Below are 144,179 nucleotides of genomic sequence, written 5' to 3'. Positions count from 1 at the left end.
ATAGGTCATTGTCATGAGACGTCATTGTAACATTTTCAAGGTCATCAAGTCTTCATGACGTCATCCAGGCGCCATTTTGTGTTTTACTTGGTACTTTTTACTCATGATCATATCTTCATAACGGAAAGGCATTTCTCTTTCATATTTATCATGATTAAGGTCAATATCCGTCCAATCAATTTCAAGTCAGAAAACGCGCGCGCATGCGTACGTCCGCGCTTCAGCGCGCGCGCAAAAAATAAAAATGCTCAAAATCGTCCCAAATTCATTTTGCATACGTTTCAGGCCATTTTAAGCATTTTGCAATAAAATGCGCGCACGCAAATGCGCGCGCGTTTTCGCGCGTACTGGTATTTTTCAACATAGAATCGCCAAATTTTCTCTGTCATCATATTTGGCACATTTTCCCAAGCATTTTGATACCTTGTTCACTTTTTTCTGCCCATTAATAACGGAATGAGCGTCCGTTTAAGATAATTTCCGTGCGTGCGAGCTCTTGTAATACATAGCATACATGGGCAAAAACATGCCTATACAAAATCCATTGTAGCGCTTAAGGATGCAAAGTGATCCCAATTTTGTTTTCATATTTTGATAGAGTATGAATTGGAGATATGATTTCATGTCTCATTTGACCCTCAATTAACTCATGACGTCATCACAATGGCCTCCGAACTCAAAATTTCAATTTGCATATTATGACGTCAGCATATTTCTGGAAAATTGACTGTATCTCTGTAAATATTGATCGATTTTCTTCCAAATTTTGATATGATCTACCTGAGACAATTTTCTACAAAGGCAGTCACCACAATATTTTATTTTGACAAAGGTATCATGGCGTATTTTTGCGATTAAAGGTGGCATGTCAATTTTTCACATTCTGCGTGTATTCTCTATGGGACATGACTTTTTCTCAAAACTGGATTCTACATCCTGTCTTTTGCGAGCAATATCTCCGTCGTTTTAGCTGTGTTTTCGCTGAGCTTTGAGTATGATGTAGCTGAGAGAATAAGCTATCACAAGTGTGCCCTTTATTTTTCGATCAGATGCCGGGATCATGCTCATATTTCACTTACAAAGTGGGATTTGTGAATTCTATTTTCCGTTTACGTGTAATCTCTATGGGAAATGTTTTGGCATATCGGTAACGCGCTTTACTTCCGACCTCGAGGTCCCTGGTTCGAGTCCGGGAGTTTCCAACAATTTTTTTTCTTCACTTTTTTTTTTTTTTTTGACTTTTCAATGATCATAAAATTGAAAACAGACCACCTAATTCGTCCCCATGACGAATTAAATTTCTAGTATTTTAATTGAATTTGTACAAAAACACAATTCAATTAAAATAAATTTGTGACCACTCTTTTGTGTGCACGATTACTCAAAATTGAACCGTTCAATTTCTTTCAAATTTAACACAGTCATAGGTCATCATCTTAAGACGTGACAGGAACATTTTCAAGTTCATCAACATATCGTGACGTCATCCAGGCGCCATTTTGTGAAGTGCTCTGAGAATCAACTCATGATCATATCTTCATAACCGTAAATCATTTCTCATTCATATTTATAACGATTATGGTCAATATCCGTCCGGTCAACTTAAGGTCAATAAACGAGCGCGTACGCGTCCGTCCGCGCGTCGGTGCGCGCAAAAATAAAAAATGGTCATAATCACTTTTTGATCAAATTAGAGTACGTTTTAGGCCATTTCAAGCATTTCGAAAATTTCGAAAATTTTCGCAAGCATAAATTTGCGCGCATGTTTGTGTTCGTAATGGTCGTACGCAACCGAGAATCGCCTTTTTTTGTCTATCATAGTATTGCCCAATTTATTCCAAACGATTTGATACCATGTTTATCTCTTTATGACCATTAATAACGAAATGAGCGTCCGTTCAAGGTAAAGTCCGTTCGAACCCTCAATTAACTTATGACGTCATCATGATTGCCTCCGTTCAAGGTAAATGTCCGTGCGTGCGAGCTCTTGTAATACATAGCATATATGGGCAAAAACATGCCTATACAAAATCCATTGTAGCTCTTCAGAATGGATAGATACTCCCAGTTCTTTTTCATATTTGGATAGATTATGAGTCGGAGATATGATTTCATGTCTCATTTGACACTCAATCAACTCATGACGTCATCATAATGGCCTCCGAACTCAAAATTTCAATTTGCATATTATGACGTCAGCATATTTTTGGAAAATTGATTGTATCTCTGTAAATATTGATCAATTTTCATCCAAATTTTGATATGTTCTAGCTGAGACAAATCTCTACAAATAAAGTCTCGACGTATTTTTCATTTTGACAATGGCATCATGGCGTATTTTTGTGATTAAAGGAGGCATGTCAATTTTCACATTTTGCGTGTATTCTCTACGGGACATGACTTTTTCTCAAAACTGGATTCTACATTGTTGTCTTTCTCGAGCAACATCTCCGTCGTTTTATCTTTGTTTACGCTTAGCTTTGAGTATGTTGTAGCAGAGACAATGAGCTATAATAAGTGTGGCATTTATTTTTCGATCAGATGCCGGTATCATGCTCATATTTCACTTACAAAGTGGGATTTTAGAATTGTATTTTCCGTTTCCGTGTAATCTCTATGGGAAATATTTTGGTATATCGGTAACGCACTTGACTTCCGACCTCGAGGTCCCTGGATCGAGTCTGGGCGTCTCCAACAATTTTTTTTCATCAATTTTTTTACTTTTTTACGTGTCAATGATCATGAAAATTGAAGACAGACCACCTAATTCGTCCCCATGACGAATTAAATTTCTAGTTATTTTACAGGATCACTGTGTCGAAAATGAAACTGGAGCAACCAGAGAAGCCGTATATAGACCTGGTGCCCACTGGCACGACACCAACATATGAAACCATGGCAACTGATCCTTTGTCAAAGGTCGGGGATAGTTCGTATGAGAACCAATCAGTATTGACGCAACACCAACATATCAATCAAATAACGGTGGGAGATGAATATGAGTATGCGCTTTCCAATTAGAGTAATATCTAACGAACATTTAACTGTAGGGTCTATAGTATATTATGATATGTTATTATGTACATACTTATGGGGTTGAATAGCTTTATACTCATTCTGGAAAGAAAAAGATGCAGCAATGTCCTAAAAACTGAGGTTGATTGATATGAGCACGCACTCTCTGTCTAAATTACTTTAAACAAAATTGTACATAAAATTTTGTTTAAATTATCAATTTACTAAATATTGATTTATTTGACTGGTATTATGTAAGTATTACTAGGGTCTATTCACTTTCTACTAGTGTTAAATTTAGTGACGCAGCATGAAGTTCTCTATCTTCAAATATCAATAGGGGCTGAATATGAATATCAACTCTCTGTCTAAATTACTTTAAAACATAATTTGTGCATACGATTAACATTTTTTTTTTACTGTGTATTGAATTAACTGGGGTTTTTCATGCGTATTACGTCGTATGGTCGAATCGCTCTATACTACAATTCACACTTTGAACTTTGAACTCCATCTAGTGAGCGATGAATATGAATACGAAATCTCTATAAAGTACTTAAAATAAACTTAAAATAATAGTGCATATTGATTACAAAAATGTGCAGCTAACACAAGCAATCTGGTTTTTGTAACATGACAAATTGTAATGTACTAATCATTTTCTTCCTTCTCTCTCTCTCTCTCTATCTCTCTCTCTTATTTTGATTACATTGATATTAGTATTTTATGTAGATAATAATCATTATGTAAGTATTTGTTTTATATGTACAACTGTTTTGTAATGGCTACGCCAGAGCAAAGCCTTTTCTTAAATATGTATTTAATGATATTATGCTCATTTTTAATTTTAAATAACAGGAAGGAAATAAATGTTTACGAAATTGGAATTAGAAACTAATTTATTAAAGTGGCATCAACCCCAAATTTCTGAGGACGATGGGAATAAACTTGCGTCCTATAACATTTTGAACTGTGTTATGAAATATTTTCGAAAATGTCTTTGCATATTGCTTTATTGAAAATAAGATCTATCAGGTTGGGAGTGCGTTATGAACGTGGTGATTGATCAGACCATAAACTCAAGGTTACTTCGTATATTATTATTCTTTCCCGTTCAGTTGCTTTGATAATATGTTCGTTGGAGCTACAAATAACAGTTAGTCGAAGTTGTGGGGGGGGGGGGGGGGGGGGGAGGTTGTAGGACCGAAAACTGATGTTTGTCGCTTATCCTTGTACTCACGTCCGTCATCCCTGGCTAAACGAAAGAAGAATGGAACCAGATGCAGATAATAAAGAAGAAGCCAAGAAGAATGGTCTGGAACTATTAGATCTGACGTATCTATAAGCAAGACAAGAACAAATGACAATGAGCCTAATATAGTAAAGAGCTGACCAGACCGTCAACAATTTTAGTCATATAAGCTCCGCTCCTTGCGATCAACTGCGTGATAGCAGCAATCCACTAAGTGGTATTTAAACATCTTCTGCCTTTATTTTATTTGATTATTTTATCCCTCAAAATTTGATATCACGAATATGAGTGTAAATCAGTTCAAATAAATTGGTAGTGTCCGTGGCTATTTCTCTGTCCACGTTGATTATTGATGTTATTCATACAGTTAACATACTACTTTTTTTCTTTGTTCGTAATTCTATTGATTAAATCATGTTAACAGTACTTCAATTATTACCTTTTGAACATAATGTTTATGGACGACTCTACCAAAATTAAATCTGTTTCTTTAATTAATTGATTTATCTACGTTTTCTGTAATTGTTGAAATCAGCCGATTGACCCTTTTAAACGTAATAACGTTTGGACCATGTTTTTTTTTCACTGTTGTTTTTTTCTCACCCCTTCATATTTTGCTATTTCAAATTCAAAACTAGCTGTAGAAAATAATAACATTAATTTTATTTCTCACATGCAAGTACATGGAGTATCGATGTGGACAATACTCTGATAAAACTGTCAAAACCCATTTATGTTCCAAACCTTCGTGTTAATCTTAAAGCTGCCAAAACCGTATTAACTCACAAAATTCGCACTAGTAGTACATCTGTGGATTCACTAATTGGTTTGAATGTCATTCATTTCAGTGTTTAGTGCAAAAACAAATTATACAATTCCTCACTTTCTGTATGTGTCTGACTTTGCCATTAACTGAGCTCATACAGATTTGCAAATGCTCAAACGCGGCCAAAGACGAAATCGCTCGTGCCTATCTCGTAGACTGAAACAAATATTATCCCTTCCTAAGTGAAGACAAGCAAACTTCTGCCTGGAGGCAAAATCCAAAAGCCTTCGGCAATCATTTGCTTTTTTTTTGTTGTTGAACATTTACAAAGGACAGTTAAACGATTGTAGATTAATCTATTTTTCATTAATATCATACCCCCCCCCCGCCTCACTAGTATGCATATCGACTGGAGAAATTACGAGTGAGCTCAATATATCATATTTAAACAGAGCCAGGTTTTGAGCTTGTCAAGCAATTAAGCAGTAGTCGTCAAATATTGTAACCAACTCGAACTGGGTCGGCCATACCAAGGAACTTAGATATACACCAAACTCTCCTAATACATTTCGCTGTATTTAAAGGTAGTAGAGCGCCACCTGCATGAAAAGTAACCTTTAAAAAGTGTTTCATATAAATGGCACTCTGCAATATTTTAAATCAGTAATATTCAACTGTTTCATGGGTTTCTGCTGAAATAGCGCGGGTATATGTTTGTGTGTAAGCATCCAGAAACTGACGGCTTTTAAAGTCCTCTCCAAAGGTCTTGGCAAAATAATGAGGATGAGTTCCTAAACAAAGGGGACTTGTGTATCGACTTAACTTGGGGTTCGTATTTGCTCTCATGTACATGTATCTTTCAATTTTTTTTGTTCGCGAGAAAGTTCTCATAGATAATTTGTGGGCTTTATTCTTTAACTTATCACGTTGACCTATCGGGGAAGTTAAATAAAGTTAAATCCATGGTGAACATTTGTTCATTACAATTTTCTGTCTAATGGGCATATGTTTATTTATTACTTCGACTAACAAATTTTTGCTGACTACGTCGGCTTAGTCAATATTCAAAGCAGCTTCAACCAGGTGCAAATTCAGATTTCTCAAGTCACATAGATAAGACTCAATATCAACATTCGTCATTTTACGGTATTACGAACATTATCGGCTTAGCCTTCAATACGAAGAAACTTAAAGAATTGTCACTTAATCCTGTGTGTATTACTTTCTCTACAGAGTTGATTAACATATGATCAATTAGACTCATTGAATCCTGTGTTATACGGGTATACTTATTCACCTTAAAGTGACTCGGTCTCATTGCCCCAGATTCTGAAACAAAATCCTGGATTTACCTCATACTGCAATCATAATTATAGACCTTTAGGTCAGTCAGGAATCCCATGACTTTTACAAGCCGAGCGCCTGTCTGATTATCGAGATATTTATGATTGGAAATCAAAATTTCATTTTCGTTTTCCTCACGGTTCTTATAACACTACAGTCTAGTGTGGGAAGTGAGAATGGTAAAACCGGTCACTCAAAGATTTTTACTTTTTCGAGGCACTTCATGATCATTTTGAAGCACATTTTGTAATGCTTACACCATATCACAGACACTGATAACACGTAGAGCCATGCATCTCAGATTTAACATTGTTAAACGATGCCTTTAATTTGATGTAAACAATATACACTATGGATCTGATTCAACTTTCTAGCTTGACTAGTTACAGTTTTTTTCTAATATCACAAGTCAAGTCTCTCATAATAATCATATCATAATTAAAAACATCAATGCAAGAAAGAAATTTTTCGTAGTAATCGAATAAAATCTTATCACTACCTGGTGGTCTATACAAAGAAACAGACATAAACGGTTTCATATCTAACCTAGGTCTAACCAGGATGCATACAATTTATAAAGTGTCAAAAGAGGAATTACTCAATATTTCAAAGGTTAATGAGTTAGAAAATAAAGACTGCTACTCCGCCTCCCCTTCTATTTCTGTCCTTACGAATTTAATAATATACCCTTCGCACATTCCCAATTCAAAAAAATGAACACGAGGTTTACTATATTGGTTATTACTGATACCCACACACTTTTAATGAACCCAATTACTACAGGTTGTACATTGTATTCCCTTTTGATTATTCCTTAACTGCTTACAACATCTAACTAGGGTATTGCTTTACCATATTTCCTTAAGATATCAACATACAATTAACCTAAGAAATTATAATGAAAACTAATAAAAGAACAAAACCAAAACCAAAACACGTAATCTGTAATTAACAATGCTAAAGGAATATAATGCATCGAATATGTTTGAACATTTGAATCAGTCGTTTTTTATTACTATGATTCAGGATTGGATTATTGCCCCCCAAAAATGTTAAGTTTTGTAAAATGTTATACGCTTCGACATGTTTTGCAAGGAATATGAAAAAAAGCAAACAATCGACCAATCAACAAAAAATGAAAAAGGAGAAAACGTTACCTGCAACCCTGAAAAACTGACAATTTTACCTACAACTCTGAAAACCTAAAAAATGTACCTACAACTCTGAAAACCTGAAAAATTTACATACAACCCTGAAAACCTAAAACTTCACCTACAACCCTTAAAACCATGAAAACTTTACCTACAACCCTTAAACCTGAAAACTTTACCTACAACCCTAAAAACCTTGAAATCGTTACCTCCAAACTGAAAACCACGAACACTAAATACCTACATTACATTTTACGTACCAGGAAATGTATTGCTGATACACAATTTACACAATTTTAATGCTATTTTTATCATTATTACTGGTATTGTATGGGATAGCAATTAACGTTATACCGTGGATTTTTCCATTCACGTCCACTCAAGAAGTTTCCTCACATTTCATGACCATAATAAACTTGTCAGTTTGTTTCAGTTTCAGTTTAAAAAACGTTGGCATAAAGCCTCAGTAAAGAGTCTGCTTTTTTCTAAGCCACTAAAATACATTTTGTACCACCACGCAAAGGCACTGCCCAGGATAAGTACATAATCAACAAAAAGCTAAGATGTGACGATATGAGAGTTTCGCAATAATGCTTACAACACTTTAGTCTCTCTTTCCCTACGAACTAAAGGTGTTGAGAGAGAGAGAGAGAGAGAGAGAGAGATGATCGGGGAGTTTCGGACATCAAAGTAGTAAAAATAATGCTAGAGCCATTAGTTTGTACTACCAGTACTTTTTTCATTAATATTCTGAAAATAAATTAAAACAAATTGGTTTGGTGCATTACTCTGGTCTCTGGGCACTGAAAACAACTGTTAGTTATACTTACTTATTTTTTTAACTATTGAGATCAACCAATTCATTGATTAGAATTCGAGTAGATCGAAATGCATTCTCAGTGATTACTGTATTTTCATATTGAATGCGACCTAGTTGAAAGAAATAATAAAATAGTTGTTAGATGTTATAACCTGTACACAAACTCGTTGACTCATTTTACTTCTTTATTACTATTGATGGGTAAACCATTTCGCCGTAAAATATGTTCATTTAATGTTTCATCATTATCTCGGATTGGAACTGATATAGAATATCATAATAAGAAAAAAAACGAGTCCCCAGTCGCTGCCCTCGGCTTCATTATAGAAAATCCTCTTTTGTTGATTTCTTTTTTTCATGGAATGTTCTCATGATCTTATCTTGTACTAATTAGTACGATACGAAAAGTTTCAATCCACATCGATAATGCAAAGTATGATTATTTTATATTTTGTATTTCTTCTCAGAGCGTAGTTTGTTATTGATGTCACGTGTTTTGTACAATAAAGACAACCCATGACATGATAATCACAGTGCCTTTAAATGAAGTGGCCAAACAACACTGTAATTATTTAAGTTTCACTTTATTCAACCAACGGAAATCGCTTAGAATGTTTTGTCACGCAATCGCTGAATAAGGCATAAACACTGAAGATTGAAGAGGTTTGTTCGGGGCAGATAATAAAAGATAGTTTGGTGTGATCTTTTTTGTATGGCTTCAATTTTGAAGTAAGATGAGAGGCAAATTTACATCACTATAAAGTCATGAAGGAGGGGTGATTTTCTAGCAGACACAATGCGTATATTAATTAATTTATTAACATTTTTGACAACTTGCATTCTAAATAAGCATGAATAGGTGGCTCTGGGAAGGTTCCTGAGTGCAAGGCAAACCCTTCACGTTCGTAGTGATCTTTTGGATTGCAAGATTTATCGTTCATTGTACACATCATCTATAAAAACAAACAAACACAAAACAACAAATAAACTGCAAGTGTATAGAGTACACTTCACCGAAAGTTTTCATAAGAAATTATTGTCTCATGTCAGTGTATTAGAAAAGGACTGCAGCTTTTCTTTTTGCAAGTTCTATAGGCATGATAAATCTGCTAAATACGTCCGTCTTTCAAACCTGCTGTTTTGAGCCATTTTGGAAAAGTTATGAGAAGGCAAACGGTGACGTCCACCTCCCCCTCCCCCCAATTTGATGTAATTGGTTTGGCTTTTGAAGCCATGCACAACATCTCTGTTGCATTATAGAACAGGACGCCAAATTATAACAGTTAACATGCTTATGTGAAGGAGTCCCTGTCTCCAAATTTCCTTTTTAAAGAAGATGAACCAGAAACTTTCGCAATTGCAGATTAAGATAATTGCAAGCTTTATAGCCACAAAGAGTATCATTATGCAATATCTTCAAGTACTTATGAATGTCCTTTAAAATTGATTAATTATACTATGTTAATCGCCTTGCTATCATCTGTCATGAAAGTTAAGATTTAAACATGAAATATATTTCTACTTCAGCATGATTATAGATTTTTCTTCCCGAAAAGATTTTTTTCGAACCAGGAAAAGCAAAGTCAATCAAAAATAGCCTATATCCTTATTAAAATATCATCGAATTCATAGAGCCTGTTTAAAGAATTTACAGCTTTAACTTTTACTGGAAGTACACGGTTACACACAGGGGCGTACGCAGGGGGGGGGGTGTTTTGGGGGTTCAAACCCCCCCCCTTTGGTATTTTAATGTATGTAAACCCCCCTAAAAAAACCTAAAAACCCCCCCCCCTTTGGCTTTTTTTTTTTTTTTTTTTTTATTAAAAAAAAAAAAAAAAAAAAAAAAAAAAAAAAAATTATACCCACGGCTAACCTAAATAAGGTGACCTTACCCCCCCCCATACGTAAACAATGTCAAATTTTGAAATTTTGAGACAAAAAAAAAAAAAAAGTGTCCGCTTAAAAACTGCTTAAAATTGCTCATTTAATTATGTATCTATACGTTTAATAACTGAGTATTCTGTTGATATGAACAAAAATATTACTTTTAAATGAACTGAAAAGATTTGGGAATCCCCTCCGCCAGCATAATAATAATAATAATAATAATAATAATAATAATAATAATAATAATAATAATAATAATAAAACGGTGCTTATAAAGCGCTTTCCATAAACTAACAAAATACAATGACAAACAATTACATATTAACTACAAAATTACAATATGCATGACATATACATCGTCAACAGAGTAAGATAATCATCAAAAGCAATTTTAAATAAATGTGTTTTAAGACAAGTTTTGAATTGGTTGACAGTCTGAATAACATTTTCAGATGATTTTGATGTTATCATGCTATCTGTTATATTACTTGTAATCTTTAGGAGTTATAGTGTAATAATGTGTCGTTGAGGTTAACTCTAAATAATCAAACTTGGCGAAACATAATATTTTGAGAGTTAAAAGTTTGCGGTTATAGTCATTGAATCGTCTCCAGTTATGTGTTTTAGAGTAAAATTCACAATGATTTGTACTAATTATTACTCCTTTAGGTGTTGACAAACAACATGTTAAACGTGGGTACCATCAGAGGAAACGGCGCCCTCTAGGCCAGATTGCTAGGGTGAGTGGTAATCACATAAACGACTAATTCAATGAAGTTTTGATTCCGAAATTATGTTTGATTGCTTAATAAAATTCATTGAATGTTAGTATTCATTTATTTGTTGGGAGAGTTACCATAACGATGGATGAACTTTGTTTATTTATTCAGGTTCATTTTGGCATGTTACTTGCATATGAAATAAAACGAGCCACAACACAAATAATGGTGTGGCGTGTCATCGGTACCAGTTACCGAGTAGCATGCTATTAATATCTCAATTCAATCAACAGTGTACATATTCCCATGGTTTTATAGTAACAAGAACATCTCCCAGAATACAAACGTTGTAAAAAAATGAATTCAATTGGGTATCATGGGATGCAATCAAGTGTGGCATGCTATAGTTCATATCAATTTGCATAACAAATGTTTATTTTGTTAATGTCACGCTCAAATAAAACTTGAATACACCCTTTCACGGTTAAGGCCGCCATTTTAATTTGCGAGTAAACATTGCATTATCAATGTTTTCAGATGCGCATGTATTGTTGCGTCACTGCCTGCGCTGTGCGTTCACATCACATCATGGCATGGGCGCCATTGTAAATTACGAGTAAACAATGAAATGGCGCCAATGTCAGGCGCACGCGAACTCTTGTTGCTACCAATTGTCGTCATGGGAGGTATAACATACAAACCTGTGTGAGCATCCAAATGTGTATGTGCGGTGAAGTTCGTTAGGCATACATGTCCTATTTGCTCGCCGAAACAAATGGATAATGCCCGGTAAGTATGAAAATTAGACAATATTCATGAATACATATTATGTTATGCAGGGCCCGCTGGAAGAGCAGTTTCATAACTGAAGTGGCTACCCTGGGTAAATGAAACGTTATTATTATATTATTATTCTATTAAACGCTAATTAAAGGCGGTATTTAATCACTGCCTTAGAATAAAATGAGGTATGCTGTATGCATACAATATGATGATAATGGTCGTGGTGGTTATGTTGATAATGATGATAATGATGATGATGGTAATGATGATGATGGTACTAATATTCTGGACCTCTAGGGAGAACAGATCTAATAAAGGTTTTACGCTCAATTTTGCGATTTGGTCATTCAATTTAAAGTTAAGAGCATGCAAATTCACGATAGTTGTGATCGTCACGGCAAAATGTCATTCAAATTCATTTTCGTTCGTTCAAATTCGGTGTTTATGCAATACGCTCTTCAAATTAGTCATGTTTATTTAAAGATAAACTTGACATAAACTGTACAAAAATAAAATAAATTCTAACAGAATCAAACGAAACTTACACTGAATGTTCAAGATTACAAATAAATGTAATTTGCCAAACAAGTTTGGTAGAAAATGTAAACTGGCTGAGTAATGAGCATAGAAAGATGACGAAATCAAGGTAAGTAGGTTTTCCGACGGTGTTGCCGCCAACATCCAGCTCAAGTTGCTACCACCGTATGAGGAGGCACGGTAGCTCAGTCGGTAGAGCAGTGGTCTCGTAATCCGGTGACCGGTTCGAAACCAAGTCGATGCGCTAGTACCCTTTGGTGAGGCATTAATCCTCATTACCAGGTCTCTGGGGAAGGACCTAAAGCCGTCGGCCGTCTGGTTGCTTACTTACAAGCATTTATGCTTTCTTAGCAGTCAGGTAAAATAACCACCACCAATCCCCATTTCCTGATTTTTTTTTGGAGTCCCCCAAAAAATCGCAACGACTCAGCCACCCAAAAAGTCGCTCAGTGGGGGGGGGGGGGGGGGGGGGGGGGGGGGGGGGGGGGGGGGGGGGGGGGGGGGGGTAGTGAGCACAATTTTTTTTTTTGGTCCTCGAAAATTTTAAAATTTGCACCCCCCCCCCTTGAGCGCCAGGGGGGGGGGGGGGGCCCAACCCCCTAAAAAGGTAAAAATCGCGTGATTTCGCATGATTTTTTTCTCAAGGGGGGGGGGGGGGCGGGGGTCTGGCCCCCCCCCCCCCCTGGATCCGCCACTGGTAAACGCAAACGGACAAAATATCCTTTTCTAAGCTGCCTTAAAAAGCATTTGACAAGTCCCGATGGCAGAGGAGAGTTCTGGAACAAAAGGTAGCGCAAGAGGCGTGGGTTAAAAACTAAGAAATGTACAATCATAAAACAGTAACATCATACATTTTGTTTAAAGTTTTAAAATATGATGACTTTGTCTTTGAGACAACCAAATATGATTTACAATTATAGGATATTTGGCACATCAGGCCTATGCAAGTATGTTTCTGACAATACATACATACATACACACAGGCGCGTACGCAGGATTTTTTCGAAGGCGGGGGGGGGGGGGGGGGGGGTTACAATGTCTAAATCACGCCGAAAATTTCGCAACGACTCAGCCAGCCGATGAATAAGCGGGGGGGGGGGGGGGCAGAGGGGTAAGGTCAGCTTTTTGGGGTCACCCATTACCGCAATTGCTTTTTTTATTTATTATTAATATTTGTTTTAATCAAAGGGGGGGGGGGGTTCCTCCAAAACACACACATAAAAACAGTTAAGGGGGGGGGGAGGGTTTTAACCCCCAAAACCCCCCCACCCTGCGTACGCGCCTGCATACACATATATAAATAAGGAGAGAGAGAGAGAGAGAGAGAGAGAGAAGAAAGAGAAACACGAATAAAACACGCACGAAAGAAAAAAAACATTAAAAAAAAACGGAATTAATGAACGAATAAAAAGGGTTCTCCAAAATGAATTTGATTGCCCAAAGAGGCTCCTCGGGCCTATTTTGTTAATTTGAATGCACAAACATCAAATTTGAGTGCACAACATTTGAAATTGCACTTAAAATTCACGAATTCGTATTCACCATAATTAACAAAGTGTTTAGACCTGAAATAAAACTGAATGGGGGTAACACAAATTGGAATGCCCTTAACTGAAATAATTTGTTTTTGCTAAAGGGGGGGGGGGGGGAGGGGGTTGTTGAGCCACGTGAAGAAAAACAAAACAAATAGTAATAATGAGACTTGGACCCCTTTTACAGTATGAAAAGGGCCAGGGCCGGGCCGGGCCACGGTCGGGCCACGGCCGAGCCAGGCCTACTCGGCCCCGCATTTTGTGTGCGTTTACAGTGACAGGATCGGCCGCGGCCTAAATTGTAGCCTTTCAATATTTTGTCGTAGTGGCGCTCTGCATGTTAACAAACGATTTTTTGGTGGGCGCGCCGGGGGGCGTTATTTTTTTATGCGGCACAGATTGGGGCTTTTTTTTAAAAGGGGTCTTGATTTACAGACTAATAGTGGTCGTGTGCGTACTAGTTGTAGAGGTCTGTTTTTAATAGTGTTATATGTAATCCACTACCGTATGGAAAATCATTACATCAACAATTAAAATGCAATTGAAAATCTGAAGAGGAGGCATCATGTCAACAAGGAGAACATCACAATAATTAGTCAATAAAACTTAATTAACTTAAACGAAGAGGAATGTTATCTAAAAAACACATAGTTCAAACTTCTTCGCAGCGCTAATGCGCTATAGCGAACATGCCTAGTCTCACGTACGTGCAGACATTATTCAGAAGGGAAAGAACGTACTTCCCATAGGCTCAACACGTACCATGCCCCAATCTGTGCCGCAAAAAAAAATAACGCCGCCGGGGGTCACAGTGCAGATCCGGTCGCGCGCATATTTGCAGTGAATCTTTTCCCCAATTTCCTATACACGGCGAACTTTCACTTCCGGGGTAACAGTTGGCCGCGCATTTGGCCCTGCGTGCGTTTACAGTGAGAAAAGCCCGGGCCAAGCCGCGGCCGAGACTACCTCCAGAGCAGGGCCAAATGCGCGGCCAGTTTGGCCTCGCATTTGGTCTTTTGCGCGTTTACAGTGCTAGGCCGGCCGCGGCTCGACCCGGCCCGGCCCGGCCTTTTTGCTCACTGTAAAAGGGGTCTACCTGGCTAAGCCTCAGCCGCCTAAGAACTGGCTACGGATGATGCAGAGTCCTAATGCAGAGGTGGGGTTTAGGAAACGAACAAAAAGCATGTGAATGCGGCCAGGAACAGACAATGGAACACCTGCTAGTCTGCCCACTCCTGCCAGAGCCATGCACCCAGGCAGACCTGGAAGCCGTGAATTGCCGTGCCATAGCCTATGTGGACCACTGGACCGGACTTGTGTAGTGACTCGATAAGAAGAAGACTACCCCCCCCCCCGCTAATTCGGCCGGCTGGCCCGCTGAGTAGCCGCTAAATATTTACTCACGAAAAAAAATAGTGCTCACTGATCTTTTTTTATAATATTGGTTGGCTCTTTTGTTGAAAACTAGAAATATATGCCCAAATGTTTAATGTTGAAGTGCATTCGCAATATCTATCCAGGCCGGATCGATATGACAATTTACCAAATAAATCATTTAGTAGGCGGTTTCCAGGCAAAATTTGTATCATCACGTATTAGTCAAAACATAGTCTTTCACATGAATGGCAATGAGAGCTTTCATTTCATTTTTTGAAAGGGGGACGTTTCCAAAAACTGGTCTATACCTTTAACCTCAAACGCGCAATTCAATATCTGGTTTTTATGAAGAAAACAAATGAGTCAATGCAGAACTTGCGATTCCCCTCCTCCAGCATGCAAGTAATCTTCAATTTTATCTCGTCAAGCAACTGTATTTCATGATCTTCCCATAGCCATGATTGATGTACAGCTTGTATAGAAACATAAACATCATTCGTAATATACATGCGTTGAGAGAATAATCTCAATGTAGTATCGTGGGAAACGTACAAGTGTGCCAGACCGTAGTTCATATAAATTTACATAACAACTGATGTTTCACGCTCTAATAAATATTGAATTGTTACATGCTGACGTCATAGAAGATGTATGAACAAAGCCGGTTGCCGTATGGCATGCACAAAATCAAATCCCTGAACTTGACATTTGGTTTCGATTTATAAGATTATATCATCATTAAATTTATAATAAAAATAAAACAGAAATCATACAATTTATGGTTGTAGTAATAATAAAAATTTGAATAATTCCAGCTAAAACCCAAAGTTGAATAAAATAGTCAGTTACCAATTAAACGTTATTGTTGAAACAGTCAATTTGGCGCAAAATACAATTTTTACAAGCACACATTAGGCATACACGTCCAACCTACTCGCCGAAACGACCGGATGCTGCCCGGTATGTATGCGAATTAGACTGTGTTCTTGATTATTCATCTGCATATTATCGGAAAGTTACAGGCCTTAGTCACTGCCGTAGAAATGAGGTTTGCCGTCTACATTCAATATAAATCAATTCAATTCATCTTTATTCAACGATATAAAAGAAAATAGTACAATGCAATAAAACATATTGACATAATCATATACATGTATAAAATTAACATATCGTTAGGGGCAACCAAAAAAGATCAAGATCTTGTGGACTGGTGCCCCTTTGACAAAATTAATAATTAATTTGACAAATTATAAGTTAAACATTAATAGTAATCACAAGCGAACACATCCAACACACACACGCTCACCCAATAGAAGGGAAGGAGAAAGAGAGATTACATGTACAGTGTACATATATGAGGTAAACTTATGAAAAAGATATATGGAAATCAAGAAGTATTATAAATAAAGTGAATTTTAAGTAAGATTTTGAAGCAGGAGGCTGTTGAACATGGACGAATGATTGTATTAAAATTACTAAATTATTAAATTATTAAATTATTAAATGATAATGGTGGTGGTGGCAATGATGTTGATGATGATAATATTCTGTAAATTGTAACAGCTAATTTTATGTTGCCCATCTGCCCCCCAGGTCGAAATTCCAGTTGATACCAGTTGAAACCAGTAAGGATTATTTCCAACTGGTATCTACTGCTTTAAACTGGTCTCAACTGGTTTCAACTGGTACCAGGTGATACAATTTGGAAACCAGTATAAATACCAGTTGACATCTGAGACCAGTTGATATTAACAGAATACCAGTTGCTTTACCAGTTGAAAACCAGTACATGACTACCAGTTTATTTACCAGTTGAAAACCAGTAAATGATTACCAGTTGATTTACCGGTTAAAAACCAGTAGATGATTACCAGTTGATTTACCAGTTAAAAACTAGTACGATAACCAGTTGATTTACTAGTTGAAAACCAGTACATTACTAGTTGATTTACTAGTTGAAAACCAGCATATGATTACCAGTTGATTTACCAGTTGATTAATTTGCCTGTTTTCACAGAAAATATAATTATCATGATCTGTCAAGCAAATGTGACAATGCACCTAAATGTTGTGAACTGTATTTTCACAGTTAATTATTGACAAATATATTACACATGTCTGATCATGTTTTTCATCTAATTTAAGACGTAAAATTAGATATATTGATTACTAACCAGGAAATAAAGTGTATAAATTTGTATATATGTATGCACGAACTTTAAATGCCAACTCACACAATACACATCTGTAATCTACTTCAAATGATCATTGTGGCGGAGTAATTGCAAGAGTTAGTATATGTGGTCAAATTGGTGACCAGATGCTAATAATGATTATTGATTATCAGCTGATTGATTACTGGAGAATCAACTGGTAAATCAACTGGAAATTCAACTGGAAATTCAACTGGTACTCAACTTGTAATTCAACTGGTAAAACAACTGGTAAATCAACTGGTCCCAGTTAGCGTTGTTTCAATTTCCATATTAAAAACCAGTTGAACCTACTGGTTTCACCTGGTACCAGTTGACTACTGGTTTTAACTGGTACCAGTTGCCTACTGGTTTCAACCGGAATTCCGACTGTAAATACCCTGTTCTAAAAACATATCTCGTTGTTAGATTTCTGAGTCATGCTTCCCTCATTAAAATGTTCTCTTTTCGTTTTAGATAGACTCCCGCACATATATTAGCATCCGACTATTCCACTTTAATTTGATACTTAAGTATACCTACTCAAACCGCTATTGATATGAGCAAAACAAATTTAGTTTTGCTTTCGGTAAATATATATTTATGATTTACAGTAAGCGAGCAAACAAGGCAATTCATATCAGATCTAGACATTGTACACTCGCACATCGATCTTTTCCTTGATCAAGGTAATAAACGTATGATAGTCCATCGCCATATGCCATTCATAGCGGTGAGTTACTGTTTTTTATTTTTTATTGTAATGTGTTCCGTCCGAAAAATTATCTTCATCTTTTAATAAAAAACACAAATCTTTTAATAAAAAAAAAAAAAATAACCGGGCAGGACCATAAAGAACATTTTTTATACATGTTATTATTTCCACCTTTTGTTGGTTTGTTGTTGCTGCTGCTGTCGATCATTTTATCACATTTGGTTGGCTAGTTATACGGTAAAGAAAAAATGCCCCCTTTTGCTTTGTTGTATGTCGTCGTTTTAGTCTATTTTTATGAATGAATTTGGAATAAACACCATGATTAATGCGCTAATTGATAACAATAATACTCAGTTTTTATATAGCGCAGATAACAATGAAGTCTCCAAACTTGAAGATTATTACCCGGGCTTTAGCTGCGCCGCCACTACGGCGCTCTAGCATTTCAAGGAATTAATTCTACCAGGTACCCTTTAATACATCACCTGGGTGGCAAATAAAGATCAATGTCTTGCCAAAGAACATTAGTGCCGCGGCGGGACTCGAACCGCAGACCTTGTGATCAACACTACGGCGACGTAACCACCTGACCACCTCTACATCAATAAATAAATGAATTAGTGCTTTGTGACTTTCGCATATAAACTGTGATTCATATACAAGTGGTTGAATTTATTTCACCTGAGAGCCCCTATGTTTGGTTAGATGTAGGGGGAAATATTTCGATGTGTGTGTATTATTATTTATGACTTATTCATGTTTGTTACCTGAAAGATTACCCCCAAAAGACCATTCTTTGTGAATTGCGTTTGTTGTCATTCGTATGCACCCCTATGATATACTATTCTAATCATATATCTTCCGGAACTTTAAATTTAGATGATAAAGTTGATGGCGATGATAATGATTCTGATGCCGTCTTCTATAGTGCCGGTATCTGCCACTGCTAGGCGCTCGTGGCGCTTGTCTTGACATAGAGCCAGCGCTTTTGATATATTTCGGAAGGCTAATTCCATCGGGTAGGTCCAGAGAAGTAGAATACCGCTGTTCCATCAGGCAAAGCTATGGTCACAACCCCAACAAGTAGACTACTTGGTGGCCGCGCGGGGAGTTTTTAGCCAATTTCTCTTTGGCACCAAGCGGCGGCCGCACGGGAACCGGGAACCGTGCAATCGCCGCTGAAATGTTAGCGCGGAGTTAAAATGCGGGCGGCACCTGCTCACTCTTTTCACTCTCCGCCCAATATACGCTCGACCGTATCGAGCGTTCGCCGTCGAGCGATTTAGGTCGAAAATCGGAGCGCTACCTTTGAAGGCTGCCGAGTGGTCCACGCTTGTTCACTGCTGGGAGATCAGTCGGTCACTGGGCGGCGAGTTCAAAGTCGGTCGGCGTCCGGGCAGCGCGAGCTCGGCAGCCTTTGACCTAGCGGCTTCGATTTTTGACCTAAATCGCTCAATGGCGAACGCTCGATTAGGTCGATGCCCGGGAGGCAACCGCCCGGGCACCCAGTGTATTTTGGTCTCCGGGATGCCCCCGGCAATTTCTTTAAAATCAGCCGGTGGCCGGTAGGGGACCAACCGGGAATCAGTGGGTGATCGGTCGGTCACTGGAGGGACGCCAAGCGGAGAAGCTCCCCGATTTCGCCCAGTTTGACCTGAAATCGACCGGCGACCGACAGGAAAGCGACAAGGCACCGACTTCTCCCCCCCCCCGCTCTGAGTTGTGACCATAGTTTCAGTAGGTAGAGCTTGTTCGGCTTATACTTTTACGCTAATTTACTGTCAAATTTCGCAAACATACATTATTACTTTATTTCTTCCCTCATTATAAATGCAAGGGTGTTGGGCTACCTTCAAAACTAACTATTGATGTTATCTTTAATGTAGCCCCTTTTTCAGCCTAGAAAGACCGACATTCCTATCCTTTTAGATTTAGTTAGCATCTCTTTTTTTACCATGCCACTGGTGTTTATAGGCATTTTTAGGAAACATTGGACTTTGGAAAATCTCAGAATGCACAAAATAGTTTTAAACGGTGCGTATCAAATATTTGCGTGGTTTTGTGATTCACGGTTCAACATAATAGGCATCTCCATCGCTCTTAGTGGGAAATTAATGTCAATAAGAAGGAAATGTCATTGTTTTTTTTAAATGCTTATTTGCGTCATTTAATTGTATCACCGACTCACTGAGCATGAGATATGTTAATTATTTCCTTGTCGGTTGAAAAAAAATAAGCCAGATAAACAAGCACCTCAACTGTGAATTGAAGTAAACTCACGCACTGTTCGATGTCGTTATTCCTATCTCCAACATGGGACTCTTTAACAGCTGAACAAGGGAGGAACATATTGCAGCAAAAGAAATTCGTATTAAGACTAATTTGGAGTCTACTTATTGGATTCAGAAAACGTATAACAGCTTCCTCTTATTGCGCAATAGACATTGGAATGTAAGTTCGTTTCTTTAATCAATTTTCAGTCACTTGTTGCCAATGTGATGGCATTCACAAGTACAAGATACATACAAATTATTCTTGGCTGTGTTTTAGTTTTTAGTGTTTGAATGCGGCAGAGAACGGTTGTTCATACTACGAGAAAATTAAGATTAAGTATGACATTGTTTCAAGTGGCGTATGTAGGGATTAGTATAATGACATGATAACCCCCGCCCCTGCCAGGCGCGGATGCAGGATTTCTTAGGGGAGGGGGCCCAACTTTTTTTTTTTTGCTCCCGAAAATTTGAAAATCGCGACGGCCGAAAAGTCGCTCAGTCGGGGGGGGGGGGGGGGGTGGGGGTAGTGAGCACATTTTTTTTTTTTTGATCCTCAATTTTTTTTAAATTTGCACCCCCCCCCAAAAAAAAGGTAAAAATCACGTGATTTTACATGATTTTTTTCTCAAGGGGGGGGGGGGGGCCCGGGCATCCCGGCCCCCCCTCCCCCCCCTGGATCCGCCACTGGCCCGTGCTCCAGCTAACGTTCGTCACTGTAAAAGTGAGATAAGCAAAGCGACCGAGCCGAAGATTTTTGCTTTTCATTTTCGCCTTCAAAATTGCAACTTGTTAGTCGTGTTGCGAAAGTTTACTACGAGCACCGTTCTGCATCAAAACTGCAGCCCCGAAGCCTTTCATAAGCTAATTGGATTACCACTTTGGAAAATGCGGTTATAGAGATTGTGATTAAGATTTGACAGAGATTTTTTACTTCCTTATGTGATTTATGTGAACGATAAATTTTGTTAGCTTTTCATTCTTTTCTGTTTTTACTGTGTAGAAGATTATTAACATTGGCATTACAATGAATGCTCTTGGAAATGCTCTAATTGATATAAACAGTAAAAATTTAAAATTATTCAAACCCTTACCAGCTTTTGTAATTTGTTTAAGTATGTGAACAAATGGTTTATCTCAATTAGTTTTTCCTTGAGAATGTCGCATATTAAAGTATCAAGTATCAGGTACCAGACAATTGGTATTTCCTTGTTTAAGTAACTTGAGCATGCATACAAACAATTTTAATAATAAATAGAAATTGTTTACTTTTCATTCCTAAGAAAAATACAAAGAATTCAACTAAGTATTAATTGTGTTGTTAAGGGTTTCAAATTAAACATACACAAACACACACGCACACCCCCACACACATATGCATTTTTTAAAATAGTTTTTTAAATTTATTTCAAACAATACAAATCAATCTTAGAAATAGAATACAGTTGTTTTTCCTTGACATGAATTCAAAGCATTTTAATTAGTAATTAAAATGCTTTGAATTCATGTCAAGGAAAAACAACTTTACATAGATTGTACGATTGATGAAAACAAAAAAGAAATCAGTCGTAACATAAAATAAATAACCCCGTTCAACCAAAACACACTACAACCCCCTCCCCACCATGCGACACACACACCACCCGACCACACTTCCACATATATACCACACACTGTTCCTAGCCTCCTTAGAATACCCCATCTGTGTTGGTCATAATGATTGAATAATGATATATTCCTAATAGATCTAGATAATAATATACATTCTCAGATCATATTGCATAATAATTTGCGAGTGTTTGTTTTCCGTGACTGCTAAAGCATGTGTGTGCTACTATGCTAATCACTAATATAGCACATCGACACGGTTTTTATCCTGGGGGCTCACAGTAACGAAACCATTGCTTAGCCATTGAATCATGACTGTACGCAGCGTGGGAGCAGTGGGGGCTAGGGTACGTCGCCGCCCTCACAAATACAAAAAACAAAGAAAATGCAATAAATTATAAACAACTCATTGCATTTTGCCCCGACTCCCAACATAAAAAAAAATCTTCTGTGTGGGCATGCCTTGAAGCATAATGCATGCCCCTACAGGGGATTTTTTCCTGTTGGGGACCGGAGGAAATGCAATGAATTATTGATAATGTATTGCATTTTTGTTTGTATTGGTGGGGGCGGCGACGTATCCTAGCCCCCGCTGCGTACAAACATGTAAACATAGATAATCAGTAAAATACATATATATTTCTTTTGAATGCATTTTTAACACAATACTTATTTTCTTCTTCACTCCTCCTTGATATATTGAATAAATATGGATCTTTTTTTTTTCGTCAACTATATCTAGGCCGAGTTTTCAACAGAACTATGAAATCCATCTTTAACAAAAATGAACTGTACATTTCGACATCCCTGTCTTGGGAGCTTGATATAAGCTAATAAATATTGCCTCCTCTTCAAGACTAGCATACATTAAAAGGTTTGATCTGACTTACACCGTGGACATACTACGCTTATATACTGTTCGCTGCTTTACTAGAGGTATAGACTTATATTTATAGATAAATGCCATTAAGAAACTTAAGAAAGACGGGCAGTAAAATAGATATATATTTCTCTTGATTGCATTTTTAACACAATACATCTTCTCTTCTTCACTCCTCTTTGATACATTAAATAAATATGGAATTTGTTTTTCGTCAACTATATCTAGGCCGAGTTTTCAACAGAAATATGAAATCCATCGTTAATAAAAATGAACTGTACATTTCGACATCCCTGTCTTGGGAGCTTGAAATAAGCTAATAAATATTGTAGTTGATGAAAAAAATGTGTAATTTTTGTATGAAATGCTACTTATAATATTCCTTCTACCGTACTTACCCTCTAACAGGCAACAAATCCTAAGAAAATCCTCAAACCACAAATATATTTATGGTTTTCTTTGAAGGCCCCACTGTGCAACACCCTAAACAGTGATTAACAATAAATTATCCCAACCGTTTTTTCCTTGACGGATAATAACACATAAGAGAGTCTTTTAAAAATCTGTCAACACTTAAATGCCTGGAATGGTATTGGAGTTTTTCAAACCGTTTTTCTTTCAAAATAACACATAAGACAGGCTTTTAAAAATCTGTCAACACTTAAATGTCTGGAATGGTATAAAAAGCCAATTCATTACTTTTTGACGATTAACATTCACCTACAATTCAATTAAAAAGAGGACTTGTCTAAAAAAAAAAAAAAAAAAACTCAAGTGCAGTTTCTTGTTGCGACAGTTTGAATGATGTGATGTATCGGTGATTGTACTTTTTGTTTCTATGGTGTCAAGCTATCACTCCCAGTTACTAATAGCGATATGGATTGAGCTTCATTTTGTCTCACTTTGTGCGGAGAAATATAAGGAATGTTAACGTTAACGTTCTTGGGGGGACAGAGCTTTCTAATTATTTTGACCTTAGCTCTGGAATAGCCTTCCGCAATCTATCAGGAGCGCTGGGTCTTTGTCAACGTTCTTGTATAACGCCTCAATACTTTCCTGTTCCTAGGTACGACATCAGCTCAAGAATAATAATACCTAAACAAACTAATGGAAGATAATTTGAAACACTGATCACGAATATTGAGTTTGTGTGACATCGTAGAGCAAGCGCTGCGAGTGCTTATAAAGCCGGACACCAGCGCTAATGACGAATCCATCATCGTCATCATTAAATCAAATCTTGAGATTGGTACGAGAATCGTGTTGAGAGAGAAAATTGCTATGTTTTTTTCTGAATTGTTTTTCCTGCAGTAGATTGGTCTTTTGAATCAGTGAAATAAAAATAAACGCACAAAAACTTACTGGGCATCATGTTCGATAAAACCACAGCTCCTATTTGCACATAGTGACCTATGTTAACCACATAATATCGGGCCTATCATCAAGGATTTCCTTATCTTTTTATGCTCATTACTCAGCCCCCATACATTTTCTACCACAATTGTTTATAATTCTTAACGTTCAATATAATTTATGTTGCAATATATGCGATACATGTTTTATATATATTTACCAGAACTCATGTATATTTCTAAATAGGCCAATCAAATTGTGTCACATTATCTGGACTTTCCAACACTCAATGGGACATAATCGATGATTCATGACGGTAAGTAAAAATTTGTATTTTTTGTATTTGGCTTGTTTTGTTTAACATTTGTTTTTGCATAAGTTGTCCCTGCGTTAGGATTGTTATGAATAATTCATGTGCTTCAATATATTTCCCGATGCAGAATATATACTGAATGGTGCCCTTCCCTTAGACATTAAGGATATATAGAGCCAGTGGCGAACGCAGGATTTTTTGAAGGGGGGGGGGGTTTTAAAATCGGGTCCAAAATTTCGCAATGACTCAGGACAGGAAAATTTGAAAATCGCGCCGGCCAAAAAGTCGCTCAGTGGGGGGGTAAGCGGACAATTTTTTTTTTTAGGAAGTCCAAAAAAAATCGCTACGACTCAGCCAGCCGAAAAGTCGCTCAGTGGGGGGGGGGGGGGGGGGGGGGGTAAGCGGACACTTTTTTTTTTTTTTTTTAGGGAGTCCAAAAAAAAATCGCAACGACTAAGCCAGTCAAAAAGTCGCTCAGTGGGGGGGGGGGGGGGGGGGGGGGGGGGGGGGGGGGGGGGGGGGGGGGGGGGGGGGGGGGTAAGAGGACACTTTTTTTTTTTTTTTGGTCTCGAAATTTGAAAATTTGACTTTTTGCTCCGTTGGGGGGGGGGTAAGGTCACCTTTCTTAGGTCAGCCATGGGGGTACAATTTTTTTTTTTTTTTTTTTTTTTTTTTTTTTAATAATTAAAAAAAAAAAAAAAAAAAAAAATCCAAAGGGGGGGGGGGGGGGGGGGGGGGGTTTAGGTTTTTTTAGGGGGGTTTACACACATAAAAATACCAAAGGGGGGGGGGTTTAACCCCCCAAACACCCCCCCTGCGTACGCGCCTGTATAGAGCTCAATAAATTGCAGTACATATTGATTCAGCATCTTTCATACGCTGTGAGAATTTTTTTTATACTCGGTGTCTGTGATTTTACCCTTCAAACGTGTGATACTAACTCAATACTGTACGCGTTTTTTGCAACTATATTACCTATAATGTCTGTAGGCAAACCAAAAATGCAATATTGTCAGAACTGCTTGCTTAATAACCGACATACTAGGCCTTTAGTATTTGCAAGCCCAAAACTTGACTATCAAATTTATTTAATATTAGCAAGAGACACTATTTTATGGCTGTCACTTAATGAATCCTGAAACTATTATTACCATTAATGTTATCATAATTTTCATCATCATCATCACTATTATTAAAGCTTTAACTATACCTCTTTTTTGAAAGGGTGTTAGCAAAGAGCCTGAAACTACCATAATTTAATTGTTTGCAGAAAAAAAAGAGAGAATATAAGTCACTTAAAGGGAACCAAAACCTTCATACTAAGTTACTTTTATTGTAAAGTTTAAGATATTTGAAAAATATCAGTGAAAATTTGAACAAAATCGGGCAAGGAATAAGGAAGTTAGAGCTTTTTGAAATGACTAGTCGCTAGAGGGCGGTATTCAATTTGATGACATCATCTGTGGACAACTCTCCATGCCTTTTGTACATTAAATTTCATGTTTTTCCTTCTTTCTTGTGATTGAGATAATATACTCCCCTGAAAGTAAGATATAGAATGCAAAATGATATTCTACTTCACATTTTATGAAGTCGGATCAAGAACACAAATAAATACGAAGAAAACGAAAAAAATTGTGAAATTTTATGTACAAAAGGCATGAAGAGTTGTCCACAGATGATGTCATCAAATTGAATACCGCCCTCAAGTGACTAGTCATTTCAAAAAGCTCTAACTTCCTTATTCCTTGCCCGATTTTGTTCAAATTTTCTCTCTCTCTCTCTGTCTTGTGCGTCAGCAACACACGGCACTGAAATTACCCGCATCAAATGCAAACCGGATCTATTTTATGCTAAGTACCCTTACATTTCCATCCATGCTTAGATCCTGAGACTAAATTGACAGAAAAGACACATTATCTGGATTTTCCAACACTCAATTGGACCATGGACCTACTAGTCCCTACTAGTCGATGATTCATGACGGTAAGTAAATATTTGTATTTTTTGTTTTGTATTTGTCTTGTTTTGTTTAACATTTGTTTTTGCATAAGTTGTCCCTGCGTTAGGATTGTTATGAATAATTCATTTGCTTCAATATATTTCCCGATGCAGAATATATACTGAATGGTGCCCTTCCCTTAGACCTTAAGGATATATAGAGCTCAATACATTTTTAGTACATATTGATTTAGCATCTTTCATACGCTGTGAGAAAAAAATTATATACTCGGTGTCTGCGATTTCATCCTTCAAACGTGTGATACTAACTCAATACTGTACGCGTTTTTTGCAACTATATTACCTATAATGTCTTTAGGCAAAGCAAAAATGCAATATTTCTAGAACTGCTTGCTTAATAACCGACATACTAGGCCTTTAGTATTTGCAAGCCCAAAACTTGATTTATTTGATATTAGCAAGAGACACTATTTTATGGCTGTCACTTAATCAATCCTGAAATTATTATTACCATTAATGTTATCATAATTGTCATCATCATCATCATCACTATTATTAAAGCTTTAACTATACCTCTTTTTTGAACGGGTGTTAGCAAAGAGCCTGAAACTATCATAATTTCTCAAACTATTGTTTGTTTGAAGAAAAAAAAGAGATAGTATAATTCACTTAACCAAGGACCCCAAATCTGTCACGGAGTGGTCATTTTTACGACTTAAAGGCATCGTTTAACAATGTTAAATCTAAGATGCACGGCCCTACGTCATGTACGTGTAATGAAAAAGAAACGGACTAGCATGCTTCCAAGATCGTGGGGCATATATAATTCCTTGTTACCACTAGTATGTTTCCTTATGAAAAATGTTAGGCCTACCAAGATTGACAAATTCGTCGAGTTTTTTTTACGGAGTATTTTGTGAGGCAAAGGAAGGAGTTCAAATGTGTCAAGTATCAATAAAATTGGGTTATAAACAATAATTATATTTTCATGCGAGAGTTTAACAAGTCATACAAAACGCCTGAAAAATGAATGTAAAACGATGATGTTTGAGTTCAATCTGACGTTAATTGCAGCTTGCCCAAAGCTTAGGCTTTACCTGAAACTGAAACTTTACAATGATGCGTTATTTTTCGCAAGAAATACTGCCATTGGACGACTTCAACATTTTAAGTATTTACTTATTTTTATTTGTGTATTTATTCATTTAAATCGGTTTGTTGATAAGAAACCATTGGCGGCCAGAGGGCCAAATTGCATAATATTTTACAATCATAAATGACAGATATAATGTAAACAGATTCATCAGATAATAAATTATCAAAGTCACAATAGCAGAATCAACATATTAAGAAAGAATTGTAGCAAATACGAGCTTTGCTAATACGATAAGAAAATCATTCCAAAATACAGTAAATTAAATTCAACCCACAGAGGTAGAGAAAAAATGAGAAGGGGAAAGACTAGAGTGAGCGACAAAAAGAGAGACGGAAAAGATAAATGTAGGTATAAACAGAGAGATACAAAGCAGAGAAATTAGGACAGTGGCAAGAGAGAGTTAAAGAGAAAAAAAATGAAAGAAAGAAAAAAATCGAGTAATAAGAGAGGCATTTAGGGAAATAGAAGCACCAGGAATCTTTATCGTGATAAGCTTTTATTGACGCTCTGGATTATTTAGATATCATGCATCTATAATGCGTTTGCTTACTCTCACGTGTATACCCGAAATATTGCATTTTCATTATGTACATTGACCTGACAATCATCGCGTTCGGTGCTGAATTCCTTCTCTCTCTCTCTTTCTCTCTCTCTCTCTCTCTCTCTTTCTCTCTCTCTCTATATATATCCATAGACGTATTACGTCTATGATATATCTCTCTCTTTCTTGTGCGTTAGCATACACACGACACTGAAATTACCCGCATCAAATGCAAACCGGATCTATTTCAATCATGTTAAGTTCCCTTACATTTCCATCCATGCTTAGATCCTGAGACTAAATTGACAGAAAAGACAATTTTATATAAACTAATGAATATAACATTATAAAAAGACGGATCAGAGCGGAGGTACTACTAGTATTGTAACTTCTATAAGATTAAGGGGAATCCCCGCCATGGTCTATTTATATGCATGACGGATGAAAGGCAGTCAGTACATTCACGGACAGATGGCGAATGTGGCACGCACAGCTCCCTTTGTATGACTCATCACACTGAGCCTTGCTCTAATATAAAATATTTCCTAATTTCCCGGTAAAGAGTCATCTAAAACACAAGATATTATCGTAGCTTTTCTACTCGGAGTAGATTATTGATTCATGTATTCTTTATGAGAGAACATAGGCCTATACCTGAAAGCCCTGGACACCAACTCCTTTCCAGAAGCTACATGTTTACCACATCGCAACACGGAACAGAAAAATACGTATTTTTCAGTTCTGTGCATCACACACATTGGTGATGCGTCGTGAAAGAATCCTCCGCTTTGTTGTCGTTATAGGATATACGTAGTCTACATAACGTAACCTTAGAGCGACATTATAAATTTGATTTGTATAATCATTGGTCCCTTATAAAGAGAACGTTGAAGATACATTATCAGGTTTCATATATGTGTGTATAGATACGAGTAACACATGGATAGATGTCGTTGGATCTGTGTATTATATGAGTAAACGTCCTCCTGTGTCCAAAAAGACGTATGATTAAATCTAGTTTGGAATATACAAAGATACACGTTACAAAGCTCATGTTCACTCCCAATGCATACACAGATTGTATGAGTACAAAGATCAAGACTAGCATACATTAAAGTTTGATCTGGCTTACACCATGGACATACTACGCGTCGGTACACTTTTCGTTGCTTTAATAGAGGTATAGACTGAATTGCACGTGATTAATCTGATTTAAAGTGTTAATCTACATGCCCATGTTTGAGTTTGAGTTTGAGTTTATTGGTTTCACATTTCACATATATTTCAAAAATATAATACAGATAACAAAATATACATAAAAGACATATTGTTTCATAATAGTTCGTTTTTATTTCATTAATAAACGGTACTAGAATGGCGAATTCAAGCCAATTGTGTGCCCGCCAAAGAGAGAACAAAGCGAGCTGGAATAATTCATTTGTCAACAATTGACAACAGTCGCGGAGGAGGGAGGGGAAAAATCGCCCATCATTGCACCCCCTCCCCGCATTACGTCACTGCTGGTCACCATTAAATACCAATATTTGGCTCGCATAATTTCAAATTTTGCCCCCCCCCCCCTAAGAAATCCTGGATCCGCGCCTGGTAATGGCCGCTATTCATGAAGATCGCTATTCATTTTGTCCCGCGTTATGGATAGCGGTCTTTATGAATAATGGTCCTTATGAATAGCGGTCCTTAGGGATAGCGAGCTTGACTCGAATATTAATTTGTGAAAGGTTATTAAAAAAATCTAGAAAGCCTCGCTTGCTGTGGTAGTAGGTCTACCTTTTTTCTTAAAAGAATTGTAATAGGGCGTTCACCAGCTTTACCCTATGAGTCGATCGTGCATTTTTATGAATAAAATGCGGTAATGAAACATTCATATTTGATGACATTTCAGTTTTTTGTATTTTCTTTTTTGTAATTGATACCAGCCTACTTCCAGGAGGATAACATAATGTATTAATTGTACTTCTTTGATTTTAAATGATATATATAAAGAAATTGATATGAACTAGCTCGCCGTTTTGACTTTAAAAACATGGTCTTGCACGTTATGTCCGAGCAAGAAATCATTTGCCTATCTTGTTTTATTTTGTCTTGTTCCTCTTGTGTTATTTGAAACAGTAATTTTTAAGGTGCTCCATTAACTTTGACACCTTTACTTGAATAACAATATCCATAGTGTTTGATGAATAATTTATTTAATAAGTTTTATTTCAGTATAGGGTGGTTCCATTCAAGCCAAAAAAATAATTTGAATGGCCTGTTTTCCAAGGAAGCCTTGCATTATACAGGCACATAAAATAACATCACATTTATTATAAAACAGCACAAATTAACACAAAAGTATGATAATAAAAAAAAAAAAAAATGATTTTCTAAAAAAATACATTACATAATCATGTGAAATAACGACAATAACCAAGGCCTACAGCCCGTTTATTCATTATCTGGAAGAAAACAAAATCTAGCACAACATCAATTGAATACTAGATTTGGGGGAGAAAAAACACCAACTAAATATTAAGAAAGAAAAAACTTATGTGAGATTTAACGAGCCACCCCCCTCCCCCCTCCTAATGAACGGAAACAATGAAGGCAGCTACAATTTAACATGTTTTGTTTTCAATATGATTCAGTCTCGTTCTAAATTGTCTTGTTCTGCATTTAATTATCGATTAGATAATCATGGTCGATGGGCGAATAAAGCTAATTCTACAGAAATTCCCATATAATCTACATGTAGCCCCTGATAATAACGGTCGTATGAGACAAGTAAGGGTTAAAATAAAATGGGCAAGGATTAGAATATTTATACTACTTCATTTTTAGTACCCCCGAAAGTCGCAGAATTGTATAAATTATTGATGTCATTCTTTTGTTTACAAAAATGGAAGTTACTATAACAGAACATCACCGAACCATCTCTCATCTTTGCCCAAACATAACCTTTTGTTTGTTTAATATATCAAGATAATTTTTTTGAGCGATTAAATTGTAAACAACATAATGGAAAATGAATTGAAACTCCTATCTACTTTTGATCTAACTACAATGATGATATTTATTTATTTTTCTAAATTTGTATCTTTTATTTTTAGCTGGGTTGCCTTATCGGTTAAGAAACTGCCATCCGAGCAATACATGAGGGTCCTGCAAATTAAAGAAAAACAAAGCATACACCTTTTTAACAGATTAGAGTAGTAGATATTGCACCCAATATTAATATAAATAATTGTAACACACTCCCTCCCCCACTCTATAATATTTAGGCCTCATAACGACACTGCGCTTAGGTAGCAAAGTCCATGATTTATGGTTCGGTGGTTGTCAAAAGCTACATACTAAGTTGTATACTTAATACATGTACAACAATAGAAAGTCGGGCATATTGATACTCAAGACGAAAGAGAGATGGACTTTGACCATGACGCGGCGCGGCGGTAACCAACCCGGGGTTGAACGGGCCGTAGTTGGGTCATTCTGAGGTCAAATCCGCTCGAATTAGATGATATGCGAAACTAGAGCTAGTGTAATGGACTGAAAAGTTGGCCTATATGTTGTGTGTTTGTTTTAAATATTTAGTCTATCTTTACACAATAATGTTTTTTTAGATTGGAAATTGTGGTCTACATGCAAGTCTCTCCGATTGTGACCTATCATGCGTGCTCTGCATATTCACTCGCAAACATGAATCATTTTCATATCTATCCGAAGAAGGATGTCAGAGGTAAAAATGTGCAACAAAATGTCGGGGTTCAATGCCGTCATAATATCTCAGCACTTTACAGGCGCGGATCCAGGATATCTTAGAGGGGGGGCAATTTTTTTTTTTTGCTCCCGCAAATTTGGAAAAAACCGTTGAAAATTTTTGATATTTTGAATTCGTTGATATTTTAATGTTTATTTGGTTTTGAGGAAGTGAGTAGGCCTACATAGAATATTTAACAAATTGAATGAGATAAAACAGCAAATCAGTTATAAAGATCGCACACACATTCCACACATTTATCGGATCCATCTACATGTTCATTCTAGAGACTGTTACCAAAAAAAGAGAACACAATTAAGAAAAAGACGCGGATGGCTATAATACAAGGTGAATAACGTAACATATTTTTCAGTCGGAATTTTTTTTCAGGGGGAAGTGTTTCAAGTTAAGATATTTGTGTTGATTTTGTACAACAGAACTCATACAGAGGATTTTAGATTGCACGATATAGGCCTACCTGTATTCAGCGTACAATTCAAAAGAGGTAATTCTCTAGGTAATGAACTCATAGCAGGAAGATAAATGTTAACATTTGACTTAAAAGGCGGTGTCACACCGAAAAATCCCTTAAAAAATCCCTTGAAAAATCCTTTCAAGGGAAATTTTCTTACTTTGTTATAGGATTTTTAATGGGATAATTCATGACAGACAGCAATTAAGAGGATAACTAAAATTCGGATAACTAAAATCCGGATTTTTGGCCTTTGTGTGACACCGCCTTAAGATTTGTTTACAAACCGTAAACAAAGCTTAATTCACCTAGAAATGTAAGTTTCCCATTGAAGCAATGTTATTGTTTTGTCTATATCATGGCATAGCCATGACAGAAATTTTTGGAGTGAAAAGTCAGAGTCCACTCAGATCTATATATCTAAACACAAAACAAAACATAAAAACAAATCTCTAAAGTACATAGATTTACAACTATTTGGCCTAAGTCATTCCACGTCTACTCATTCAATGTGTTAAACCATATTCCCCCTTCAAGCCTAGCCTACTTTGAAGTATGGGTTAGGTAAAATTCACTTTAAGAGCTAAAATTCAGAATCACAGTGTTTATATAGGCATCGGGCTTCGATATGTTCGATACTACATGTAATGTACCTTTAAATATATTAATGTAAAAGGTTCCGGTAATGTATCCACGCCATAGAGATATATACTTAATAAGGCTAGAGTGCGGACTCGTCATACGCGCCCGTTCAAAGCTCTGTGCGCGCATGGAGCGCGGTCCGCCATTACTAAGGAGGGCACAACTTCGAGAAATACCCGGATGTTCCCTTCGAAACTGTGCTACTGATAAGCAATGTGAAGCTTCATTTTTCGAGCTGATTTATCGGTTTTCGAGTATGAAACGTTATAATTGTGGTATTTTGCATAATGCATGAACCCTACTCATGCCTCAGTCATGGTATCTGGTGTAGGTCAAGATTAATTACGGGTGTTATGGTGAGGTAAAAGGGACACAAAAAGCTATTTATATTTCAGTATATCTTCAATTTTTCTTCCTCTTTGTCAATATAAAACTGCGATATTATGACATCAAATATTACTTGGCTTTCAACCAATCAGAATCAAGCATTTGGGACTTGTATTTGATATTTATGTCATGATATTAACCAAAGTTTTATGCTACAGGGCCAATGCCGGGGGTCAATGTCTTTCTAATTCAGTTATTATGAGAGCCAGGGTTTATTGATTTAAAACGCTTTAAAGGTTATATATTCATTTTATGTTTATGGCTATTATAAACAGATTGATACTTATAGATTTGGGATAGAGATGGGTATAGCTAGACACATAAATAGATGGATAGATAGATATAACATAGAAGGATAGGTAGATAATGGAAATGCAGATATAGGACGATACTGAAGATAGGAAGAGGGGAAAGGAAAGAATTATACACATTTATTTAAAAAAAATTATGTTATTTACTCATCCAATCATTCATCCATCCATCCAAACATTCTTTTTCTTCTTCTCTCACTCATTTTATATCAAATTCACACCTTATGTCTTTCACCTAATCTCTATAAAATTTCTATATGTCTGAAAGAATAATTCAATTTTTTACAGTTCACTATAAATATATATGAATATTCTTTAAAAACAGCTGATCATTGATGTAATAATTATTTATTCACATCACCTTTTTTCTCCATAAATAATATTCTCCTTGATACAGTGTATTTCTTATTTTCTTCATCAACCAGTTTTAGAGAATAAACTTATAATTCAATTTGAAGGAAAAAAATGAATAAATGAACCTTTTATTACCACACGGCACACGTGTGTTGATATTCTACAGCATAGGCATTTAAGTTTTGACATTTTATTATACTGCAATAATACAACACAATTGAAAGGACAGACATTGCAAAAACAACACCTCAGATTTTAGCCCCAAATTTACTGTCACGGATCATAGGCAACACAACCACGACAAATTGATTCGCCACCAAAGACAAGCATTACACATCCCAAAACCGCCACAATAACTCCCAAAACATAAATGTCAGGAGGCCAATGTCTATGTGTCAAGATGTCAGCGATAACGAACACTTTATTAACTAGTCTTGGCTCCAAGCGCACGCAGGCGCGTTACATTTACTAATAATACAAAGACATTTCATCGAGTAATAAATGCAAACCAGAAAAAGTAATTGAGCATATATATTCCAAGTCACCTGTATTGCTATGAAGAACTATAATTGAAGAGACTTACATCTCAGGATACTGCACTACACTATTCAGTGAAACCTCATAGTAACATGGTCTTTTGACATCATTATTCATCAGGTATAATAATAAATTTGAAACTGATTACCCTCAAATGTACACAGTAGATACAACAAGCCAAAGAGTGCACAATCTTATGGGTTTACATCTAGTGACATTATTCCATATAATTGTTCTGTTATCAAATCTCTTCAAAAGCAGTTTTCCATTTTGGAACAAAATTCAAACCTATGTACAAAACGATCTATGGGTGTGGATATGGTGTGCAACTGTGCATTACACAAGCTATTCAATTGCAACACATCTGTGAATTCTTCTCGCTTATTGAAAATGGGCTCACTTGATGTGAATTTCTTGCTTTTCATCTTTAATGATGTAAATCACTTGGTTGAGAGCAATCCAGACAATGTTATAAAAAAAGGTCTACATGTTTATCTCAGGTTATCCATACTGTACCTGCAGAATCAAAGCACATGTAGAGTGCAAATAATTTGCAAAAATTATAGCAACTGAATCAGATACAGCAGGTACAATTATGAAGCTTATAGAGTAAATATTCAAATACAGTGTACCTCACAACAACTCAAAATTCAAGTACATTTTGTTTAACCCCTAATTTAATCAATTCTTCTAAGTTCCACTTTAGTTTGCCTTCGTGTAAAGTTAACAAACAGAACATTATGGTTAGGTTGTGCAACTGTCACAATGTGTCCCCAAAATTTTATTTCATTACACAGAACAAAAGTCTCAGATTGTTCTGTTTTTTTAAAAGATTATTGAAAGCTCTCTCCAGTTTTAAACGGCTTCACAGTCAATCATCCAGTGGATAAGCTATGCAGACAAGAGGCAAAATATAAAAGACCGATCTGTCTTTGTAGTTTGTACGAATGAAGTTCTATGTTTTGTTTTGTTTTTCCTGAAAATGCGTTCTCTCCAAAGTTGTGTTGAAGTAGGTCAAGCTGATCCTGGCTAATGAGCCTGCTTTCGTGGACTTCCTGCAAGAGAGTCCTGGTTTTTCCATCTCTCCTGTTTACCTTGTTTCACCACTTTAAGCTGGTTCTTGGCATCTTGCACTTGCTGTCTGGTTATATTCAGTTTCTAATCAACTCAGACAGAAAAAGAATAGTCATGTTCTTTTGTAATGTCATAGGGTTTCTTTGGAGGCACGGGAACACTTTTGGATGTTGTACATGGTTTTGCTGGGAGTCTTGAGCCATGGGTCTGTTTATAGGGAGGATGTCCAGGAAAGACAGTAGGCACAGCTCTAAGAATGAGATGTAGTGTGACATCCTTTCCTCTCTTGGGTGTATTCCTGCATTACAATAAAAGCAAATGGAAACAATAATGAGTTTTTTCTCATAACATGACAATTGTTCTACTATTCATGCTATTTCATGTGATTTTTAAGACTGAAACTGAAAGCAGCTTCCAGCCAAATAAATAAAATAATAATGATGTCAGCAAGTCATAAGCAAATTTGATAGAAATAGTGTAGTGTGCGGTGGGATTTTTAGGCTAGCCTAGCCTAGTTGGATAACTCCTGTGATGTGAAATTTGGCAGGCTAGCCTGGCTTAGACCAAAAGCTTCAGTCTCTCTATATCGTCGGTTGTTCTACTGAGACTGCGTCTGGCTCCACTAGACCTCTGATTATATTATGGGGAATGTCAACAAATGTCAGTTTTATTAAAGAAATGACCCATATCAGATGGTTATATCTGTCTAACCTGGCTTTGCGTTTCGAGCTTTAGAAATTAGAGAGTAGAGTTTAGATCTAGAGTCTAGTCTATAGTTAAAATATAGATCTAAAGAAGTTGACATTTGATTTTTATCTTGAAATTAGATAAGATAAAATTAATTGTATCGTTTTATTCTAGACTTTTCTTTAATAGAATCAAGCTCATGGAGTTATATTTCCGAGTTGGACTCTTTGGCTCTTGGAGTTGCGAGCGACTCCAGCGCAGCAGAATTTTCCCATCACCATCCCCAGAACCTTAACCCATGCCTGCCCCAGCCCGGCGGGCGTGGACTGGCGCGCTCCGCTGCTGCAGGAGCTGCGGTTGCTTGTCATGAGACAACCCGGGTACAGACTACATTCACTGCATAAACTACATTTTTAGCTCTAAAATATCCTTATTAATCAACATAACATTAAGAAGAACTTACTTGTGAAATATTATGCAGTTCCCTTTCTTTCTTCGGTTCGAACATCCAAATGCAACGCACGAACCTGGCTTCTCCAATTTTTTCCACGTATGTTGTGCACAGTATCTTGTTGGGTCGTTCGTTTTTCTGCCCTCCTTAGTAATGGCGGCCAGCGCTCCAGGTCCACACAGCAATTTGAGCGAGTACGCCCTCTAGTGTTAGTAGTATATATCTCTATGGACCACGTAGAAAAAAATTGGACACGTCACGCATTCAAATTTACTGCATTACTATGGCAGGCTAAACGTGTCATAAACATGACAACTATCCCCATTTCCACACGTCCCCGTTCGCTTCCTTTTCGGGGGCCGCCTTCCATTTTGTATTTATTTTTATTTTTCTATTTTGTAATATTTTTTTTTTCTTCAATGAACTTAAACATGAAAAACATTCTGCTAAAATGATCTTTTTCTGATTAAAAAGAAATAGGAAATAAAAAATACCGGCGGCCATCTTGGAAAATAGCCCAACTGTCGGGAAAATGTACCCAGCGGCCATTTTAAGCGACTATTTTGAAGAAGAAAAAAAAAGGGCCTCCTCCTTTCTGTTTTTCAAAAAGGCAGTATGTTAAACATGTTGTTTTTTGTGTGTTTTTTTGGCCTTACCGCTGCGAAATTAATCGCTGGCGAGCGGCTTTGTCTGAAAGTTTACTCTGAATGATCTTCACTACTACACAAAGGAAGACACGTGTGCGTGCAAACATGTGCTAGCTTATTCTAGGCAAGGCCGCCGCTGGCGCTCATCTCGCAGCGGTAACCCCTAATGCATTTGGTTAAACTGTACTATTGATGGCAGCTGTATTGTGTATAGTTGTACAGAATTGTGGGACTTCAGGCCGCATGCTGGAAACTATATACATGCGTTCACGAATAGGCCTACTTCGATGAATGCATGGCCGGGCGTATAGTCGCATATTGTATAGCCGTATAGCCATTCGATGGATGTATAGTTGTCATGTTTATGGCACGTTCCGCCCATTATATATTTATCAGCATAACTGCTGGTATGAGTTCCACTGTTTACATTTAGACTTGTAGGAGTGGATATTGCTTTTGTTAAAAGATATTTTCCTGCAAAAGGTTCCGCTAAGCTATATCTTCGTGTACGGTGGACGCCAGTTTTGAATGATTTGATATTTTCATCACTTTAAGGTAAGCGATCGATATGACTAACTCATATGATTTCCAATATTTGAATCAATTAACTCGTATCATTTGAGCCGTAAATGTGATTTGACTAACACAGGCAATACACAAGTATACCCAAATATTAGGGGTGCTTTTGAATGTGTACAGATTGAGTCTCGTGTTATATGTAAATTAGGAACTATACGGGAAAAAACATTGTTGATCGCCTGCCTACGCACAGCGCAAACTGTCATCATTAAAATAGCAGTGCATATTGCAATTGTAGCAGATCGACATTGGCTACAGTCTTTGTATGAAAGCTGACCACTCAATGTTTTCAAGCGGCTTCAAAGACTGGAAAAAAAATTGACCTAGTAGCTGACCCGTTGTGTTCCACCGCCAGGTTTATAGTACGTTGTGAGTTACAATTGCAACTCACTTTTATAAAGGACAACCCTAGTAAAAAATAAATAGGAAAAAAATAGAAAAAAAATAGGGAAAAAATAAATGCAAAAATATATTTTTTTCCTATTTTTCTCATCCCCAAAAAAGCTATTTAATTGCTATAGTTTTGGAACAAAAAATAGGAAAAAATAAAGCCACAAATAGTTTTGAAATATATTTTTTCCCTATTTTTCTCGTCCCCTAAAAATAGGAAAAAAATAAAGCCACAAATAGTTTTGAAATATATTTTTTTCCTATTTTTCTCATCCCCCAAAAAAGCTATTTAATTGCTATAGTTTTGGAACAAAAAATAGGAAAAAAATAAAGCCACAAATAGTTTTGAAATATATTTTTTTCCTATTTTTTTCGTCCCCTAAAAATACCCCAAAAAGCTATTTCGAATAGCATAGTTTTGGAACAAAAATAGGAAAAAATAGGAGACTTAAATAGCGTTGAAATAAAAATAGTTTATAAATATATTTCAGACATATTTTTTTCTGAAATATATTTCTAACATATTTTTTTACAAACCAAATATATTTAAAATCTATTTAAAAAAAAATGGAATATTAATTGAATGATTGGTGTACTGTATAATTGTTTGGTAGCAATTAAATCTCTGTCAAGCTCTACTTTGTAGCACCTTGTTGTACAATATATGCATGTAGGTGCATGTCATGCGCACATGTACAAAATAATTGGATTAGTCGAATCCCCGTCCACATATTACCCGAGTAAAAACTAAAATAGGAATAAAATAGGGGGGAAATAAATACACTAAAATATTTCTATCCTATTTTTCTGCTGCCAGATGTACAAGATAAATAAAATGCAAACACATTTTTATTTCAGTTTGAAACGTTAGAACACTTTATTACATAAAATATCACATGCAATGTACACCCATATGGTGAATGAGAATACTAAACAAACAGTCCACAAACTATTAAAACATATCTACAAAAGTCACACTTACAAAACTTGAGCAGCATTTCATATAGAAAATTTTGGATTTAGAGGTAAGAACGGCCGGTAAATATTATGTATCTTTGGCAAACCGATTGGCATATACCCGTCTTATAAATGATACAAATATTACGCAAAGGTAGTACTAGGTCTTTGTAAACATAAACGCAAGAAAGAAAAAAAATATATCTTTTTCTTCTTCATTAAATTGTTCCCTATATAATCACTGGTAAAAATTGCGGATATTGGGTTCACATATATATATGTATTAGTTGTGTAAACGAAACTATTATAATGTAAATCTAATCTGAATGTAAGATATTAGAATTTAAAAAAAAAAATGAATTTTCACATTTTTGGCTAATAAAATACTAGCATATATACAGGATGTGAACCAGTATTGAACAGCTTATACATGACTATAAAGTGTTACATGATACCAGTAGCAAGGCTATCTGGCAAGTTTCAACAGTCTAAACAAAATCTTTAAAAATGTCTATAAATGAAAACATGTGAAGACAAAGGTATAGTTCACATCTATAACAATGTAAAAAGTGTTAATAGCACTGGCAACTTGGTCTATCTGTCAAGTGTCATAAGGATGTCAAACATGAATAGTCTTCAGATGTCTTTAAAACTTTAAATGAATACTAAGACAAAGCTTTATTACTGTTACATGAATACACATCTATAAAGTGTTACATAATACTGGCATCAACTACATAGTACACGTGAGCTGACATGGCAAAGAGTATAGTGAAACAAAGTTATACAAAAATATTCATACGCAGATATAGAATATATATATATATATATATATATATACATCAATACATGTATATATTTAATTACGCCGTGAGGTAATTCAATTTGTGTTTGTTAAGATTGCCTTGGTTAAAATTAAGCTGTGTATTGAAGATTTATGTCTCAGATTCATTCCGACCGCGAACACATGTTTGATTGTGGCAGGGCGAGGCAACCTGGAAGTACTTGCTGAATATTTGTTGGACGGCATTATTGGCATCATTTTGAAATGCTTTCCATTAATTACGGATGAACAATAAGTCATTAACCATGTATGATTCTAATACTTTCACCCATGTCTTGCATTTCCTTGATGTGTGTTGGACAGTTCAGTCTAACAAATTAAGACGTATGTCTGTATGTACATGTACTCTAGAAGACAAGGGTGCCAGTGCCACACAGTCCAAGTTGATGACTTTCCAGCAGCCGAAGCTAAGATACCCTGAAGAAGAAAAAATAATAAGTAAAAAAAAAATAAGCAGGTTGTAGTATTCTATTATGCTTTCAAATCAAATCTAGGAAAATTTAAGAGTTGAACGTGGAATGTACACTGTACAAATGAAATTCATGTAAGAACTACAGTTACTTGCATCCTTCACAAATTCATGACATGATAGATGCTTGACTACTTACATGTATGAATTATGATGATTGAATGATGAGCTATACTTTGCAACTATATGGTCATGCATGATGCAATACACCTATATGTGCATGCAGGATCTGCACAGCCAATTGAATGCGGGATTGTGATGGAAAAAAAAATCATAACACACATAATATATACAGTGTATGTGACATACAAATGTACGGCTTCTAAGAATCAACTTTGCCATTCAATTTCTGTTAAAAATATGAAAGAAAATCTTGCACGTATGATTTAGGATGATTTATTGGCTTATGAAATTTCTACCTGGCTGTAAAAAGTGTAAAGAATTGCAATTCATTCAAAACGAGTGCAGATCCTGTGCCATGTGTTCAATGGAGATGCTATATATCCACATGCGTTCACATGTCTTACCAACTACCATGCAGCCAGCACGCGCATGTGGCGGAATCTAGCCTACACTGCACTGCGTTAATTTGCTCAAATATATTTGTGAATGAGTAGACCTACTATAATACGCTAATTCCATTCTTTAATGAGATTCGTCATGTTTGATTGTTCACTTCCAATGAAAAGCCTTACGTAAACACAGATATATAGGTGACTATGTAAATTATGTAGACATACTACTAGGGAATATAATCTACGATCTTCGTCAACTGTGATCAGTTTGATGATGGTTTGGATTTTTTCATGAACCAAATAAATTTACAAAATCAAGATTTACTTAACCAATTTCCTAATTTAATTGTACAGAAAGCAAACTCAATTTCGTATTGAATTGTGTGTAATTTTATTACTCACCTTCAAAATGAAGATCTTTAAAGTAGCTCCAGCAGCTAGCAGTAGCAGTCCAGTGCATGTAGTGCAAAGCAAGTTGATCGTATTTCTCCAACACAAGAGTGCTAGTGTTGGAACTGTAGGCCTAATCTTGGTAATAAATTCGATCCTTTCATTTTGTTCTTTCAATTCTTGCCCTGGAATTACTCTTGAAATTGTCCTTTCCTGGTGTAAATCTACCCCTTATTACCCATACTGTGGGTTTTACAGGAAGACAAGTCTGGCGAAATGGCAAAGTAATGATTGAAATATGCGCCGTTGAGCTGATCATCACAGAGTCTGAGTGAAGATTTGAATTTGAAAATAAACTACCGGTTGGCCTATTCGCTTTCTACCACTAGATGGCAGCACACATTTAGTTGTGTTTCATCATGATTCAACATTTTTGAAGAGTACCCCTTCACCTTTGTATTTATTATGGGGAAAATTGTTACAATTACATCCAATTGGATAAGTTCTAGTCACTATAACACTATAGTAGTAAGCTAATTCTTTTGCTAATTACATACTTTTTTACTTGAAATATTCAAAATCGATAGTCATTTCATTTAAAGATAAAATTAAAACATTCTTAATTCTTGATTAAATGTTCACAGGCCTATACGATATATTTATGCTCCCTTAAAATGTTCACAGGCCTACGAAATAATTATGCTCCCTTAAAGGAAGAGTTGAGTTCTAAGGAGGGCCAGTAATTTGTCCAAATCTTCTTTGATTTTTTTTTTCATTTCATTTTAAAAGACGAAATATCGCAATTTTTGTTAACATTATAGTTATATTGTGAAATATGTTTTGAATTGTGCAAATATATATTTATAAAGTGTAAAAAAGTTTCAACAACCTTAAAAATCAAATATCGGCCTATATTAAAAGCAAAAAGGTGACAAAATCCATTAGGTCTGTGAACATAGTAAACAAAATATAGGGAAAAAATGGTGATAAAAAAATTAAGTCCCTAACCCTAAAAAAATAGGAAGAAAATGGGTGAGAAAATTGAAGTCCAAAAACATAGTAAAAAAATAGGAAGAAAATGGCAGAGAAAAATCTAAGTCCAAAAACATAGTAAAAAAATAGGAAGAAAATGGCAGAGAAAAATATAAGTCCAAAAACATAGTAAAAAAATAAGAAGAAAATGAGTAAGAAAATCTAAGTCCAGAAACATAGTAAAAAAATAGGAAGAAAATGAGTAAGAAAATCAAAGTCCAGAAACATAGTAAAAAAATAGGAAGAAAATGGCAGAGAAAAATTTAAGTCCAAAAACATAGTAAAAAAATAGGAAGAAAATGGCAGAGAAAAATCCAAGTCCAAAAACATAGTAAAAAAATAGGAAGAAAATGGCAGAGAAAATATAAGTCCAAAAACATAGTAAAAAAATAGGAAGAAAATGGCAGAGAAAAATCTAAGTACAAAAACAGAGTAAAAAAATAGAAAGAAAATGAGTAAGAAAAATCAAAGTCCAGAAACATAGTAAAAAAATAGGAAGAAAATGGCAGAGAAAAATTTAAGTCCAAAAACATAGTAAAAAAATAGAAAGAAAATGGCAGAGAAAAATCCAAGTCCAAAAACATAGTAAAAAAATAGGAAGAAAACGGCAGAGAAAATATAAGTACAAAACATAGCCAAATAGGAAGAAAATGGGTGAAAAAGGGCAAAGTCCAGAAACAAAGTGAAAATATAGGACGAAATCTGGTGACAAAAAATCTAAGTCGAAAAGAATAGGGAAAAAATAGTAAGAAATAGGTTAAAAATAGGAAGAAAATGGCAGAAAAAATCTACGTCCCAAAACATAGTAAAAAAATAGGAAGAAAATGGGTGAAAAAATCAAAGTCCAGAAACATAGTGAAAAAATAGGACAAAATCTGGTGACAAAAAAACTAAGTCGAAAAGAATAGGGGAAAAATAGTAAGAAATAGGTAAAAAATAGGAAGAAAATGGCAGAAAAAAATTCAAGTCCAAAAACATAGTAAAAAAATAGGAAGAAATAGGTAAAAAATAGTTATCAAACCACCAATTCCTAGAAATAGAAAAAAAATAGGCTGTCATATGCTATTTTTAATCTATTTTTAATAAAAAATAGTGTTTAAATAGGGTACATTCACATAAAAATAGGAAATAAATAGTGAAAAATAGGAAAAAAAAATATTTTTCCAGAGCCCATTTTGACTAGGGAAACATGGGTAATATGGTATTAAAAAGAAGGTTCATTGATTTTAAAATTGACTGAATTTGGTATCATGATTGCAATCGAAGAGTTGCACTGAGTGAAATTATTGGCGCTAGTTCAGAATCATGTCCAGACTTTGACCTGTATCTCCGGCGTGGAGATACCCAAAATACCATTGATCGACCAAATCTTCATCAATTATTATTGTTCAAATAATGGTCATGATTTAAAAGTCGTTATGTTTCTTACCTGTTTCGTGTTAATTTAAAACAACCTTCTTTTTTGAGTATTTTTCTTGAAAACGAAGACTTATAATACACTTTCTTACTGGATTCACGGCAAACTGCTGCGCAATTCACTTGCATACCTTACCGACGGTGGGGGTGCGGGCGCGTGTGTGTGTTAGCGACCGTAAACTAAGATTACAGTCACTAACTTAACACGCACGCGCGCGCGCCCGCACCACACCGTCGCACAGTGGGCCAGGGAGGAACCAAAGTGCGCCAAAACTCATGTTTGGGGATTTATTTTTTTATATATTTTTTTTATTTTGTTGGGGGGGGGGGGGGTCCTCAATTTCTTTTAAAATTTGCCCCACCCCCCCCCCCCTTTTGAGCGCCAGGGGGGGGGGGGGGCGCCCAACCCCCAACCCCCATAAAAAAAAGGTAAAAATCTCGTGTTTTTACATGTTTTTTTCTCCCCCCCTGGATCCGCCACTGTCTGGACAATTTAATGTAGATTTGTGTCCTATTTTGATCCAGAAGAGTCGTTAGGTCAGCATGAAAAATGTCCTCTGCACTTCCAGATCAGACACGTGCACGCTGTTCTGCTCTCAGAACATGTGATTTTTTTTCTCCAAATTTGTATGCTGAATTGTGATGAAAAATAACATAAAAATCAAACAAACATTTGCAGAAAGTATTATTTATTCAGTGTATCTCATTAAAAATGCCACAAATGAAGGAAATATCACCATGCACTGGCGGTAAAATATAAAAACAACGTTAACCCATAAAAAATGCAATGGGTATCCAACATTGTCTTGTACGATGTACATATTGTGACGTCACCTTATCGCATGTAAATAACGCCGTCATTTCACTTTGAGGGTGAGTTCTGGAAAGGGTATCAAAATTGTACTGTAGAGGTATAATTTGCATATTTTCCACATTTCAATCAACCTTCTCTTTAAAGTCGCTCCTTTTCAGTTATAGACCACAGTACCGGATATATTCATTTTAAACCGTAGGACAGTAGTTGCTTTAACACTGGCAGAACAACAAATTAGCTCAGAATAGATTTCTTTTTTCAAGTGTTCAAATGCTACATTTTATTTTTCAATATATAAACAATAACGATAGGTCTGAAGATGAAATACGATCCGGATTATCACATTCACTAGATCTAATTTATGTGTGTCAGTGTCAGTGAGATTGCCGACATGATCACTAACTCCAATTGTAACTTCCTGTTTATATATTCTTTTTTTTCTTCTTTTTTTTGATGTGTGTGGAGAGGGGGGGGGGGTCAAAACCTTATTATGATTTTATATTTATGCCTACAAATATTTGCTGGAAGCAGCAAAAACCGACGTGTTACAACTAAGTGCAAATGACATCCCAATGATTCTGGTAATCCTATATACTTTCATTACTATTAATTATATCAAACATTTGCAAATTATCATGGCAAGAACAACGCCACATTATTGGTGGTAATTTTTGTTTTCATCATCAGGATTATAATCAGGCTGAAAGTATTTGCCTTGCATGCAGGGTTTGCAATGAAGAGACAAATAGAAGACTTGCGTTGTAAGCATCTTACGTCAGTAACAGCTTGTAATATGCAAAAAAATGACAAAATGATTACCAGAAAATAGGCAGTCACTAAATGGTGTTGACGGTACAGCTCAAAATGGCATCCTACATTGTACCTGAACGGCATTGTACATTCTCAACAGCATTCGAATTGTGCTATGTACGAGTAGTGGGCAATACACGATTGCGTGCAAGCGTGATCTCCCTGTCTATGACACTGTATGTGACCTTTGTTCACCGAACGCCATTACCAGAAGGGGCATGAATCGTGGACCTATATCAGGGTGGAGAGGGTATGGGAGTACTCAATACGATGAAGGTCCCCCTGTAAATTGTCAGAGGTACATGTATGTAGTTGGCCCCTCATTTGTATCAAACATAAATGCGATATTTTTTTAATGTTCATGGTTTTGTGCGTGATAGGATGGCATAGGGGAGGCTCATTGTGTTTTGGTTATTCTATATTAAGCGATCCACGAAATGTTTTTAGAAAAGTGTTTTCATGCAGCTTAATGAACTAAACAAGGCATTATTCTGAAATCATGATTTTTTTTTTAAAATCGAGCCCTCACAAAGAGACTCATATTTTTTCCTTAAGGATGACTTATATATATTACATTGTAAAATACACAAACAATTTACACAAAGCCTGGGGGTATATTGGCGGGGGGGGGGGGGGGCAATGCACGCGCCATTTCCAAATTATTGGATCTTAACATAGTGGGAGCAAACATTTTCCAATATCGTGGGGAATGTCAACGTTTAAAATGCCAGACGGAAAAATGCTAAGATAAAAATGTCAGAAGCAAACATGTCAGAGATAACATTTCAGTGGTAGGAACACAATTTTTTTTTTTAAATCAGCACCCCCAGCCCCTGAAGCAAATCAAAAATATAAGGGGGGGGGGGGGAGGTTAACCCCCAAAACACACACCCCTCCTTTGTACGCACCTGATCGTGTGTACAGTCTCTTTCAATACCTCTGTCACTAATAGTTGGAATGGGGGTCTTCAAACTCTCGGTACAAGAGGTTGGCATATTCTACATAATTCGACCACTCCCTTAACCAGCCACGTGCAATGATACATCCGCCTCAGGTTTCTGAATTGGCTTATACTTGGTTCTGTACAAGTCCCTAAGTCCCTAACTTCCTTCAGAACAGGGTCATTCTCTTCAGACTTGGCCGAGTCTTCGTAGGTATATTATGCATGGTATATCAGTTGGAACAGCAAACATGACAAATTTTAGATAATAATAAATAAACACACGTTTAAAAACTACGATAAAACGAATCTCGAATGTGAAAAAACAAAGAAAAACATAATCAAATAGTGACTGGGTAACCAAAGCCTCGCATACCCTTAACCCCCCACCCCCCACCAAATAAAATATTTATATTTGCAGCAGAAGATTTTGTCTACATTCGCTAGTGTAGTATATAGATTTAAATGATTGAGTTGTGGGAAAAGTACACAGTTGCAACGACAACTGTTATAAATTGAAGTATCCTCTCCTTTTTTTGGGGGGGGGGGTCTTTCTATAATTTTATTTTTTCCCATGATTTGTTTTTTGGATGTTATTTTTTCATAAAAAAATATTTAAAAAATATTTATTTCAATATTAATGATGGTGTTGGGAAATAAGTTTTTGTAAAATATTTTCTCATTTCTACTTTTTTCATTAAGTCATTTTAGTTTCAGTAGTCTAATCGGGTGCGAAGTCTATACAATGAACATTGTGTAAGACAGAATTGCGTACTGGAAAGACCAAATTGGCAACGGGACGCATTTTGATCCCTGCAAAATGCATAAAATTTTATGTTTGGCGTTTAAAATTGCTCCCCACCCCCAATTTAAAAAAAAATAAAAACAAAACAACAACAAGAAAATCAAACAACAACCCCCCCCCCCCCCCAAAAAAAAAAAAAAAAAAAAAAAAAAAAAATATATATATATATATATATATATAAAGTATCATTAAAATTAAAAAAAATACGAGCGGCCCGAAAATGAGGAGCGGGCAATCGAGTACAACCAAATGATTTTTTTTATCGTTATTTATATTTCTTTCTGTCTGGGAAAAGACTAAGGTTTCCACTTCGTGAGCGAATTCGCCACTTTGTCACATAATATTAGTGTTTTTATCACAATGCCCATTATGACCGGTTCACTGAACGAGAGATATGTATTATTTTGTTTGGTTGGTTAGCTCTAGTTTTATGTACTTTCCTCTGGTTTTGTTATTGGACCACATGATCCAACTGCCTTGCATCAGTTTCCTGCTCAATTTCACGTTACCAGACGGTGGAATACATATTCATGCAGCATATGTCCTCCATTTCATATACTGGTTATTTGTTCCGATGGAACGAAGCCCATTTATGCGAAGGGAATCTGCATTATATTGATATGTAGATCATTTTATTCGACACACTGCATGTTTTGGCATCTGTTAAACCGGATTCATTTTGCGAAAGAGACATTGTAAACGCCTTTATAACACGTTGTAGAGGAGATCTCTCATGTCACTTGTTGCAGTTTACTTTTAATTGACTGTGTAAGATAATGTGTGAATCTTTTTAGCTCCACTATAATTGGATAATATTTCTGAGGAAATATATTCGACGCCTGAGGAAATATATTCGACGCCTCATTCCACGATTCATTTCACATTTAGCAGAATCTAGGCAAACAGTGAGTATAAAATATATCATGTTTGAGTCGTCAACTCTAAATTGTGTTGATCCAAGTAATTGCCACTATTAATATAAGGTTATCGGAATGAGTTACATACAATCGCAGAAACCCTACTTCTTAGTAAATAGATTAAACAATTTGACAAATGTTATTAGTATTGTGAAAATGATGAGAAGTTGGACTACACCCACATTAGCATGTCTTAATTTTCTGAAGTCTATACCTTGGCAAAGATAAGGCATTTTGGCGCTGGTAACATATGGAACATCAGTTGTTCAAGGTGGTTCCCCCAAAATAAACGGTAGGATAGTGGACTTTGTAATTCATGAGCCTACACAAGGTATTTTCGTTGAAGATGTGTTTGTTGTTGTTGTTGTTGTAGTTGATGATCATGGTGGTGATTCGTGATCTCATGTTGTTAGAGAACAATTTCAACATGCGGGCAATGTTGGGCAGTTTGCATAATTTGCATAAACGTTTTAGCCCAATGTTTCATGATGATGCACGATAAGCGTATTCCCAGCTTCTGAAGGGAGTATGATTCACTTCTGATGTTTATTTTGTAATCTAATTTCCAGTTAGAATATTTATCTTGGAATATTGACAGTGGATACCGTTACACATCTAGAAATATATATTTATTCGTACATGTATTTATGTTTTATGTGTTCCATATACAGGTTGGTCTCTTCAGTACGTAAAAACGGCTTTGCAAGAGAGCCCTGTATTACATGAAACAATCACAATACAATGTAAAACAAGATACAACTCCAACAAAAACTAAATTTTAAAATACGTAACAAAACAAAACACGAACGAAATATAGACTAAAATTAGAAACTATTAAAAGAATTTTGATCACGTCTAAAATATACAAATCTGTTAGGAATGTACATTTATTGAAGGCCATAAACACCAAAGAGAGCTGAAGTGAAAGACAAGACTCTTGGATTGTTCCCCAAAAACTCAAATGATACACATGTTTAGAGATGATAGACAGCTTGATAAAGATCATTGACTTGATACGCTAATCCCTTATGTATCGGAACATAAAGAGGGCTCAATCTATATCGTTCTATGTTAACAGGCCCCGCGGAACGTTTTTGAAATTGGGGGTGGGGGGGGGGGGGCTAAAGTATTTACGATCAGGTAGACCATAGCGAGCGAAGTGTGAATTGGCGGAGTTGATAGGAATAGAGGAGACTTACCTGCCATTAAAAGATGAATTCAATATTTTTCAGAAACTTCATAGGCGTAATCTCCGGCATCTAATTAAGGTCACCTGACCCTTTGTTTCCTAAATCACTGATGCGCAACCATCCAGGCGCCATTTTGTCCTTTTCTGGTCCGTTTTAAGGCCTTTCTTTCTTCGTTTCTCCACTATCCTAGATCATACTGACTTCTAACAAATTCCTCTAAATAGTTCCAGAGATGTTCTTTCATCTCATGTGCGGCTTAAAACCTGACCTACAATTCTTTAAAAAATTACACCTAACACCTTAAATTGCCATTACTTACGTATACCAGTTACATTTCGTCTCAAATTTGATAATATCTAGATACTAGCATTGTTCTCATCCAAGTTGAATTTCACGCTCTAATTGTCACGTATGACCTAAATAGCGCCCTCTAAATATCTACAAATGTTTTTCTGTCTGTGGCCGTGGCTCCATTGTGTCTGGAAAAAATAACATGCGTAAGGCATGTACTTGACGGTCATGAACGTCACCAGGGCGACCAGGCCGTACATGTATATGACCTGAATGACAGAATGGACACATGAACCAAGGGGGAGAGGGTGTGGCGTATGGTGACAACTCCCATGTAGTTTATTAGAGCTCAGTATAATAATCGGCCCCTCATTCTTTAGATATAAAGTCCAACATTCTGAATAATAAAAGTGTGACTATTTTCAGTATCAAACATAAATGTGATTTTCAGTGAAATGGTAATACCTCTTTCGAATCGAATATCGCATACACGCAATGAAACACCAATGACAATGAAATTGGTCAGGATGTTGAGACAAGGGAACATATAATTATGGCTTGGATTGACATCTTTATTTATATGTTTACACTTACGCAATTCCATGTATCATTCAACCCATCATTTTGTGTTTCACTGTTATCATGAAATAGATCGAAAGTTCGACGAATAAAGAGAGAAACCAAAAGATATTTACTCTGTCACAATCTTTTTATTTCTTGCATTGTCATTGATATTTTATTAGGTAAACACAACAAATGGCTGAAAGCTTCAAAGTTTGTTGTTACATAGTTTAGTGAAGCAATCATATAGTTGACGTCCCTTGACATTTCAGGCACAACATATTCATTTTGTAAATAGAAAACAGTTAACTCAGTTTCAGTACAAGAGGTGCAAAGTACAACAAGATAAACAAATAAAATACATAAAACAGAAAAAGACGTTGTCTTAAAAGGGGAAGGTCCACTGGACCAATATATTATCTAGGTTTGGTTTTTCAAACCCTGAATTCGTCCGGAGATGACAATACGAAGCAACAAGAAATTCCATAAACAACAAGAGGATTGACATGATATACCTCACATCAAGCATATGCAAATATGTCTCTTTATACACACACAAAAACACATATACATATAAATACATACACAGATATAGAGATGTATAGAAAAAAATACATTCACTCACACATAACACACACAAATATATGGAATCCATGAAACTAAATGAACGAATAATTGAATAGAATTCCCCCAAATAAAATTGATTGCCAAACAGGCTCCTATGATACCAGACATGCTTAATACAATATTGTCATGCATTATTGAATTTGAAAGGTTTTATGTAGGTGGTGTGAACAAAAATTTGCGCACAGCAGTGATGTATGATGTATTTCCGTTTAAGTACAAGGCAAATAAACAAAACATGAGATAAAGACACTTATTTCATCATCTTTATTCTTCTTTCCACATTAAATGTATGATATGAGTCCATATATAGCCCGAAATGGACAGGACATTTGGATTTAATCACCAAAAGAAAATGAAAGCAGAGTGAGATCCAATGAATGGCCATTTATTGTGTGGATGCATTTACAAAGACACATAGTAGTCTGTGACCCTGCAGTATCACATCATATTTCGCTGACCAGAATACGAAGAAACAATTCATTTGTCTGTGTGTGCTAAGGTATCTGAAGTAGCGATTCCGTGGTCCCACCAAGAAAACCTCTAACTTGCCTTCATGTTAAAATTGCCATTTACTTGTTAAAATATTTAATACTCATGTTGTATTATTTCGTTCCTAGCAGGGCCCCCTTGCGAAGCAGGCCATCTTTGGTACTGAATGGGAATACCCTGTTTTTCCAAAGAAAACATAATGTATAAATAAATAAATTGATATGTTTTATAGACGAGGCTGAGGGAGATTTTATATCATGATTAAAATTTCCTTGTAGAGGTAGGCCACTATGCATTATACAAGACCTGTTGGTCGTAAAAGTGAAGTCCACTCTTGGTGATTGAAAACACTTGTTAATGGGAAATAAACACCTTGATGATGTCAACGACAGCAATAACTAATAACGAATATAGTATCATATGAAAGGAAAACAATATCCTTCGTTATGATGTATTTCAAATGTAATTATGTTCATTTACCGAAATGCTGCTGGGATTTTATTTTTTTGGCAGTACATTGTCTATAAAATTTCGCAACCTTTGCTATTATTGCCCAAAAATGAAAACGGTTAAGGAGGATCATGAATTTAAGGCTATAAACATTATTCCCCTCCATTGATACGTATAAATACAATAGTCTACTTTACCATACCGTGTCTCTGGAAATTGTCCAGCCGGGATGAATGATGGCGAAAGATGAAGAAATGTAGCTTTATTAACTTCAACCCTTTCATTGAACAAGCGCTCGAATTTTAACAGTTTTCTTCATTTAGATCTAGATGTTTCGGTGGGGGTTGGATGTATGTACAAACATCAGCTCCCTTCCCCCACCACACACAAAAAAACCCACCCCAAAACACATAAAACCGATGTGTAAAGAAAGCTGTGTTTGTACTTGAAATATCTTTTAAACACATCAGTACCATATTACGCATAGATGGTTTCAAATCGAACTACCATTTTTAGGGTACCTCGTGTCCCTTTTTGATCAATATTTTACTTAAAACTATTGTTTCTTTCATTTTATATACCAGATTAGAGCATGTTGGAAACAATGGACCTCCAACCTACATAACTGAGGACATTAATACAATATGTACAAAAGGCTGCTGTCAACATCATGATGAGCCACTCCCGCATTCCCGCAATTCTACAAACGAAGGTAAAGTCAAATATACATTATACACACTCTACCTACGTACATAATATGAAGAGCTTAATTCCAAAAGAAGCTAAATCCACTTTTGATGAAAATTGCGTTATTGGTATCAGATGATTATTTACTTTATAAGTACCCGTCTTTCAAAAAAATTATTTACCTAAATTTTGGGAGCAATTATGATAGAATACACCTTTTCATGTCAAGTTTCCATAGACACCTGTACAAAATCTAGTAAACAATTTCTTTTTTCTCCGAAGTTACAAAAATGGGTTTAGCTCCTTTTGGAATTAACCTCTTCATATAATCATGTTAACCATTTGAATTTCATAATCAGAGCTACTTGCCGCAGTGTCATTGATACCCTGTTATTTGTTCATGGAAAGGTCTCCTATTAATATTTCTCATGGTGGCGACGTCAGTAGTAATACTGCTCTTCATATTGGCCCTGCAACTCTTCCTGCGGGCCCTGCAATTCTTATCACCCCTACATTTTGCAAGGTACCCATTTACAGGTGTGTGGAGAGCGGCAAATGACGTTTGTGACGGGCTAGGATTCGAATCTTCAACCCTTTGATCGAAAGTCATGTAGATGAACAGATATATTTTACGAAACCTCCACAGGTTAACATTTTCACCAGACTTTTGCCAGTATAATTTATTATGATCTTATTGGTAAATGTCGTTGTGTCTCTGACCCCGTTTTCCCAGCTATTTTATCATAAATTTCGTCAACACCACCTTTATCAGAATACCTGTGTTATACAATGTCGGCGAATGATCATTATTTGTATAGAAGAATTAATCAATTTGTTCCTCTTTTTATGCAGAGTACGATCAATCGGAGGATCGAAAGAGTTCGATGAATTCCAACTCTCGGAATTGGCGGCCTGAGTTGTGTCATATTGTGTCAGAGGTACAACTTGTAATAAGCATTACATTGGAGATGATACAGAATATAACTATTCTGAGAACCAACCTCGGGCGTTCCAAAGTAGCAGCACCTTTGATATCTACATCTTCACGACTAGACGAACTGTTCTTTTTGGTGATTGACAATTCTGCTGATCAAAAAGTACGAAAATCCATGAATTTTCTATCCCTAGGTATGAAAGGGTACACAAATATACGCTGTAAGGGTCTTCAGGGATCAAAGAGATTACACTCAACAGGTCTGCTGAGATCAAAGGTCCTTAACTCTGTGGGTCTCCGACAGTTGTCTAGGGAATCCCACATCGAAGGTCTGCAGACATCAAGGACTTTACACTCTGTGGGTCCACGTAAATCTGACGGTTCACACTCCTACCGGTCCGAATCACAGCCCAGACCAAACACCTTCAACTCTGCGGGTCAGCCTACACCTGACAATTCCTACTCCTACAGGACCAAAAGTCTGCACAGATCAAAGACTGTACAAGACAAGATTCTGCAGACATCAGAGGAGCTATACTGTCACAGTTTCAATGACTCGCCCCATCCCCCCTTTGAGGGCACACAAGGGAGCACTTCTGTCCTTCAGACTGCTATCCAGGCACTCATTTTGCAAACTTCGATGGTACTGAAAATCGCTCGACAATACTGTCATGTTGTCATTCTCATGGTTATCCTTACCCAGGCCGCCTGTACAGGTAATTATAAAAAATGTAATTCATAAACGGCTTCATTAAAGTAAGTTTGAATTAAAGCAGTGCCTTATCGATAATGTAAAATAACAAAAAATATAAATGGACAGCGAACTCTTGAATATTCATTTATATGAATATCGATGGAATAATCTTTGCTAGCCTTTTATCTCACGTCTTGTTTTTTACGGAACTAAAATGAAATAAATAATAAAACTCGAAAACGTCGATGTAATTTTTATCATGAGATGTAGGGCCGCAGTCTTTTTGGATCACATTTGGTGACAGGAGGTTAAACGATTAGAGCACAAGAAATTTTCTTACCACCATATGGTGAAAGATAACATGCTTTCGACTACGAATACAGAAATACCGTAATGAATTGTTTAGACCATGTGGAGGTTAAGTGCTATCCATTAACATTGAAAACCACCATCATTGACACAAGGTGATAAGTCGTTTTAAGAACAATACGAACACAATCAATTACCCTATGACCCATGATGGCATACAGCGATAAGTACATGTACTGTATGAATATTTTTTTTTTATCAATAATATTTTTTCCAAATTCAGCTAAAGTAATTTGTGTTATCTTTCTTCCTAGTTCAAGTACCTATCAATTGCATGAATGCATTCGTGATCACATCTCGAAATTACCCATCTACATACCCGCAATTTGAGAACGTAGAATGGTCTGTCACTGCACCGGAAGGGAGAATGATCCTTCTGACCTTCAATAACTTCAGTCTAGGGCCTTTGGGTGACATCACGGTTATAGACACCGTTGACGATGGAGAAAGGCAGCGCTATAGTGGAGAGGAAAATACTATTTCTCCATTTTTGTCCAGAAGAAACACCTTGCTTCTGAGATTTAGATCAGATGGAACTCCCACAGGGAATGGATTCAACATTTCCGCCTCATGCTACGACTTGTCAGGTATGGATTTTCGAACATTGCTTATCAATTAACTATACTTATCCAGTTGATCGACATCTTTTAGACATCTTAGAAGACGAGCAATACACTATCACGAATGTTCGGAGGAAGGTGTGTTTGGAGATAATTGGTAAATTTACAAAAACACTGAATAAAACAGCAAATGAGAGGAATTTAATCGACACATTTAGAATACATTTGATTTCAACGAAAATTGAATTCAAATATTCATCTTTATCTGTTCTTTTTTTGTTTGATATTCAAAATGAAATTATGCAGCATGATGCTTTAAAAAAAAAAAAAATTACTCTCTTTTTGTATAACCATCTTGAAATGACTCTACCAGGCAAAATACTTTACATTTGCCAGTTATATATTTTAAATCATTCTAAGGAATACGAGTCGGGCGTCTCACGGGTGGCCATACACGAGCAGAGGGTTTCCTTGAACTACAAGCTGAGTCAGGAGGTGAATGGACGAGAGTGTGTGAAGAACACTCGGCTGATCGGGTGGCGGAGGTTGTCTGCGGGGAACTTGGTTTCCCTGGCGCCAAAGAAGTGTCCTATGAGCAAGGATGGTGTTCCTCTGAAAGAACTGGCCCGGTTTGTATTCGGGCCCATAGCTGTGAGAATAGTAAGGAGCTAGGCTTGGAAATTGTATTTTTTTTACACGGTTGTTTTGGTTTTTGTCTTCTTATGTGTGTGTCTACTTCATTATGCTTCTGTTTAGTATTTATTTATTTATTTATTCCGTTTTATACCTATAATAGTGCGTTCGTTCAATGTGTAAGTCCTTTGAATTACAGTGTTTGTGCTCACTATTTTTATTCATTACAATTTACAACAGTAAGACTCAATATTGTTGTACTGCGCGTTATAACCTCATTCCACATTACTAAATGAAGATTCACTGTCCATAATGTGAACGAAATTGTCCATTTTGTTAACAGAATATAATACAGCATCAACTTTAGATTCAATTACCAAAATATGTACTTTTCTCGTACCATGAAATGAACAAGTACCGTCAGGCGCGTACGCAGGATTTTTTCAAGGGGGGGGGGGGGGGGGGGGTTAACATTTATAAATCGGGCCGAACATTTCGCAACGACTCAGCCAGCCGCTGAATAAGCGGGGGGTTGGGGGGGGGGGAGGAGGTAAGAGGTCACTTTTTTTTGGGGGGGGGGGTCCCAAAAAAAATCGCAGCGACTCAGCAGACCGTTGAATAAGTGGGGGTAGGGGGGGGGGGCGGAGGGGGGTAAGAGACACTTTTTTTTGGGGGGGGTCTGGAAATTTGAAAATTTGACATTTTGCTCCCTTGAGGGGGGGGGGGGGTAAGGTCACCTTTTTTAGGTCAGCCATGGGAATAATTTTTTTTCTTCTTTTTATAAAAAAAGAAAAAAAAAGAAAAAAAAAATCCAAAGGGGGGGGGGGGGGGGGGGTTTAGGGGGGTTATGGGGGGGGGGGGGGGTTACACACTGAAAATTACCAAAGGGGGAGTTTAACCCCCCAACCCCCCCCCCCCCACCCTGTGTACGCGCCTGAGTACAGTATGTTAGGCAATTCATTCTCTTTTACGATGTATCTTGACAGACGCATACCGTTCTCATGATTGCTCTGCATCATCGAACGAGTGCATTTCGTCGAAGGCGGTCAAAGTCAAGTGCTTTGGTGAGTCTTGAGCTTTAAGAGCACGTACGTGGGACTTTCTGTAAGGGGTGGGACTGCTTACATGGTCATATGTGGTGGGCCAAGAGATGAGTGGATGAATGATTTAAACATATTCAATGTGTCCGAAACATCAAGTCAAAAACTAAAGGAAAAACATGGTTTCTTTTTGCTAAAATACAATTTTTTGTTTAAACCTGTCTTGGGTATGTTTTTTTTAAAGATGGACTGAATGTCAGAATTTCATATATTATATGATTGTTTTTCAATAGAGATGAATCAGTCATGAACCATGTTGAGACGGGGTTTGCCTGTCTGTGAAGTTAATCCCCGCAGTAGTAGACACCTCATGGAAGATTCTGGTCCCCATGGAAGACCAGCGGTATCATAATGATACCGCTGAATATGGGCTATCCAGCCGTTTATTTTATCTTGTTATTCATTATTCTATTTGTTATTATATTACTGAATGCATGATGTCTTTTATACGGAAATAAAACAAACAAACAAACAAATGTATATTTCACTTAGTCTATCAGTTGTCCACACGCTCTTAGACCAACTTGCCACGATTGAGTTAGCACGACCTTCCACCGACCAACGTAACCTACGGAAGTGGTGACGCCCGCACTAGTCAACCTCAACCCGCTTTGCGGATCTAAACCGTGCAAATTCTTATTTTCATTTTTGATTGTAACAAACAACCCTCGTGAAAAGTCAAAGATACTCCCGGGTGTCAGTGAGAGCATCCACGTGTTCAACTTTAATACGCTACCCTCTAGTCGTGTAAGCGAGTTACTCCTGGATAAATCCAGGAGTAAATAGGTCTGGGTAAATGTATGCGTAGCTAACACCGTCGTTCAGACCGTCACTACTTCGACCTTTACACCTACCTCACCATATTTACCCCGACTAGCTTTTAACACGACCTTTACCCGGGGTAAATTGTCTCCGTCTGAACAAGACTATAGACGGATGAAAAGTAATACGTCCTATGAATTTATTTAACCATTTTGATATTCTTGAGCAAAGCAAAGCCAACAAATGAAAGAAAACTTTATATGCAAATGACAGGATAATAATTAGATATACACATTAATGTCTTTCAATTCGAAATAATTACCAGAAAAAGAATCTGACAAAACTCATCAGTGGGATATGCAATGGTTACTTATGCTACGGTCACAAAGGTTCGTACGAACGATAATTTCGTACGAATCTCCCTGTTTTTCTATTGTCTTCCCAAATTTCCATTGTCTGAAAATCGTTCGTACGGCGTTCGTAGCAGTTCGTTATGGCATTTGTGACCGAGGCTTTTACAACATCTCTCCTAGCAATACATTCAACTATTAACTGAAAACATCCGTAGAATGGGCAAATCAGCAAATGTGTTTGTATAATTTTGTGTTGTCGATTACTTTTTTTTTGTTGAGTAACTATTTTTCTATAAATCCATATTCATCGACAGAGCCTGGATTCAAAGGATGTTATGACTTGGATAACATTCAACCCCAGGACGGATCCTCATACGATTCAATCTCCAAGTGTATCACATCATGCAGAGCTGACACATACCATGCTATAGCCATTATCAATGGCAATAAATGCCTTTGCTCCACATCCGATGACATTGGACTATCCTCCTTCAGCAAGATAGAAGCCCGGTCATGTGGTCCACATCAGTTAGTTTATAATGGTAAACCGAGAGAGCTACATGTAGATCATACATTGGTTTAGTTTTACAATCCACCTGTAAATTCTGAGGTTGCTGGTATCAGCTTTCAATAAATTTTGAATCGATTGCTTTCCCTTCTATATGTTTAATATCCCTTGTGTATCCCTCTTGTTACGATCCCACTCTGAACCTAACATACTGTATCCCAAAGCTTGACATTTCGAACGACGGGGACTAAATCGTTAGCCCTAAAGAACCAGGCTATAGTCCTCGGAATTGGAGGAATGGATGGGACTCATTATTGTATAAGAAAAAATTAGATTAAACAAATTATATCATTTTTAAAGTAATCTTCATTTCGATATGTCTACATACAGTTGTAAGGTTCCAGATGTAATACTTTTTTTTTATTTTCTTCTTCTTCTTCTTCTTTTCTTCTTCTTCGTTGTCGTATTTTTCTCGTTAGCTTCTGTCGGATTCTGCGTTGAGCTGGATGACGTCTTTCACGGATCATGGGATTCTAACATCACATGGTTTGGTTCCATTGTTCATCTAATTTGTGATGATGGATACAGGCTGAATGGAAGTGGAACACTGCAGTGCGTAAGAGAGGTATCGTCATACCTTCCTGTCTGGAACGGGTCTACTCCAACATGCGAAATGATTACAAGTAAGTAACTCAAACCTTTATCTACAGGTCAAAACAGATGAATTAAAGGGGGGGGGGGGGGAATGCACATTTCGAGCGAGGGTATCTGTCATCCGAAAATGCTCATAGAAGTATATGATCAAACTTGTGTAAAAAGTTGTAAAAAGTTGAAAAAGTACGATCGGGTCTACAGATATCAAATTATAAAAGTAGACAGACAGTTATGCATTTGTTTTGTTTGTACTTGATCACTGCAAAATGGCATCTCTGCGATTGAAATTGCGCGCTAGACTCTCATTTGTTCAATTATTGAAATTCCATATTTGTCCAATTATCCTGTTTTTTGATGAAGTAGTAGATCTATTTCTTATAAAAATTCTGTAAAAATATAATTATGTAAAAGAATTTTTCGAGAGTACATATATAAATGAGCGCTTTCGTCTGAGAAAAGGTATATTAGTGACGTTTTAATACACAGCATATGTGCGAAGTGCTTTAAATCCCAGATTTGCCATTTTGTCATATCCAAGCGTAAAATCATGCAAAATTCCAAAATTGTCGGCATTCTTCACATGATTTTCCTAAATGTTGAAAAGGTTTAAAATCCAAGGTTTCATTTACATGTTCTTTTTAGGCCAACCTATGTTACTTTGAGCTTCCCCTCTAAACATTATCATTAACGTTAAATGAAATAATGTGGAAAACTGTATGATATTGAGGGCCCATCGGAAATCTGCTCTGTTCTTCTTCTTCTTGATTTGATTTTGTTTGGCAATCAGTCACAGTTGACTATTTTTGCCACACACTATTTTATGAATTATCTATATATATACATATATGTACAATTTCATGTCATAAATGACTTTTTTAGGATTTTTTCTCTTTCCATCCGCTTTCCTTCTGCTTACAAACGTGTTACAAACGTGTCACCTAGTTTAGTTACAAGTCGTAAATATATTGAAGGTTTTTAATTATTTATAGATTAATTACGTAGCCTTTATAAGCCTTTCAAACGTTTTTGCTCCATAGATTAATATTTTCTGCACACCAACCATGCTCGATAAGTTTTAAATGAATATATTTCTATCATGAAATGGATTTTTTTTAAATTCCCGACTGTTGTGATCATCAATACGCTGATTAAAACGAACTTCAAATGTCTTGTTAATTGTATATGATTATCGTAAAATAAAAAAAACTTTGCAGTAACCGCAGGACCAACATCCACGCAAGGTACGTATGACAACATGAATGGAATTCATGAGACCTTGCAATATATACATACGCATCACATTGTTATATTGCCGCACTATATGCAGCCAAGTTGGTATTTTGTCATGACTTATAAATATGATACGACCGAGTTTAATAGTATCGTGTAAATTGCTCTAGGAATTTATTTAAAGTAATATATTTATAAATCTATATGTAAAACAAATTAAATGATGATCAGGTAAATCAAGATTGAACTTTAAAAGAAATACTGCAGAAGAAACATATATCCGTATTTTACTACATCCCTTTAACTCGACCAGAAGTCTAAGAGTATGTTTAACAAAGAAAAAGTTAGAATCCAAACTAACTTCCCTCGTTAAACACGATGTCGAATCAAAGCCTACGTCCAGAACTGGGTGTATATAACGTCTATCCAGCTGTCGCGAAATTGAATGACAACTTCGCGTCACTAAATAATTGAATGGATTTCTCTCTAAATTGAATGACATGAACATTTCAAAGGGATGATATAAAACGAATTGAATGACCAAAGAATGAAAATGAACCATGAGAGCAGAGAGTTGACGAAAATCGTTCGAACTTGAACGTCTATTAATGAATTCGAATGCAACTCTGATGAAATTGGGCAGGAAAACCTATATTATATAGCCCAGTCTGTTGAAATATGACTTTAAAATACATTTGAAAGACAAGAAAGTGTAGTTCAAATGAAAATGAAAGGCGGAAAATGACTTCCTTACAATATTAACTGTCTAGGCATCCCATCAAAGAAAACGTCATAACAAATATAATCCTTTGAAAGTTCAGTTTAGAAACGGCATATTATAAAAAATTCCCATGATTTTAATATAGGCTTTACATGTAACAGAGTACCAACCTCAAAAACGAACAATGGCCTGAGGGGGCAATTGAAGCTATAGATATAAGTGAATTTATATTACCTTTCATATTCCAGGGCACATAGAAATTCAAAACATGGAGCATGTTAAGTTTCAAAAAAAGGAAATAACGATTGCTACCTCCATCGTTCTTTTCATAATGGGAAAATCGATACTAAGACTAAGAAGCCATGTCTAACATCACATTTGAATTACACTACTTTTGCAGCGTACAACTCTTACATATTACTATAATAAGTTTGTTTCTTTTTTCATTTCTGTTCATTTTGAACTAAGTAACACAAATTAAACCGGGACATTTTTATCAACGTTACAAACTAAATTGACAAAAGACTTAAATCCATTTCGTTGACGATCAGCCATAGACGAAAGAATTCATGCATGCCTGATTTTAGAACGAAACGGAGTTAAGTTGTCAAATCTGCTTGTTGCTACGGCAGGCGGGCGGCCAGTGAAAACGAACTTTTAAAATCGAATTATGGAAATGCAAGCATCACTTTAAACAAACAGAACTTTGTTATTCCTTGCTCTTTTTTCCTGATTGAAGTGTCGTATGAAAGGGCAAAAACTGATTTGTCTAGAAATGTGATTTTTCTCTTTAAAATTCAGATACCGTCCGCCAAATGGCTTTATGGTTTCCTCTCTTCAAATTGATTTTAATCACTCATGCGTGAAAAATGCATTATATGTGTTGCATCAAATGATAGAAAAGGATCTAAGTTTTACAAACATGTGGCATTTAATAATTATAATTGTCATTAAGTTATGATAAGACATCGCTAATTCTCGGTTCCGTTTTTTTCCGAGACGCACTGCACATTCTAAACTGAAGGCAGGTACTGCCATGCCTGATCTGTCGCTAATTACAAATCAGTGTGTAGAGGCGAATAATCTTAATATGCCCTATATAATAGTAATGTAAACGCGAATAATTTACATTATTATTTCTACTAGCAACCTGATTTCTTTAGCAGACTTTTGAAAAATGATTCTGAGTGATGGACGACACTATTATACTATATATCACACAAGTACAGCACCTAGAAATTATGGCTCCCAGCACGACACTTCCTCATTCAATTTACATCTGATGCTGTACTTGTGTAAATCAAGTTATGAAATTTATGAACAGGCCTTATCATTTAAATGAAGAAATTATGTGTTGGATTGGACGAAATGAGGGTAAATTTCTATCCAAACAACTTTCGGGCAAAATATTTTTGAAAACCAAACGTCGACAAGGCTTTGCATACCACGATCAAATACTACACATCCAATAATAATTACCAGAAATTAGCATTTACAAATGCACAAGCCCCAACGTTGGTCAGACACACTTACCAAGCTAACATCTTGCAATGTCCTTATGTGTTTACAATAACATTTTACATTGCACATTTTATTTCTTGCACGCTCGGATGCCGTACATTAAATCTTGTGGAAGCAAAACCTGAAAAAAGAAGAGTTACAGTACGTTGGCGGGGGAAATCATTTATTTATTTGATAAAAGCCGTTTTTTCTGCAGTGTTATCAGAATGTCAGAATTATGACACCATAATAGCACATATTCAATACAAACAAGCTCATTGCATTTAACCGTTGATATGAAGATCTTGATATTTAAAACGTAGAGAGATTATTTGCATGCTGTTTGCAGAACAACATTTCTTTTGGTTCAAAGTATTTTTTATATATTTTCTTTATTTCAGATGTTTATCAATCTGTTGGGATATAAGGCTGACGCCTTATAACTCATTTGGTCTTTTCATTAGGGGATTGGGTAACTTTGTCTCAGATTCTAAAACAAAATCCTGGATTTAGCTCATGCTGCAATGATAATTATAAACCGTTAGGTCAGTCAGGAACCCACTGACTAGTATAAGCCGATCGCCTGTCTGATTATCAAGATATTTATGATCGGAAATCGTAATTTAAAACTTCGTTTTCCTGACGGTTATTATAACACCACAGTCTATTAAGGAAAACGAGTATGGTGTAACCGGTCACTCAAAGATTTTTAATTTTTTGAGGCAGTTCATGATCATTTTGAATTGTTGTAGGGCTTCAATATTACACCATATCACAGACACTGATAGCACGTAGGGCCCTGCATCTCAGATTTAACATTGTTAAAAATTGCCTTTAAAACAAAACTCAAACATGTACGCCACTGACGAATATGGGATTGAACTTGTATACTTATGTTCATGATTCATAGATAGTACATCAGGTACCTTCGCTGAAACAACACAAGGTAAGATATATACACATTCTGAGCCGTTTTCGCAGGATAGGACACCACCAGAGATGGGTTACAAGAATTATTTTGCATACTTACCACTTCCATGCTATTTTATGCAGTTTTTCTGATCGTATTATTTTCTTATATTTTAGAAGTAACAAACCATAATCATATAACATGCATGTGACATCACGCACCATACGTTATCTTCTGGAGTGGCATACCTGTCAGATGCCATTTTTCGTTTATTTTCACCTCCAATTCCTTATACCGAATATCTTACATTTGTTCAGGTTGTTTTGGGTTTTCGGAAGGAGATGATCTACATCATGATGACCCCCCATCAATGAAGGGGAATTATTTAACCACAGAATCTAAATTCGCCTTTTTTTTTTTCTTCCCCTAAGATTTTATGAATTCCTATTCCTCGCTCAAAATACTCAAACATAAAATATAATTACATTACACAACATGTTAACTAGTCATCAGACAACATGTTTCCAGTGGCTAAGCATTGCCATCAGATGAAGAAAATTGTTATCATTTGCTAACAAAATAGATGCAAATATAGATAAATTTCATCGCAATTAAAATGTTGTAGTTGTTAAAAAAAGTACAGATTGCAAATTTATGAAAAGTATGTTATATTTAATAAACATAGGAAAACCTTCAAACATGTCCCATACGAAAATATATACATTAAATAATGGTTACTTTAGTTATGGGACACATGGGAGGTTTTCCTATGGTTAGTGGTGATTCATGACTCGTATCTTAGATTATGGACCTTGGAGAGAATGGTAACCGCAAGCACTGCTAAAAAGACCTTGTTGACAGGGGAAAAACACGATAAAACGACACTCTCAGACGTTAGTGAACAAACCTAATAGACAAAAACCGAAACAAATTAACCATGATTATACCCTAAACGTCACTCATAGGGCAATTCAACACTTATAATAATTAATAACTTCGTTGGTATAGAAGCAGAAAAATAGGACAAAAATATGACGAAATCAGGCCAAAAAGAGAGTTCTGAATGTTTGAAATATAAGATAACTCTATCTATACTAATTTGAAATTAGCCAGTAGATTTTGACGTAGTCATGCGAAAACTCTCCCGTTTGTCAAATACAGAATTATCAAATTTGTTTAAAACACTTTATCAGAAGAAAAAAAATGCCACGTCAAACTCATATGTAAAGAAATTTGCACCCACACTTTAAGAAAAAAGGGTGCAAAATAAGATTTTGCACCCTTTACATATAAGCGAACCCTACTGAAGGAAAAGGGGTTAACAAAAGGGTGCAATATATTAGATTGTGAACCCTTCCCACAAAAACGATCCCTATCGACCAAAAAAGGATGCGAAATAAAAGTTTGCATATTGCATGCATATTCATGATTACTTTACACGTGTTCACATACAAATACATTTATCATGATTTTTTAAAGCAAATTATGACAATGCACATCAATTTTGTGATTTGTATTTTCCTTCGGCAATCATTAACCAATAGAATAATTTGTCTGATCATGGTACAATTACATTCACGTTTTAGCAATAGATATATTGATTATATAATTACTCACCAAGAGACAACATGCATGTTTAATATGTTTTTGTGTACGAGCAAATTTCATGATTATTCCTCGATTATGGGTGCAGGATTGCACCTTTTAAATGGTGCAGGATTAAACCCCTAAAGGTGCTGTTATTGCATCGGTTTGCACCCCTAATGTTGCAGGATTGAACCCATAATGGTGTTGCTAGTGATGCATCGGTTTCCACCCCTAAAGGTGCAGGATTGAACCATAAAGGGTACTAACAGGTCCCCTAAAAGGTTCAATCTGGCACCCTTTTAAAGGGTACACGATTGCACCTTTAAAAGGGTGCAAGATCTAACCCCTAAAGGTGCTGCCAGTGTTACATCGGTTTGCACCATTTTTTCTTAGAGTGCCCACTAAACCACCAATATTTAGGATCTGGATATTGTAACATTTACATTTTAAAGGGTATTATATATATGAGTACTTTTAATAAGCTAACTAGAACCAGAACACCATTTTTTGTCTCAGTGATTTGTTTTTTCTTTTCACCGGAAAGTCAGTTGATTATAAACCGCTTTTGCTCGCCAATCCTGGAAAATAACTGAGGGATCAAGATTAACTTATATCTTTATATATAAATATAAATATTATAAATAATTTGATTTGGAAAATCTTCCGTGACGGTTGTAAAAAGAGTTAATACAAAGATTTTTCCACTATATTATACATTTACAGTATATGTATTACTCTATATAAATGTCTATGAAATTTCCATTCTGCTGCGAGACCCAAATTTGATTTATAATCTACGACTTCTCACAATATAAATCTCACAGTGAAGAGAGTTCAGGAGTCAGTAAAAGTATTTATTGTGATAGTTTACACCTTTTACATTAGCATGACTGACTGCCAACTGATTATCGATGTTTTCACTTCGTGTCTTGTTCTTATAAAACATAAAAAACAACATGTAGATCCTTCTTACCCAATGACTAGTGGACAGGGTAATACTGCTATAGCCATTTCACCACCCATGACCCCTCTTCTCACCGCCTTCCTCACCGCTCTCCTAATTTGCATCATATGTGCTGCTGTCTGGTACGTTGTTCCTTACTTTTTAATTCCATAATCAGTTTCTGCAAAGTATTACTATATTTAATATGCAATAATTTACAATTGACGATTTGGCGCGATTAACTAAAATAAGCCTCTTCCTTTTCAAAAGTTTGTCCACGTACGCCATACGGTATTCGCTTTATTCCCTTAAAGGTAATACAAGGTTTTGGTACGGGGTCATGAATTTGGTTAAAATTTGGTTAACATATTAGAAGCATATGCGACCCTACAATATTCAGTGCTCGTTCTCGCGGTTGAAATCGAGTCTAAAGTTATGAAATTGTAAATAATAAACTCTGTTGTATAGCTCCCTCTTAAGGTCAAGATATTAATTAAGCTATAAAACAATGTTTCTTGACTAAAATCGACTGATAAGCTATTTAGTAGGAGACCAGCCTGTAGGTCCCTTGACCAATCTCTGGGAACAAAAGTTTCAAAGTGTTTTTTTTTGTCTTGGGCTGCCCCATTGAAAATCCCAGGCATTTTCGTGAGGGGTCAACAAAGGTCAAACAGTGGTAGAAATTCAAATATATTCTAATCGTGTCGATATGCATATCAAATTACTTGTCTGGTCACGAGGATTCCAGGAATGTATAGTTTGCTATACCTCCGACCTTAAATGAGGGCGCTATGGTCAAAAACGTTGAAAGGTCAATGTTTATATTCAATTTTTCTCGAAAGCAGGAGTGTTTTAGGGGCTAATTTTTTTAGTGATGAAAAAAAAATCCACAGGGGCATCCAAATATATTAAAATTTTAAAGAATCACTATCACTATCGGTCCTGAAAAGCGCTATATAAAAACTAGCTATTATTATTATTATTATCCAGCCAATTTTCAAAATTTCCCAAAACTTTGTATGACCTTTAAACAACGAGGATATGTCGTAGAAGAATGGGAGCACCGCGTTAGAGTGATTGGAGACTGAATAAGGAATAACGTTGACAAAATCACATTGAAATACACAGGCATATCGAGAACAGTCGAAATATAACTTGAGGTATAATTTTGATGAGTGTTTTGCGTTTCATTTCAGTAAAATTGTTAGATGAATTTGGTTGAAATAAAAAAAAACTTCATAATTACCATACATAGACTTTCAGTGACCACATATTGACTGGAATGGAATGATACCTGAAGGTAAGATTTGTAACTTTTTGCCCTTTGTGAATGTGTTTGTAAAATCTAAGCGGCATGGCTATCTGCAATCTATTCCAAACTCAATTGCATGCATTTATAATCATTCGGCATTATTTTATAGAAGTGGCATAACCACAAAATACAAAGAACCGATATTCTTCATTCTGAGATGAAAACACCAAAGTGCTGCACTTATGTAACCATAATTCTATACATAAATATAGAAATATCTTAGTCATCCTACCCCCGAGGACTTTGGTAGACATATTTCAAGATGTTGATGTAAGCTTGGAAAAATATCACTACGTTGCAAATACTTTATGAACAGTTTTGTAGTTGGGCTCTAGTATATTAATAACTCAGCCCTGACACCTAAATCCTACTCGCAAAATTACAAGTAGTGGGGTGGATATGAACACAGAGCGAATAGATACGAAAGTTAACGTGATTTTGTTTCCAGTGACAAGTCAGAGAACTTTCATTCTCTGAAGTTTTTGACCAAATCGTACGGAGAGTGCCCTCATGACGAGTATTTGAAAGATGGCTGCCATTGCCCTATCATGGCTAAAGAGCGGTTCATGAGATGCCTTGTTATTTATCCAAATCTGCTCCTTAAGCAAAAACAATCATTTGACACGATAACATTTTTTATTGTAATTGATCGGCTTTGCCGCTCCACTTCTCCTACAAAAAAAAATTGTGATTGTCAATCATATTCCAATAAATTTTATGTTAGTATGTTACACTGAGGAAATTGAGGATGAGTGCTAAATACCATCGGGCTGTAGGCCTAACTATACCGTGTATAGAAACCAGTAAAAGCTAGCAATATATTTTTCTTACTTTTTGGTTCCACCTTAGCAAATTAAACGTAGAACGGGATGTAAGTAAAGAATTATCAAGAAGAAGCTTTCTAATTAAAGCATGTGGGTTGGTAGATGAAACTTAACACATGTTTAGGGTTAGACACTCCGACTTTAACTAAAGATGCCAGGCGGGAATTAACGAAGAACGTTTATACACCGAGGTATTGAGTATATAATATGAAAGAAATAACTTTCAACATGTAAAAGTTGCAGAGTGAGTTTGATCTCCTGATGTATTTTGTGGCTAAAACCGATACATTGCTGAAAAATCACGTTCATGATTCTCTAATTTAAGAGGAATATCAGCTTTTTAGAAGCTTCAAAAAGAAATAACGACTGATAAAAATCTAAACCAGTAAAATCTCTATTTACCTAGAGAATATCTTGGAAAAAATACGAGAAATCACTTGATGATTAGTCAAACTTCTTTCTTTCCGAATGAGCATATCATACTGATCCAACAAACCATTGTGTAAGAGGCCTACAAGAAAGGATCCTTTTGAAAAAGTAGTAAAACATCTGAGTAGAATTGCAAGCTGTTGCATGTATGTGGAAGTAATTTATAACAAGAAAAAAAGTTCTTCCTAGAAATTACAAGTGCTTGATTTGAATATATGAAGATGAAAATTAAGAGCAAAAAAAAAAAGCAAATAAAAAGCAATGCTGGGCTATTGGCTGTCGGTCTCTCGAGCTTTCGATCTAGTCCCACGTTTCATCGTTATTCTATACAAGCAATATGAACATGGGACAAGTAGCTACATGCAACTTCATTAAGCATACATTTTCTTTAGATTCATCCTCATTATTCATGTCATAGTTAACATTCTATTTATGTTTTGCTTTTGTGTGTAATATATCAATGTTCTTTGTAGCTCCCCCCCCCCCTGTTATAAGCACGTTGTTCTTCAAATTAATGTTTCATAATGCTAAACCCAAAGCTAAGTTATGTGTTACTGTCTTGGTGCGTATGAATACAATAGATGTGAGCATGTTGGTGTGGCTTGTGTGTTTGCGTGTGAATGCGCTTGCGATGGTGTGTGATTTCTGACATGCTAAGAGGCTCGTTGGGAAGACAATTATGCCGCGGTAATCAACGTCTATCTTGTCCCTGGTGTGGTGAAGAAATGCATGACTGTTGCCCTTTCAATGTTGAATTCAGGGTAGATTTTTGTAACAGGGTCGGATATAATAATAATAATGAACGTTATTTGTATAGTGCACTAACACAAGGTAAGTTCATTTGCGCTTAGAAAGTAGAAAATAGAGATAGGGCAGAATAGAAACGAACATTTATGCCTGATACATGAAAATAATGAATTACAGACAACAAAACGATTGGGGAGGGGGTGATGGGGGTGGAGGGATGGTACAATGGTAAAAATGGACAATGGTATAGCCCAAGATAATAAGCAAAGCTTAAGACTAACGCAAGTTAGAAGGTAACCATAATTATTAGTTTTTAAAAATTTCATATATGCAAATAGGTTCTATGCATGAGCTAATTTCCGAAATCAATACTTAGTGTAATCAGATTTAATTTGCTTGCCAAATTAAAAAAAAGACTAATGAACAGGAAAGGTCGGGGAGGTGTTTTGTTTAATTTTGTATCGTTGTAAGAAATTTCGAAAGGCAATAGGGCTGAGATCGTCACGGTTGAGATATTTGGACAAGACAAATCCATAATGTAGCGATGGATATTCTGGAATCAGGTGCATGATGGACATTTAAACGTGCATGGTAGACCAAGAAAATTTAAGTAGATTGAAGAAGATAAAATCATACTCTTAATTCTTAAACCAGACTTTCGATCGAATTCACAATACAGGTGTCTAATGGCGGGAGTTAAGGTAAATGCATGTTCATCAGCATCTTTTGATCATTGGGCATCATGCATGTCATAATCAGCATTGGATTCATCACGCAGGCGGGATTATTAGCATTTTGTTTGTCATGCTCGAGCATCAACTTCTTTATCATTATAATGCGCATCTTAAGTTTCCTTTTATCATGGTTCAACAATCGACTTCACATAGTGTCTGTTGATTTTCTTTGAAAGAATTAATCTAGATTTATTTTGTAGGCGTCTTGAGAATCTGTAGACATTGGTGTAAGGGCGCTTTGTGTAATTTGTATCATTGCTATCATTAGTATTATTATCATGAATGTTGTTGTCGTAATTATTGTTTTGAGGTTATATTATCATCGTTATTAACATTAGCCTCATTACTTGTATTATATCTATCATCATTTTAAGAATTATCATTTGTAGTAGTATAAGAGTGTTTTTTTTTTGGTGGTACTATTACTTATACTACAACAACTATTTGTGTTGTCATCATCATAAATAAAAATATGCATAGCAATTAGTCCTTAAACTATTCAAGTAAAAACAGCGAGATTCATTAAGATGAACACACATCATGTTAGCCTGCCTACATAATTGTTTATCAGAAGGGGACCTTAATTTCAATTAACTTACTTGATTTACATTTTTTACAGGAAATGCAGGAAGAGAAAAATCCATAAGCAACGTGCGGCAACCAGGGAATCCGACCTGACCAACAGTACCAGAGCTCTTCCACAACCTCCCATTGAAGAATCCCTACCAACCATATTACTTAACAGATCCCAACATGTTACCCGAACGCCTCTGATCCTTAACAACTCCCCCACATTACATCCCTCACTTGAATTAACTGCTTTACAGCACGGGAACAATAATTACGCATCGGGTAATCCGTATCACTACGCAATTAGTATGACTAATTCACCCCAAGCAACACTAAACATGGGTACTGATGTGAATGCTTACGAACCTGAAGACATGACAGATCAAAACACAATCAATGCCGGGCACAGGACGGAGATGATGCCCATGCTCAATCGCCCATTACCACATAGGCCGATATCGGTTGGTGTTCGCGAAGGCCCATCCCTCCCTCCTCGAGAAAGACGTGGAATTCACTCTTCTACTCTCTCTCCAAACCTGACACAAAATACACGTTCAGACAATACATATTACTCTGCAGATGACTTTAAACACGATGACGTGCATAACGGTAGCAATTTTCCACTTTCACCATTACCTTTTAAATTAAACCCTTTTTACCACTGTCTAGAGGATGACGATCAACAAATGTGTAGCAAAGATTGTGATACAGATGTTTTGATTTATAATGAAAGCAACGCTCACGATGACAACCTAGCTGAAGTGATGGTTGATAATGTGCTTTACAACCCAATGGAATTCTAATTTGTTCCTATTTCACGACATGACCGGGATGATTGCCTATTAAAGAGAGAACAATTATTTCAGGAACTAATCCCAAGTGACGAGCTCGACCTACGAGCACATGGAGTATAATTTGTATATGGGAAAGTTTGTTCATGCTATTATAGCACGCGGATATTGTGAAATGCTCGATATTATTCGTTTTAATTACTGCATATGTACGTACCTTTTTCAATGTAATTTTGTTTTCCTTATCCTACCTGGACTTTTCAATTTATGACAAACCATGTGTTAATGTTCTTGCAAATTTACATTTATAATTGTATATGTTATAAGTTTGATATAACAGAGTTCAAATATTTGATGTGTAGTTTTTGATATTTACAACAACTCTATTTCGAATAAGTAGGTTTTTAACCATCATGTTTTATTTTTTGTCTTCAATGTTATTGATTCTGTTATAAAATGTATATAAACAAAACTTACTTTGTAAATAATGGTTAAAATCTCGTACAGTGATGTACTCAGCCTGAGCTGTTGGTTACTCTTCATATACCCGACAAGAAACATGAATAAATATATTTAATATCTATTTATTCCGAATATAGAGGTCAAGATGTTGCTGAATAAACGTTATTTAAGACAACGTGACTCTAATAATCTGCAGAAAATATCAATAATCCAGTCAAAGATTATTGAAATTTGAATTCATTATTCTTGCATGTACATTGTATTAAACACGAGGAATATCCAAGAAGATAGACCAACAGTTAAGGATTGGGAGCCTGTACAACAGTGGTAGTATTGTGAAATAATCAACATTTACATTACCACTTGCGTGTATTAAGACGTCATGACATATGAAATAAGTTATTTATGCAGGACAACTGAAAGTTATTAATGTTAAAATATATATTGTAAGCGTTTTGAATTGTAGACAGGTGACATTTTTCAGAAAAATTATTCTACATACATGTAGTTCTAAGGGATTGAACTTAATATTAGTTCCTATAAAAGCCATGTACAGTGTTAGGTGGTTAATCAGCGATATTCCGAATATAACATCAGTGGCATATGCAGCATGTGATGGGGAATGTGTAGCCCCTTTCCAATATAGTTCCTAACCCCTTTCGAAGTCACCGCTCCCCCCCCAAAAAAAAAAAAAAATACACACAGCCCCTCCCCCCCCCCCCAAAAAAAAAGAAGAAAAAAAAGAAGGAAAGTAATATATAAATATATTATCAATACATCTTGCAATGTTTATAATGCACGCGGTATTGCATTTCCGACCTTGGTCCAGGTCCATGTAATATCTTATTCCCATCACTAAATCTGGATATGCCACTGGTTCTGTTCCTACGATGTAAGGTTCTGTAAAATGGCTGATACTCTTATAAATGTGTTTGCTGAGCCTGGAATCTGTAGCAGTTTGCCAAGATATATATGAAATGTGGATTTTGTAAATTTAATTTAGTTTATCGTGTTCACTTCATATCAATATGTATGTTTGTAGTAACGAGAAATCGTGTATTCGTTTGTATCACCCTTCTGTCCCGCTAACTGCATTATGGTGCATGTTCTTCAGTAATCCCAGCCAAACATCTGCATGTGAATTTTAGTTTTCCATTATTTATTTTAAGGAATATTTTGCGGATAGCAAAAACACAAGGTTCCATACAATGCCAATGTTAAGGCTCTCAAATTGTGGATTATTTTTGGAGGTGTCTATGAGCATTTGCTGAGAGTTTGCTGAAAATAGATATCATGCCATTTCCAACATTCTAAATCATGGAATGTGCCAGTAATCTCTAGTTCAACATCCCTTTCTTTATTTACAGACAAAAGTTAATAGCTTTTTACACGACGAGTTGTCTCGTGATTTTTTTAAGAGGCACTTGAATATGCAGTCGTCGTTTATGTTGAAACTTCAAATTCAAGCTGTCACCATCATGCTCCTATTTTATTGTATGTCTGGTCACGCATCCATCTGGGCCCTTAAATCATACTTCTTAATAGCCGATCCGTTCTCCTCATTAACGTGATAAAGAATGTCGTTGTCCCGCTTCTCTTTGTTGTTTATCTCATAGCCTGCCATGAGGCTGCATGCACGCTATCGTTACAGTGCTTTGTACATGCGAGCAAACCATTGCTATGGTGCCATGTGCGTGCGTGCACACTTTCGTAGTAGCGGTTATTGTCCATGTTCATTGTAGTGTGCTGTGTATTTTGCACGCGCTATTCATAAAACCATCGCGTTAATCAGATTATCTCAATATAAACTTGGCACTCCGTGATTTGGGGCTTGGCACAATGGGGATTAGCCCTGTGGCATGATAAGAGTTATTAAATAGACACTGTAAGCTGTTTCAATATTTTCATGTTTGTGTTTATGTTTTCAACGCTATTCTGTATGATGCATTATGTATGAGCTGTATTTGGTCGTGAGGCAGTCGCTTGCCTTTTGGTGGATGGATTTTTCTTGTCTACTAACTTGAATTATATTAAACAACAATTCGTTGGTACATTTTTGTTTTCAGTTGTACACACACTTTGAAATTGTGTATATGTTTTCATCTACTAACAATAATCATTCGTTATTATTGGTGTATTTGTGAAATGAATAGCAAGAGTTTAGAAACTCGAAAAAAAGCACTTGTTATTCTAGTTGATTTTGCACGAAACAAAATCACCTTTATATGTTCAGCCTCCCTGTGTCTACATGTATATATTCACACGCACTAGCATTTGCTAAGATATCACATTCGCACAACTATATAATGGTCACTAATGAAACGTATAATGGAATAGAGTCGAGATGGTGAAAGTATGATATAGAGTCGAGATGGTGAAAGTATGATAAAGAGTCGAGATGGTGAAAGTATGATATAGAGTCGAGATGGTGAACGTATGATATAGAGTCGAGATGGAGAAAGTATGAAATAGAGTCGAGATGGTGAAAGTATGATAAAGAGTCGAGATGGTGAAAGTATGATATAGAGTCGAGATGGTGAAATTATGAAATAGAGTCGAGATGGTGAAAGTATGAAAAAGAGTTACGTAGTTGATACTAGAGTGTTAGACCTCAAAAAGAGAGTGGGTGCTCTAGAAAAGTTGGTGATAAAACCCCGGGGGGGGGGGGGTACTCACGTATATTGGGTATACGGGGATGTGCCGCTCTGAAGGGTGACTTTTTCAGGAAAGATCCTTAGACATGGGTCCCCTTTTCATTAAAAAAATCCTTAGACATGGGTCCCTTTTTTCATTTATTCCTTTCCCCTCTTTTCTCCCTCATTTTCTCCGGGATTTTGGGATTTTCTCCTACATTGCAAATGCCTAAATCTCTCCCATCTCTAAATAAAATAATGAATCCTTCGGTTGATTGCATTTCCAGTGTACGAGGTGTACGCACTGCCCTCTAAGTCAGTAGCTCGTAAACTCAACTAGATCCCGGGGTACCACATATATCACGACCCCATGGGCTCTATACCGGGTACTCATATGGCATAATGCGCGCTAGGTATGGTATCCGCCCGTAAAGGGGTCGTACCCCCGGAAAATTGTAGCGCTTTGCACGCTGAAAATGATATGATCATCAGCTATTCCCTGCGTACCCTCTGTTCAGCAGCCGGGCAGCAGCGGGGCTCAAGCAGGGAGCTATATAGCCAATGCTTGAGAGCTCGTGTACGGGTACGTTAATTAAAACAGGAAAAGTCCTTCAATTAGAACAGATGCTAGAGGTGCTAGCACAGTATAATTATGTTGCATGGTGTTTTCATCTTTATGTGTGTAAACTACTTGTAAACTACATGTTGTATGGTACAGTTTACTAATAAAGAATTTTATCGAGAAACTGCAAAATTTTTGGCCATTGTATTAATACACACATAGGTGCATTACTATCCTGGCTGTGTATTAAAAGCTGTGCTATTGATTCTCAACATTTCAAACACCACTGTATAAAACTCAACCAATTTCACTAAAAATCTATACTTTAGTGACAATCGATTTTTTCAACTTTCCGATGTTAGAAAGAATAATTTAAAAAATCAAATTGTGAGTCCACTGTCGAACTTGCCGATCAGCCGCATCGGCATGATTGTGTGCATTACTGTGTTATGAGTGTATTGACTATTCATGTATTTAAATGCTGCCTATTAACGCGTAGTGCAGTGCTAAAGGTCAATATGCATTAGCGTTGACTCTCCATATGCTTTGCTAGAGTGTATTATTACAGCTTAAAAAATGTAATATTTGACGTTTGAAATCCTTAGACATGGGTACCTATTTCAGCAAAAGGACCCTTGGATGTGGGTATGGGTTCGGAGGTCTCAGCCGCACACCCCCGTCCGACTATAATCTGAGTACCCCCCCCCCCCCGGGGATAAAGCATAGAGATGAATGATCCGTCAAATGCGGCGTTACGGCATGTTACGGCGCTAAACTACGGATTTATGGTGTTTATGTTTACTGTACAATTATGTTAACTTTTTTTTAATTAAAAAAAAACATATTTACGATGAAATAATACAATAATGTGAATTGGGTTTTATTTCTCTAGTTAAAAATGCTTTGTATATTTTATCTCTGTTCACTAGTTACATGACTAAATTACAATTCTTATCTTTGTATTCAAATCTTGTTTGATGATGTTTTGAGAGAGTCGAAACATAGCCCTGAATTATATATCAAAGGGTTGTGTGAAAGTCCAAAGAACTCGGCGGTATGAACAGGTCGGAGTAAAACAAGCTACATTTGTCGAAAGGCTGTTGAGAGGTTCATAAACTCAATACACGATCAATAAGAAACAACGGTTCTATTGCTGAAAAGAGGTAATTCAAATACAAAAGAAACTAGACCTATACAAAATCAATACCCTTTTATACACATAGACTGCAATACGCTTCCCCGTGTTGCCATGCGAGGATCACATACACGTTCCTTTATTTAGTTGATCGAACAATAGATATGGATCCAACCTACAACGGCGTTGTAAACGTTCCTTAGAAAGTCAAACACAAAGTATACCGGTAGAAAGAAAGTCAAAAAGTCCAAATTCCATAGACACTCCTGTTAAAAGTCAGTTCCACAAATAAAATACCTATCCACTATTCAAAACGTCAATAATTCCTAAAGATCTTTTAGTAAAATTCAAAATGTCAAAATTCACATGGAAACACGTGTTGTAATTAACTTTTTGCTTGAAAAAAATCCAAGTCCAACAGAGAAAATCACTAAGTAAAATGCATAAAGTCACAATCACATTCACAAGTCCAAAATGACAAATCCCTAATTAAATTCAAAAAGTCAAGACCTCGTCAAAACCCCATAGACACACGTGTTATAAGTCCGTTTTTTCTCGAAAATAGACTGTCAAAGTTAATGTACACGAGTCAATTAGAAATAGTATAAGTACGAAAGAAATCGTGTACAAAACCTATGGCCGTCCCGGAACTCACTGCTACAACTACTAAGGTCTATGCAAAATGGTTGATATTCTTATAAATGTGTTTGATGAGCCTGGGATCTGCAGAAGTTTGTCAAACGGTAAAATAATATTTGGATTTGGATTTAATTTAGTTTATCATGTTTATTTTATATTAATATATATAGTTGTAGTAGCAAGAAAACGTGCATTCGTTTGTATTATCCTACTCTTCCGCTAACTGCTTTAGTAGTGGATATTTTCAGTAGTCCCAGCCAAGCATCTCGATGTGACTTTTACTTTTCCATCATTCATTGAATGAATATTGTGCGGATAGCAAAAACACATGATACAATGCGAGTGGTGGATCATTTTAATGTTGTCTATGTGGAGTATGAGCATGTGCTGGTTGAATACTATCAATTGAGTTTGCTGGTATCATTATGCCATTTCTAACATTCTAAATCATGGAATGTGCCATGCAGTAATCTCCAGGGGGGGGGGGGGGTACATAGCCTTTTTCCAATGGCAAATGACAAAAAGCATTGACAAATATGCTGATAACCAATCAGAAGCAAGGATTTCAGTAGCTCATAACAAAATCTGTCGTTTGTCACTGATGAAGAAAACAAATTGTGAAACGCCGCCCCCCCCCCCGAGTTTATGGCTTTGTAAATGACGAGTTGACTCATGATTTTCAAAAGAGGCGCTTGAATATACAGTCATTTTTTATGTTTTAACTCCCACTCTCAACTTTCACCATCATGCTTCCTTTTGTTATCATATGACAGGTAACGCATCCTTCTAAACCCTTAAGTTCACATATGCTTCTGAATTGACGTGTCTTTCTCCACACTTACGTGCCTAAAGAATGTGATTGTCCCATATGTCTTTGTTGTTTGTTACATATAACTTGTTGGCTCTTTCAATATTATTATTCTTTTGGAAGTTAAATTCCCGCATTATTTTTTGCTTCGATGAATCAACGCTTTTCTGTATTTAGTATATGTATGAATTGAATTTGGTCGTGAGGTATTCGCTTATCTTTTGGGGAAGGTTTTTTCTTGTATGCTGACTTGAATTATATTAGCCAACAAATTATGAGAACACTTTCAAATTATTTATTTTTGTCCCCGTGATTGATGATTTTTCAAAAGGGGCTAAATATGTAAAATTTACTGTTATACAGTTAAACAGTTCTAAGTTAAAATGATTACTAAGATACTTCCATGAAACAAATTCGAAGTGGAAATGGATGTTTGATTATTGGTTTGATAAACTGGGTGGTAATTTGGTTACACAAAACTGTAAATGTGAAGTATTATAATAACTATTTCACCCTGAAAAAAGCTAGACAAATGGAAGGATGGTGCTATTTATAAATTGTCTACGATGAATGTGTGACGGTGTGAAAGTGCAAGGATATAATGGTGTAAAAAAAAAAGATTTAAATCTGTTATAACATTTGAGGAAATAGTACTGACTAGTTGTATAATAGGTGTGGGTTGTAAGAGTGTGGAGGTGTAAAGATGTGAAGGTGTGACGGTGTGAAAGTGCAAGGATATAATGGTGTAAAGGTGTGAGGTGTCAGGGTGTAAATGTGTTAGATGTGAGCATGGTAGGGCGCTGTAGTTTTGCTAGCGTTTGAAGAGGTATGATAATGTGGCGTGCATAGATTGGAGAAAGGGATAAAGATTTGGGGGTGTGAAGATGCGAGGAGGTGAAGATGTGAGGTGTGGTGTGTAAGGGTAAGAAGGTGCGAGGATGTGTGGTTTAAATGTGTAAGATGTGGTCGTGTAAGGATTCTGTGTTTTTGCAACGGTTTGAAGTGGTGTGAATATGTGGCTTGCATAGATTGGAGAAAGAGAGAGAAACGTTTTTGTTTAAAGCTCGAACAAATATGAAGATACCATTTTAATACGAAAGGGCAAAATATCGACCTTGATAACGAAAAAGGAAAGGGGGTAACAACGGTTGAAGAGTAATTTTAGCTTTCATATACCGTATTCTGTAACGAATGCATGAACGTTTAAAAAAAAAATCAGATATTTGAATATTTTTGAAAGGGAATATTACTAACGGAATACTAAGGTAAATGTTATTGGCAATAAAACGTTATTTACATGTCGGGGCATGTAAACATATCGATTGACCAACATTTCCGATAGGCGAAACATTCTGAAACCTATCATTATAGACTTACATGTATATGTATACATACACATATATGCCTATAGAAAAGCCCCGTATTATAAATTAGTATTAATGACCCCATTTTTCAAAAAAAATTAACTTCCATATTACTTTTCCGATTTTGTTCATTTTCTCAACCAGATTTCTAATACGATCTGAATCCTATGAAGGGTAAATTTCTTTTGATTCTTTGTTCTAATGGGACTGAGATTCAAATACTGTCGCCTACGTGTTGCAACATGAATGGATCTTGGTATGATTGTACAAAACTGTAAAGCGCATAGAGAAATTCACAATTTATTATGCGCTATATAAATATACTATATTATTATTATTATTATTCTGACATCACATGGTTTGGTTCCATTGTTCATCTCACGTGTGATGATGGATACAGGTTGAATGGAAGTGGGACACTGCAGTGTGTTCCAGGAGTCAGACTATCGCCAGAATTGCCCATATGGAATGCATCAGCCCCGACGTGTGATCGGAATACAGGTAAAATAAAATTGGTAATTTACTAAGGAATTACCACGAAATAAATATCGGGCGCGCATCGACATGGAGCGGGTGCATGTAGGAGGTTAATGAGCTAGCGGCGACCCTGGATGGGGGCAAAATAACGCAATGGAAAAGGGCGCAAAAAAATATACAAACGTAAGAGAAATGAGAATGGGGAGAAAAGCAGAATGCATCCCCTGCATATGAAGGGAAAATCATACTTCTTCGGAATAATTTTTTTATTGGGAATATTCATTGCGTCCCATCTATAGAAATAGAAAACTGTTTATCGAGGGTTCAAAATTAAAATCAATGCCCCCGGGATCCATAATATATAAATACGCCATTGGTAAATGGATATTTAATGGGTTAAATCACATAGGACTACGTTAGTTTTAAAGAAAGCAGAACGATCTAAAGTAAGCGCTTACCCAGGGCTGTTCGATATTTTGTGTTGGGGGGAGGAAATGGGATGGGGGGGGGGGGGGAGGGAGCTGACGAGCATGGGGTTTCGGAATTTATTTTCTACATGTGCCTCACAAAAAAATAAAATTAGGAGGGGTACCTGGAGAAATACGAGAGAAGCTTGAGTCATTTTATCCTCACTTAAACCGCTATTGCATGCGCTAACATTCTGTACAGTTAAAAAGAACAAAACAATTTTACTCGATATATTGGCCTGGAGTTCTGATATTTTTTTCTCTCTGTGCCTCGTCATTTGTCTTTCATTTTGTTTTGTCTTGATACATGATACTTGATAAATGTAGTATTTTATTAACTTTTTGGTATATCCTTCTTAACCGTCTATTCCTAATGTTTTGTCCGATATTGCTTACATCTTCCTCAGGAAATTTATGTAAGATACATGTACTTCTGAGAGCATTCACAAAATTGAGCTAAAGCGCTTAGAAACATTTGTGTGAAAGCGCTTTTAAAATACAATTTATTATTATTGTCATTAATAGTGTTGTTATTATCATAATCATAATTGTACTTTATTTCAATAATTTGATATGAAGATTTTGTTTTTGTGCAAAAAGGTGAGTCTGTTTTTAAACCAGTGACAACACAAGGCCTACATACAACGGCACTATCAGGTAAAATTATGTTTTATTTTGTTCACACCTTTGCATTGTAATATCATGGGTACCCAACATGCAATGTTTTAAAAAGGGGTTCGACCATGATTGAGTGGAATTCAATTTGCGAAAGAATGTCCTCCCATCCATTGTAATTAATACCCCCCCCCCTAAAAAAGGTATGTATATATTAATATATTTAATAAAAAAATCATATATAAATAAATAAATGAATAATTATGAGAAATAATTAAGAGAGTAAACAAAAAGAAGATATATACAAATACTCACCAAATTTCTTAAGTCCTGAAGCACGTTTATTCAAACAAGATATACTGTAGAGACAGTAAAAGTGAAAGAGTTTGGCCATTGGTGTCACTCAGTCACTTTCAAAGCTCATCAATCAAACTTTGCTTTCCAATGATAGTGGAAGTTTCGCTTATGTACGATGGTTTTGCCTCTTATAAATTGCACTTAAGCAATTTAAATACTTTGTCTATCTTTTCAAGGGCCTTTTAACACTCGATAATGAAACTTCGAATCTAAATTAGTTCTTTTCTATCCGTTAATTTTTAAAGTGACCTTGATCAATTGACCAAGGACGCGAAATGTACCATTTCCCACGCTTCTCTTAATTAAATAATTCCTATACTTTTGATACTATACATCATATATTTACGTGTACTGTTACATCTACATCATTATATCAAATGCTTTTGAATAAAATACATAGTAAATTTTACTGGATGTTCTATAAACTGCACAGTAATGCACATGCCATGCATTCTTAAAACTTGTTTATTATGCATACCGTCTTCAATAATAATGACAAAATGGTTTGAACTCTGCAACCGTTCCTTCTTATTATAAATTCATCAAGTTTGTAGAAAAGTGTATCTTCTATTTAGGACACATGAATTGTTAATTGCGATAACACTCTTGATAGCTCTCCCGAACTGAATTGAAGTTTAATATGACACTGAAACTTAATATTTCTCTTTAAGATAATATTGGAAATGTACAATTGGTGTTCAAATTCAAACTGTATAAACGTGTAGTTTTATTCCTTTAAATACTATTTATAGACATTACTTTCATCTATAATGAAGACGATACATCAACGGATGAAGGTTAGTGCAATTTATCTCTTGACATCATCATCTGAAACTATGAAACCTGAGATCTCATTGGAAAACAACTTTCTTTTTCTCTCTCAATAAGACTCATTTGAAGTAGTGGACGTTTGACAAAACTTCGATATTAATTTTCTTTAATAATAATAATAATAATAATATAAATTTATAACGCGCACGTATCCGGAACTTCCGATCAAGGCGCGACAGACAAAAATGAAACACTTTTTGTCAAATCGACAAAAGACTTTCGTTTTAACATCTCTATTCAATCTAAACAAATATGAATAATCGTTAGCAAGATAACTTAGATAAGGGACAATACATTTAAACGTGTGTTGATAATGCAGCGCACTGAATAATGATATATATATTTTGATTAATATTGATCAATAATCCAGTCATTCGTCACCTTAAAAGTCCAGTCATACGGACATGTCAGAAATTAGACTGATAACAATCCGAATAAACATACATTGCACCGCATGACAAAGAATATGTCGGCTTAGAATTGGTTTCGAGGTGTGAATGAAGGATAAATGTTCTTTTTAGAATAAGTACTTTTTTATTAAAATGAAGATTTGAAAATGGATCAATATAGGCCTACATTTAACTTGTTTTTCTTCTAATCATGTAGATTGTCAATTCACCGTGAAATCTACCATCTTGAAGCACGTGCTCATGGGATCTACGTATGGCCTGGCAGCTATCATTGTCATCATAGTGATATACTGCATCACAACTCAAGTCAGACAGCATCTCTCTTTAGAGAGACAAGACCCTGCCTCACAGGTAATACCACCCCCCCCCCCTCCAAAAAAAAGACAACACTTTTTATCGCCCTTATCAATACGGTTGCTTTCTTCGCCTTTCTACATGATCTCTCGTTTGCTACACGTTCAGTTTTGCACAAAACAATAAAGCACCAACTGAAATGAGGATTATTTTGTGTTACATAATGGCAATTTTCGATCTTCATTAAGTCCAAAACAGCTAGACCGTTTAACACCGGTATAGATTAATCATCCACTGGGAACAGTTAATCATCTTCAAGCCTTTGGTATATCTTTCCAATGATACATACACAATGGAGCGAGAGAGCTTATTTAGGTGGCATATAAAGAGTTAGACAAACATGAAAAACCGTCTGAAAATGAATAAATGAGATCACGAAATATGGGTAAACACTGGGCCAATCAGGGGCCAAACTGTAGATCAGAGAAAAAGAAAATTAAAATGACATTTTTAATACATGTGATGTAAGCAATACATGGTAAATATGTGAGATTTAAACATTTCCCGAACTGGAATATTTTCTTTAATAAGTTTTCTTTGAAATTCTTTGACATGTGTATTTATCTATTTCATAATACTTTAAAAGCTGATGTTTAGATAAAGTTAATTCATTTCGTTATTTAGCCTACAACAGTTTTAGTCTTACAACCATCCGAATATAATTCAGTACATGATCCCAACAATTTTGTTTTTTGTTTTGGTTTGTTGATATCATCCTTACTCCTGTGAAATAACAAGTGTTCAAATTTAGAACATATATTTCCTTTACGTTGATTCTCGAATCAACGTTTTAAAGCTATTTATGGTGGCATAATAAAGACAAAGTGTTTTGCTCCGGGGTTTTGCTCTACTAGTACATGGTATGAGGTAAAACCAACGTATTAATTCAGAATGGGTTTATGGCACATGTTCCATTATGAAATGTTTTTGAAATGTGGTATGAAAAATAATTGAAATTGAATAATGTCCGTAACTGAATTATTTGTATTATATACAATGGAGGGATATATATTGTATAATGATGCACCCGGGCATTTTTCACATCTTAATTTCCATTTTTTTTCTTCCACATCGCCAATAGATTTCTCACACTACTTTGGATATAACGCTGCCCATCCAGCAAGGAAACGCTGACGTTGGTCGGGTGACGATCAGAACGGATTCTGTGTTATACGAGACCATCTCTGACGAAACACTCGGGGCGCAATCTAGAAGGACAGAGGGGGAGCAGGATACAGGGGAAGATCCATTTGGATACATCATTCATGATCCACAACCGAATTGGAATACAAAGGCCACAGCTGATGGCGCGTGGGATCCTCGAAGATATCCACGAGCACAAGTTCAAAGGCAACATGAATTACATGCAGGTGGATACCTTGTGCCAAACGTGTTGCAACGAAATTAACCTCTCTCCTCGCGGCAATAGTGAATGCAAGAAAGTCGTACATGCTTTAAATGCTCGTTATGTGATTGTGACAAATGCCACGTTCCCCAGACATTTGTTTCGCAAAACGTAGAAGGAAGACAGCGAAACGATGGCACAGTCACAACAATTTAGACAGGTTGCTAGTAGATTCAACTTTATTGGTTAAATTCTCACCCAAGTTGGTCAACACTGCATATCAGCAGAGCGTCAGAGGAGAATAGGAGAAACAGCTTGAACTATAAATGAGGACTTTTCCAAATTACCAGCAGAGTCTGAACAGCCCCATAGCAGCACGAATCCATCCATAGGAGTTTCCTGCAGTATAATTCATTATGACTACCTAGCTACCATTGACGATCTATGTGAAAACAGCAAAAGCCATAAACACATGCCCCGACACATCGTTTGTAACTCACAGATTACCAGAACAGTGGTGGGGTGACCGACAATGATACTCAGTTAGTTGGTATCAGAAAAGCCCTCCTAGTTCAAAAGCACTTACAGCATCTGTCATATCTAAAAGTCACTCGCGCACCCATCCAGTATTGGTCTTGTTGAAAGAGGTGTACAGACAGTGAAGTTCGGGATGAAGAAAACAAAACATGTGGGCACGGCTTTGAATCTTAGTGTGACCAGCTGTCAAGAATTATCTGTCACACCAGCAGTTTCTGTAAAAGAAAAAGAGTCAAAAATAGGCCGGTCGATTTGCTTCTTTGCTGCTCAGATGATGCTTTGTATCACTAATCTACTAAAAAGAACTAAAGTAAATAAAATCTGTAAGTATTAAACATAACAGATTTGTGGAACACACGAGGTAATAGTTTGGAAGCAACTAGATATAAAGACAAGTCTGACCCGTATATATAGTGATTAAAACAGTTGGAATGTTCTATTTATTTATTAAGATCGAATTACTTAATTTGAAACAGGTAATATCGCATTGAAATTTACAATGATCTTTATTCCAACTGTTTAATTACTATTTCTAAAACCGTGACGGAGTAATGTTCTAATTGAATTTGTTGTTATATATGATAAACATATGTATAGGCCTATATATATATATATATATATATATATATATATATATACACACACACACACACACACACACACACACATACACACTCTCTTATATATACATAAAAGACTGTCATTCCCAAAAGGACTAAATCCGATTTTATTTTTTTATTTTTTTATTTTTTATATTTTTTATCATGTACTTAGAATTGTTAACTGTTACTTAAAAAAAAAAAACGCTTTAGATGCTTCCTTCCAGAAAGAATTAAATACGGAAACGTTCTTTAAATTTCATTGACAAATTTCACTGATCATCAAATATGGTATGGCTTAGTCACCATATCTACAATAACCAGAATTTAGCTTAAAGATACTGTGTCCCTTTTGCAGCCAACCTCAAATTCTGTAGAACTTTGCAGGAATTATAAATATGTAATTTTTGTCCTATCTGTGAAAAAACGTTAGCAGTGTCCTAATATTCAAATTATGCAAGGAAAGCTGTCAGACACTATTGTCAGTATTGGGTGACTGACTGGCTTTTTTTCTTCTGTGGTAATAACATACATAAAATTAGCTGTAAAGGATTTGTCTACATCAATAACCCACTTCTTGTAATGGCCAAAATTAAACTGATTGATCTTTGCGCAGCATAAAACGTACGACCATGCGGTACAATGGTCTGAAAATCAAGACTATTATTTATTGGCTCTACAGCTCCTTAGTCGATTTGACAACTAATAGTCATTATTTTTCCACTTAAAGAAATTTTCAAGCCCCCCTTTTTTAAGGAGAGTTCTAAATTAGTATTATCTTTCAAATTCCATTGGAATTTAACGTTTTCGTTTTTTTGGCCTGCAAATGGGACATAGTACCTTTAAGGACATGTGGTTTAAATGAACAAATTCGTAACCACCGTACGGGATTTAGTCCGTTTCGGAATGAAGCGATTTTGAGTGTAATCCACTGTCGAAATCATTCTTCAAATTCAATATATCATGCAGGGATTCCAATGTGTCAGATCCACATATTCATCTTAAATCTGTTTGGTCAAAAGTAGATTAACCGCCATTTTAAATTAAGCTCTTCGTATATTTCAAATCAAAATAAATTGATGCAATTAAAGCCGATTAATAATAAAGAGGCAAGCCAATAACGTTAATGCACCGCTAGGAGATATGTAAGCATAAATAGTTGGGTCCACCCTTATAGACCTTTACATTAGTTGATATAAAACTTGAATTGGGACTGCGTTTACCGTATTTTAATCATCTTAATTTATTTTTTTTCTTTATGTATCATCCTCATCTTGTCATTCTGCTTCTGTTTCTGATTTGTTTTTTGTCTCGTTAATTGTTTGTTTTCATCGTCTTTCATGTTTTTTTGATTCCGTAATTTTTTTCAAGATCAAGTTATAAATGTATAAAGTTTAATTATTATTGTGCAAACCTACACCTTACTTTCTCAGCATTGCTTTTAAGTGGGTTCGTTTTTTTTTCTTCTTCATTTTCTGTAACCAAATAAATTTGCATTACAAAGATATTTCAATGCTTATTTCTGTTATATACGTTTATTATTGTCTGTCATTGTTTATATTATATGAAAATAAATGAAAAATAAATAATAATAAATAAATAAATAAATAATGATTACTACTACTACTACTACCATTATCAAGACCACATTCTTCAAGAATGACAATCAGAGGCGTCGATAAAAAGAGGGTGTGGGGAAGCAGCACCCCCCCCCCCTCCATCAGAATTGTGTCGGTAAATTTGCACTGCCGTCGGGAAAATGAGAAACAGGGGAGGGGGAAATGAGAGGGAAAGAAAAAGAAAAGAAAAGAAAAAAAGGAAAGGAAAAGAACAAAAAGAAAGGAAAGAGAAGAGAAGAAAGAAAGAGAAGAAAAAAAAGAAAAAGAGAAAGGAGAGGGAAAAAAGAAAAAGAATAGAAAGGAAAAAAAAAGGGAAAAAAAAAGGAGGAAAGGAAAATAAAAAGAGAAAATGAAACAAAGAAACGGGGAGATGAAAGAGAGGAGAGAGAGGGGTATTGATCATGATAGAGGAGAGAGTCGGAGTTAGAGAGAGAGAGGGGGTTGTTGGCTGGAGTCGTCTCGTCGAGGGAGCAAGAAAGATACGCATAGATAATGTTGCTTTGTCGGGTCAGCTGTCTAGGTATTCTCGCTCGATCCTCGTGTACTATATCAATGCAGAAGTTTGAATTACTCGGTGAGATGTATAATATCTGTAGACGATTGATTTAAATATGCCTCCTCTATCTACAACATTTTTAACTGATTTGACAGTATTTAAAAAAATTAAATTAACTGAAAATAAATTATGTCATGTTGGGAGTGTCTCTAGAGAAGGTTGTACTAATGCAGTAGTGTACCTAAAGGTGATGTATTATTTCCCACCTAATTAATTCGATGTTATCTTATTTTAACGAAATCCTTTATGCAATTGTAAATTGAAGTTGCTTCAATTTACAGTTAGTTATTTTTAAATTACCAAAGAAGGGATCCCTAAAAACTGCAATAACTGGCTTGGCATCACACTATTGTCAATATCAAGCAAAATATTGGCAAAGATAATTATTACACGTATCACAGATGCCGTTGACCAAAGTCTCAGAAGGGAACAGGCAGGTTTTCGGAAGGGAAAAGGGTGCACTGACCAAATATTTTAACTACGTAATATCATAGAGCAATGCACAGAATGACAGATGAAACTTTATATTTATGTTGTTGACTTTGAAAAAGCATTCGATAGCATACACCGAGAGAGCCTTTGGAGAATACTACGCAAATATGGGATACCAGAGCAGCTAGTTCATTGGAACTGTCAGGCACGATGGAGGCGCAGGCAAAGACATTAAGAACCGTCCTAACAAAGCCAGAATTGCATTCAGAATGCTCAATAATATAGAACACAACAGTACAGCACTAAGACCAAGCTAAAATTGTACCAGAGCTGTGTCCGTTCCACTTTTATTTACTGCTCTGAATGTTGGAGAATGACGAAAAACGACCTCAATATGTCGCATTTTCAGGCCAAACACCATTTCAAATGAAGCACTGTAATATGCCTAATGCCATCAAGACAGCATGGAGAACTTTATCACGAGAAGAAGATGGAGATGGATCGGACATGTAATGAGAAAGAACATAGATGATATCACACGAACAGCCCTCCATTGGACACCACACGGCAAAGGAAATAGGGGACGTCCTAAAAAACACTTGGCGAAGAACATTTACTGTGGAAGAGGAGATTAAAGACCTAAACCACACATGGGGAACCATCCAAAGACTAGCCCAAGATCGGAAGGAGTGGAAGACTTTTGTTGCTGCCCTGTGTGCCAGCTAGAGGCATAATGGGCAGTAAGTATAGTAAGCAAGTAAATTGAAGTTGCGGGGATGGGTGGAGACTTGTTTTATCTCTTACCCTTATTAACGAGGGGGGGGGGGGTGAATCCAGAGAGGAAAAAAGTGGGAATTTAGTTGGTCAGGAGCATCCTCTGGAACTAATATATCTGTGGTGTCTTCAGGAAAGACGAGATAAATTGTCAATGAGTCTTGGTAACGGCCTAAAAAGACCGTTATCAAATTTTAGTCACTGGCTCCCTCTTTTGTGATTAACTCTAAGCAAGCAATCACTGTATGATATCCAAACATCTCCTGCAATCTTTTGAAAGATTAAGATAGAGGGAGAGAGGGAAGAAAAGAAAAGGAGAAAGAGAGAGAGAGAGAGAGAGAGAGAGAGAAGGAAGGGGATAGGAAGGAAGTCAGGGAAATATCAATACCAACTGTTGACTCGGTAAAAAACAGCCCAAGTATCCAAACATTGATTATAGACATTGTAATTAATCTGAAATACATGAAACATACAATAAAGAAATTCCCAAGAGAGCATAGAGAAATAAAAGAGTAAGATAGAGGGAGAGAGGGAAGAAAAGAAAAGGAGAATGAGAGAAAGAGAGAGAGAGAAGGAAGGGGATAGGAAGAAAGTTAGGTAAATATCAATACCAACTGTACACTCTGTAAAAACAGCCCAAGTATCCAAACATTATTACACATCATTGCAATTTACCCGAAATACATTAAACATACAATAAAGAAATTCCCAAGAGAGCATAGAGAAAGAAAAGAGTTAGAGGGAGAGAGGGAAGGAAAGAAAAGGTGAAAGGGAGAGAGAGAGAGAAGGAAGGGAATATTACCCGAAATACATTAAACATACAATAAAGAAATTCCCAAGAGAGCATAGAGAAAGAAAAGAGTTAGAGGGAGAGAGGGAAGGAAAGAAAAGGTGAAAGGGAGAGAGAGAGAGAAGGAAGGGAATAGGAAGGAAGTTAGGGGAATATCAATACCAACTGTAGACTCGGTAAAAACAGCCCAGGTATCCAAACATTATTGACATCATTGCAATTAACCCTTTAACACTTTAATATGAAAAATATGAGTGTTAAAAATAATTGCTATTTTCGTGACTAATCCTCTTTCCTCATTGATTATTAATGTGATTCATATAATAAACATACTTGTAAGTTTCTTTGGTCTTAATGTTTTGTTTTATCAAGTTAACAATACTTACCACCTTTGCAACGTTATGTTTATGGACGACTTTAACCAAATATAATGATTTCACGATGTTATGTGTATTTGTTAAAATCAGCCGATTGACCCTTTTCAACGTAATATCGTTCGGATCATGTTTTTTGTTAGTGTTGATGTTGTTTTTGTTGTTTGTTTGGTTGTTTGTTTGGTTCTCACCTCTTTTGTTAATTGTTGCTTTTTTAAATTCAAAGTTAACTGTTGAAAATAACTCCTGGTGAATATAAATCTCTTTATATCTGCATCAAATACAACTTTCATCAACTACTCCGATCCAAACATTCATCTTCCATACTAATTTGTCTTAGTTCCAAATAAACTCCAATAATCTCCTAGTCTAAACCCAAACACTGCTCTTACTCCTATTATTCCATATCAATTTAACATGTAATAATATTCTTGTATAGCAATCTGTAAAATAAGAAGTAAGGTTTACAATAATAGAGGGCGCTAAAAACCCTCTAATGCAGGAGGTTCAACTCCGCTTCTGCATCCGTCTAGCCATGGGGAGATTTTGGATGGTCAAAAAGTGTACGCTGCTTCCACTTATAATGTATTAGCCTATAAAAGACGGCAATTTTTTAGTGCACCAGCGAAATGGGGGCTTTGGAATGCGCGCAGAAACTTCACTGTCACCTGGATGGAAAGTATATACACAAATTTCAGTTCAGTTAGGCTAAAATAATGAACCCATCTCGCTGTGAACCTCCTATGCCTGAATCTATTTTGGACGTCTTGCTTTTCGTGTTTTAATTTTTAAATTTATTTACGTATTTTTAAAATCAAAGATTATCAATCAAATTATTCAGATTATTGTGCCCAAATAAGTAATCATTCTCACCTTGTCTTCAATGTTTCATGTTGTACCCTGCATGGCCCTCCTAATGGAATTTCAAATTTTCTTTGTTCTTCTATTCCCCCCCCCCCGCCCCGGACAGTGACATTTATAATCCAGGACAACCTTCCAATACTGAAATTTTCATAGGCCCTATTACCCTCCCTCCTCCCCCTCCCCACCATTAAACCACCATGATTACCCATGCTGTCATTTTGGCACTGATTTGTTAATTGTTTAACTCCCCCCTCCATTATACACCATTTATTATACTGTATCTATAATCTTTTATAGCCTTGCCCACTCTCTCATTTGAAGAAAAAAAATTACTAAATCTTTCTCGCTGATGCCAGATCTATAAAAAATCACTAGGTTGAACGCCAATTACTCAATTCTACACAAGACTGCATCAGCCCCATCACACCTCATCTATACATCATCATCATTACAGAGTGCATACATCATCATAATCACCACCATCATCACATATCTTTCACAAAATAAGAAAATATGAAGAAAAAAGAGAATTAAGCAGTATTAAGTAATTTTATTAATATTCATGAACTCATCTAAAAATTTGTTCTATAATAATCTTTTTAAATGCAACATCGGACATAACATTATATCAACAGCAGAAAAGAAAGCTAACAAATTAATGGGAGGGGGTGGGTTGTTGTCTCTTGAAAACAAATATTTCTGATTAAAGTCCAACTTTTTGTTACATTTATTTAGCATAAATATATCATAAAGTTACTATAACAAAAGAAACGTAACACATAAACAGGGGGGGGGGGGCTGCTGTCTCTTGAATTCAATTGTCTCGGTTGTACAATTTCACTATAAATTTTGAACATTATATATTTTGAAATAATGTACATGCTTTTAAAAGAACAAATAAATACTTATATGATCCTCGATATATCTTCTCTTCTTCTTCTTCTTCTTCTTCTTCTTCTTCTGGTATTCTTCAAAGGGCTATGTAGCCTATCATGAAGATGAACTTCATTGCAGTACTAAGCTAACAAGTGGTGTGAGGAAGACAGATGATTTTTTTTTTTTTTAGTGGGATAAGGGCATTAGATGCCTTAGGTCTAGGAGTAGTCTCTAGCAGTTCTCTGGACTGTCAGCATGCACTATTTGCTAGACGTCAGTTCCATTAACTTTGGGGCAGAGTGTTGGGCAGATACAAACTTGTCTATGTCGCTTCTGGCTTGGTGCAACTCGAGGGTCATGCATATGGTTCTTTCGTGTTTGTGATTTGTTGAAGAAAAATAGAGCTTTCAAGGGAAAGGCAGAGAGACCATTGACTACCTTGTGCACCATTCCCAGTCTACCTGCAAAGTGCCTTGTAGATAAGGTATGCCACTAAAATGTGCTGATCATCTCCGTCACACTGCTGGTTCTCTTGTAGTCCCCATTGTGATGTAGCGTTTCAAGATCCTGGATATCTGAGATTTTGTAGAGATCCCAGACACTGGAATAGCTCTCAAGATGAGGGTGGAAAGAAAGAAGCCTGTGTATCAAACCTTCTGCATGGGACAACATGCACAATAAAAACAAAAAGAGAGAAGCAAATAAGATTAAAAACAAGCTGCAGTACATTATATTTTTTTGAAATAGTACCTCCCCACTTTTAGGTCATACATTTTAGTTTTATTACAAATTGATAGACTAATGTCTATCTGATAGGGCCTTTTTTGAAGAGTAGAGTAAAGGTTTAAATATATTTCCAATATTTGTACAAGAAACTTTAAAATTGTTTTTCTTATATTATTACTATTTGTTAAACATTTGCTACATACAAGAACAGGCAGTACATGTGAGGTAGAAGTCTATTGAATAATTTTAAGTTGTTTATAAACATAGGAGTATCTACTATTCAGTTGCTAGACTTTGTGAGAAAAATGTTGATAGATATGTAATTGAAGAAAAAAATCCCTTAGAGTACGTATTGTAATATCATGCTGAGGAATAAACTGATTTGTATATTTAGCAACACCGTAGTTTGTCACCTAAATAAAGCTAGATAATAAATGAGAATTACAAGATATAATGCAACATTATAATTAAGATGGTAATTGGTAATTAATCCAAGATGAGTGCGATGTTGGCATGGGCTTAGCCTTAGATTATACAGCCTAAATATTTTTGAACTTTATACAAACATACCTTGCCAGAGTTCAACTTAGGTGTCCTGTTCCAGAGATCTACACCATAACATACGATGATCAGGTACTGGTAGTCGCTGTTGCACCACTGTAGTCATTATCTGCTTCTTGGTTCCATATATCTACAATTAAAAGAAAACAGACACTTAGTAAGGTTCGTGCAAGTAAATAGTATCAAATGCTTGCATTAGTTATCAGTTTATAACTTGGTTCATGTCATTTGGACTAGAGCTAGAAATACCCATGCCATACCAAATAAAAAGGGGGTAGCATAGTCCTGAAACTTTACTGTAAACAAGGTAAATATTCGGACATTAGTAATACGCATATAATATCAACCTATTTTCCTCTAAATATTTCAAACAAAGCACAGTGCCATAACTTAGAAGTTAGAGCACAATCAAAAGAAAAGAGGGGTGGGGTGAGGGAGGGGGGGGGGGTAAGATTAGGAAGCTAGGAAGGGAAACCCTTTTGTTTTGTTTTTGTTGTTGTTGATATAGTCTATCTAGCCTACATCCGAACTAAGCTGGATCTGGATACATAATGCCACGTCACTAGCGTGACTAGATCTAGACCCTAGACCTAGTGGAGCAAAAACGAGTCTAGACCTAGTAGTACGGCTTTGGTAGTCTTTGCCATGGCATAACACGTAGGTCTATAGAATAAGTGCCCATTAGTAATAGTATTTTAGTAGGCCACAGTGACTAGATCTAGGTCTAGATCTAGGCCTAGAAATACATGTAGATAGGTCTATATGGCAATCTGAAAAAAAGCATAGAAAGTCAGAAGGGTTGTGCCACCCCCCCCCCCCCCGCCTCCTCTTTAAAAATCAACATTGCCATTGCCTGGTTAACCAAATTCCACATTGATCCTCCTAATAAACCAGACATTTATTTTGTATTTTTTAATTAGGCCTAGGTCTAGTCTTCTAGACCTAGACCTAGGTCTAGATCTAGTCTAGCCTAGTAAATGTAAATGCCATTATAGATGCGGGACCTAGACTGTACTACTACTAGCCTATATACTATAGGGTCTAGGCATAGATCTAGATTCTAGTAGGGTGTCTGAACGATTTTTCCAATTTTCAATTTGGCATCGTTTTTCACAATTTTTGTTGAATATTGGAATAAAAAATGTAATCAGAATAATACCTTTCAAATTTCAAGACTCACCGATGTGTCTATCAAAAGATACAGCCCCTCAAAAACAGTGCAATATTAATAGCATTTTGGTCAGAATCATGAGAATGGACAGAAAAGTGGTTCACGCAGAGTTATAATTTCTGCTCAAAAGCTGAACAGCTAATGCACAGCACGGTATGCAAAGTGGAGTAAGGATATTTTCAAACTGTTGGGGGCTAGTGTCTGATCCCTTGGTAATAGAGAAAAAATAAGTGCATAGACTAGATCTAGGGTCTATATATTCTTTACAGCTGGCCCAACTTATCCCTCGGGGGAGCAGTTCGTGAAATTGATAAATCTCCGAGTTACCATGGAAACGATGTTTAAATCGCTGTTTTGAGCAAGATATGTTTAGAATCTGGGGGTGGCCCCCGATAGGGAATATGGAGAAATACCTGCTCTTTCATATGACACCTCATTTATTGAGTAACACCTTCAGGATCACGAGTAATATTGGTTTGAATCTCATTTTGGTAATAAAAACATCGACCAATTTAGCATGAGAGCGCGCATAGACTAGACCGAATTTTCCGTCTGTTTCGTTCGTTAACCCTTACTGTACTGGGGGGGGGGGGGGGGCTGGGAGGCCCCCCCCCCCTCGACATTTTCGGAGATCGCGCCGCAACCGCTCGGAATTTCGAATTGTCGTTTCATGACTTTTTTCCCTCAACTCTTAAGCACATTTTGATACCATTTTCGTCGAAATCGGATATACTTGTAAGGTGTTACATAACAATTAGTATGCGCATGTCATCAAAAAAGTGCTATAATTGCATATATTTATGTACAAGCAGAAATGTGAAGATATGAATTGATATCAAATTGCTTTTATATGTTTCTCAAAGTAACTTGATGTATTTTAGAACAAAAGAATACATTAGAAATAAAACAATAGATATAATAACTAATAAAAAACAATGAAATACATAAGAAAATAAAAAGTTGAAAATCGCATAAAATTTGCATAAATTATCATTATTAATTACATTAAATAACTATTTTGTGTTAGAAAAGAAGTTTCATATGAAAAATGAGTTTCAACATTACAAAAGTGGAGTCTGACAATTTTTGTGATGATTCTAGTTATCATTTGTTATATATCACCTGTATATTTCCAGATTAGATACTCATGAATGCGTAATTTGCGTATTCATAATTTATGCAAATTAACCTATGCATTTTCAAATATCATAAAAATAATGAAACCTCATGAATTTGAGATGAAGGAAACATTTATTCAATACATTTTCAAGATTCTTCACAAGTCTACGGACAAATATGTAGAGTTTTCTGTAAAATGCATAAAATTAGCATTTTGCATAATTAATTAGGCTATAACGACAAAAATTTGCATATTAAGAAAAAACTAATAATACCATCATGTTTCTTACGTAAATATCTACTAACATGCAAATTTTCGCGTTCATCGGACATTCGACGGCCGAGATCATAGGGGGGGGGGGGGGCCTCCCAGGCCCCCCCCCCCCCCCCAGTCAGAGAGTGCTCGAAATAGCCCAGTACAGTAAGGGTTAAGCCTCTTAATTGGGTAGGATCGGCTCTCTCTTTAAGCCTCTTATTTGGGTAGGGTCGGCTCTCTCTTGGTGGAGTGTTACAAACGGCTAGCATCGGCGATATGAAAATCATAATCCGCTCGACGAGATCCCATCGGCTCGGACTAGCAATGAGCCATTTGCAGTCTCTGTATGTAACAGGTCCACATCTACCACTGATTATTATCGATAATCAAGCTATGGACTGAACTTTTAAAGTATAAGACGTGCTCAAATAAAATAATCTACGATAAACTTCCGATTGTTTCCAAAAATATTACCGTCGACGACTTAAATTAGAGTTAATTCAATCAGTAAATTTTCTTTGAAAAGAAAAGGGGATGGGATGGGGAGTGATAGTTGTGACAATGCAGAGAGCCCCTCACTGCAACGACGAACACATCACAATCATTTCAGAGATCTTCACACAAAATGGATCTTTACTTTAAAAGTATACGTGTACAAAATGCATGTGCCAAACTCATCTGCAATTCCCCCAAATTCATTCTCTCATGTAACCCCACTACTTCATGATCTGCACTGGCTTCTAGTTCGCCAGAGAATCAAATTCAAAATACTCCTCCTTACTTATAAGGCACTCCATGGCTTGGCCCCCATTTATCTCAGTGAACTCCTGACGTTAAAATCACCCACCCAGTCCTACAGGCTCCGTAGTTCCCATGATACCATGCTCCTGAGTCTTCCACCTTGTAAAACAAAGGTTACTCTAGGTGACCGCGCCTTTGTTAGCGCCGCACCCAAACTCTGGAATAGTCTCCCTGCCACAATTAGACATGCATCGTCAATCAATGTGTTTAAAAATAACCTGAAAACCTATCTGTTTCAGGAAAGTTTTACATAGACATTTTCATTGTAAAGCATACACAGGTTCCCCCTTAGCATCGATTTTAACTTTTAAATGTTTATTTGTATTGTTCCTTTTACTATCATTATGTCATGCGTAGTTGAGTATATACATATAGAAACTGCGCATTATAAATTTACAATTATTATTATTATTATTACTTTTTTGTATCCATAATTATGGTATAACTTTGATGTCGATGTTCGCCTGAAGATTTTCTGCTAAACTGAGATGTATTTGAAAAACTTCTATTAGGCCTACAGTAGACCCCTATAATAGAAATTCACTTAGGCCCCCTATAAGAAAAAAATGTTTTATTGTTCGTAATTGAAAAACTTCAAAGTCGCAGTTCATACAACCGTCATTTTCGTCATTTTCTTGCTCAGGGAATTCTGGGAATGCAAAATACGTTTTATGCATGACCTAATACATAAAACATTTTGTCGATGGCCAATCAACAAACAGTAGTTGGCGTATTTTTTACGTTATTGCTAATGAATATTTATTGACCCTCCAAAATCGTCGTTCAAATCGGACAAAACCCCCATATAAATGCATCCAATGCAAAACCTAAGGAATGTCAAAGGTCACGATTTGAGTTGCCCCTCTAGTCCTCCTACGGAGGACATACTGTGTATGATCGAATCTCTTTGCTCTAATGGCTAAATAGACCTAACGTTAGAGACAAAGTTCGATCATCACTGTTTGAACATACCAAAATTAACATCCCCTTAGCAACAAAATTACAAACAACATGCAATGCTTTTAATGACTCACTGACCTCGTTCCTGGTACCGCGTTCAACTAATTAGTACAATGTAAATGCATAGGCCTATACAAATCGTAACGCCAAGCATCACACATTTTAACATTAAAATCCTCGCTTTCGATATTCTAATCATATCACCCCAAATGATACATCAAAAAATCACTAAAATCGTTCTGACACAATATACATATGTACATAACAAATATTTAGCATAACAATATTAATATTTCACTAAAAATAAAAGCGATTCAAGTGTAGTCACCTCACCTGTTAGAGGGACTTGTAAGCAAACAGTGTCGGTACGTGTGACCGCGTAGAATGTAAGCCGCACCGTTCGTCCGGGAATTAGAGATCGATCGAGAGCGGACGATCGGTGCGGATTTCATCCGCGCAGAATGTCCGTGTCGGACATTCCGTGCGCGCCTCAATTCTGACGGACAATCTATGCGGAAGAGGTCTCGCCAATAGTCCGACTGTCCGTATTCTAGTTCACACGTACATATTCAATACAAGTATAGTTATCCTCAATGAATGAAACGGCTGGATAACCCATCTTCAGCTTTGCCAGCTAGCTTGAGTTGAAACAACAGGTCTTCCAGGCGCGGATCCAGGGGTTTGGAGGCAAGGGGGCCTTGCCCCCCCCCTCCCATCCTCAGCCAAAAAAAGAGAAAGATAGAGAGTGAGAGAGAGAGAGAGAGAGAGAGAGAAGGAAAAGAAGGGAAAGGTAAAGAGGAGAGAAAGAGAAAGGAAGAAGAAAATAAAAGGGGAAAAAGAAGAAGATCGGAGGGCGAAAGGCCTTCGCCCCCCCCCCACTCAGTGTTATTTAGGGTACGCATATGCTCGTTCCCTCTTTTTGAAGGCACCCCCTATCTGAGGACTGCCAACATTTCCGAACCCCCCTTTCGCGGGCTTTTTGTGGGCTTTTCCTGCCTTGGAGACAAATCATGAAAAATGCTCAATGTACCCCCCTAAATTCAGAATAATTTCTCAGGAGTCCAAAGAGACGAGAGAGAGAAAAAAAAACACCCCTTTTTTAAAAAAAATCTCCGGGTAAAAAGTTAATACAGCCTTTTTTTTTTACAATTCTCGGGCCGGACTTTGTCGCACGAAAAGTACCCCTTTACCTGACATTTTGGTAACACGCATGGGGTCATTCCGACCCCGTAGTGGGGGGGGGGGGGGGCGGGCTCAGCACAAAGAGAGAGAAAGAGATAGAGATGGAAGGAAAATAAAGGAAACGGAAAGAAGAGACAAAGGGAAAGGAAGATGAAAATAAAAGAGGTAAAAAAGGAAGGAAAGGGAAAGAAAAAGGAAAAGAGAAGATAAAGGGAAGGGAAAAAAGAAGAAAGGAAAACAAAGGGGATATCAGTTGAAATTTTCCTGCAAACAAGTTGTGGATCGGGAAGGGGGAAAAGGCCTTTGCCTCTGCCCCCGATCATCCGCCCTCTCCCCCCCCCCCGCCCTTCCCGCCCAAAAAAAAGAGAGAGAAAGAAGGGAAAGGGAAAGAGGAGAGCTAAAAGGGAACAAAAAATGAGGAAGAAGAAAAGAAAAAGGGTCAAAAGAAGCAGAGATCAGTTGCGATTAATCCCGCCAACAACGTGTGGATAGGGGGGGGGGGCGAAAGGCCCTTGTCTCCCTCAACAAACTTAAATGAGAGAGAGAGAGAGAGAGAGAAGAAAGGGAAGGGAAAGGGGAAAACAAAAGAGGAAGAAGAAAGGTAGGAGAGATCAGTTGCGATTTTCCCAGTTGTACCCCCCCCCCCAGGAAATAGAGAGAGAGAGAGAGAGAGAGAGAGAGAAGGAAGTTAAGTGAAAGGGGAAGAGGAGAGAAAGGGACAGAAAATAAAGAGGAAGAAAAGAAAAGGGTGAAAAGAAAGAAGGACCAGTTGCGATTTTCATCGTTTCTTCTATCATCATTGTTCAACTATCATTGTACATATGTATTTATTTATTCATTTATTTATTCCTGTTTGATAACAATAATATGAATATAAACCCATAACAGCAACAAAACTAAATGCAGAGGAAAACTATTTTGCTGGCAGAAAAAAGCGCAACAATATGCATTTGCATGTACATGTAGGCCTAAATGTGGGCGGGCCCACTCTTTTCTCAATTTATTTAATTGGATTGCGACAAGTTTTGTTACAACATGGCATAGATTATCATATTTACGCAGACGATATTCAACTTATGATTTCCTTCAATTCAGATCACGCCGCTGCAGAACGAGCTGTTCATCGCCTTGAATCTTGCATGGCTGATGTTCTTTATTGGTTGCTCGCACATTCCTTGAAATTAGATTTAGACAAATGTGAATTCCTTATATTTGGTTCCAAAGTACAGTTTAGTAAAGTTAATATCAATTGCATTTCATTTTCTGGCCACATAATTCACTTGTCACAAACGTGTCGCAATCTCGGTGTTATGTTTGACTCACATATGACAGTGTCTAACCAAGTTCTTAATATTTGTAGATCAGTAAGGTACCACTTGCGTAACATCGGTTTTATTCGTAAATATTTGTCCAAGTCTGCCACCGAAAAATTAGTTCATGCTCTGATTTCCTCCCGTCTTGATTTTGGCAATGCCCTCCTAATCAATCTACCCAAGAATCTACTGTCCAAGCTCCAGAAGCTTCAAAACGCTGCAGCTCGTATTGTTTCTCTGACCACCAAGCGTACCCACATTTCCCCAGTTTTGCAGTCGCTACACTGGCTCCCAGTAAAAGATCGCATTGTTTTCAAAATTTTGTTGCTTACCTTTCATTGCGTTCACGGCTCTGCTCCTCAATACCTTATCTCTCTAATCCAAAACTACACTCCTGCAAGACCTCTACGCTCATCCACTTCCAATTTTCTTGTGACCCCCAAAATTACCAAAACGTGGGGGGAAAGATCATTTGCATACTCTAGTCCTAAATTATGGAATGGCCTTCCTGAAGACATCAAAAAATGTTTATCCTCTGATTCTTTCAAAACTCATCTCAAAACATTTCTTTTCAAGTCTTGATCTTTTTTCCTGTTTACACGCGCCTTGAGCACTCCACAGAGTGGATTTGGCGCGATATAAGTTACATTATTATTATTATTATTATTAATGTATCATTGGAATTATTCATATTGTTTTATTACATATTGTGAAATAGTATGCGTTTAAGCTTTTGGGACAAGTAGTAAACAACCAGTCTCTTCACTCTGGTTCTGAAGGGTGTACACACAACTTGAAATCATGTTATATATTACAGGTCAATAAAGTCTACTTTTTGAAAATTAAAGGGATTGGGTAACTTTGTCTCAGATTCTGAAACAAAATCCTGGAATTAGCTCATGCTGCAATGATAATTAGGGCTAGTTCTTACCGGAAAACGACCCAAATATCGGAGTATGGCTAGTTGCCCCAGGGCCTTGTCCTATATACGGATAAGTGAGTGCCCTGATGGGTCCACTTATAACTCGTGTTTTTAGACCTTCTTTTTTTCCTTTTTATTTCCTTTCCTTTTCTTTTCTTTCCTTTCATTTCCTTTCCTTTCTTTTTTAAAGAGGGGGGGGGGGGGAGGGTCCGTCGCCCCTCCGGCGCTTTGTGACACCCATCCATTACCGAACAAAAAAATGAAGAAGGAGCCCCTCGACACCATAGGTGGTAATGGTAATGATTTTGTTAAAAATTCATTTGCAGCCAGATGGTTGAATTGCAGAACTTTGTACATTGTAAAAACATAAATATTTATACTAACATAAAACGTATTAAGACATATCACGCAGTGAATGAATTTTCTAAATAAATGAGTGTACACATATATATATAGATATATATATATATAATTTTTTTTTTTTTTTTTTTTTTTACAAAATTCGCTTAACAGCTAACAGTTGCTTAATTCTATTTCACAATCATCATAGGGCTGGAGGGAAATATAGAAGAGAGGTAGGGAGGATAATAGTGCAGAAAGCACAGGAGATCCAGGAAAAGTGTGAGATAGAGACAGACAGAGGGAGAGAAAGGGAAAGAGGGAGAGAGGGAGAGAGAAAGGGAGACGAAGCGAGAGATAGAGAGAGATATATATAAAAGATAATGCTGAGGATAAGAGTGTATATCAGACATATCGAAAATAAGGGCGGCACACGAGGGGGCACACGGGGGTCAAAAGAACATATATATATTTGTTTTTTAGTCCCCCCAAAATCAAACAAAAAATTGGCCGGGGGGGGGGGGGGGGGGACACGTGCCCCCTGTGCACCTCCCTCCCCACCCTGGATCCGCCACTGATATATTATTTTGTTTTGCTTTTGCCAAGCAAAGTTGCATTCGCCATATTGTGCCCAACTCGAATCGGCTTGCCAAGCCAAAGAGCAAAAACATACGACAAACTGTCCTAATCAATATTGTATTCAATGAGCGCCATCTCTATAAAACACAATCTTTTAAAAAGTGTTTTAAAGTGGCGCTTTGCAATCTATGCAATCAGTAATATTTAATTGTTTAAAAGTACATGGTTTGATGGTTCGATTTTACTTGACCGCTAAAGAAATGCGTGTGTAAGCTTCCAGGAACCGGTGACTTTTAAAGTCCTCTCCACAGGACTTGATTATGAGGATTAATGCCTAAACCTACCACCTTGAAAACATTGGAAACCACCCATACAACACTATAAATCTTGAAAACTTAAAACATAGCCCTCAAGCCCTGAAAACTTAACATTCAACCATGCGAACCATTGAAAGTTTTGTCGCCAACACTGAAAACCTTGAAAATTTTAGCTTCCCAACACTGAAAACCCTGGAAATTTTCAGATACAACACTGAAAACGGAATGAAATCTTTACCTACGACGTGAAAAACCTGAACAATTTACAAGCAAACCTTTAAAAACCATGAACACCTTATCTACAACACTCAAACCTTGAAAACTTAACCTCAAACACTGCAAATCATTACAATGCTACCTCCAACCATGGAAACCCTTACACAAAATTAAATACAACACCGAATACCCGGAAAACTTTACCCACATCTCTGAAATCCGAAAACGTTACCCACAACCCTGGAAACCCTAACAACTTTACCTACAGCTCTAAGAATTACCCCCCAAAACTCTACCTAAAGCCCTGGAGCATTTACCATTTTCATCTAATCCTGTACTACTACTATCTCTGGTTTTACTTCTCGCTTCATCTCTCTATCCCATCCCTTTCCCTCTATCCATCTACCCACCTAACTTTTTATTTATCTACCTATCTATCCATCTATATGTCCTTTTCTCTCTTTCCCCCTGTATCTTTCTCTCTTTCCCTTTTAGCCGTAACATGTTCTATTTTGTTGCAATGACGACCTTCGTCATTGCCTTGTTTTCGTTCACATTCTGCCCCATTAATATTCTTATCGTCCAAAAATCCCATTCGTTTTGCACGTAGTGCTTGTGATTCCTAGTTAGGTACTTTCCTCAAGTCCTTTTCCTTTCAAATTTCGTAGGCTTCATCTCTAGCATCTCATCAAGGTCACCTATTTTTTCGATTTTCGAAATCACTCATGCATGACCGTCCAGACGCCATTTTGTCAGTTTCTGGTCCATTTTAAGGCCTTTCTTTCTTCCTTCCTATCTCCACTATCCTAGACCCTACAAACTTCTAACAAATTCCTCTAGATAGTATAAGAGATGTTCTTTCATCTGCGACCTATAACCTGACCTTCAAAATGCCATCTTCGTACTCAAAAATTCAAATCTGAAACCGACTTCGTCAAAAATCTCTCAAGTTCTTGAAAAATTGACCCCTAAATAATCTAAAACTGCCATAACTTTCTCATATGAATTCCGTTTTGTATTTAAATCTCACAGTATCTTTATCTCATAATTGCACATAGCCATGCCAAATAATAGCGCCCTCTAAAGTTATGGGAATTGGCTGTCTTTCTGTGGCCGTATCTCCATTATGGCTTGGCGGACCCGTACCCTTTTTTGGATTTAGATACTTGAAGATATGCCCTTTCCAGCCATATACAAAATTATGTTCCCTAACACTGACCGACTTTGCGAAAAATGCCCTCCAAATATGCAGTTTTCAAGAAAATTAAGAAATAACTTCAACTTGCTCTAAAATGACGATCCTTATACGTACGTCAATGAAACTTGGCAGACACATGTATCCATATATGTGACAACTGTCTGCCAAGTTTGGTAAATTTCAATAACGTCAGCGCAAAGTTATCACCAAAAATGATGAATTTACTATGCATTACGTAATAGCGCGTTTAATGCGTGCAATACATTGCACGGAGATAACAATGGTGTCAAACTGACCGCAATGAAGTGCCCTTTTGCATGATACCAAGTATAGTATATGTTCACACAGAAAATTGTGAGTAAATCGCATTTGAACAAAGGTCACTGTACGAATTCCGCCGAGTTTCCGCCCGAATCGAACACGTATCGGCTATGACGTCATTTTTTCAGACTGCTTTTAACCCCTTAAACGTCCTTTCTTTCCTTGAAAATTTGCAGTGACATGCCGAGTTCCAATACGCAGGGCACCTATTGGCCGGATTTTTAAAATTGGTCAAGGGGGCCATTTAAGACGCCATTTTGTCCTATAAATCTATTTTACATCACGTGTTTCGATAGGATTATCATAGAAAAAAAAAGTGGTTTACAATAACAACCATGAAATTTTCTTTCTAATGATACCAAATTCGGCCCATAAAGAGACGTAAAGAGAGAGAATTTTTTTTTAAAACTCCGGTCATAATACAGATTCTGTACGTTTTCCGCCCATTCATTACACGCATTGTCTATGGGGCATATCGGGTTCACGCTTTTGGCCCCCAGAACGATGTTTATTGCAATGACGAACATGCACCAAATCCCCTTGGTTTTTGCACGCAGTGCTTGCGAGCCCTTTCTAGGTTCTTTCCCCTATCCCAATTTCTTTCAAACTTCGTAGGCATAGTACCATCCCATCAAGGTCACTGTTGTGGCCTTTCTTTCGCCCACCTATCTCCAATATCACAGAAGCTACAGACTTCGTGCAAACATGGCGTCATTGCACGGATATCGTTGCGACACGATTGCATTTCTAGTTTCATTTATCTTTTTGTCTCAGACAAGTGTATGTGTATGTTTTCCCCTGGATATTAGTTCAGTAGTTTAAAGACCGCCAATACTACTGGGCCAGAAGGAAATAGACTACACAGCAAGGTTACTGACAGGTGGCTATCTCATTAACTCAGCTCTCAACTAACACAAGAAAAAGAGGATCATGGGGGTCCAACGGTCAACGATTGGGGAAGTTTTCTATATAGATGGAGCAAGTAGCTACAAGTAGGACAGTGGGGCTTTAAATCAGTGAACCTACACGCGTCAAGCCTACTTTATAAGTTTCATTTTCACAACTAATGATTACAGAACATTATTATTTTATATATATATATAAATACTTGATTCAGGATTATTTATCTCCATATTGCTTTAAATTAACAAATGTAAATGTTTTATAAAATTCATTACGTTTTGTTATGTTTTGCAAGTAATATGAATGAAAGCAAACAATCAGCCAATCCCAACAACTAAAGGGAAACCTTGAAAACGTTACCTACAACCATGAAAACCCCTGGAAACTTTACCTACAACCACGAAAACTTGAACATTTTACCCAAACCCGAATTACCTTGAAAACTCTAGCTACAACCTGAAAACCCTCAATACTTTACCCACAACCCTTATCACTCTGGAAACTTTACCTCCAAACTGAAAACGCTGAAAATCTACATAAATTTCTCTACCAGGAAATTTATTGCTGATACTGTACTTATTTCACAAAATGTTGATGCTATTTTTATCATTATTCTTGGTATTGTATGGGACAGCAATAAACGTTATACCGTAGATTTGTCCATTCACGTCCACTCACGAATGAACCTCAGATTTCATTATCACGATAAACTTGTCAGCTTGTCTCAGTTTCAAGCGTTGGCATGAAGCCTAAAGAGTCTGCTTTATATGTCTAATACACTGAAATTCATGTTGTAACAACACACAAAGGCATTGTCCAGGATAAACACATAATCAAGATAGTGCTAAGATGTGAAAATATGCTTTAAGAGATTTCACAATATTGTCTTACAGCACTTAAGAGGGCCCATGACATCGAAATGCAAGTGTATTTTGTTGGTGTGCAGTCCTGCATACATCTCATATTTTGATATGTAAACTTCTTAATTTGTTTCATAGATTTTTGAATATTTTTTGAAATATTTGTTTTTCAAACTTGCTAAGCTCCACCCCCAAAACCTCCAGATCTCAATCCCCTTGTGACATCATCTGTCAGTCATGAATGAGCTTACTTGAGAAAGTGACATGTAACTTTGCCAAAAATTGACCACCTTTTACAATACCACAAACAATAGCAACATAATAAGTTGCGTACGCCAGACATGTCAGACTAAACTAATAGTCTAGAATAGACAATGGTATGTAATTCCCCCAGCTTAGCACACGTTCATAACAGGATTGCATGCTTCCATACATATGTACAATACATCATCATTGCCTTTGTCTTCCTGTTGATGCTAAAGCATGTCTAACATAGCAAATTTTATGTTGATACTGTATTACGTATTATAACAGGTGGTCGACTTCGGCAATGATACATACCACTTATAAAATCTTTTAACTTGAAGTATGTACATCATATTTATCTCAGTAAAAAGTTCTTAGTCTGTTTTAACTAGACTCATGAACATTTTTAGGCAAAATCATATTGCGAAAATACCTCAGCCTCATGCTATTCCACTTTAAGTTGACACTTCCCACTCCACTCCACTCCACTCGCTAAAGATATGAGCAAACGTATTCGGTTTTACTTTCGACATTATATTCATAGTAATGACTGTAGGTAAAGTAATCCTATTTTTACGTTTACAGTAGAGAGCATAATCGAATCAATTCATATTAATACTGGATATTTCACACTCACACGTCGGCCTTATTTTGGTCTTGTTAATAAACACATGAGATTATATAGTCATAGGCCATCAATAGGGGTAAGTTACTGTTGTGCAATTTTCTTAAAATGTGTTCCTTGTGCAAAAATATCTTCATCTTTTGTCAAAAGCAAATTATTTTTGTTTTAATCACTGGGAAGTACCACGAAGAACAATTTGTTATTGGTGTCAGTATACAATGACCAAACGTTATGATTTCCACATTTACAAATATTTTTTGGCTGCTTCTGATCATTTTATGATGATGGTTTCACCGTAATTTTCTTTTGGGGGAGGAGATTAGAATTTTGAATGTATTGAAATAACATCGTCACAAGGTATAAGGATACTTTGTAACAGATAATTAACAAACATAAAGTAATCATAGTAGTTTTTGTTTTCTTCACCTGCACAAAATTGTCACATTTATCCACATATCCATATATGAAACATCTTATGTATTCAAAAAATGTACAAATAAAGTTACCATCGTCTAGTATCATTATCTTTACAAATCTTTCTGTATAGTTCGAGTTTTTAGGTTCATTATTAATGATATTGGTTTTTTAAAACAATATTTCCCTCTGGGACTCAATTTCGTACAATCCATATTAGTGTGACATTCGTTTCCAATTTCTCTACTATGCCAATCATGCAGGTACGTAAATGTGTTGGTAATTTATTCGGGCCTCTATGCCTTCCAATTTCAATGGGTAAATTATGTGAACTTATTCTAAATCGGCAAACATGTTTTAAGTAATTTATTACTTGTTAAGTTAAATATTTGTCTTGTTATTTGTTCGCAATTTATTTTTCTCCTTTCCGTATACGTAATAGCTGTTTACATCCATTATTAATTGAGAATCATATTTGTCTCGAAGTTTATTTTTTGTTTCCTCTCTGACTATTTTATCGTCATCTAAAATATTTCCTAATTCTAGAGATTCAATTATTTCTGTCAACATATAAATTCCTTTCTTTAATAAATTGTGGAAATAACTAAACCAACATGTAGTAGATTTCGCAACCCATATGATCTATCAGAACTGCCGAGCCTATTCAAATATTTTGAGTAGGCTATGTCAAATAAGGCAGAGTTGTAATATTTCAGAGCATCCAAAATGTAGTGTTTTCTATTTTATTATCTACTCTCTCTCTCTCTCTCTCTCTCGCTCTCTATCTCTTTATATCTCTGTCTCTTTGTGTGTGTGTGTGTGTGTGTGTCTCTCTCTCTCTCTCTCTCTCTCCTGTCTATCTCTCTCTCTCTCCCTCCCTCTCTCGCTCACTCTTTTCCTTTCTCCCCTCTCTCTCTCCCCTCTCTCCCCTCTCGCTCTATATTTTGAGTGTTGGCTCAGTCAGTAGAGCGTCCGCCTCACAACCGGGAGGTCGTGGGTTCGAACCCCGGCCGCATCATACCAAAAGACGTTAAAAGATGGGAGTTGTTGCTACCTTGTTAGGCGTTCAACATTAAAGGTGAAATTCAAAGAAAATCACAAATATGTCAACTAATGTATCACTAGAAACTGGTAAGCTAACAGATGGCCACCGTACAATTTAAAGGTCAACTACATATCGGGTGATTTATAAAAATACAAATACAACCACCTCCATATAGCAGCTGGGATATACGAGAGATTCGCCGGAAAATAACGATGTTTTAATGACGTCACTATATGGACCAACACTGCCTAAGCAGACGACATCCCATAGAGAATGAACATAATTGCAAAGCTATTGTTTGTCAAATTATAATGAGTTTAGTGTATATAAATGTAATGGCATGTCAAACCATTCAAAATGGGATATAACCCGATTCTGATAACTAAAATCTTTTGCTTGTAAATACACAGGATAGAGGTTAATTAACAATCAAAGAAACCAGACTTTCGAATTGAAAACCCCCCGGAATGATATTAAGGACGGCATTTGTTCCCTCTTGAAACGCCGAACATACCCGGGTGTGTGCAGCTGAATATACAATAGCGTCTTATTTTGTTAACAAGCGAAAGATTCCTTTATTTTTGTATCGCTGCATTTGTCATCAAAATAAAACCATGCACGGGGTTTAGAGTGAGGCAATATATTATACATTTAGCCTGACGGTAGTGAATTAAGAGAAAGAACTCAAGAGAAGATGAAAATACAGGCACTGAAAATGTGTGAAATGTCATGGGGCATCGTCTGCTTGTGCAAGTCATGTCCATACTGTGATCTCACACATCTCAGCAGCGTTCGGAGAGCTCTTCAGGTGCTATGCCGGGACTGTATTTAAGCGTTTTGTAATTTATAATAATCATTACTTCAAATGTTTCCAAGCATTGAATTTTGATAACCTTGTCGAATCAAAGTTTCAACTTTGCAATTTGAATGGAAATAAAGTTAGTTTTTAAAATCAATGAATATCTACTTTAAGGGATAGAGCAACGTCGATCTGGCGCTGCTCAGCGGCTGCCGGGCTCACGATCAATTGGGCAAAAAGAATTTCAGTTTCGGTTTAATAAAATTTGGAGTGGACTATTAGGCTATTAATATTAGGTGGTCTGTCAACGACAGATCACCTATTGTTTTCGTCAGAATTTTCTTTCTTCTTTATTATTAGGTGGTCTGTTATCAACAGACCACCTATTGTTTTCGTCAGAATTTTCTTTCTTTATTAGGTGGTCTGTCGTTTTCGACAGATCACCTATTGTTTTCGTCAGAATTTTCTTTCTTTATTTATTTATTAGGTGGTCTGTCGTTTTCGACAGATCACCTATTGTTTTCGTCAGAATTTTCTTTCTTTATTTATTTATTAGGTGGTCTGTTGAAAACAGATCACCTATTGTTTTCGTCAGAATTTTCTTTCTTTATTATTATTATTATTATTATTATTATTATTTATTTTTATTTCTCCCCGTTTTTTGTTCATCGGTTAACTCAAGATTGGTTATGTTAATTTCTTTTAATTTTGACACAGTCATAGGTCATTGTCATGAGACGTGACAGTAACCTTTTCAAGGTCATCAGGTCATCGTGACGTCATCTAGGCGCCATTTTGTGAAATCACGTTATCCATCATATCTTCATGATGCATAAGCAAAGGTCATTCATATTTATATCACATATACTTCATGTCAAGGGTCAACAAGTAATGTCATCAAAGGTCACATAAAGGTCATGACGCGCACGTACGCGCGCGTCAAAATTTTAAAATGCTCAAAATCACTTAACTATTAAACGAGAGTACGAATCAGGTCATTTTAAGCATTTCAAAATTTTCCGTCCGTACATGTCCCCGCGCGCGTTGCGCGCGCTCATGACGCGCGGAAAAAGTCAAATTCAAAATGTTTACATGATTTGGATTCCTCTTAACGTAATTGACAAGTTACATTGATTTCGGTCACTCTTCATATTTCATAAGGCCGTGAGCGTGCGTCAAAGTTCAAAATCCGCGCGTGCTGCTATAGGCAATATAATGCAAATTTCATCAAAAACATGCCATTTTAAAAATCGAAATAGCTCTTCAGATAGTCCATCGACCCCCAATTTTTATATCATGGTTGGAAAAAGCATGAGTTGTAGATATGATTTCATACCACCCTGACTCGTACAAAGTGAAACAAAGTCATCATATTGGCATCTAAACTCAAACAAATGTTTTTTGTTGATGACGTCATTTTTGTCTTTGTTTAATTGAGATTATCTCACTTATCTGTGATCGATTTTCTCTCAGATTTTGATATGTTGTAGCTGAGATAATTTTCTATCAAAAATATGTCATTCATTTTTCATTTCGATGACGTCATCATAGTTAAATATTCCATTAATAGCGACAATGCATAATTTGTCATATTTGCGTGTTATGTCTATGGGAGGTCACTTTTTTCAAAACATGAATCTGCATAACAAGGTGTTTTGACCAGTATCTCACTTGTTATTCAACAGTTTTCTCCCAAATTTTAATATGTTGTAGCTGAGACTATTTGCTATCTAAATATTTCCTTATTTTTTCAATCAAATGTCAGGATCATGCTTATGCTCATCATCATCATTATCGTTTTTATCATTATATAACATTATCATTATCATCATCATCATCACCTTTACTATCATGATCATCGTCATGGTCATCATGATCATCATTGTTTACATGTCTATATAACTTCTCCCATTCTCAATTCTATCATAAGACTTAGACAGACCACCTTATTCGTCTTCGTGACGAATTAAATTTCTAGTTATTATTATTATTATTCTTTATTTTTATTTCTCCCCGTTTTTTGTGGCCCGGATAACTCAAGTTTGGTTTAGTTAATTTCATTAAATTTCGGCACAATTATAGGTCATTGTAATGAGACGTGACAGGAACATTTTCAAGGTCATTAGGTTATCGTGACGTCATCCATGCGCCATTTTGTGAAATCACGTTATCCATCATATCTTCATGATGCGTACTCAAAGTTCATTCATATTTATATCACATATACTTCAGGTCAAGAGTCAACAGGTCATGTCATCAAAGGTCACATAAAGGTCATGACGCGCGCGTATGTGCGCGTCAAAATTTAAAATTGTTCAAAATCACTAAACTATTAAACGAGAGTACGAATCAGGTCATTTTAAGCATTTCAAAATTTTCCGTCCGTAAGTGTCCCCGCGCGCGGTGTGCGCGCTCACAGCGCGCGGAAAAGGTCAAATTCAAAATGTTTACATGATTTAGATTCCTCTTAACGTAATTGACAATTTACATTAATTTCAGTCACTCTTCATATTTCATAAGGCCGTGAGCGTGCGTCAAAGTTCAAACTCCGCGCGTGCTGCTATAGGCAATACAATGCAAATTTCATCAAAAACATGCCATTTTAAAAATCGAAATAGCTCTTCAGATAGTCCATCGACCCCCAATTTTTATATCATGGTTGGAGAAAGCATGAGTTGGAGATATGATTTCATACCACCCTGACTCGTACAAAGTGAAACAAAGTCATCATATTGGCATCTAAACTCAAAAAAATGTATTTTGTTGATGACGTCATTTTTGTCTTTGTTTAATTGAGATTATCTCACTTATCGGTCATCGATTTTCTCTCAGATTTTGATATGTTGTAGCTGAGATAATTCTCTATCAGAAATATGTCATTTATTTTTCATTTCGATGACGTCATCATAGTAAAAAATTCGATTAAAGGCGACAATGCATAATTTGTCATATTTGCGTGTTATGTCTATGGGAGGTCACTTTTTTCTAAACATGAATCTGCTTGACAATGTGTTTTGACCAGTATCTCGGTTATTATTCAACAGTTTTCTCCCAAATTTTAGTATGTTGTAGCTGAGACTATTTGCTATCTAAATATTTCCTCATTTTTTTCAATCAGATGTCAGGATCATGCTAATACTCATCATCGTCATGCTCATCATCAATATTATCATCATCATCATCATCATCATCAATGTCACCATCATCATCATCATCAATGTCACCATCATCATCATCATCATGGTCTGAAGATGATGATCATCAACATCACCATGATCATGATCATTATCATCATCATCATCATGATGGTCTGAAGATGATGATCATCAACATCACCATGATCATGATCATTATCATCATCATCATTAACATTATCGTTTTTATCATCATATAACATTTTCATTATCATGATCATCATCACCTTTACTGATCATCATTGTTTACATGTCTATATAACTTCTCCCATTCTCAAATCTATCATAAGACTTAGACAGACCACCTTATTCGTCTTCGTGACGAATTAAATTTCTAGTTAGGTGGTCTGTCTTCGACAGACTACCTATTGATTTCGTCAGAATTTTCTTTATTATTATTCTTTATTTTTATTTCTTCCCGTTTTTTGTGCCCCGGATAACTCAAGTTTGGTTTGGTTAATTTCATTAAATTTCGGCACAATTATAGGTCATTGTAATGAGACGTGACAGGAACATTTTCAAGGTCATTAAGTTATCGTGACGTCATCCAGGCGCCATTTTGTGAAATCACGTTATCCATCATATCTTCATAATGCATCAGCAAAGGTCATTCGTATTCACATCACATTTACTTCAGGTCAAGGGGCAACAGGTCATGTCATCAAAGGTCACCTAAAGGTCATGACGCGCGCGTACGAGCGCGTCAAAATTTTAAAATACTCAAAATCACTTAACTATTAAACGAGAGTACGAATCAGGCCATTTTAAGCATTTCATAAAAATCACGCAAAACACGCATTTTTGCGCGTTTTCGTTCGTAGCGGCCAAACGAAAAATAATTCCTCCTGGTTTATTTTTGACAGGATATTTCTTATCTCTTTCCGAACAATTTGATACCATGTTTATCTTTTCATGACCATTATTGACGGAATTAGCGTCCGTTTAAAATACACGTCCGTACACGCGAGATCTTGTAATACATAGCATATATGGCCAATAACATGCTTGTCCCTGCTTATACAAACTCCACTGTAGCTCTTTAGGAAGTCCGGAGACCCCCAATATTTGGGTCATATTTCGATAGAATATGAGTTGGAGATATGATTTCAGGTCTCCTTTGGCCATTATATATATCGTGACATCATCATAATGGCCTTGGAACTCAAAAAACGAATTTGCATATTATGACGTCAGCAAATTTATGGGAAATTGATTGTATCTCTGTCAATATTGATTAATTAACTTCCAAACTTAGATATGTTGTAGCTGAGACAATTCTCTACAAGATGAGTGCCCATTGTTTTTCATTTTGATGACGTCATCATGGTGAAAATTTCAATGAAAGGCGACATGTCAGAATTTTCTTAATTTGCCTGTTATCTCTATGGAAGGTGAATTTCGCTCACATCAAGAATCTACATTACATTCATCTTTGAGCACTATCTCGCTCATTTGAGCTCTATTTTATCCCACATTTTGGTATGTTATAGCTGAGACCATGGGCTATAAAAACGGTGTACTTTGTTTTTCGATCAGATATTGGGATCATATCGAAATTTTCAATCAAAAGTTGAACTTGCAAATTCTCTAGAACTTTGCAGGATGTTCTTTATTAGGTGGTCTGTCTTCGACAGACTACCTATTGATTTCGTCAGAATTTTCTTTATTATTAGGTGGTCTGTCAACGACAGATCACCTATTGTTTTCGTCAGAATTTTCTTTCTTTATTATTATTATTATTAGGTGGTCTGTCTTCGACAGACTACCTGTTGATTTCGTCAGAATTTTCTTTATTATTATTCTTTATTTTTATTTCTTCCCGTTTTTTGTGCCCCGGATAACTCAAGTTTGGTTTGGTTAATTTCATTAAATTTCGGCACAATTATAGGTCATTGTAATGAGACGTGACAGGAACATTTTCAAGGTCATTAAGTTATCATGACGTCATCCAGGCGCCATTTTGTGAAATCACGTTATCTTCATAATGCATCAGCAAAGGTCATTCGTATTCACATCACATTTACTTCAGGTCAAGGGGCAACAGGTCATGTCATCAAAGGTCACTTAAAGGTCATGACGCGCGCGTACGAGCGCGTCAAAATTTTAAAATGCTCAAAATCACTTAACTATTAAACGAGAGTACGAATCAGGCCATTTTAAGCATTTCATAAAAATCACGCAAAACACGCATTTTTGCGCGTTTTCGTTCGTAGCGGCCAAACGAAAAATAATTCCTCCTGGTTTATTTTTGACAGGATATTTCTTATCTCTTTCCGAACAATTTGATACCATGTTTATCTTTTCATGACCATTATTGACGGAATTAGCGTCCGTTTAAAATACACGTCCGTACGCGCGAGATCTTGTAATACATAGCATATATGGCCAATAACATGCTTGTCCCTGCTTATACAAACTCCACTGTAGCTCTTTAGGAAGTCCGGAGACCCCCAATATTTGGGTCCTATTTCGATAGAATATGAGTTGGAGATATGATTTCAGGTCTCCTTTGGCCATTATATATATCGTGACATCATCATAATGGCCTTGGAACTCAAAAAACGAATTTGCATATTATGACGTCAGCAAATTTATGGGAAATTGATTGTATCTCTGTCAATATTGATTAATTAACTTCCAAACTTAGATATGTTGTAGCTGAGACAATTCTCTACAAGATGAGTGCCCATTGTTTTTCATTTTGATGACGTCATCATGGTGAAAATTTCAATGAAAGGCGACATGTCAGAATTTTCTTAATTTGCCTGTTATCTCTATGGAAGGTGAATTTCGCTCACATCAAGAATCTACATTACATTCATCTTTGAGCACTATCTCGCTCATTTGAGCTCTATTTTATCCCACATTTTGGTATGTTATAGCTGAGACCATGGGCTATAAAAACGGTGTACTTTGTTTTTCGATCAGATATTGGGATCATATCGAAATTTTCAATCAAAAGTTGAACTTGCAAATTCTCTAGAACTTTGCAGGATGTTCTTTATTATTATTATTAGGTGGTCTGTCTTCGACAGACTACCTATTGATTTCGTCAGAATTTTCTTTATTATTAGGTGGTCTGTTATCAACAGACCACCTATTGATTTCGTCAGAATTTTCTTTATTTATTTATTAGGTGGTCTGTCAACGACAGATCACCTATTGTTTTCGTCAGAATTTTCTTTCTTTATTTATTTATTAGGTGGTCTGTCAACGACAGATCACCTATTGTTTTCGTCAGAATTTTCTTTCTTTATTTATTTATTTATTTATTATTATTATTTATTTTTATTTCTCCCCGTTTTTTGTTCATCGGTTAACTCAAGATCGGTTGTGTTAATATCTTTCAATTTTGACACAGTCATAGGTCATTGTCATGAGACGTGACAGTAACCTTTTCAAGGTCATCAGGTCATCGTGACGTCATCCAGGCGCCATTTTGTGAAATCACGTTATCCATCATATCTTCATGATGCCTAAGCAAAGGTCATTCATATTCATATCACATATACTTTAGGTCAAGGGTCAACAGGTCATGTCATCAAAGGTCACATAAAGGTCATGACGCGCGCGTACGTGTGCGTCAAAATTTTAAAAAGCTTAAAATCACTTAACTACTTAAGGAGAGTACGAATCAGGTCATTTTAAGCATTTCAAAAATTTCCGTCCGTACATGTCCCCGCGCGCGTTGCGCGCGCTCATGACGCGCGGAAAAAGTCAAATTCAAAATGTTTACATGATTTGGATTCCTCTTAACGTAATTGACAATTTACATTAATTTCAGTCACTCTTCATATTTCATAAGGCCGTGAGCGTGCGTCAAAGTTCAAAATCCGCGCGTGCTGCTATAGGCAATATAATGCAAATTTCATCACAAACATGCCATTTTAAAAATCGAAATAGCTTTTCAGATAGTCCATCGACTCCCAATTTTTATATCATGGTTGGAACAAGCATGAGTTGTAGATATGATTTCATACCACCCTGACTCGTACAAAGTGAAACAAAGTCATCATATTGGCATCTAAACTCAAACAAATGTATTTTGTTGATGACGTCATTTTTGTCTTTGTTTAATTGAGATTATCTCACTTATCGGTGATCGATTTTCTCCCAGAATTTAATATGTTGTAGCTGAGATAATTCTCTATCAAAAATATGTCATTTATTTTTCTTATGGATGACGTCATCATAGTTAAATATTCCATTAAAGGCGACAATGCATAATTTGTCATATTTGCGTGTTATGTCTATGGGAGGTCACTTTTTTCAAAACATGAATCTGCATGACAATGTGTTTTGACCAGTATCTCGGTTGTTATTCAACAGTTTTCTCCCAAATTTTAGTATGTTGTAGCTGAGACTATTTGCTATTTAAATATTTCCTAATTTTTTTTCAATCAGATGTCAGGATCATGCTCATGGTCATCATTATCATTAACATTATCGTTTTTATCATCATATAACATTATCATTATCATCATCACCTTTACTATCATGATCATCATCAAGTTCATCATGATCATCATTGTTTACATGTCTATATAACTTCCCCATTCTCAAATCTGTCATAAGACATAGACAGACCACCTTATTCGTCTTCGTGACGAATTAAATTCTAGTATTTTAATTGAATTTGTACAAAAACACAATTCAATTAAAATAAATTTGTGACCACTTTTTTGTGTCCACGATTACTCAAAATTGAACCGTCCAATTTCTTTCAAATTTAACACAGTTATAGGTCATCATCTTAAGACGTGACAGGAACATTTTCAAGCTCATCAAAATATCATGACGTCATCTAGGCGCCATTTTGTGAAGTGCTCTGAGAATCAACTCATGATCATATCTTCATAACCGTAAATCATTTCTCAGTCATATTTATAACGATTATGGTCAATATCCGTCCGGTCAACTTAGGTCAATAAACGCGCGCGTACGCGTCCGTCCGCGCGTCGCTGCGCGCAAAAACAAAAAATGCTCATAACCACTTTTTGATCAAATTAGAGTACGTTTTAGGCCATTTCAAGCATTTCGAGAATTTTGCGTGCGCACACCTTTTCGCGCGCAAAAATTTGCGCGCACGTTCTTGTTCGTAATGGTCGAACGCAACCTTAAATAGTCATTTTTTGTCTATCATAGTATTTCCCATTTTTTCCCGATCAATTCGATACCATGTTTATCTCTTTATGACCATTAATAAGGAAATGAGCGTCCGTTTAAGGTAAATGTCTGTGCGTGCGAGCTCTTGTAATACATAGCATATATGGTCAAAAACATGCCTATACAAAATACATTATAGCTCTTTAGGATGCAAGTTGACCCCACAATTTTTTGCGTGTCAAACTCGTGAGAAATAATCGAGCCAGTTGTAAATAACATCGCGCACCAGCTGCTGGTGACAATGACAATGTATATTACGCGTATAACAAAATGCGCACCATACACGAACTCTATTGTGACGTCACAATCAGACCCATATCTCCGTCGTTTTATCTTTGTTTACGCTGAGCTTTGAGTATGTTGTAGCTGAGAAAAAAAGCTATCACAAGTGTGCCCTTTATTTTTCGATCAGATGCCGGGATCATGCTCATATTTCACTTACAAAGTGGGATTTGATAATTCCATTGTCCGTTTACGTGTAATCTCTAAGGGAAATGTTTTGGTATATCGGTAACGCACTTGACTTCCCACCTCGACGTCCCTGGTTCGAGTCCGGGCGTCTCCAACAATTTTTTTCTTCACTTTTTTTTCTTTTTGACCTTTCACTCTACCATCTCCTTTAAATATTAAAACACGTACAATCGCAAATAATGTAATAAACAACCATATTTACTTCATTATTACCCTATTATCACTACATCCATTACTTTTTGCGTGTAATCCTTATGGAAGATGACTTTTTCTCAAATCTTGATTCTACATTCTTGTCTTTTGCAAGCAATATCGCCGTTATTTCGGCTTGATTTTTGTTGATTTTTGAGTATGTTGTAGCTGAGACTATATACTATCTGAATGTTCTCTCATTTTTTTCAGTCTGTCATCGTAGTCTGTTGATGATAATCATCAACATCATCATGATCATCATGATCATCATCATTATCATCGTAATCACCATTACTATCAAGATCATCATCATCATGATCATCATCATGATCATCATTGTCTACATGTCTATATAACTTCTCCCATTCTCAAATCTATCATAAGTCTTAGACAGACCACCTTATTCGTCTTCGTGACGAATTAAATTCTAGTTATTATTATTATTTATTTTTATTTCTCCCCGTTTTTTGTTCATCGGTTAACTCAAGATCGGTTGTGTTAATTTCTTTCAATTTTGACACAGTCATAGGTCATTGTCATGAGACGTGACAGTAACCTTTTCAAGGTCATCAGGTCATCGTGACGTCATCCAGGCGCCATTTTGTTAAATCACGTTATCCATCATATCTTCATGATGCATGAGCAAAGGTCATTCATATTCATATCACATATACTTCAGGTCAAGGGTCAACAAGTCATGTCATCAAAGGTCACATAAAGGTCATGACCCGCACGTACGCGCGCGTCAAAATTTTAAAATGCTCAAAATCACTTAACTATTAAAGGAGAGTACGAATCAGGTCATTTTAAGCATTTCAAAATTTTCCGTCCGTACGTGTCACCGCGCGCGTTGCGCGCGCTCATAACGCGCGGAAAAGGTCAAATTCAATTTTGTTACATGATTTAGATTCCTCTTACCGTAAATGACAATTTACATTAATTTCAGTCACTCTTGACCTTTCATAAGGCCGTGAGTGCGCGTCAAAGTTCAAATCTGCGCGTGCTGCTATGGGCAATATAATGCAAATTTGATCAAAAACATCCCATTTTAAAAATCGAAATAGCTCTTCAGATAGTCAATTGACCCCAACTTTTATATCATGGTTAGAAAAAGCATGAGTTGGAGATATGATTTCATGTGTCATTTGACCCTCAATTAACTCATGACGTCATCATAATGGCCTCCGAACTCATAATTTTAATTTGCATATTATGACGTCAGCAGATTTTTGGAAAATTGATTGTATCTCTGTAAATATTGATCAATTTTCTTTCGAATTGGGATATGTTCTACCTGAGAATATTCTCTACAAATACAGTCACCACGTTATTTCATTTTGACAATGGCATCATGGCGTATTTTTCCGATTAAAGGAGGCATGTCAATTTTTCACATTTTGCGTGTATTCTCTATGGGACATGACTTTTTCTCAAACTGGATTCTACATTCTCGTCTTTCGCGAGCAATATCTCCGTCGTTTGATCTTTGTTTACGCTGAGCTTTGAGTATGTTGTAGCTGAGAGAATAAGCTATGACAGGTGTGCCCTTTATTTTTCGATCAGATGCCGGGATCATGCTCATATTTCACTTACAAAGTGGGATTTGATAATTCCATTTTCCGTTTACGTGTAATCTCTATGGGAAATGTTTTGGTATATCGGTAACGCACTTGACTTCAGACCTCAAGGTCCCTGGTTCGAGTCCGGGCGTCTCCAACAATTTTTTTTCTTCACTTTTTTTTCTTTTTGACCTTTCACTCTACCATCTCCTTTGAATATTAAAACACGTACAATCGCAAATAATGTAATAAACAACCATATTTACTTTATTATTACCCTATTATCACTAGATCCATTACTTTTTGCGTGTAATCCTTATGGGAGATGACTTTTTCTCAAACCTGGATTCTACATTCTTGTCTTTTGCGAGCAATATCGCCGTTATTTCGGCTTGATTTTTGTTGATTTTTGAGTATGTTGTAGCTGAGACTATATACTATCTAAATGTTCTCTCATTTTTTTCAGTCTAATGTCATCGTGGTCTGTTGATGATAATCATCAACATCATCATGATCATCGTCATCATCATAGTCGTCATCACCATTACTATCAAGATCATCATCATCATGATCATCATGATGATCATCATTGTTTACATGTCTATATAACTTCTCCCTTTCTCAATATAGTAAATATTATAATCTATCATAAGACTTGAAGACAGACCACCTAATTCGTCCCCATGACGAATTAAATTTCTAGTTATTATTAGGTGGTCTGTCAACGACAGATCACCTATTGTTTTCGTCAGAATTTTCTTTCTTTATTTATTATTATTATTATTATTATTTATTTTTATTTATTTCTCCCCCCTTTTTTGTTCAGAGGATAACTCAAGATCAGTTCAGTCAAAGTCGTTCAATTTTGGCACAGTCATAGGTCATTGTCATAAGACGTGACAGGAACATTTTCAAGGTCATCAAGTCTTCATGACGTCATCCATGCGCCATTTTGTGAAATCACGCTATCCATCATATCTTCATGATGCGTACTCAAAGTTCATTCATATTCATATCACATATACTTCAGGTCAAGGGTCAACAGGTCATGTCATCAAAGGTCACATAAAGGTCATGACGCGCGCGTATGTGCGCGTCAAAATTTTAAAATGCTCAAAATCACTTAACTATTAAACGAGAGTACGAATCAGGTCATTTTAAGCATTTCAAAATTTTCCGTCCGTACATGTCCCCGCGCGCGTTGCGCGCGCTCATGACGCGCGGAAAAAGTCAAATTCAAAATGTTTACATGATTTGGATTCCTCTTAACGTAATTGACAAGTTACATTGATTTCAGTCACTCTTCATATTTCATAAGGCCGTGAGCGTGCGTCAAAGTTCAAAATCCGCGCGTGCTGCTATGGGCAATATAATGCAAATTTCATCAAAAACATGCCATTTTAAAAATCGAAATAGCTCTTCAGATAGTCCATCGACCCCCAATTTTTATATCATGGTTGGAAAAAGCATGAGTTGTAGATATGATTTCATACCACCCTGACTCGTACAAAGTGAAACAAAGTCATCATATTGGCATCTAAACTCAAACAAATGTTTTTTGTTGATGACGTCATTTTTGTCTTTGTTTAATTGAGATTATCTCACTTATCTGTGATCGATTTTCTCTCAGATTTTGATATGTTGTAGCTGAGATAATTTTCTATCAAAAATATGTAATTTATCTTTCATTTCGATGACGTCATCATAGTTAAATATTCCATTAATAGCGACAATGCATAATTTGTCATATTTGCGTGTTATGTCTATGGGAGGTCACTTTTTTCAAAACATGAATCTGCATAACAAGGTGTTTTGACCAGTATATCAGTTGTTATTCTACAGCTTTCTCCCAAATTTTAATATGTTGTAGCTGAGACTATTTGCTATCTAAATATTTTCTTATTTTTTCAATCAAATGTCAGGATGATGCTTATGCTCATCATCATCATTATCGTTTTTATCAGTATATAACATTATCATTATCATCATCATCATCATCACCTTTACTATCATGATCATCATCATGGTCATCATGATCATCATTGTTTACATGTCTATATAACTTCTCCCATTCTCAATTCTATCATAAGACTTAGACAGACCACCTTATTCGTCTTCGTGACGAATTAAATTTCTAGTTATTATTTATTTTTATTTCTCCCCGTTTTTTGTTCATCGGTTAACTCAAGATCGGTTGTGTCAATTTATTTCAATTTTGACACAGTCATAGGTCATTGTCATGAGACGTGACAGTAACCTTTTCAAGGTCATCAGGTCATCATGACGTCATCCAGGCGCCATTTTGTGAAATCACGTTATCCATCATATCTTCATGATGCATAAGCAAAAGTCATTCATATTCATATCACATATACTTCAGGTCAAGGGTCAACAAGTCATGTCATCAAAGGTCACATAAAGGTCATGACGCGCACGTACGCGCGCGTCAAAATTTTAAAATGCTCAAAATTACTTAACTATTAAAGGAGAGTACGAATCAGGTCATTTGAAGCATTTCAAAATTTTCCGTCCGTAAGTGTCACCGCGCGCGTTGCGCGCACTCATAACGCGCGGAAAAGGTCAAATTCAAATTGTTTACATGATTTAGATTCCTCTTACCGTAAATGACAATTTACATTAATTTCAGTCACTCTTGACCTTTCATAAGGCCGTGAGCGCGCGTCAAAGTTCAAAATCCGCGCGTGCTGCTATGGGCAATATAATGCAAATTTGATCAAAAACATCCCATTTTAAAAATCAAAATAGCTCTTCAGATAGTCAATTGACCCCAATTTTTATATCATGGTTAGAAAAAGCATGAGTTGGAGATATGATTTCATGTGTCATTTGACCCTCAATTAACTCATGACGTCATCATAATGGCCTCCAAACTCAATATTTTAATTTGCATATTATGACGTCAGAAGATTTTTAGAAAATTGATTGTATCTCTGTAAATATTGATCAATTTTCTTTAAAATTTTGATATGTTCTACCTGAGAATATTCTCTACAAATACAGTCACCACGTTATTTCATTTTGACAATGGCATCATGGCGTATTTTTCCGATTAAAGGAGGCATGTCAATTTTTCACATTTTGCGTGTATTCTCTATGGGACATGACTTTTTCTCAAACTGGATTCTACATTCTCGTCTTTCGCGAGCAATATCTCCGTCGTTTGATCTTTGTTTACGCTGAGCTTTGAGTATGTTGTAGCTGAGAGAATAAGCTATGACAGGTGTGCCCTTTATTTTTCGATCAGATGCCGGGATCATGCTTATATTTCACTTACAAAGTGGGATTTGATAATTCCATTTTCCGTTTACGTGTAATCTCTATGGGAAATGTTTTGGTATATCGGTAACGTACTTGACTTCCGACCTCGAGGTCCCTGGTTCGAGTCCGGGCGTCTCCAACAATTTTTTTTCTTCACTTTTTTTTCTTTTTGACCTTTCAATCTACCATCTCCTTTGAATATTTAAACACGTACAATCGCAAATAATGTAATAAACAACCATATTTACTTTATTATTACCCTATTATCACTAGATACATTACTTTTGGCGTGTAATCCTTATGGGAGATGACTTTTTCTCAAATCTGGATTCTACATTCTTGTCTTTTGCGAGCAATATCGCCGTTATTTCGGCTTGGTTTTTGTTGATTTTTGAGTATGTTGGAGCTGAGACTATACGCTATCTAAATATTCTCTAATTTTATTCAGTCTGATGTCATGATGATCATCATTGTTTACATGTCTACATAACTTCTCCCTTTCTCAATATAGTAAATATTATAATCTCTCATAAGACTTGAAGACAGACCACCTAATTCGTCCCCATGACGAATTAAATTTCTAGTTATTATTATTATTATTATTATTATTATTTATTTTTATTTCTTCCCGTTTTTTGTTTATCGGTTAACTCAAGATCGGTTGTGTTAATTTCTTTCAATTTCGACACAGTCATAGGTCATTGTCATGAGACGTGACAGTAACCTTTTCAAGGTCATCAGGTCATCGTGACGTCATCCAGGCGCCATTTTGTGAAATCACGTTATCCATCATATCTTCATGATGCATAAGCAAAGGTCATTCATATTCATATCACATATACTTCAGGTCAAGGGTCAACAAGTCATGTCATCAAAGGTCACATAAAGGTCATGACGCGCACGTACGCGCGCGTCAAAATTTTAAAATGCTCAAAATCACTTAACTATTAAACGAGAGTACGAATCAGGTCATTTTAAGCATTTCAAAATTTTCCGTCCGTACATGTCCCCGCGCGCGTTGCGCGCGCTCATGACGCGCGGAAAAAGTCAAATTCAAAATGTTTACATGATTTGGATTCCTCTTAACGTAATTGACAAGTTACATTGATTTCGGTCACTCTTCATATTTCATAAGGCCGTGAGCGTGCGTCAAAGTTCGAAACCCGCGCGTGCTGCTATCGGCAATATAATGCAAATTTCATCAAAAACATGCCATTTTAAAAATCGAAATAGCTCTTCAGATAGTCCATCGACCCCCAATTTTTATATCATGGTTGGAAAAAGCATGAGTTGTAGATATGATTTCATACCACCCTGACTCGTACAAAGTGAAACAAAGTCATCATATTGGCATCTAAACTCAAACAAATGTATTTTGTTGATGACGTCATTTTTGTCTTTGTTTAATTGAGATTATCTCACTTATCTGTGTTCACTTTTCCCTCAGATTTTGATATGTTGTAGCTGAGATAATTCTCTATAAAAAATATGCCATTCATTTTTCATTTCGATGACGTCATCATAGTTAAATATTCCATTAAAGGCGACAATGCATAATTTGTCATATTTGCGTGTTATGTCTATGGGAGGTCACTTTTTTCAAAACATGATTCTGCATGACAATGTGTTTTGACCAGCGTCTCGGTTGTTATTCAAAATAGTTTTCAACCAAATCTTAATATGTTGTAGCTGAGACTTTATGCTATCTAAATATTTCCTCATTTTTTACTCAGATGTCAGGATCATGCTCATACTCATCATAGTCATCATCATCATCAATATGATGATAATCATCATCATCATCAATGTCACCACCATCATCATCATCATGGTCTAAAGATGATCATCATCAACATCATCATGATCATGATCATTATCATCATTAACATTATCGTTTTTATCATCATATAACATTATCATTATCATCATCATCACCTTTACTATCATGATCATCATCATGTTCATCATGATCATCATTGTTTACATGTCATATATAATTTCTCCCATTCTCAAATCTATCATGAGACTTAGACAGACCACCTTATTCGTCTTCGTGACGAATTAAATTTCTAGTTATTAGGTGATACGTACGTAGACGTATCACCTTTTGATTTCGTCAAGATTTTTATTATTATTTATTTATTTATTTATTTATTATTATTCTTCCTCGAATTTATTCGCAGGATATCTCAAGACTGAATACAGCCATTATCATGAAACTTGCCATGATGATAGATCTTAGTCTAACTTAGAACTGCGTGACTTTTTAGAGAGTCAAATTGATCGTGACGTCATCCATGCGCCATTTTGTGAAAATCAACTTATGATCATATCTTCGTAACGGAAAGTTATTTCCTATTCATAATTATCATGATTAAGATCAATATCCGTCCGGTCAAGTTGAGGTCAATAAAAGTGCGCAAATGCGCGCGTGCGCGTTCGTCCGCGCGTTTACGCGCGCGCAAAAATTTAAAATGCTCCGAATCATCCCAAATTTTTTTTGCATACGTTTCAGGCCATTTAAAGCATTTCGCAAAAAAAATCGCGCACACGCGCATGCGTGCGCGTTTCCGCGCGTACTGGCATTTTGCAACGTAGAATCGCCGAATTTTCTCTGTCATCATATGTGGCACATTTTTCCAAGCATATTGATAATTTGTTCACCTTTTATTAACGCAATGAGCGTCCGTCAAAGTTGACAGCACGCGCGGATTTGCGTTATCTTTATCCACAATACATGGGCAAAAACATGCCTATATAAATTTCATTTTAACTCTTTAGAATAGATAGAAACTCCTAATATTTTTTCATATTTGGATAGATTATGAAATGGAGATATAATTTCATGTCTCATTTGACCCTCAATTAAGTCATAATGTCATCATAATGGCCTCCAAACTCAAAATTTAAATTTGCATATTATGACGTTTGCATATTTTGGGGAAATTGATTGTATTTCTGTAAATATAGATTGTTTTTCTCTTTAATTTCGATATTTTCTAGCTGAGAAAATTTTCTACAAATGCAGTGACCACACCTTTCCAGTTTGACAAAGGTATCATGGCGTATTTTGGCGATTAAAGGAGGCATGTCAGTTTTTCACATTTTGCGTGTATTGTCTATGGGACATGACTATTTCTCAAAACTGGATTCTACATTTCCCTCTTTCGCGAGCAATATCTCTGTTGTTTTATCTTTGTTTACGCTGAGCTTCGAGTATGTTGTAGCGGAGACAATAAGCTATCTCAAATGTGTCTTTTATTTTTTGATCAGATGCCGGGATCATGCTCATATTGCACTTGCAAAGTGGGATTTGAGAATCCCATTTTCCGTTTACGTGTTATCGCTATGTGAATTGTTTTGGTATATCGTTAACGCACTTGAATTCTATCCTCGAGGTACCTGGTTCGAGTCTGGGCGTCTCCAACCACTTTTTTTCCTTTACTTTTTTTTTCTTTTTGACCTTTCACTGTACCATCTCCTTTGATTATTAAAACACGTACATCTGCGAATAAACTATTTGCTTTATTATTACCCTATTTTCACTTAAACGATTACTTTTTGTGTCTAATCCCTATGGGAGATGACTTTTCCTCAAATCTGGATTCTACATTTCTGTCTTTTGCGAGCGATATCGCCGTTATTCCTGCTTGGATTTTGTTGATATTTGAGGATGTTGTAGCTGAGACTATATGCTATCTAAATCACCCCTCATTTTTTCAATAAGATATCAGGATCACGCTCATGATCATGATCATCTTCATTATCATTTATCAATTACATTTTAATTTCTTTGAATAAGATAAAATCGTCAAAAGGTGTTCTTCATGATGTAAATTAGAGTCAAATGTGTAACTGGTTACTGCACAGGGTCAAAGGTCATATATTGTTTCAATCTTCCCTAGATCCATGATGATCAAGGAGACACAATTTAATCTTGACATATGGATAGATCATAATGGGAGAAGCATATAAATGGGAGAAGCATTTCATAAAATAATATATCGTGTAATGCATTATTCGTTATGTAAACCATTATCATACGTATCACCTAATTCGTCTAAGTGACGAATTAAAGTCTAGTTATTATTATTATTCTTTATTTTTATTTCTCCCCGTTTTTTGGGGCCCGGATAACTCAAGTTTGGTTTAGTTAATTTCATTAAATTTCGGCACAATTATAGGTCATTGTAATGAGACGTGACAGGAACATTTTCAAGGTCATTAGGTTATCGTGACGTCATCCAGGCGCCATTTTGTGAAATCACGTTATCCATCATATCTTCATGATGCATCAGCAAAGGTCATTCATATTCATATCACATATACTTTAGGTCCAGGGTCAACAGGTCATGTCATCAAAGGTCACATAAAGGTCATGACGCGCGCGTATGTGCGCGTCAAAATTTTAAATTGCTCAAAATCACTTAACTATTAAACGAGAGTACGAATCAGGTCATTTTAAGCATTTCAACATTTTCCGTCCGTTTGTGTCCCCGCGCGCGGTGTGCGCGCTCACAGCGCGCGAAAAAGGTCAAATTCAAAATGTTTACATGATTTGGATTCCTATTAATGTAATTAACAATTTACATTAATTTCAGTCACTCTTCATATTTCATAAGGCCGTGAGCGTGCGTCAAAGTTCAAAATCCGCGCGTGCTGCTATGGGCAATATAATGCAAATTTCATCAAAAACATGCCATTTTAAAAATCGATATAGCTTTTCAGATAGTCCATTGACCCCCATTTTTTATATCATGGTTGGAAAAAGCATGAGTTGGAGATATGATTTCATACCACCCTGACTCGTACAAAGTGAAATAAAGTCATCATATTGGCATCTAAACTCAAACAAATGTATTTTGTTGATGACGTAATTTTTGTCTTTGTTTAATTGAGATTATCTCACTTATCTGTGATTAATTTTCTCTCAGATTTTAATATGTTGTAGCTGAGATAATTCTCTATCAGAAATATGTCATTTATTTTTCATTTTGATGACGTCATCATAGTGAAATATTCGATTAAAGGCGACAATGCATAATTTGTCATATTTGCGTGTTATGTCTATGGGAGGTCACTTTTTTCAAAACATGAATCTGCATGACAAGGTGTTTTTACCAGTATCTCGGTTGTTATTCAACAGTTTTCTCCCAAATTTTAGTATGTTGTAGCTGAGACTATTTGCTATCTAACTATTTCCTCATTTTTTCAATCAGATGTCAGGATCATGCTTATGCTCATCATCATCATTAACATTATCGTTTTTATCATCATATAACATTATCATTATCATCATCATCACCTTTACTATCATGATTATCATCATGTTCATCATGATCATCATTGTTTACATGTCTATATAACTTCTCCCATTCTCAAATCTGTCATAAGACATAGACAGACCACCTTATTCGTCTTCGTGACGAATTAAATTCTAGTTATTATTAGGTGGTCTGTTGAAAACAGATCACCTATTGTTTTCGTCAGAATTTTCTTTCTTTATTATTATTATTTATTAGGTGGTCTGTTATCAACAGACCACCTATTGTTTTCGTCAGAATTTTCTTTCTTTATTTATTATTATTATTATTAGGTGGTCTGTCGTTTTCGACAGATCACCTATTGTTTTCGTCAGAATTTTCTTTCTTTATTTATTTATTAGGTGGTCTGTTGAAAACAGATCACCTATTGTTTTCGTCAGAATTTTCTTTCTTTATTATTATTATTATTATTATTATTATTATTTATTTTTATTTCTCCCCGTTTTTTGTTCATCGGATAACTCAAGATCGGTTGTGTTAATTTCTTTCAATTTTGACACAGTCATAGGTCATTGTCATGAGACGTGACAGTAACCTTTTCAAGGTCATCAGGTCATCGTGACGTCATCCAGGCGCCATTTTGTGAAATCACGTTATCCATCATATCTTCATGATGCGTACTCAAAGTTCATTCATATTCATATCACATATACTTCAGGTCAAGGGTCAACAGGTCATGTCATCAAAGGTCACATGAAGGTCATGACGCGTGCGTATGTGCGCGTCAAAATTTAAAATTGCTCAAAATCACTTAACTACTAAAGGAGAGTACGAATCAGGTCATTTGAAGCATTTCAAAAATTTTCGTCCGTACTTGTCCCCGCGCGCGGTGCGCGCGCTCACAACGCGCGGAAAAGGTCAAATTCAATTTTTTTACATGATTTAGATTTCTCTTACCGTAAATGACAATTTACATTAATTTCAGTCACTCTTGACCTTTCATAAGGCCGTGAGCGCGCGTCAAAGTTCAAATTCCGCGCGTGCTGCTATGGGCAATATAATGCAAATTTCATCAAAAACATGCCATTTTAAAAATCGAAATAGCTCTTCAGATAGTCCATCGACCCCCAATTTTTATATCATGGTTGGAAAAAGCATGAGTTGGAGATATGATTTCATACCACCCTGACTCGTACAAAGTGAAACAAAGTCATCATATTGGCATCTAAACTCAAACAAGTGTATTTTGTTGATGACGTCATTTTTGTCTTTGTTCAATTGAGATTGTCTCACTTATCTGTCATCACTTTTCTCTCAGATTTTGATATGTTGTAGCTGAGATAATTCTCTATCAAAAATATGTCATTCATTTTTCATTTTGATGACTTCATCATAGTTAAATATTCGATTAAAGGCGACAATGCATAATTTGTCATATTTGCGTGTTATGTCTATGGGAGGTCACTTTTTTCAAAACATGAATCTGCATGACAAGGTGTTTTGACCAGTATCTCGGTTCTTATTCAACAGTTTTCTCCCAAATGTTAGTATGTTGTAGCTAAGACTATTTGCTATCTAAATATTTCCTCATTTTTTTTAATCAGTTGTCAGGTTCATGCTCATGGTCATTATCATCATTAACATTATCGTTTTTATCGTCATATAACATTAACATTATCATCATCATCATCACCTTTACTATCATGATCATCACCATGTTCATCATGATCATCATTGTTTACATGTCCATATAACTTGTCCCATTCTCAAATCTGTCATAAGACATAGACAGACCACCTTATTCGTCTTCGTGACGAATTAAATTCTAGTTTATTATTATTATTATTATTATTATTTATTTTTATTTCTCCCCGTTTTTTGTTCATCGGTTAACTCAAGATCGGTTGTGTTAATTTCTTTCAATTTTGACACAGTCATAGGTCATTGTCATGAGACGTGACAGTAACCTTTTCAAGGTCATCAGGTCATCGTGACGTCATCCAGGCGCCATTTTGTTAAATCACGTTATCCATCATATCTTCATGATGCATGAGCAAAGGTCATTCATATTCATATCACACATACTTCAGGTCAAGGGTCAACAAGTCATGTCATCAAAGGTCACATAAATGTCATGACGCGCACGTACGCGCGCGTCAAAATTTTAAAAAGCTCAAAATCACTTAACTATTAAACAAGAGTACGAATCAGGTCATTTTAAGCATTTCAAAATTTTCCGTCCGTACGTGTCCCCGTGCGCGTTGCGCGCGCTCACAGCGCGCGGAAAACGTCAAATTCAAAATGTTTACTTAATTTAAATTCCTCTTAACGTAATTGACCATTTACATTAATTTCAGTTACTCTTGACCTTTAATAAGGCCGTGAGCGTGCGTCAAAGTTCAAAATCCGCGCGTGCTGCTATGGGCAATATAATGCAAATTTGATCAAAAACATGCCATTTTAAAAATCGAAATAGCTCTTCAGATAGTCCATCGACCCCTGATTTTTATATCATGGTTGGAGAAAGCATGAGTTGGAGATATGATTTCATACCACCCTGATTCGTACAAAGTGAAATAAAGTCATCGTATTGGCATCTAAACTCAAACAAATGTATTTTGTTGATGACGTCATTTTTGTCTTTGTTTAATTGAGATTATCTCACTTATCAGTGATTGATTTTCTCTCAGATTTTGATACGTTGTAGCTGAGATAATTCTCTATCAGAAATATATTATTAATTTTTCATTTAGATGACGTCATCATAGTTAAATATTCGATTAAAGGCGACAATGCATAATTTGTCATATTTGCGTGTAATGTCTATGGGAGGTCACTTTTTTCAAAACCTGAATCTGCATGACAATGTGTTTTGACCAGTATCTCGGTTATTATTCAACAGTTTTCTCCCAAATTTTAGTATGTTGTAGCTGAGACTATTTGCTATCTAATTATTTCCTCATTTTTTCAATCAGATATCAGGATCATGCTCATGCTCATCATCATCATCATCATCAATATCATCATCATCATCATCATCATCAATGTCACCATTATCATCATCATCATTGTCTGAAGATGATGATCATCAACATCATCATGATCATGATCATTATCATCATCATTAACATTATCATTTTTATCGTCATATAACATTATCATTATCATCATCATCATCACCTTTTCTATAATGGTCATCATCATGATCTTCATTGTTTACATCATGTCTATATAACTTCTCCCATTCTCAAATCTATCATAAGACTTAGACAGACCACCTTATTCGTCTTCGTGACGAATTAAATTCTAGTTATTATTTATTTTTATTTATTTCTCCCCCTTTTTTGTTCAGAGGATAACTCAAGATCAGTTCAGTCAAAGTCGTTCAATTTCAGCACAGTCATAGGTCATCATTATGAGACGTGACAGGAACATTTTCAAGGTCATCAAATTATCGTGACGTCATCCAGGCGCCATTTTGTGAAATCACATTATCCATCATATCTTCATGACGCGTCATCAAAGGTCATTTATATTAATATAACACATACTTCAGGTCAAGGGTCAACAGGTCATGTCATCAAAGGTCACCTAAAGGTCATGACGCGCGCGTACGTGCGCGTCAAAATTTAAAATTGCTCAAAATCACTTAACTATTAAACGAGAGTACGAATCAGGTCATTTTAAGCATTTCAACATTTTCCGTCCGTTCGTGTCCCTGCGCGCGGTGTGCGCGCTCACAGCGCGCGGAAAAGGTTAAATTCAAAATGTTTACATGATTTGGATTCTTCTTAACGGAATTGACATTTTACATTAATTTCAGTCACTCTTGACCTGTCATAAGGCCGTGAGCGCGCGTCAAAGTTCAATATCCGCGCGTGCTGCTATGGGCAATATAATGCAAATTTGATCAAAAACATGCCATTTTAAAAAACAAAATAGCTCTTCAGATAGTCCATTGACCCCCAATTTTTATATCATGGTTGGAAAAAGCATGAGTTGGAGATATGATTTCATACCACCCTGACTCGTACAAAGTGAAACAAAGTCTTAATATTGGCATCTAAACTCAAAAAAATGTATTTTGTTGATGACGTCATTTTTGTCTTTGTTTAATTGAGATTATCTCACTTATCGGTGATTGATTTTCTTCCAGACTTGATATGTTGTAGCTGAGATAATTCTCTATCAGAAATATGTCATTTATTTTTTATTTAAATGACGTCATCATACTTAAATATTCGATTAAAGACGACAATGCATAATTTGTTATATTTGCGTGTTATGTCTATGGGAGGTCACTTTTTTTCAAAACATGAATCTGCATGACAAGGTGTTTTGACCAGTATCTCGGTTGTTATTCAACAGTTTTCTCCCAAATTTTAGTATGTTATAGCTGAGACTATTTGCTATCTAAATATTTCCTCATTTTTTTAACCAGTTGTCAGGATCATGCTTATGCTCATCATCATCATTAACATTATCGTTTTTATCGTCATATAACATTATCATTATCATCATCATCACCTTTACTATCATGATCATCACCATGTTCATCATGATCATCATTGTATACATGTCTATATAACTTCTCCCATTCTCAAATCTATCATAAGACTTAGACAGACCACCTTATTCGTCTTCGTGACGAATTAAATTCTAGTTATTATTATTATTATTATTATTTATTTTTATTTCTCCCCGTTTTTTGTTCATCGGTTAAATCAAGATCGGTTGTGTTAATTTCTTTCAATTTTGACACAGTCATAGGTCATTGTCATGAGACGTGACAGTAACCTTTTCAAGGTCATCAGGTCATCGTGACGTCATCCAGGCGCCATTTTGTGAAATCACGTTATCCATCATATCTTCATGATGCATAAGCAAAGGTCATTCATATTCATATCACATATACTTCATGTCAAGGGTCAACAAGTAATGTCATCAAAGGTCACATAAAGGTCATGACGCGCACGTACGCGCGCGTCAAAATTTTAAAATGCTCAAAATCACTTAACTATTAAACGAGAGTACGAATCAGGTCATTTTAAGCATTTCAAAATTTTCCGTCCGTACATGTCCCCGCGCGCGTTGCGCGCGCTCATGACGCGCGGAAAAAGTCAAATTCAAAATGTTTACATGATTTGGATTCCTCTTAACGTAATTGACAAGTTACATTGATTTCGGTCACTCTTCATATTTCATAAGGCCGTGAGCGTGCGTCAAAGTTCGAAACCCGCGCGTGCTGCTATCGGCAATATAATGCAAATTTCATCAAAAACATGCCATTTTAAAAATCGAAATAGCTCTTCAGATAGTCCATCGACCCCCAATTTTTATATCATGGTTGGAAAAAGCATGAGTTGTAGATATGATTTCATACCACCCTGACTCGTACAAAGTGAAACAAAGTCATCATATTGGCATCTAAACTCAAACAAATGTTTTTTGTTGATGACGTCATTTTTGTCTTTGTTTAATTGAGATTATCTCACGTATCGGTGATCGATTTTCACCCAGATTTTAATATGTTGTTGCTGAGATAATTTTCTATCAGAAATTTGTCATATATTATCATTAAGATGACGTCATCATAGTAAAATATTCGATTAAAGGCGGCAATGCATAATTTGTCATATTTGCGTGTTATGTCTATGGGAGGTCACTTTTTTCAAAACATGAATCTGCATGACAATGTGTATTGACCAGTATCTCGGTTGTTATTCAACATTTTTCTCCCAAATTTTAGTATGTTGTCGCTGAAACTATATGTTATCTAAATCACCCCTCATTTTTCCGATAAGATGTCAGAATCACGCTCATGATCATGATCATTATCATAATGATGATAATCATCCTCATCAACATCATGATCATCATCATAATCACTACTATCAAGATCGTCATCATAATCAGCATTGTTTACATGTCTATATAACTTCTCCCTTTTTCAATATAGTAAATATTTTAATCTATTATAAGACTTGAAGACAGACCACCTTATTCGTCTTCGTGACGAATTAAATTTCTAGTTATTATTATTATTTATTTTTATTTATTGTTCCCACTTTTTTTGTTCCGACGATAACTCACGATCAATTTAGTCAATTTCGTTCAATTTTGGCACAGTCATAGGTCATTGTCATAAGACGTGACAGAAACATTTTCAAGGTCATCAAGTCTTCATGACGTCATCCAGGCGCCATTTTGTGTTTTTTTTGGTACTTTTTACTCATGATCCTATCTTCATAACGGAAAGGCATTTCTCATTTATATTTATCATGATTAGGGTCAATATTCGTCTGGTCAGTTTCAGGTCAGAAAACGCGCGCGCATGCATACGTCCGCGCGTTAGTGCGCGCGCAAAAAATAAAAATGCTTTAAATCGTCTCAAATTAATTTTGCATACGTTTTAGGCCATTTTAAGCATTTTGCAAAAAAACGCGCACACGCGCATGGGCGCGCGTTTTCGCGTGTCCTGGCATTTGGCAACATTAAAACGCCAATTTTTTTTCCATCATCATATCTGACACATTCTTTAAAGCATTTTGATACCTTGTTCACCTTTTTCTGCTCATTAATAACGGAATGAGCATCCGTTTAAGATAATGTCCGTGCGTGCGAGCTCTTGTAATACATAGCATATATGGGCAAAAACATCCCATTTTAAAAATCGAAATAGCTCTTCAGATAGTCCATTGACCCCCAATTTTTATATCATGGTTGGAAAAAGCATGAGTTGGAGATATGATTTCATACCACCCTGACTCGTACAAAGTGAAACAAAGTCTTAATATTGGCATCTAAACTCCAAAAAATGTATTTTGTTGATGACGTCATTTTTGTCTTTGTTTAATTGAGATTATCTCACGTATCGGTGATCGATTTTCACCCAGATTTTAATATGTTGTAGCTGAGATAATTTTCTATCAGAAATTTGTCATATATTATCATTTAGATGACGTCATCATAGTATAATATTCGATTAAAGGCGGCAATGCATAATTTGTCATATTTGCGTGTTATGTCTATGGGAGGTCACTTTTTTCAAAACATGAATCTGCATGACAATGTGTTTTGACCAGTGTCTCGGTTGTTATTCAAAACAGTTTTCTACCAAATTTTAGTATGTTGTAGCTGAGACTATTTGCTATCTAAATTTTTCCTTATTTTTTCAATCAGATGTCAGGATCATGCTTATGCTCATCATCATCATCATTAACATTATCGTTTTTATCATCATACAACATTATCATTATCATCATCATCATCATCACCTTTACTATCATGATCATCATCATGGTCATCATGATCATCATTGTTTACATGTCTATATAACTTCTCCCATTCTCAATTCTATCATAAGACTTAGACAGACCACCTTATTCGTCTTCGTGACGAATTAAATTTCTAGTTATTATTATTATTATTATTATTATAAGCTCTGTAGAAGTACATGAATTTATTTTACATTCATAAATATAAATCTGTGTACACATTATGGTCATAGGATAACATTTGTAGCCTGCTCGGTTGCCGCTGGAATTGAGGCATCGCCCAACGATTTTTGGAAAAGTCAAGCAGGCTGTAGAGCACCAGCGATGCCTTGGCGGTGCTCTTTCGATTTTCCGTCGGACGCCTTTCGATTTTCTTAATCTTTCAACGCTTGAAAGTTTGAAACAGTAGCGGATTCAAGGGGGCTCCGGGGGCCAGCCCCCCCCCCCCCCTGGCAAAAAAAGGGACAAAAAGAAGGGGGAAAGGGGAAAGATTTTTGTTTTGTGTGCTAAAGAAAGCAACAACAAAAAAAAGTGTTCCTTCTTCCCCTCCTAAGCCACTAAACGAAATATCGGAGGACGTGATTTTCTAATTTCCGGGGCCATCTGACCGTGATTAAATGCCTAAAACCCCTGAGCTTATATCACCTAGGGCCCAAAGACAGGGACCTGGATGCTCATCTGCCGGTAATTTTATGCCTAAAACTCCTGACCTCCTGGGGGCTCCGCCCCCTGGACCCCACACCAATTAGTGACCTACCAGTTCCACAAATAAGGTATCAAAATATGCTCATCTGACCGTAATTTATTGCCCCAAACCCCTGAACTTCCGAGGGCTCCACCCTCTGGACACCACGGGAATTCGTGACTTGCCAGTGTCACAAATAAGCTATCAAAATATGCTCATCTGACGGTAAATTAATGTATACAACTCCTAAGTTTCTGGGGGCTCCGTCCCCTAGACCCCACACCAATTTATGACCTGCCAATGTCACAAAAAAGGTATCAAAATATGGTCATCTGACGGAATTTAATGTACAAAACCCCTGGTCTTCTGGGGGCTCCGCCCCCTAGACCCCACGCCAATTCGTGACCTGCCAATGTCACAAATAAGGTATAAAACATGCTCCTCTGATGATAATTTAATGTATATAACCACTGAGCTTTTGGGGGATCCGCCCCCTGGACATAACACCAATATATGACCTGCCAATGTCACCAAATTAGGTATCAAAATATGCTCACCTGACAGTAATTAAATGCCTATACGCCTTAGCTTCTGGGGGCTCCACCCCTTGAACCCGCCGAGAAACGTTCAGCGGGGCCTGCATGTTAGAGTGGGGTGATAGGGATTGTTTTTGTCTACCCCTCCCCCCCCCCCAAACGTTGTTGCCACTGCCGGTGTCACCATTTTACGTATCGATATTTGGCTCGCATAATTTCAAATTTGCCCCCCCCCCTCCCCCCTAAGATTTCCTGGATCCGCGCTTGGTTTGAAATGCTATATAGACCCATTTCATTGTTTTATGACGATTTACATTTACCTTGAATTTAGTCAAATTATAAAAATACAGTTGGGACAATTAAGGAATCGATTAGATCAATTTTTCCCAATCGTGATCATTAATAATGGTCGGTTTTCGCTCAAACTTTCAGATTATCTTTAAATGTACATTTGGCAAAATTTTTCAGGATTTTGTGCATGTTAGAGGGTGAGTACAGTAAAAGGAATATAATATGTAACAGTTTATACACAAATTATGCGTTTTTTTCATCGACCTCCAACAATGTTACCGACTTACTTTAAAGGAATGTAGCATAGCAAATACTGGTTAAAGCCATCTACGACTTTTTTTTAGACAACTGCACGTTAACGAATGGACTTGATTGACATACGCGAAACAGACCGAACTTCTCCTCACGCTTCAGTTTCGCGTACATTGCACGCACGTGAATACTGCGGCCGTGATACCCGATTGGTCCCGAATCAGGCCACTGAAAAGACACGTAGTGTCGCCATGATACACCCCCGTTATACTTCTGTTACTTTTCATGGTTTGTATATACCTAATGAATCTTTTTTTCTTACGAGAGACATGACAAAAATATATACATATAAATATAATTAAATAAACGACATATTTATCTCTTGTACGCCAGGACACGATGCGAGACAAGCCTCATAATGAACATCATCTGCATGGCCTTATACACCGAGTGTGCATTCGGTCAATCCAGTAGACGGTCGTCTACAGGTGGTGAAGTCAAAGTGGCTTCTTTCAATAAACGTATAGAACACAGGCGCACGAGTACGTTATTGCCTCGAACTATACCACGAAAACCGTCGCCTCTGATAATGACTGGATGGTCATTCAAAAAGACATTTCTTCGTGCCTTCACTCTACTAGTCGTTTTACCCTTCGTAGCAAGTGAAGGTAAAACACTAAACTCACAAAAGATATGAAACATATTTTTGTTTTTACCAAGTCGTTTGTGCTTTCATAATATAACCTTGTAAATTGCAGAATGTTCAAAGTCAATTAAAATAAGTCAATAGCTCTCCTCCCCCTCCCCCCCCCATTTTTAAAGAAGGTATGCCTGTTCAACACTTCGTTATCTTTGCCAAATTTGATGTGAGCCTCTCCATTTTCTCGTAATGGGATAAAAGTTACATCATTCTGATTCGGAAATATTTATTAGTATTTCTGGAATATACTTTAGATCGTTAATAAAATTATCTTATGAGTTATTTCGAAGATTCGTTTCACAATTTTAAATGGCAATTTATTTTGCAACTTTATCTTCCATCTTCTATGTGTACATTTTTACTGCCTCCAAATTGTTTTTCTCCTTCATAATTTCATTTTTCCTTCATTGATTTTATTAATAAATGTTACCATTTTTTTCCTGGATGAGCTAACTTAAATATTGAGCTCTTCTGTTCTTTTCATCTGGTTTAGTTACACATATATATTGCAGAGATGACGTCTTCTTTACATCTCCCAACTACCCTTCACATTATCCGAATAGAGCAAATGAGAATAGGTTAATCACGGCTCCTTATGGTAGCAGGATTCTCGTTACATTCAGTGACTTCAACGTGGAGGAAGAGGATTTTCTTTACCTGTTAGATAAAGTGGATAAGCAAAATTCCAAGCGATACACAGGGGAAGAAATGGAGTTCCCTCCTTTCTTGTCCAAAGGACATGAGTTGGATATGACATTCATATCCTTCCAATCATGCACGAGGAGGGGGTTCAACGTCTCGGCATCCTGCTACGATCAATCAAGTAATTGTAATTTTAAGCAAAACTGTTTCGAGACAATGCAGTAGATGAACAATTCAGACTAAGGGATAAGCTTTAGTTTTAGCCAGATACAAAGAGAGGAATGTTGTTAAAAGATTTTTACACAATATTTTGCTTCATTAATCATCATATGCTTTTGTTTTTTTAAACAAGAAATGCATCCAATACAAAATAATTTGGGCTTATAATTACTCGATGTTGTCTCTGATTTGTAAAAAAAAATGAAACGATACCCAAAAGATTACATGCCATAATAAGTGTATTTTTTTCAGGAGAAAACAAAGCTTGGTGAAAGGTTTTAAACGTAAATCGGGTTTCTGCTCGCTTCCTTAATTGCAGAAGAAACAAAATACACGGTTTTCAACTTGGTTGTAAATAATCGAATGTTGGTCAACGGTGAAGAAACTTTTCATCACCATCGGTTCCTCAACAAAACAGACATGTTTTAAAATTTACGTTGTAAAACTAATATTACTTTTAATTGATCTTTCCGCAAGTGTGGGTTATTTTACTCTTTCTTCTGTATTTTGATTTTGACTCTCTCTTTACAAGGGGATGCAAATGTGGCGCGAATTTTTGGCGGTAACTCACCAGGGAAGGGTTTCCTTGAGCTTCGTACTCAATCGGATGACTGGAGGAGAGTATGCAAAGACGGCTTTGATGAAAGGGTGACAGAGGTCGTCTGTGGAAAACTCGGCTATCCTGCTGTTAGGAAAGTTTCCTACGGGACTAATGACTGTTTGTCAGCTGGCCAAGATTGCATCAAGGCTCCCATCTGTAATGACTGTGAGTACTTCCATTACATCACGCCCAAAGCGCACTCGTATTGTCAAAAGGACTATCAAAACGATTACCTCAGAACTATCTAACCACCAAGTAAAACAATGTCCACTTGTTAAAATACCCTCCACGTTTTCGTCTTTATTGAAAGACAATTTGACTCCATTTAGTGATATGCAGTTCAGTGGAAATTTTTAATAGAGGTGGAGCTTTTGCAGGGGCCAAGAGCGTGCGGCCCTATATTTCAGATTTGCAAAATATCATAAGAAAGCAAAATAAGTATGCGCGCCTGATTAGTGTAGCCACTTTTCAAGTTTCTTTGATTCTCCACCGATTTTTTTTTCTTTATATGACAAACATAGGCTACCATTTTTTTGTACTCGATTTGTTTTCATGAGAGTTAAAACACAATGCATTCTTGAACTTTCGTTGAAAATTTGAACATATCAGGTAACAGGTAGCCCACTGGACCAAGAACCAAATATGACACCAAACGCAATGAAGTAGACAGCCCGTGAGTCTCACCAACCCTCAGAAAATCTTTGAAGGTCTTGCGCCGTCTTTCTCGCGGGTCGCCGATTTACTGGGCTTAAGCAGGTCTTGAAATAACTTTGCGCATAATTATATTTATCATAGTTTAGTTCAGGTATTGGTCAGGGGCGGATCCAGGGGGGGTTCGGCGGTTAACCCCCCCCCCCCCCACCTTAGGCGCCAAAGTGAAGAAAAAAGAAGGGGGAGAAGGGAAAAAAGAAGAAGAAACCAAAAAGTAAAACGGCGCGATTATTGGGAAATCCTGGATCCACCACTCACTGGGTCAACCCCCCCCCTCCCTTGGCATAAAGCTATATCCGCCCCTGTTGGTGATACAAACTGACCAGTATCATAGGTTGAATTGGTCAGTTTACAAGTAGAATAATATACTAATGTATTATATGCACGTTAATATGCATAAATAATAACACATACGTAAAGTGTGAGTATAGGCGTACATCTCTTTTCTAATTAAGACAAACTCTACTATTTTGTTGTTGATATTTAATAATGTATTAATAATAATAATAATAATAATATCGAATATTTAGGAGCGCTAAAAACAATAAGTACCATAGCGCTTACAAATACAAATATATGTAAAGAGGACAAGAAAGTACAGTACAGGAAGTATATCACATAGATCATTGTATGCGTGTTGAATCTTCTAAATCAATAGTGTACGCGTAACTCTGTGTTTGTTTCAAATGCGCTTTAACATTCCATTTACAAAGACTGAAAAAAACAAATGAAAACGGAGTGTTTCTTTACCCACATGTTCACAGACACATTCCGTTTAGAGGATTGTTCCTGGTCGTCTGGAAACTGCTTCTCCGCTGATGCGGTCAAAGTTGAGTGCTATGGTAAGGCAGATTATTTTATATATTTTTATAAAAACAACTGTTTAGTCGTTTCATAAAATGCAATCAGCTGTATGAATTCAGCACGTTATGACCTACAGAAATATTTAAAAAGAGTATGAAATTCCAAATGAAAGAAGGAAATTATATGCTGAAATGGAAATGGCATATTCAAAAGTTGTGGAGGCAAGAGTCGAATGACATGAATAAATTGTATCTTTTAGTGTTTGGTGTTTCTGAAAAATGTCGTTCTCCAGAACCAGGATTTAAGGGTTGCTATCACCCGGAAGATCTTCCACAACAAAACGGATTTGTCTTTGAATCGACCTCACAGTGTGTATCGTCATGTAGAGCGATCACAAGAGAGGCTCTCGCTATAACGAATGGAACACAGTGCTTCTGTTCTACCTCTGATGAAGTCAACCTTCCTAACATAACCCCTGAACCATGCAACCAATCTACACAGGATACTCGACTAGTTATCAACTCATTGGTTTATGACGGTTAGTCTGCTTACACGCGTTTGTCCACAAATAATGGATGGAGTTTTTGTGGCATTTCATATGCGCATACCATACATGATACAATAGCAAAGTGCCTTGTTTTTTGTTTTTGTTTTTCTGTAGCTGTTGATAATAGATAATGCATTTAAATGAAATTAAATGTAATTTGGCAGTAATAAACATAATACAATGTCAGTTTTATACTATGTGGTTTCTTTGTCGCTTTAAAAAAACTAAATGATAGTCATTAATATTTTGTTTTTTTTATAATGATTATTCTAAAGTTTCCGTTGGATTCTGCGATGAGCTGGATGACGTCATTCATGGATCACGGGATTCTTACATCACGTGGTTTGGTTCCATTGTTCATCTCACGTGTGATGATGGATACAGACTAAATGGAGGTGGAACCCTTCTGTGTGTTCCAGGACTATCGCCGTATTATCCCGAATGGAATGGTTCCGTACCAACATGTGACATGCTTGAAGGTAAGAGGCATATATAGCACTTGCTACGATGCATGATCACATTTTTTTCTGCATTTTATGCTAACAGCAAATCAGATATTGGTCTCTTGCTCACCCTCCTTCTTTGTATGAGATCATACACATGCGAGCTTTTCTCTTTATAAAATGACATCAGCATATTTATTAACGTGTGTTTATGTGTGTGTGTGTGTGTGTGTTTGTGTAATATACATGTATACATTGCTATTGCTTGGTGATAATTATGTACACCCGACAACGCCCCCTCCCCCACGCTTAGAGACTTTGGTGGTAAGCGCTTTATAAGTAACGTTTTTGTTATTATATGTACTATATATATTAATTGCCATCAAGAATATTACAATATATATATATAATATATATATATATATATATATATGTTTGTGGACAAAATGTCTAGAGTTCTGCTTACATAAATATATAAGGGGGTATAATTAATGATGTACTATTTATCTATTCATTAATATGAATTTGGATCTCAAGATATGAAGTTACATTTAACACGCCACACCCAGGTGAGATAAATGGGTACCTGGCAGGAATTAATTCCTTATATAATGTTCCACTGTTGTATTGTCAGCCGTGCTTAAACCAGGGTAATAACAATGCAGCGGCAGGACCGGCGATTCGCCAGACATGAACGCTATACAAGACTCGTATATTTTTATTATTAGTATTATTATTAGTAGTAGTAGTAGTATTATTATTTTTATCATCATTATTATTATTATTATCATTGTTATTATTATTATTATCGAACTCGATTACCTATTAAAGATACGCAATGTAACGATGTTCATTGTAAACTGATTCGAACTTACTGCGTACAACATTAGGTTTGTGAAGCTTTGAGGCACCACATTTGTAGTTCAGGATTGTAATGCAATACCATCTATAAATTTGTTTAGTAGGCACTGAATGGTTTCCTACCACGCAGCACACGGAAGGTATGTATTGTATTTTAGATTATATAAAATTTAAAATCATGCCAAATGGAGTTAATAAATGGGTACGAGTAAAATACAAATTCTCATCAAGAAATATCGGGGCTGTTTATTTAGGCATAACCATAATAAAATACCTTACCCGCTTAACCACAGAAACAAATTACATTTTTGCCAAAATATTAAACACTGCGTATTTTGGATCGCGTTTTCAATCACCCGGGTTTTTTTTTCTACATAAATCCTTATGCGTGTTTAATTTTTTAAATGTATTTTTATTTCAAAATGTTATTTTACATTGTCTTGCTTAAATTTAAAGGTTTAGCATTTATTTTGGCATGTAAAATACCAGTGGAGTGAAATCTTCCCCAACCATGTTTCTCCCCTGAAAAGTCATATGAGGGTTCTAGCGATCAACATTACTTGATACCGTCGAACCAAGAGGATAAAGCCCACAAGACCGATATGATGGTCTCAATCACCTTCTGCACAAATTAGATATGATCTTCAATAAACGAACATTGTCAATCTTGCGGACTTAGTCTGCTGGGATGGTCCTGTCCTGTATTTGTCTTTAAAAATGTTAGCATTATAGCATTGTTGAATTATGGAAATGATGTCATAGGCACGTATGTTTGCCCTAGGTGCTGAAAGTGTAAGCTTTCATAAGGGTTTTTGTCAACCATTCCCTTTCTGCAATGTGAACATTTACGTAATGCTAATTTCATTATATGGCATCATTAGTTCAACATGTAATACTCAGTGGTGTATATGTGGGGTGACAGAGGGGGCACGTGCTGCGGATGGCACTTGAACAGCCGCCAAAAATGAGGAAAAGGATGAAAATAATCATGATCCTAATTACATAAATGAATTATCATTTGAGAAAGAACTCGATAGAAGACAACATGTACTTCACCCGCATAATAATGTTCAAAATTCCAGCCGATAATTGTTAATGTTCCAATATTTGGGCAGCGAGTTTAATAGCCAGATTGAATTGATTGCGATGCCGAAGTATCATTTTTTTTGTTTTTTGTTTTTTTGGCTCGCTCGCTTCGCTCTCTCGTGACATTTATAAGCACGATGTTTATTCAGCCACCAGTCCTGTCCCTTCCCCTCTTCTTGTTTGCTTGCTCAAGTCGCTCAGTCGTGAAATTTAAAAAACAGGATGTTTGAAATTTACCCATCACGCTTCAACCAGGGAAGTGAAAGAGAGGAGTGGAAACTCGTGTAATTTATTCAAACGCATTCGTGAGTTCTAAAACGTAACAATAGGATGTGTAACATTCCACTTGGCTTTGAAGTTCCATGCTCCGAGCCGCGCTTCCACTGCGGGAAATTTCAGAGGCCAGGGACCAGTTTCACATTTCAGTATTACAAAATATTACATTACCGGTAAAATTTAAGCGTAAATTATAAACTTTATATGGGGATTGTATTGGGAATAGTGCATCAAACAATTCTTCCAATTTAGTACTCCGCCCTTCCTATAAATTTTGTGCAAGAGTTGGTAAACGAAAAAGTAGATCCTGACAAGAACTCAATATTTTAGGACAATGCGCTAATATGTGCATGTTTTAATGTCCCGTTATTTAATCCATGATTTACAATCTTCGATAACTTTAAGTTTGCTAATGCGTGATTTCGCATGTTTTTTATTTTTGCAGTTGAAAAAAAGGATGAAATTACACAAGTTTGTGTTCGCTTGTTTTACTCATTACACAGCCAACTATTGATGAGAAATCATTGAAAGGGACAGTGAGCAGTTGCTGATGTAGGAATTCTAAATCCTGAAATTTCATGCGCTCTTTTATCTCACCACCTGGTCAAATTTTCGGCGGCTTGGAGCATGGGGTCAAAGGAAAGCGGCTTGATTCCACTCCTTTCTATCACCTCCCTGCTTCAACAACCCACTCCTGAAAATATTCCCAAATGCCTATGATGTTAGCACTCCCATGTGAATGTTTATATGGGTAAATGCATACGAAATTCTGGTAATTGTTTGTTCCCAATAAACAGAACACCAAAAAGTAACCTCTTTTGGGAGTGTATTTTAAGTGAT

The 144,179-nt window shown here is 36.2% G+C and overlaps 1 protein-coding gene across 1 annotated transcript; it reads left to right on the top strand.

The window, feature by feature from the left end:
* Positions 1-26,402: 26,402 nt before the first annotated feature.
* LOC105446516 lies at positions 26,403-141,770 on the top strand. The gene is made up of 17 exons (XM_030983715.1): positions 26,403-26,500; positions 52,563-52,690; positions 53,518-54,315; positions 54,917-55,249; positions 55,643-55,882; positions 56,842-56,919; positions 58,385-58,612; positions 59,058-59,261; positions 63,594-63,629; positions 82,487-82,641; positions 83,726-83,955; positions 136,843-136,991; positions 138,543-138,776; positions 140,087-140,164; positions 140,419-140,664; positions 140,949-141,152; positions 141,751-141,770. The coding sequence occupies exons 3-17, from the start codon at positions 53,550-53,552 to the stop codon at positions 141,768-141,770; spliced, it is 3,201 nt and encodes a 1,066-aa protein (XP_030839575.1). The 5' UTR covers positions 26,403-26,500; positions 52,563-52,690; positions 53,518-53,549.
* The last annotated feature ends 2,409 nt before the right edge of the window (positions 141,771-144,179 follow it).

This window comes from Strongylocentrotus purpuratus, unplaced genomic scaffold (genome assembly GCF_000002235.5).
Source record: "Strongylocentrotus purpuratus isolate Spur 01 unplaced genomic scaffold, Spur_5.0 spur5_scaffold_13, whole genome shotgun sequence".
Classification (NCBI taxonomy): domain Eukaryota; kingdom Metazoa; phylum Echinodermata; class Echinoidea; order Camarodonta; family Strongylocentrotidae; genus Strongylocentrotus; species Strongylocentrotus purpuratus.
The sequence above is the reverse complement of the archived record's forward strand: the minus strand, read 5'-3'. Positions and strand labels throughout refer to the sequence as shown.

Coding starts and splice junctions, on each gene's coding strand:
- LOC105446516 (XM_030983715.1), top strand. CDS start 53,550: ATGAATTCCAACTCTCGGAATTGGCGGCCTGAGTTGTGTCATATTGTG. Junction 59,262..63,593: donor AACATGCGAAATGATTACAA/GTAAGTAACTCA, acceptor CATGATTCATAG/ATAGTACATCAGGTACCTTC. Junction 63,630..82,486: donor CTTCGCTGAAACAACACAAG/GTAAGATATATA, acceptor CTAATCATGTAG/ATTGTCAATTCACCGTGAAA.